At 39.9% G+C, this 144,179-nt stretch overlaps 3 protein-coding genes across 3 annotated transcripts; all 3 read left to right on the top strand.

Moving 5' to 3' along the window:
- The first annotated feature begins 26,874 nt into the window (after positions 1–26,874).
- tncb (tenascin Cb) lies at positions 26,875–58,554 on the top strand. The gene is made up of 22 exons (XM_062417304.1): positions 26,875–27,358; positions 28,071–29,291; positions 31,607–31,870; positions 31,956–32,071; positions 32,583–32,736; positions 37,498–37,767; positions 37,956–38,141; positions 40,592–40,681; positions 42,392–42,655; positions 47,841–48,116; positions 51,752–52,024; positions 53,448–53,570; positions 54,292–54,435; positions 54,568–54,687; positions 54,952–55,095; positions 55,277–55,407; positions 55,550–55,682; positions 56,050–56,201; positions 56,462–56,558; positions 56,947–57,108; positions 57,473–57,636; positions 58,444–58,554. Exons 1-22 carry the CDS (start codon positions 26,875–26,877, stop codon positions 58,552–58,554), a joined length of 5,079 nt encoding a protein of 1,692 aa, XP_062273288.1.
- A 3,293-nt stretch (positions 58,555–61,847) lies between these two features.
- Positions 61,848–62,985, top strand: b3galt8 (beta-1,3-galactosyltransferase 8). The gene has a single exon (XM_062417097.1). It carries the CDS (start codon positions 62,005–62,007, stop codon positions 62,983–62,985), a length of 981 nt encoding a protein of 326 aa, XP_062273081.1. The 5' UTR covers positions 61,848–62,004.
- A 7,196-nt stretch (positions 62,986–70,181) lies between these two features.
- zgc:162952 (PKc_LIMK_like_unk domain-containing protein) lies at positions 70,182–98,545 on the top strand. The gene is made up of 9 exons (XM_062417218.1): positions 70,182–70,203; positions 84,449–84,639; positions 85,103–85,224; positions 88,043–88,091; positions 88,481–88,630; positions 94,473–94,646; positions 94,913–94,996; positions 95,844–95,930; positions 97,101–98,545. Exons 2-9 carry the CDS (start codon positions 84,460–84,462, stop codon positions 97,203–97,205), a joined length of 951 nt encoding a protein of 316 aa, XP_062273202.1. The 5' UTR covers positions 70,182–70,203; positions 84,449–84,459; the 3' UTR covers positions 97,206–98,545.
- Positions 98,546–144,179: the final 45,634 nt, after the last annotated feature.

Genomic DNA, 144,179 nt, shown 5'->3' with positions numbered 1-144,179 from the left:
GGGTAAGAGATGTTGATGTAGAGGTAAGAAAGGAAACTGGAGAAAAAGAGGAAGAGTCAAGCCCTCCTTGCAGTGTGCTCCAGCTCTACTGCTGGGTAATATAAACATTGGAGATAAGCTATAAAAGTTAACATCCCCATGCCTCAGTTTCCATTAGAAACACCTCTTTCATTGTATTTCTAAGAGAATGGAGCTCATTAAAATTCATTGCACCACAGTTTCTCTATCAGATATCCTCACAGAGCTTTCAAACAGCTTTGCAAAACATGGCATTTTTTTAATGCCCTCACCGCTATAGTAAATGAAGATATTGTGGACGGCTGTGGCATTGTGACATGACTGAAACAAGAGGTACATTTTTGTTCCCATTCAGGGACCACCAACAGCCTATCAGAGCTCAATGTCGAGGTGGGCATCAATCATGGGAGCCCATCCGCGCTGCCTCTTGCGCTAACTCTTCTAAAGCAGAGGAAAGGGCTTTGACAAGGGCCCATTATTCAGCAGCTCATCTCCTGTCGCTTCACACATCACCTGTCAGCCCGTCGGCTGGCCTCGCACCCAGAGGTCGCCGTCCATCATCAGTCATGTCACCGACATCAGAAATCACATTATTACAGCCGGCTATGTGTGTTTTCATCTGTTTAACAAGGTGCTATTAGATGTCAGTCTAGGAGTGCGGGACAGTAAGAGAGCATCATTGAACTCGGCGGATTTTACAGGAGCTTTAGATATAAAACATTTGGCTTTGGACATTGGGGTTTTCTTTCTAAGCACTTGAAATATGGCCATTACATAAAGTGAGTGTTTTCTGATCTGGTTGAGTTCAGGCACTAAAACGGCTTAGTTTAACTTACATTACTTGACATTTTCACCATTAATAAAATCAAGTTGTTGTGAACAGTTGTCTATTTAAACATTCAGCAGACACACAGCAACTTTAACATTCATTTGGAGTCCTGCTTGTGTCCATTTGACAAATGTAAGTCCGATATTTACTCGCTGTTTAAATCAGCTTGGCGTGTCAGCTGTTTAGTGCTGGGCAGGTAGGTTTATCACAGCTTTTTCATTGAATAGCCAAGTGAGCCAAGTATCCAAAACTATGAGCTTAAAGACACTAAAATGCCTCTTAAAGCTGAGAGGAACTGCAGAGTCCAGTGTCGGTCTTGTCATTACGTGCTAACCCTTTCACTTTACAAATTCATAGTCATTTCATCATCGTAAATAGAAAAATATTGATTAGTGCAACATTTAAGATAAATGGGTGATAACGGTCACTGTACAACACTCATATAAATGCAGAAATGAGCTCCGAGATGAATTTGAGATTGCGAGACTGAAAGATTTTGATGCTTTTTATTGATTTTGACACTTTTACGCCTGACCGGTTGTCACTACCCCCTCCCTAAAAATGCTTTGTGGCAATACAAGAACATCACCCCACTTCCCCCTTTTTGCACCTGAAAGAGGCCATTCATCATGTGGACAACCTACAAGATGCTGCTTGTCAGGAAAAACATAACTAAATTGAGAGTGGAAGTTCTTTTAAATATTATTTTTAAGGGCTTTTTTGTTATTGTTTATTAGACAGTTGGTGGCAGAGAGTCCATCAGGAAACAAGGGGAGAGATAAAAGGGGTATGTCATGCAACAAAGGTCACTTGCCGGACTTGGACCAGGGAGTTTGCGGCTATGTGGCATGTGCTGTAACCACACAGCTACGAGGGCACTCTGAAAGATCATTGATGTCTAGCTTTTGATCACATTTCATAAGATAGTGGTTACACTCTCCCACCGTATAAGACCAGCTGCTATCGTTTACCGAAGTGTTAATAGATAGAATGATGGCCAATATTAAACCAAGTACTGATGAAATGAGGTTAAAATATCTGGAAAAAAAGCCAGAAAGTGAAACTCGAGTTAAGAACTGTTGTTGTTTTGAACAAATGCGTTATGTATGTCATTTTCCGATGACATTTTCAACACCGAATTAGACTTTTACTTAAATGCTATATATTAAATGGTACTTCTGTGCCCCGGCTCTGAACGCTTCATTAAAATCTGTTAAGGTTGAGCATGGGGATGGTGATGAGTGGGTGTTGGGGAGAGGAGAGGGGGGGGTGTATCGGTGTCTGCACAAAGAATGTTTTCTACGAGAAAAAAAGAAGAAAGAAAGTTTTAAAAAAAAATAAATGAAAGCAGGAAAGGCGGGTGGAAGGGTGGAATTTAAATGGCATTTGTGATAAGGTGACATTTAGAGTAATCTCGACTCCATCTCCTTTGAACGTAAAGGTCTTATCTTTATCCCAGAATAAAAGGTCTGGCTGTTGCTCACAAGTTGTAATAGTGATGGAATATACAGCGAGTCTTTTTTTAAGTTGGGATTATTTAACCGGTAAAAGATCAAATAGTAAGCGTAGTTTATTAAGATTAAGTTAGTGATATATAAAGTGAAGTAGTGATTAGTCAGCGTAATAATATACAGATAAGATAAGGATGTTTTAAGTGTAAATAAGTAGTGTGTATTAAAGTATGTTGTGATGATCACAGCCAGAGGTCATAGTTCACCCTCCTTTTTTTATTGGAACTACATCACTGATCAGAGCTAACTGTTGCCATGGAGAAACACGCAATCAGCTGGTGTTCCTCTCCCTTTCACCACCCATACCCTCCAACTCCATCCCTTCCTCTGCCTGTACACAGTATGGGCCCTGTTGTTGTCAGATAGTGACAGAGCATGTGCAGTGTGGGAAGGAGGATCTCAGCTGTTCATCCTGGAGAACTCATCTCACCCTCCCATTCCGGTTCTAGGTGAGCCTCAATACTTCCCCAGACCTCCCTTTCCTTTTGGCTGCCATTACCCAAACTAAGCTCATTTGTCCCCCCCAATAGACCCATGATCTGCCTTTTGTTCGGGCCCCAACCTCCCATTCATGTCCCCCAGGAGAGCAGACAAAAGAGGAAAAGACACAGGCCTGAACCCTTTGCCCAGACAGACTGTGGTAAAGCGACCATAAAGAGATGCTGGGCTTGAATGGAGCTGTGCGGTGACGGGGCGCTCCCAAGCTTTAACTATAGCCTCTGTCTGTGAAGATGTGCTCCCCTGTCCACAACAAGCATGTGCGTTGAAGGAAATGTAAGAAACATTCTATAGAAGCAAATACAGGAATGCGCTGCAAATGTAATTAGCCAAATTCAGAAAATGTGCTACAAATAACAGACAAAACAAATGAATTTAGACAAAACTAACAAAGTCAAAAACATATTCCAAATATGATATGGGAAACATAACTGACTGCTATAATGTTATTATAGCAACCAAATTCAGAAATGCACCACAAATATAGACAACGCAAACAAATCTTGAAACACATTTTGTACAGACAAAAAAAAAAGAAAGACTTTCAGGGACTGACCTGTATGAATTTATATCACATATAACACATTTTTTGTATTCGGTTGTGTTGTCTGGATTTGCAGTGTGTATCCTTTATACCGCACACAAGCTGATAAATATCATCATTTAAGTGTTGCCGTGTGTATTTTTCACCTAAAAGCCGTGCTGTTAAATTCGTGAACTCTTCATTTGCATGTGTTTTCTTAAGCTGCAGTGTGTTGAGCTCTCAGGGCCACTGTAGAAAAACACAGACTAATGTGTGAACCCTGTGTTAGTAACCTGAAAAAGCAAGATACAAGAATTTAAATGATTTTTTTAAAATTTTTTTATTTTTTACAGCGCTGCAACTTGCTTCTGATGGTAAAATATCAACTCTGAATCCATGTTGTCAGATTGAATCCTGCAGCTTACCCTTCTGTTATGGTTTGCGGCACAAATCACATCATATTTAAACCGTAAGCTATATTACTGTAGCTTAGGCTTTATAGGCTCGTATGAATACTCTGAACTCCCCGACGTGTTAATCTACAAAGCAATAAAGCCTGGCATATACAGTGGCTGTGTATCCGTCTCCACCTGTGTGATGTTAAATATGAGCTCGGGTTCAGCTAGGAGACAACGGGTGGGATCTGCCATACTGTTCTATAGGGGCTGCACTGCACGGCTTAAAATAGAAGAGATAAGGACCGTGTCTCCGGAAGGCATCCGTGCTGTTACATACTATTACGAAAAAAGAAGGAAAAAAAAGTATGGGCTGATATGTGTTCGATGTAGAAATGAGGTATGCAGGATTGAAAGATGGAAAATGAGAAGTTTGGACATAAGATACCTATTATCTCTTAAAGATGATGCTGGCACCAGAGTAAACACCAACAAGTGAATAACATCCTGCTTTACCATTAAAGTTCTACGGTAGAATTCCCATGCCTTTACTGAAAGTAATGTGAGAGGAAATTTGCCTATCAGCAGCGTATGCAATGAATTCCCAGTGCAGTCAGGCATGACAAGTGGCTGAAAGTCTGCCCACAGGAAATAACAAACTCACAAGTGAGATAATAAGCTGTTTTTTTTTTCGTAAACTAGTGAAGTCAAATTCTCCTCCCACACATGACAAATTCCCCATCACCGCTTTTTACTTATACATTTCCTTGCCTTTTCCCCTACAGGGACCTGGTTATAGTGGTGTGATAGACATGATGGTGCATCCCTGCAGTTTTGCTGCTCACTGTACTGTATGTTGACACTCAACACTGATGATGATCAAGTGGGAGATATTGCAGCCAGGAAAAAACCCATACCTTTTTCCCACACTTAATACCAGTGGGAGACAGATTTTTTCCCAGCTGACAGTTTGGAGAGTAAATGCTACATGAGATGAATATAACATTCAGTGGAGGCATGTATGTGTGTTTATAGGAAGCAGGAATTTTTGGATATTTCCATCCCTTCAGTTAAAGCTCTTGATACCAAGATGATAACATACAAGGCGAAGAGACACGGACGTTGTACGCTGCCGAATCAGACGGCAAACTTCAAATCAAAACACCGCAAAGCTCTTTTAAGTCGTTCCTCTAATGCTCGATTGCACTTCTCGCTTGCAAGTCGCTGCGGATAAAAAGCGTCTGCCAGATGACAAAATGTAAAAATCACACATCATGAAGTTCCTCAAATGGGGCTTTATAATCTAAACATATGACACCCTCCATCCTTACACCTTCAATGTGCATAAACATGGGGGAAAAAAAGGAGGCTGGAAAACATGACACATTTAAAATTCAAATGAAAGTCACTCCTGCTTTACAGCTCAGCATGTATATGCTTAATTGTACATTTAATCTTGTTATTGAATGCCAAATATTTTTTTACCGCCAGAGCTTAATGAATTTCAAGTGAAACAACTTTTCTAAAATACAGGGTTTAAAAATGGAAATCCATCCAGTTAATTGAAACAAAAAATGCATGAATGCCTCAAAAATCCTGACAAATTAATCCCAGTTTGACTAACTGAATTGAAGTTGTTGCGTGAGCATATTGTGACAAAGACCTTATTTTCACCTCCTGTTAACATGCACTTCCACAGAGAAAGTTGTCTGGATTATGACGTGGTAATGAACTTGTTATCTCAGCTCAGCCTGTATGTTATCAGATTAAAATATGCATATTAGGTAGGCAGAGAGAGTGTGTGTGGACTATCTGACATAGAATATAGTTCAGCTTGGCCAGTAGAAACTTTTTCAACATTTTCAATTAAAAACAAAAAGAACTTCAGGAGTCAAAAAGGCATTGAGTCAGATAGAGTTCAATGTGATATTAGATTTACTGTGCATCAAAAAGTGTGATACAAGCAAATCGAGGCTGTTCATGGAACAGATACTGAATTGCATCAATTGCATCCTCTCCTTATATTCCTATCAAAGGAAAACTGGATGAAAACTTGGGGATTTTACACAGTTATTTCCTGACTCTTGTCTGTGTGTCGATGTACTTCAAGTGAGACTCCTGATTTAGATTCAATTATATCCAAACCCCTTGTCAAATTACCATTACATTGTATTGACTAAGCTTGATCAATTTAATTTACCATTATTTCTGATCCTGAGTTAGATTAAAAAAAACATTTTTTTGGCATAAGGCCTTTATTAACTTAAATTCACAATATACTGTTTGAATGCTGTGCTGTTAACATATATTTCTAAGAGGTATCCTTCTATCCATTACAGATTGGTCCATTCTTGTATGTCCGTCTGTCATCATTATTACACTCATATAATGATGTATTTTAATATTTGATAATGTTGTCTTATCACCATACCTTTTACCTCTGCAGTCTTGCCTCTGTGATACAGAAGTACTCTACATGTGCTGTTGCATACAGCTTGAAAAAAGTAAGTTTGGTTGTGAATAGACTATTGCCATATTTGACTATTAGTTATCAATTTACATTGAATGTATTCATCTGTATTTGATATATACATCTTGATACACCAATCACCAGTTAATTTAGTGTATTTTATTCCAGTTATTAATCTTAAATACACATTCATGAATAAGATATTGTTCCTTGTCCTTCATTTCCATTAGAAATAGTGACAAACAAAAAGGAAAAATAATAAAAGTAAAAATAAATAGATAAATGAATAAAGCAGTTTCTGACTGAAAAGGTGTAGGCTGAAGCATTTGCTTAAAAAAACAACCTTTTTTTTTTTTTACACAAATTGACTCCTTTAACTGATTGCACCACTTAAACTAAATACTTAACTTTATTGAACTTTACTAAGTGACATACTGTCTAAAAGATTGAGTTTGAGCCTGTCACTGTATGATGCAGCGTAGTTCATCTTCTCCACCTCTCAGGTCTCTGGGCTCTGTGTGACCCTGCAGCAGGATGGATGAGTTGAATGATGAGAGTATTGTAACGTGGGCTCACTTGGGTGTCCGTGTGGGGTTTGTGTGGCTTCGCTGTGTCTCTCTGACACCCCTGGGTGAGGTCAGGTCTCAGGAGGTCATTTCACCTAGGAGGTCCTCAGCTCTTACTAGACACATTCCGGTGTGTGCTGTCAGGGATCGGACAGGAAACAGCAGTTTTTTTACTCAGTCAGGTACACTGGCTGTCGACTGCAGACATCCTCCGAATGATTTCCTTCTCCAAGTTCAAGAAGAATATTTGGTAATTTTACTTTATTCCAAGTCTTATTCATTATTACTCTTAAGCACTCTTACATCATGCAGACTTTCACTACACAGGATTTAATCTTCATATTTTGGATGATCCAAACATTTAGCATTGGCCTCATGTTGATTTGTTAGGTCACTGGTAATAACATTCTCTTTCTATTACTGCTATATTTAAACCCTGAGCAGACAGACAGGAGGGGAGGGTTTACTTGTCTTGACATGTTCAGTTAGACCTCTGTTTGTTTATAGAGGGATGGTGGCGTTCAGCGCTTAAAATGGGCCATTTATTGTGAAAAGACAAATATACATAATCGTGTGAGAGGGGAACAATTGAGGGGTTGGTGTTTTTTGGCATAACATGTAGCCTGTAAATCAGTCTGAGGGAGTGAAAGGGTTGCTTATTTTCTATGTCATCTTGTAGCATTAAATGTCTGGTGTATCAAAGCGATCCAAAGAGTAAAAGTATTGCGATGACTGTAGCAGTTGTCGGAGGCAGTCAGAGGTAACAGGGTGCCAACTGTAGCAACACTAAAGTGGCTACTGGGTGGAGAATGGTTATGGGGTCAGAGGTCAGGGACCACACTGCTGATACAAGGTCCTAACATTGTGTCGAAGATATTTACTGGTCATTTGTGCAGCAGTTGTGACTGTGTGTGGTCCAAAACCCATAGCTTCTTTGCCTTAGCAGTGCACTACGCGCTTCAGTAACAGTACAAAGAGCTGAACAGGCTCCATACATTTTATGAGCGCAGTGTGTAAAGCTTCTTATATGCAAACATTTATCGCAGGTATTGTTTTTTCTTCCCACGAGATCGAGACCGATAGCATTCTCACGTTTGTGCATTTAGTACAAAGCTCGATGGAAGGATGCGGTTAACCTAGCATAGCATTAGCGAGAGTGGCTGTGGTAGAATACAGCTAGCTTGATTCTAAAGCTGTCTTACTTACATGATATAACTTGTTTGTTTTCACCATAAAATTCATCCACTATCTTCTGATGTCTGTCTACTGTACAAGTATGTCTGAGCTAGGGGATTCTAGAACTCTTGGTCTGATGGAAAATATAGTTTGTCAATAATAGCGACGAAAAATATATCTTGACAAACTGTAGATTAAGTTCATGTTCCAAGGCTGGATTTTTGTTTTGGTTTCACTTTACCTCTCTATACTCACAATACTAATGACATTCCCGTCATGTTTTGGACGTATTAGCAAATGTAAGCTTGTACAAATGCAAAACTGAGATGATGCCATAGTAAACGCTTTGTTGCTAAGCAGCACATTAGCAGTGTCATTGTGAGCATGTTAGTTAGTGTGCCTCACAGAGTCAGTAGCATGGCTGTAGAGTCTTAATCGTGTTCTTTTGCGAATATAAAATCATTTACTTAATGACCTGACAATGATATTTCTCTCTGAAAGATGGCAAATAGGGTATTTTAAAATATATTGAACCATTCGTTGAATTCTTAGTTGCTTGATTTCCATCTCTTTCAAGTTTCTCCAGTCAGAGGTTTCTACACAGTGACCTTCGGATCTCGTCTGTTTCTCTCATCTCTAAACTACAATCCTCCTTATATTAAGCCATTTCTATAACAAATAGCATGCAGCCAGCTATACAAACAGCTGCAGAGAAGCAAAACAGAAACACTTGATTTCTCTGTGCCTCCGTGCCTCACAAAAGGCCCTGCGTTATGAATTATGGATCACTGCTAATAGGCTGTTTCTCCCTTGTTTAACTTACTGTGGCCACAGGCTTAAGGTTGATGGCTGTGTCTACTTGGATTCCCTACCTCACTGCTTATCACCGACATTATATCCCATCACTGTGTTATCGTCTCATTATTGCATTTGAAAAGCGGGGGCATCGGTAACTTGTGGAGGAAGATACAGACCGGTTCTCTGGTCCAAGTGACCCCTCCCTGAGGACTTAACCCACACCGTCCCACCTCGCTGTTGCATAATGGATGAAGGACAGACATTAGGAGTGGAGGAGGAGGAACGGGAACGGGGCCCTTATTACCTTGTGATTCATTTTTAATGAGGTAAACAGGTCTTTCCAGGTCACCTGCAAGCTCACACACACCCATGGCAGGTGGCGTGTCTTCCCCATTGGCTGCCTTATTGCTGCCCGCTTTGACATCCTCTATTGCTGCAGGGGCTCCATAGTATAATTAGGTCTCACTGTCATTGACAGAATGTGTCTCACTACCCACAGAGTCCCTTTCCTTTCCTTCAAGTTAGATGCCACCAATTATACAGTGGCGAGAAGACCTTATTATAAGTGCTCCAGGCAACCTTTGCCTCAGTTTTCCTCTTTCTGCCACTAGATTAAGTTTTTCAGTGATTTATACACTGTGAATACCACAGCCACAATTAAGTTTGTGTATATTCTCTTAAAATTGATTTCATTGCACTTTGCAGCTCATAAATTGTCCTTTCGCAGTCTCTGGCGATGTTTCCTTACTTATGCAACATCAACAAATAACACTGACTACAGGTAGTTCTCTCTCTTTCTTCCATCTGTGTATATATTAAATGACAGCCGATAAAACTGAACATTGTTGTGCTCTAATGGAACTAAAATGGGCTCCCACAAGCAGACGTCTGGTTCCGCAGCGGCAGAAATTGGTTGACAGGCGAGGATGCACGTACGCTGGGTGTCATCTGGGAAATCAATCCCGCTCAGTTCAGTTGCTCTGAAAGTCGGTGAACAGGTACGCCTTCACAAACAGGGAGGTGGAGAACTCCCACAGCAATTCCCCCGCGAAGCCTGGCGAGGCTGTGAAGGAAGGAGGGGAGAGAGAGAGAGAGAGAGAGAGAGAGAGAGAGAGAGAGAGAGAGAGAGAGAGAGAGAGAGAGAGAGAGAGAGAGAGAGAGAGAGAGGGAGAGAGAGAGAGAGAAGAGTGCGACAGGAAGGTGAGAACAGGAACAGATGGAGAGATGCAGGGAATCTACATTTACAGTCTTTTAAAACAGGTGCTATACATAGCCAAGCTTTCAACCCATCTTCTCATCTAAATGATATCATTACAGCCAGAAGTCATTAAAAAAAAGATCTTTTTTTCCCCCAGACTGTATAGATGTCCTCCCTCTCCCCAGAGAGTGGGGATGAAAATGAATTTAGGGCCCCTCAAGTCATTGAATTTGCTTTTTTATCACCCAATAGCCGTGCTACATATGTGCCATTGTGCTGTATATAGGATTAGAGAGGATCTTTTCTGCCTGACTGGCTACCAGCTCTCAGCAACAAGATGAGGATCATTTCCCCTGCTGATAAAAGCTCCACTCAGCCTGGACGAAAACCCTCAGAAAAAAACACCGATTTTTTTTTTTTATCAACGAGTGGGTAATTTGAGTTTTGAAAAGCATATTTCCCTGAAGGGTGTTTCGCAAAAGTTGGAAAAAGATATATATATATTTAGCCCCAGAGTGACACCCTGCATCATTAGCACCTTTCAAAGTTTGCTCAAGAAATTCCACTTTTACTAAGCATCAAGCATAAAGGTAGCATATATATGTGAAGGTCTCATCTCCCCACCACCACCACCACCATCATCATCATCACCAGTCTGAGGGGTCATATTCTGACTTAATGAGTGTCACGCCATCTTCCATACTGGCTCTTTTGATGCACATTTCTCCGCCTTTTGAAGTCTGCAGAGGTTTTTTTTTCTCCCCCCTTTCAGAACTAGAAGCTGTGTGGCGCAGGATCCTCCTGAGCTCTTTGTTCCTGTGTTTATTTGAGGCGGTTCTGCCTGTTTACATCAAGTTCTCGAGTGCAGAACGACTGGTAATTGCAACCAGCGTACATTCGGTTCCCCCGAGCAAAAAAAAACTCTGATCAAGAGATGGTTACAGACACAACTGTTTGATCCGGCGTGTCAGGTTCCCCGCCTTTGAGTGAATGAGTTAGTGGTAAAGAAGCCATCATACGAGTATTCCTTCAACATAATCATCTCAATCACGTACACATGCTTTGGACTTTGACATTCAAGAGGGGACTAAGGATAATAGCGGCCAAACAAGTGTGCAGTTTCTAGAATATAATTTAGTTTATTGAGTTTTCTTATAGACACAGTAAACTTAATAAGAAAAAGCTCAACACAGCATTGGTCTGGACAGTGTGCATGTAACCACAATGATATGTAAGATATACCTCAGCAGTACAATGCATAGGAATCCCCGCACACACACACCTTTGTACTGTAGATTAAAATAAAATAAAAAACCCAAATCATATAAGGCTCAAGTTTGAAAGGGCTGAAGCCACTGTAAAATTAGAGATATGGAATGTTTAGACTAGGTACAGTGAGTGTAGGTACCAAGGTAATATTATATGGAGCATTTGTATACTCTAACTGCTTTTATTTTAGACATTTCTTTCAGTACTGGCAGAGTCTGTCTTTCCCATGTAAGATTCACTTTGGGTATCCACATACAAAAGATTCACAAGAAATGATTTGTGCATGAACTGGGACGTTTTGCTGAAGGCCACAGCTGGTGCTGGGCATTTGGAAAAAGGAGGTCACAGTGACAGTCTTCTTTTTATGCTAGAATCTGAATACTGCCCAATAATAACTCGACCCCCCCGGGAACCAAACTGAGCGTAAGACACAGTGATTGCTATTTTATTTTTTGATTGTATACCATGTAACGTGTCATCGGCTCTATGCCCATTCTTGTTCATCTGTGTGGGTGTGTCAGAACTTCTACTGTTTAAAGAAAAAGCCTATACTATTTTCTATAAATGTATATGACATGGTGCCAAGAAGCATTTTGTTTTTGATTGTATTTGTAGTTTTGGATACAAGGGACAATCGAAAAGGTGAATCTTAGAAATTATAGCAATGATCTCCTCTGACCATAGACTGGATAAGTAAAGACTAACTTTCCCACCAGTATGTTGCTTTTTCTTTGTCACTTTCTTGGCAAATCACTACAGTTTCCAAATGCTCTCATTTGCATGAAGTTTAAAAAAAAAATCAACTTTTTGCAAATTACATATTATAGTGTGCAGTGGTTAGTCCTGCATAGACCCCAGTGCCTTGCAAAGTGACTCACTCACTTCCCATAGAAAATTAATAGTGGCAAACTGTGTTGTGGGTACAACGTTTAGTGGGTCTTTACCGTAATTGCAACATCTGGGAAGCCTCACACAATCCAAATGAAAAAGACTAGTGTATCAGATTTGTTGTTAAGTTGCTCCCAGTGGGTATCACCTCCCAATTACCACTGAAAAGTATATTTTGCAAGCTCATGAAGGACAGTAAGCTATTGGTAAAGTTCCAATGTATTCTGCATATTCTACCGCTGTGTCTTAACCAAGTTGGCAATAATTTTTGAATTTCTGACCACACAATCTCTCAAAAGGCAAAAATAATAAAGTCCATTGTAAGTTTGGCTGTGCTGTTAACATAAATCTTCTGATAGAGTGGCTTCAATGTGTGTTTGCTGCTCCTAGTGGTCAAAATGTTTGCAAGGGATTTCCAAGGAAATCATCTGCATTATACAACGCCCACTCAGTTCCTAGTAACTGAAACCAATACTCAGAGTAAGGTCACTTATGAATTTAATCTTCAGGATTATAACTTTAAGGTGTCTATTAAGGCCTAGTCCCATGTTTTAAACAGCAACATTTCAAACATCCATCCATCCATCCATCCATCCATCCATCCATCCATCAATCAATGTATTTCAATAAAATAGGACAAACACTGGATGTGCTTGCAGGGTGAATTACATTTTTGCTGAGTTGAACATTGGCGAACACTGACATGCAAATTCCATTTTAGTAGTTCTAACTTTTTAGGGAAATAAGAGCTAAAGAGTCAAAAAAGAAAAAAAGAAAAAGAGGAAGCTAGCAATCAATTCTTATAAACTGCGTGGCACAATATTTAATCATTGTCTGTCAGAGTATAAAAGTCTCAAAGAGAAGTGGTTTGTAGACAGTTCTAGCATGTTGTTACAGTTGTTCACCTGCGAGTTGTCGCTATGGCTGTGTCTATAATAGTGCAGGATTAAGTACATTTGTATGAATGTTTTTGCTGAGTTGAACTTTGGTGAGCACTGATATGCAAATTCCCGCCATTGACCAACAGCAAACCATCATTTAATGCTAACCTTTTAGGGAAATGAGAACCGGACAGTCCAAAAGAAGATGAAGCTAGCTATCATTGCATAAACTGTGTTGTACAATATAAGTCCTCATCTGTCAGAGTATAAAAGTATCTACAGGTGATTTGTAGATAGTTATGAGATGTGTTCATTTGTCTTTTCCATAAACTGTCGAGATATTGTCCAGCTAAATAGCTTGCTAACTGACAACTGCTAGCATTTTTCCAGCTGGCTAGCATATTGTTACAGTTGTTCAACTGTGAGTTGTCACCTTGGCAGTGTCCAAAATCACGCCCTGTTTAGTATATAGTTCTCTACATTTACCCTCCACTATTTCATCTGAGTGTCTGAATGCTGAGTGTGTAAATATACCTACTATATAGAGCGTTCATGGCATGTACACTAGGCCTACTTTGTGCTAATCTTAAAAAAGATGCGAAAACTACCGTCGCACAACTCTACAGCTGATGGTGACGACACAAAATGATGACGATGAATTAGTGTGTGAAATCTTGATTTGTTGCTTAGTATTGAGTGAGCTATTTAATGTCTAAAATATAAGTGTCACTTTCTGGCTTGTGTTTTTTTTATTCATATCAACCAAGAACAGCAGCACAGAGCAACTCAACCATGTGAAAACTTTCATTTTGGTACCATATTTATATAACATTGCTCCAGTACATAACTTTGTATTTAGAGTATGTCTGGATCTGAATTGCTCTTCTCATCAATCTCACAAACTGAGCCGCGGTGGTCCCATTCCACTCCCTGCTTTCAACTTCTTAAATGCTATGTTAATGCAGGGCCCAGCATTCACTCATACCTCGCTTTCCATTGGCTTGCCTGCTGCAATTTGCAGCTAATGGTCTGCCACCCCCCCTCCACCGACCTCCCTACCACCCCCCCCCCCCCCCCCCCTCCAAACCCTCACCATCCCACCCACCCCCCCGTTTTCCTCTCCTATTCTCTTTCTCCCAGTCACTCTCTCTCTCTCTTTCCAGCCTTGAGGCGTCCCGTTTCAGCTCCTTCGCTTTCAGTCACAATGCTGTGGAGAGGGTGAATGGGTGGGGGGCATTTAAGAGAGCAGTAGGTGGGAGTGGAGTCTGACCGCAGAGGGTCTACTGTTTAAGAGAAAAGGAATTCTCTCTTTCACTCACTCTCTCTCCCTCTCCCTCTCTCTCTCTCTCTCTCTGCTGCTACTCTCTACCTCTCTCACCCTCTGTCTCTCGCTCTCTTCTCACTGGCTGCACAACATCAGCCGGCTCTCTAGGTAGGCTCGAGTAAACACTCTAAGAGAACAGAGAGGAGAGGGGAAGATGACAGAGCTGTCAGCGCTCTGAGAGATACACACTGGTGAGAACATTTTGTCAGGGCTGGCTGATAAGACTCTCTTCAACACTGCTTCTGCTTAGATTTTTTCTAATCAGTGGAGAGAGGCTGTGGGCATTGTGTGTGAGGTAAGTCACCTTCTTTACCTGCATGGACCCAGTGTGTTTGAATGGGAGCAGAATGAATGGGCTGATTGCTTTGCCTAATTAAGATGATTGAGAAAAACTGAAACTGGACAACTTTACAGCTTTGACTACATTCTCTCATCTTTTTTCCACTTATATATAAGTTGATATTAAAACTTTCCAGAGGAATTATTTCCTGTTTTAGTCTCTTTCTTTGCAGGATTTGCATTGCGTAATTATTGTGATTATCAGGTAATTCTATCAATTATCTTTTTGCTTATTTTTTTTTTGTCTATAAAAAAAAGTATTTAACGCTAATTAGAAGTTATGAGAGCCCAATGTGACATCTTCAGGTGACTCTTTTTGTCTGACCAACGCTCATCAAACCCAAATTACGCAGTATATAATTATATAAACCGGAAAAAGCTGCAAATCATCACATTTAAGAAGCTGAAACCAACACATTTCTGACATTTCTGCTTGATAAATGGCTCAAATGATAATTAATTATCAAAATTTCTAATGACTAATTAATTTAATAATAGTAATGATTAATTTTCTGTCAATTACCTACTGTAAATCAATAAATTGACCAATTGCTTCAGTACTGGTGCACTCTCGGTGACCGTGCTGGATGCTGTATTCTCACCTCCGATGAAGAATATGGGCGACGTTGGTAATACAAATATTATTTCCATTCATCAAAGCAGCTTCTGTAATTCATCCTACTGTTTTACAAGCGAGGACTTCAGAGACTGGCTTAATGTTGCTCTTTACTGCATGCACCTGGGTGCCAATTATGTTGTACTCCTAAAGTTTTTTCTCTTGCTGGCTCAGTAAATTGGTTCAATGTATTACCAAAGAAGGTAAAAAAAAAAAAGTAAAATCATCATTAAGATGTAATTCTGTGATGATCTACTGATGCTGAGTGGTGGTCTGGTGGGACAGAAGAGGAGAGATGGGTAGGGTTGGTGCGTGTGTGTCTGAATGCGTGTATATGTGTATATGTGTGTATACGCTCCTAGCCAGAGTAGGTCCAGCTGTACACTTTATGGTTGCCAGCAGACAGTAGGCTTGTGTAACCCAGGAGACAGACAGCTGCTCTGTATTAGATGCTGCTGGTTGGTTCCTCTCCCAGATCTCCAGCATAGACACTGCCGGCTGTAAACTGGCAGCCTCACTGACACACATACACACACATACACACACAAACACACACATATGCACATTGACTGTTCATCTCCATGTGCTTCCCAGTCTCCCATCTCTAGGTCAACTTCATTTGTTTGTCAGTTGAGTCCCATGGGGAGATAGCAGAATAATAAAACAGATAATTTAAAGGAGAGGATGTTTGATGGCTTGGTAAATAAACTGGTATTCACTGATATGGGTGTTTGACAGCAGATGTAATAACCTATTTCTGGAATGAATCCAGTCACTCGCTTTTTTTTCTGTCCATCAGTGTTTTTGATTTTGCTTGGAAAAATTGAAAAAAGAAAGCAAGCCTCCGTAACCTTTGCTGAACAGCGGCCACTGTGGCTACAAGTTGCAATGACAATATAAAATATAGCTAAAATACAGTAAAGATTCATAACCAACATGACTACGTTATTGAACTGACTCGGCAGATTGACAGCAATATCTATGTTCTCTAACAGTAGTGAACACTTTAACCGCTTTAAGCTACTAGACCATACCAGACCAAGGGAGGGTGTAACAGCAACCCCCTTGAAGGTACTAGATTGGGAAAAGGTGTGTTTTACTGTCAATGGTTTCAACTTTATATCTATAAGAAAATGAATGTGCTATTTCTGCTTTCTCACTTGAAAGTTTTTAAACTTTAAATATATTCTAATGTATTCAACAAGCATTGGAAACTGTATTTAGACCACCAAAAAAGTCACTTGAAGCTAATAAAATTCTTTTAAGGTGCATTAGTAGTTCTTTGGGCAGGGTAAGCCAGGATTAATTGCAGTACTCCACAGATTTACACTGTATACCCTGAAGCTGTACGAAGAAAATCGCATCCGCATGGTGCCTGATATCAAAACCCCCCTGTGTACATCTTAAAGAGAGAGAGAGTGAGAGGGAGAGTGAGAGGGACAGGGAGGGAGGGAGAGAGTGGTAAACGGGTGAGTCAGTGAGAATAGTAGGGAAGTGGGTGTGTATGGAGATATGAGGTGGGCTGCGATGGAGGAGACCCACAGGATACCAGGGCAGCGTCTTCTGGATGGTAATTGTGTATGATGAGGAGATGCAAACACAATGGTTGAGTTTCATTGGCTGCAACCTCAGCTTTACTGTGGTCTTGTCAAGTTGAATTCATCCATCTGATAAACCTCTTGGAAGCATTCTTTGTAATTATAGTTACATTTTTTACAACTTTCTGATTAACAAACCCTTTTCTTACAAACCGTGTTGGGTTTCCGCCCACATACTGACTCCCTCTGCATTAACAGGCGTGCTATCTGCTCATAGTTGGCTGCCTAGGCTTGGCGCATTAATGTTTTATGGTGCTTTGGCTATGCATACTAGTAGCGACTGACAGTGACACTTGGTATAAACGATTAGTGGGAAACAGGCCTTTGTTTGGACAGCTGTTAGCTCCCAACGCTCCATGCCCTACAAAGCTCTATGAGAGGGTGACTGTCTTTAACCCCACTTAGCTCCTCCACTGGTGATTGAGAGCAAACAATAATTGTGGATATTCATGATGACCCACGCTGAGCAAGACTCAGGAGAGATGTTTTGGTCGGTCTAAATGAACGTCATCTTTAATTCAGGCTGACGCAGACTCCCTTTCTCTCACCATTCCCATTGTCTCTCTTCTTTGCCATCATTGTTGGGTTTCTGTTGAAATGTCTTGCTGTCTAAATGTTGCGGTGTTTGTTGAAATTTAGCAAGAGTCGACATAATTTATGGGTACATGTTTGGATAATTTCACCTGGACTATGCTGCCCTGTGGATATGACCACCTGTGCTCCAGATGGTTCTCAATACCTGAATCTAGTAAACTCCAAGGCACGAACAGCACAGTAAAACTGCAGATATAATGTTCAGAGAGGAGAGTTTGGCATTTGTAGGTTTGGTCAAATCATATTATCATTATTTGAAGCATTTGCTTTGGGGTATCTTGTGTCCTTTACAAAAGAATGTCAATCATATTTGCAATTTTTCTCATTTCATAAAAGAAAAATGTCACTTTTTTGATAATTTCTGATTTAAGCTCATTTGAGTAAAATCAGATTGTAAAATAGGAATCCTATTTTCTCCAAGATTCCTGGCTGGATTTGAAGGATTGCATTAAAGAGTACCCTGTCTTCTTTTCTCCATTGGTTTTGTGTTTAAATAAATGTTTGTAAAGCTTTGGATTTACAGCAATGGGTATATTATCCCCACAAAAGTCACCACAATCTTTTCCTCTGTCAGGCCCAGTCAGATTAGTCATCATCATAGAACAAACCCCCCAGTCAAAGAAATCCAGTGTTTCAAGCATCCCAGATGGTTTTTTTATGTTCCGCTGATGCTAATGTGTGATGGGAAAGAAGTGGAAGTCTTGGAGTTGTGGGATCCAGGATGCCTTTGTATTGCCTAGCCTTCCTTTGGAGGCAGCCAATAGACAAACACATGTGTTAGACACTTCGCTCTGACACTTTTGCCTCTACCAGTGACCTCGCACATTGGAATGCATGAGCCATAATGTTCTTGGAACAAGATGGGGGCCCTTTCGAGAGGGACAGACAATTTAAATTGGGGAAAATGGTAAAAAACGGGGAAGCCAATGAAGAGCCGACCCCGGAGACTGGGGTCATTAGGCTCATACAAGTGTCTGAATGGAAGGCACTCCCAATTTGGACATGCAACACGCTTCGGGCTTTCATCACAGACAAGGACAAACAGATGTCTGGGTATCGCAGCCAACACGCTTGCTTCCATTTCTAGCGGAGTGAAAAAAAAAATCCCTTCTAGCCTGTTTGAATGGAAGTAACCAATAAACCTCCAGTGTAAAGTGCTGAAATATGCAGTCTTTGAAAGGCCTTGAAAACTCCTCTAGCGTGTTTACTCAGCATTCTTTAGACTTTATTGAAAAAAATCTCTCCTTCCAATATCTGAATTTATCATTCTGGTCAGTCTACAACTTGAACGTCCAAGATAAATTCCACATAGAAGGGGGGAATTTCTATCATCTTGATTAAATTGTTTCCTTTGGTCAATGATAATAAGAATCCAGACAATTTTGGCTCACTAAGTATAATGGTTGATGTTATCTGAGTGATGATGTCTGAGAGTTCTACACTCCTCTGTGTTGCGACCGCTGTTGAGGCCACTTAAACCATGAATACGCTGGTAGCAATTACATGTTCAAAAAGAGATGACAATCATGCAAAATAAGCCAGTCAAAAGCTCTTTTGAGATTGCAAGGGAATTGCTCTATCACCTTGCAGCTGATTACCTGAGAGGAAAGGTGTTAGTTACATGGTAAGTTTAGATGAGCCCCAGAGGCTGACACCAATACCTCTTGTGTAACATTACGACACAGGCAGCCAGGTACAAGCCAAATTTTTATAGTAATTGCAGTGCAGCGTGAAAACTGAGGAGAGGAAGTAGGTAGAACGGACTGCTACGCAATTACAAGTGTCTGGAGAAAACAGCAGGTGGATGTGCTGTAAAGGCTGCACACGAGGGGCTGCCAAGCCTCCACACCACACAGGGGTTAGGCTAATAAACAGTAGGGTCACCAGCACCCTGCATGTTAAAAAGCTCATGAACAATGACTACCATCCAACCCCTCCATCTGGACCCGGCGCTAACAGCAGCGCAAGACGGAGGCACTGCAGGGGACGAACCATAAAGAATATTGATGGGCCTCACGGTGAGCCACCAGTCAAATCACAACGCAGTAAAAGCTAAAATTGAAATCCGACTGTCTGCTGCACGATTGACCCAATGAGCCTCAATCACTTAACATCCGTTTTCACCGTATCTTAATGTCAAAGTCTGAAATTGGTTTTGGTTGAAGAAATAGAGTTTTTTGAGGCGGTATTAGTCAAACATGTCAACTCTGGCTCTGAATCACTGTGTCGGTTTCTGTGTGTGCGATAGAGCTCAGCCACTGCAGCGCGCTCTCTCCGAGTATCCAGATAAGTGTTTCTGCTGGTATCTTAGATCCATCCTCCCCGTCCGCCTTATCAGCTATGAACACACTAACTTCCACCACTCCCCCCGCTATCTGTGTCATCTGATCCAATGGGGTCACAGCAGAGAGCCAATGAGCGCAGCTTCAGTTTGATGAAACCAGTCTTCTTTTCATCCATCAAAAAAAACCAAAAAAAAAACCGTATCCCCTATTTCTTTTCTCTTTAGCATGTCAAATCATTATTATTTTATTTCTACCATAAGGGAAATAATGATAGCAGCAAGTGTTGGGAGTGAAAATATTGATATGCTTCATTGATTTCATGTCAGCGCCTTCAGTCAGATTTGTTGGGTGTGAGTAGGGAAAGGACGATTTTATTCTTCAAAGGGAAAGATTGGAGTAAAACCTCTGTCTCTGTCGGGGGTTGAATGTAACTGTTACATTTATTTAATCATGGTTACCACACAGTTTCACACTCTTAAACATCCAAATCTGCCTGGTTATCTTAAGTGCTATGAAAACCGCAGTGAAAATAGTCCTCTGAGTCTATGTGGGTGGTAACTAGTCATTTCAAAATCCTTACTTTACAGCATTTGACATCTTAAAGTAATTTCTGTAAGTAATTAAGTTGTAAAAACCCTTTTTCTTTGAACAAATGACAAACATCTGACAGTACAATGAGAATATTTCAACCTTTCTCCCCTTGTTTTAAAGAAAGTAATACTTAAAAGCTGCAGTGATTGATTTTTCTTGGCAACTTGGGGGCAGTAGAACAAGCTACAGACCTGTGTTACCAAACAATTGGCTATTTACACATCCAGCAGACGCAGACTAACATAAGCATCCAGTTCGAGTTGGTCACCTGATGAACAAAAGTCCAATATTTATTCTCCTTTTAGCTTTCCTTTTTTTTTTTTTTTTTCCTGGAGGAAAATATCTGGCTGCCAACACAAGCTAGTCTGTAACTTTGTTTGCCAATGGATTCTGGGCAGACATCGGATTTATCAGAGCTGTTTTCACTAAAATTAGCTGCGGCTGGAAACAAAGTTGATGAGAGCAGTGAGACTGATCCAAAACAGAAGAAAGTTGCAGGCCTTAAAACCCAAAGCGGATGAATTTAATATGCTGGCTAGTTGAGCATTCTTGTTCACTTTACACTGAGTCATTTGATTCATTGTCTATATTCGAAGCATACCAATTCTTCTGTGAAGCTGGTTCCATTCCTGTAGAAATTAAAGACTACACCATATTTGTTATGTCCATTCGTGTTGCTCTGTCAAGGGTGGGCTGACCTGTTGAACCTAAATTGCCTTTGAAACATGCCAACGTCAGACGAGACAGATGCCGGAGGACTTTCCAGAGGAGCAAACTGAGAGAGGAGGCTTGTCTTTAGCCAATTAGCTGTGTCCTAATGTCATGGCCTGGCAGTTTTACGGCCACATTTGAACCTGCTGTCAATTCCCCAACATGAAACTGATTGCTTTATAGTCTCGTTTCCTAACCCTACATCTCTTCAGCCATTAACTTGGTTTACTTCTTTATTCCGGGGTCTGTTTTTTTGTGTAGTTCAGCACAACTGGGACGGCCACATCGGTCATAAAAGGGAAGATATAGAAAGATGGTGTGTGTCTCCCAGAGCGTGAGGTGATAAAATTTGAAAAACCTCTCCTGAGAAGCAGCAACAACTGTCGCATTGATTGCGTATCGAGCAGTCAACTCAAGCCATGTTTCTTTCTGGAAATTCATTTCTGTGTTTGATGATTATAACTCACGGCCGTACTGCTGTCCTCAGCAACTTGCTATCTCTCTGAGCTATGACCTTGGTGGAAATACAGGATCCGAATCAATATTCACCTGCTCCTGCTGAGGACATATGTGGGAGGTTTCTTTCACCTTGCAGGCAGGTTGATTGTGATAAATATGTTTATCAGCAGATTTCAATATCGGTGGATTCGCGTCTCTTTGGGATATGAGATTGCTCTTCAAAGTGAGATTAGATGAAGTTTACTTGATTATTCTTGGAGTGTCCATGACCTATTCCCCCTCTGTTACAATGTGACAATATCTTAAGGTGAAATGAGCCGCAGACAATAAACCCCTTCATTCACTCTTCATATCAGCGACCCAGATTTGGATTCTGTACCAAGCTGAGTTTTTGTCATGGATGACCTACAAAACTATGCAAGCTTGATAAATTCTTAAGAAATGAAATGAAAGGCATGTGCATCCTATCAGAACTGTTTAATATACAGTCCTGGGACTTGAGTTGTAGTTGTAGTCATTGAATATTTACAGGCTTTTACACACCAAGTGGGGCACGCTGCTTCATTATTCAGTTTGTTTGTTGTCAAGTTATCAGACGGATGCTGTGTTGTCTTTACACGCTGCCTCCATTAAGCACTGATAGTTAGCAAATCTCTTCTCCAGTCCTCTTTTCATAAAAAAAAAGCACTGACAGCACTTCCAAGTTGCTCTGCTTTTTTTGATAACCTCACACACATTGCAGTTGCACAGGCTGATAACATTTTGACTTTCTATTGTGCCAAGACAAATTGCTTTTTTCTCTTCAGAGTGAATATATAGATAACCGTAGCTGAATGCTTGCAGAGCATACTTTTCCTTTCTGATTTATCTTGGACCTGCCATATGGTAGAGTCTCAGCAAAGGTGAACTACAGTGACGGTTAAATTTGTCAGCATGGGGCCCTGGCTGAGTTCGAAAGAAATCCTGACTTCTGCATATGACGTCTGCAATCCTCCCCAGACAGAAAGTCTGCTCATCAATCTTTCACCCAAGTGAAAGTACAACTTTAATAGATGGGAGAAAGTAGGAGGAAAGGATAACACTGGTAAAGTAATCATCCACTGGGGATTTACTTGTTTCCATTGAAACAGCACTATCCAAATGGAAACGAGATCAATGCTAATATTGATAGACCGCTATAATAAGACAGATCTTTGCATGCCATGTTGGGCTCTGGGTATCCAGTAGCTTATGGGGATTTGTGCTGACTGGACTGTCCTGGTTTTACTCTTATCTTGATCCTCTTTTTCTTCCTTTGTGTGAAATAAATGCATTCCCTTGATTCACTGAAGGATTAAGGTTCTAGACTTACACAACATGGCTGCGGGGAAAAAAAGAAGCAACATCTAGGGACATTCTGGAAACGCTGTTTCCTGCAAGGACAGATGGAGTTATTGCAGCTTTAACTGGGCGGAGGTGCAGTGTTTTTTACATTACACTAATGGCAAAAAAAGGGCAGTATGAGAGGCAGGCTTATGTAACAAGAAACTTCTGTGGGTTGTAAATTGTAGACTTCTTTGGATGTCACAGTTTCATCTTGACTATGCACATGTCACGACTGTTAACTCTTGTTGAGACGGGGGTTTTGCACACTGTTAAAATGCATTTGTAGTAATATACGTGGATCTGTCGATGTGAAATGCATGCACTGGTTATTTGGTCACTTGAAGAGATTGCAAGTGATCTCTTGCTTCACCAGGCTTCACTTAAGCCAGCATGTTTGGATGTCTTCACGGGGGGAAATTGTGGATTTAAGTAGTAGTAGTTTTAGTTGACTATAGCCAGGCATACCAGATTTTGAACCTGATTTGGTAGACACCTCTGATTTTTAGACTTTTAGAAACTAATACCTGCCAAATTGGTTGAAGTAAGATGTGAAGTTTCAGCTCATGACACCTCAACAATCAATAATCTGCCTCTGAGATGAGCGGTTCAATACATTTTGGTCAGCCGTCTTGCAGTTTGAGAAGTTCCCCGATATGGTTTCCCGCATGGCTGCTGTCAAAAGGTGCATTTTAAACTGCACTGTGCTTGTTAATTAAAGCTAAAGCTGTAGTCTTGATTGAGATATAAAACTGAACTTCTGTACAGACCAGGAACAACACATTGTCAGCATCTTCCTGCCATCTGTGGCTCCATATTCTTTTTTTCCTAGTTCTGTTCATTGCACAAAGTAATGTTGCCTTTCTCCTTCTTTGTCAATATTATTGAAGGTTGACTCCAGCTTTGGTGGAATTGTCACTGGAAAACAACTGACCTGGGGTTTCATGCTTATGTTTCGAGCAAAAACATTGTGTCCGCTCAATTGGTATGTACAGTGTCAGCATAAAAGTTGCAGGTTGTGGATGTGAAGAAAGGCTGTTTACTCTGCTGTCTGCCCGGCTTAAACTTAGGCAAACCTTACAGGTGGCAGATATGAAAACACCCAATTGTTCATTTCTTTAAAGGTTATATGAATTCTGGAAGACACTGACAAACAAAGTTGTCTTGGCAATAGTGGTAATCCCTTCTAGTGAGCTTCAGGGTTGATAAGAAGGACACAATGCAGTATTTTTAGGTTTTGGGTCCAGCTTAGGGGTTAGGGTTTAGGGTTCGTGGGTGCCCCATAGGTGTCTGATTGACACACCCAATCACTTTAATCCTGAAACAACAACACCATAAAATTAATTTAACGTTCCCCCTAGTGAGAGACCTAATCAGTTTTGAAACTAACACCAATTGGATCTTTAAAGCATTTCCAGCTCTCCTCTGTGTGAGGTATAAAACCTCAAGTGTTTCCCTAGCACTCATTCAGAACGGGGTAATTTAGATCGGTTGCAAAAAAATGTGTGTGTGCCAGAAGGTTTTTCCCCGGTAAAATTCGGCTCACATTTGACCACAAGGCGGGTAAGCTTTGTTGCTGTTTGAGAAGCTAACTATTGAGCAAAACCAAGTGAGGGAATAACAAAGCAGCAGCAGTCAGATTGTATCGAGTCCATGTCTGCAGTGCCAACAACCAGCTGCATTAGCATAGTGCCAGGGCCACAGGGTGCTCATGAAGGAAGTCCAAACAGAGGGATCAGCTCTGTGTTTCTCAGGGTCACACTCAGATTCTCTTTTTGTCATTGTCTTGCTGCGTATTTAAGAGTAATAGATGGCAGCTAAGCGGAGAAAAAGCCAAATCAAAATATTTCTCAGACTCTGTGGAAGTTTCTTCTCTTCATCTATTTCTGAATAAAGCCGGGTTTTGCCAGAGCCACAGATTTTCACACAAAGCCTGCTTTGGTCTCTCAGGGTTGCCTTGTTCAGAGGTCCATGTGGAGAGCAGCCAGCCTTCAAAGTGAGAAAGCCAACCATCCGCCCAGAACTAAAACCTTAGCAGCAACTCAAAGCAATTTTCTGGCTATTTTGTTGATTTAATCCTTAGTTTGTGATGCTTGGGCACAGCGGTGTGACTGTATTGGTGTGTGTGAGTGGACGTGCATGTGTGACATAGTTTGTTAGCAAGTGAGACAGGAGGGGGTGAAGCTCTTTAGGACCCCTGAGGGCCCAGATCCTCAGCGCTCCCATCAGCAAGCTACATTAGCACTTTTACAGTCTACCCATCATGGAGGCGCTCATCCCTGCCTGTCTAATCAGGGGGCTGGGAAGGGTGCAGCGAGGGTGAAGGTGGAGGGGGTGAAGCCGTGGGATCCCTGCAAGCTGAGCTCATCTGTCAGCTTGCCTAATCACACGTCAGGACAGGATGAGGAGACCAAGCACCTTTTCCTGGAATATTACCTGCTGACTGTCAAACTCCCTGTTTCCGCACGTATGAAAATGGACGACAAAGATACCCTGTGTTTTCACAGTATCCTCCATCAGTGAGACTAAGTCAGGTGTAGCAGAGAAAATTAAACCCCTTCATCCATATTCCACCACAGGCTTTGAATACACTCTGTATGCCTGGATTCATGCATTATCCAGACATTTCATGTTGGCTGCTAACAGCCGCCATTAACCTTTAGAGCTGCCAAGGCACACATTGGTTTATTAGAGGTAGGAAATGATCGGTGTCAGCATCTCTGACAAGGTGGGGGTAAAAGTGCAATTATCTAAACTCAGCCTGAGCCAGACACTTTAGAAAGAGGAAGTCTATTGCCGTTCCTGGAATTTATATTCAGAAGTTTCTCTTCCCATTTGGTTCCAGTACTTACAGGCCAATAACTTAATTCATGCCTCTCATCACCTTTCTGCATATAAATAACTGAAAACCTGATTATTAGAGAAACAAAATGCTTCAAAAACCAGCCCTCTTGTTCATAGAAGACACTGAAAGTTGCATGCAGCAAAGACATGCATCTAACCAACTTGTATATTTAATTTAATGCTAAAGTCAAAGAGTATGAAAAAACATCAGGTTTTAAGGTTGGCTTTCACGCAACAAACTCAGCACATTTTTTCCAGCAGACCTTTTTAAAAGAAACTTGTCTCCGACGTGTTTGGCGAAAGCATAAGAATCATGTTACAGAGCTTAAAGAAAACTTATTGGCTGTCAGGAGAGCGGTCTGGGAATGCTGACCTGCCAGTTTGCAGGTAGCAGAGAAGTTGTAGACCTTTGTGCTTTACAGAAAAACCCACAGATGGTCCAACCATACACCGGTATTAATCTGTCAGCTTGGGTTGTGGTCTTGGCTGCGGAGAAAATAGAGGGCTCCCTGCCATGCAGGTGTTGCAGGGCTGTTCGTAGCAACCTGTCTCAGCGTGGTCAGAAAAATAAGGCTTCAGATCTCCAAGGTCACATGCCGCCCCTGCAGTAATTGCTGCTCTTGGTCCTCGCGGGAATTGTGAAAAGAATGCCCAAGTCATCCGCTAAGTGTGTGTCTCCTCCACTGAGAGCAGAGAGGCTAAAATGGGTCACAGGCACCAACAGGATTGGAGGTGGTCTTTTGTTAGGGGCAACAGAGGAAGGTTAATTGCTTTTTAGTAGGATACTATAATATTTCACACTAGCTATGGTCCCTAGTGTGGATGTATGTGTGTTCAGTGGGACTATATTGTTGAATTTATCCCCAATGGCAAGGGTAAACCATAAAAGTGAACATTCAACCGAATTCTGTGAATTGCTCTGTGTTGTATGTGGGTACACATAGAGATGAACTTTGTGACAACGATATGTACCCACAAAGTAAATTCTTGATTTGTGTTTTGTCATATAAATCAGTCATCCTCACTTTTCCATTCTCCCTGTACTTTCTTTAATTCTAGGTCTTGAAACAAGAAAACCAGATTTGATACCTACATAGACTCCATTACCAGTCCAAGTGACAGGGTTTCATCATGGGGAAAGGCTTTCTCTTCAGCTGCGTGACCGTGGCTTTGCTCATTCAGCTGTCCACCGCTGGCCTGGTCAAGAAGGTGATCCGCCACCGCAGAGAGGCTCTGATGCCTAAGAGAACCCAAGAGAACCTCACACTGCCCGACCCTGACCAGCCGGTTGTGTTTAATCATGTCTACAACATCAACGTACCCTCTACGTCTCTCTGCTCCGTGGACCTCGACTCACCTGGAGGCACCGAGCTCAAACACAAGAACAGCCCGATGGACATGCAGAACACCGAGCATATGGAGCACACGGTGGATGGTGACAATCAGATCGTTTTCACCCACCGCATCAATATCCCCAAGCAGGCGTGTGGCTGTAACAACCAGCTGCCAGACATCAAAGATATCCTGAACAGGCTGGAGATGCTGGAGTCAGAGCTGTCTAGTCTGAGAGAGCAGTGCGGCACTGGGGCAGGCTGCTGTGGGACTCAAGTTACAGGTTGGTCTACACCATATGCTGTATGTGCTGTGTAACTATTATACATGCAATCAAATAAAGTCAGACCTAGAGAGTACAAAATACATGATTCACATATTAAAGTAGAGAACCAATGCATCATGATTTTAGTATAGCAATGGCTTTGTATCTTTTAGTCAATTAACCACAGCTGACAGTATTTTATTTTGATGTAAACATCTCCCATTATATTTACTGTTTGATTTCTGGATTTGACTTTGAAATTTTGAGCTTCGACATTTCCAACTACAATACTACATCATAATAATGTAACTGCCAAAAGAAAAAGGAGACAAAGTGCTCACTGTGATGAATCACATCCGTTCTGTCAAGAACATTTCTCTGTAAGTGCATTTTCAGAGTTTGATGAAATGGACTGAAACTAATGGCCGTCTGGAAGTTAAGAAACTTTCAGAAAATGGTGTGAATAAAACAATTTGTAGTTAATGGGCTACGGCATCTTAAATTACTGGTCCGTTCCTGTAACTAAAACTAAACATATTGACATAAATTACAAAGTGAAGCTGGACAACACTGCCACATCTTCACTAATTGAAACTCTATGGATTTACCCAGTTTGCATAAATCTCAGGTTTCTTTGAAGGGACTGTTGCTCTTTGGATTTGTATGTGCACTGTTTTACTGACTGGAATAGTTATAAAATACTTCCCATTGCTTGCTTGCCTTCTTACAGGTGAAGTGACCACAAAGCCCTATTGTAATGGCCGTGGGAACTGGAGTGCTGACACCTGCAGCTGTGTATGCGAGCCTGGATGGAAGGGCCCCAACTGCACCGAACCTGAGTGCCCCAACGACTGCCAGGACCAGGGCCGCTGTGTGGATGGAAAATGTGAATGCTTTGAGGGCTTTGGTGGAGACGACTGCGGTATTGAGCTTTGCCTGCTGAACTGCGGCGACTATGGCCACTGTGTCGAAGGGTCCTGCCTCTGTGAGGAGGGCTTCATCGGTGAGGACTGCTCCATGACCAATTGCCTCAACAACTGCCTAGGCCGTGGACGTTGTGAGGACGATGAGTGTGTTTGCGACGAGCCTTGGACAGGCTTTGACTGCTCCGAACTCATCTGTCCAAATGACTGCTACGACCGTGGACGCTGTATCAATGGTACCTGCTACTGTGAGGAAGGCTTCACTGGAGAAGACTGTGGCGAGCTCACTTGTCCTGGCAACTGTAACAGCCGTGGCATGTGTGTGAATGGCCACTGTGTGTGTCAGACCGGCTACAGTGGAGAGGACTGCTCGAAGATCACTTGTCCCGACAACTGCAACGAGAGAGGCCATTGCTTCAATGGAAAGTGCATCTGTGATCCAGGATTTGAGGGTGAAGATTGCTCCATTCTCTCATGCCCCGACAACTGCAGCAACAGGGGCCAGTGCATCAACGGAGAATGTGTATGTGACATAGGATACCAAGGTGAGGACTGTAGCGAGCTCTCCTGCCCCAACAATTGCCAAGACCGTGGTCAATGCGTTGATGGGCAGTGCGTATGCAAAAAAGGCTTTGCCGGGGAGGACTGCAGCATCAAGACCTGTCCAAAAGACTGCATGGGACGTGGGGAGTGTGTGGACGGCAAATGTGTTTGCTTCGTCGGCTTCATGGGTAAAGACTGCGGCGAGCTCACCTGCCCCAATGACTGTCTGGACCGTGGCCACTGCGTCAACGGGCAATGTGTTTGTCATAAAGGTTTCACTGGTGAGGACTGCAGTGAGAAGACGTGTCCCAAAAACTGTCTCGACAGAGGTTACTGTGTCGATGGCAACTGTGTGTGCTATGAAGGTTTCACCGGGCCAGACTGCTCCATACTGACCTGCCCAGGGGACTGCCAGAACCAGGGACGCTGTGAGAATGGAGCGTGTGTCTGTGATGAGGGCTTCATTGGGGAGGACTGCTCTGAGGGTAAGACTGATCACAGTGATTTGATAGCAATAATTCTCAGATGTGCTTTTTCAGTCTTTAAAGTCTTAAGAATTGTATTCTATGCTGTAGGTCACAGCAAATTTGTCATTATACTGCGGGAGGGGTGCAAAAGTCAGAAATATTCAAATTCTACACATAATGGCTTTCATATTGCATCCATCTGTTTATTTGGGCCTGTTTATTTGGGCGGAACTCCTAGATAAGCCGAACATCATGAGTTAATGTTTATATAAGTAATGGGTTAGCAAACTAATTACCTTATTACCTGTTTCCATAATCAGCGAACACAAAGAAACATAGCAGTTATTTGGAATCATTCTCCTGGGTACCTGAACAATCTAATATAGCTCAGTTTTTGGTCTCCATAAAATACTCCACTGTGTTAACTTTTGTCTGTGTGCTGTTTGCATGGTTTCTGCAGGGTTCATTTAGTTAAATCTAAGACTTTTAAAGACCTTTTTAAAAACCTTTCTTAATACCACAATGCAATTTAATACCTGGTCAAAGTATGTTATATCTAAGACTCAAAATGCCATTTTCCCAATCCCTTCTAAAAAAATGTCCAATGTGACCTGTTGTAGGTTTCTGCATGATGACATTGCTTCATATAAACTGATATAACCCCCCTAGTCCACTTAGCCGGTAGCCACAGAGACATACTGAACACTCACTGGTGCCTCTACTTTGCTTAATGTGTTAACAGACACACACAGGCGGAGCACTGTACTGTTGCTGCTGCTCTGCTCAACATTCTAATAGACACACAAACACACACAGATGGAGCACTCACTGTTGCTGCTGCTCAAAGTTTAAAAAATAAACTCTGAGCAGAATCCAGTGTGACTCACACGTGTTATTCATCCCGGAATCCCAGCTCTGCTCCCGGCTCTCCTCCACAGCTCCCAGCACTTAGCAGCCGTGTGTCCCTGTGCTCTGTCAGCTGCATTGGGTTCATCTCAGCACTTTTGACGTCGCTTGTAGTATACAGTACCTGGACAGTTTTTTTTGTTCTGACTTACAGCATGGGATTACGTTATGAAAACACTGTCAGTGAACTGCGTGTGCTTGTGTGTTGTAAGGAGGTGGTGGGGGCATCAGTGCTCTGGCTCTAACCCATCTCAGTCCTTTTTGCTAACAGCTGAGTGGGTGTTTCCATTTGGAAAAACCTGGAAAGAAATGCAGGGGGAGTCATCTTCTAAAGAGTCTTTTCTATGTCCTTTCTGAGTCTATGGAATAGTCGAACCGAAACGGTCTTCAATTGACAAAACAAAACCAAAAAAGTGCCTTATTTAGTGGGAATACAAAGGGGTCCCTTAATTGTCTTTAACTAGTAAATGAACTACTGAAAGTTGTCCAGGAAGTTGTGTAGCCATGAGTTCCTATCCAATAGCCACAGTGAACAAAGTAGTCCCTCTTCACCCGAAGTCCTCCACAAAGCTAACAGGAGAATATGACATAAGCAGGTGATTTGAGGCTGGTGAGTGCAGAGAGTGAGCAGCTAGCTGTCACAGGTTAACTGCCACAGCTACAACTGTGCCAGTCCTTTTACACTCAATAATAAACAGTAATGTTAATGTGTTATAGGTTTAATACACAATACACAAACTAAAGCTCACTCTAACTTATATGGAATGCAAAACTATGCTATCTAAGGCAACATATTCCAATTAGCTTCACTCACAATTAGAAAAAAGGGGTGGTGGTGGAATTATGTTTCTATGAAGCTAGGTATGCGACTGTATGAGTGACACCTTTACATTACACATAGTCATTTGACCCATTGTTCATATAAAAATATTGATTAGTGTAGCGTACATACAGATATATCCATACTGTTTTACTTCACATAGACAGAACCACTGTGAGAACAGATAGTCTACATTGCAGAAACAGTCAGAAAGTTTAGAAGGGAACAATTGTCATGCAGTATAACAGTGGTTAGGATCAAGTGATGCATGAACATATTAATGAAAACATGTGTCACATGTGCTGCATAACATATAACTTAACGTATCACTGAACATAAATCATAGGTTTAAGTTTTGCATGACCGCTGCTCCAAATAATGCCAACATGGTTTTGAATCTTCGTTTTGAATGTACTCACTCTTGAGATTATATCTATATTTTATGAAAAATGTGAGATGGGAATTCAATTTATCTACCCATTGTTGTATTGTTTTTTAACATATGGTACTTAAAGAAAACTCTTTATGCAAGACGGAAATGTTTGCATTGTTATCAGCTTTTAAAAACCCTCAGAACAGATTATTGACTTTCAGTGTGCCTCCACAGTATCACCACCCAAAGACCTAACGGTGGTAGTGGTCACCCCAGAGACGGTGGATGTCTCCTGGGAGAATGAGATGCGTGTAACAGAGTATCTGGTCACCTACATGCCCACGGCCACTGGAGGTCTGGAGCTGGACATGCGGGTGCCTGGGGACCAGAAGATGGCCACTATTCGGGAGCTTGAACCTGGTGTGGAGTACCTGATAAGCGTCTATGCTGTTCTCAACAACAAGAAGAGCGTTCCTGTCAGTGCTAGAGTGTCAACACGTATGTGAATCTTACTTACTGTTTTCAAAAAGCAGCATATAACTCTAGAGTAAATGTAGTTAGAAATTTGTTCTAATCCTGTCAGATCTTCCTGAGCCTGAGGGACTCAAGTTCAAGTCAGTTCGGGAGACATCAGTGGAGGTGCAGTGGGACCCATTGGACATTCCCTTTGATGGCTGGAACCTCATCTTCAGAAACACTGTGAGTCTGGATACACAATATTTCAGTGGAGCTTCTTTATTCCAGGAGGTGGTTGAACTTTTGGGTCTACCACAGCCTCTATCATTATCGACATTTTCCTGTGGTAGAAACCATATACGAACCATATACTGTAGACCCCCTACTTTATATTCAGCAATTGCCTAATGTGCATACATGAACATCAGGATGACTATCCTGTGGAAAATAGCCCAGCCAAGCCAGAATGCCAAAACACAGCAGTTAAAACTGATAGCATGTCCTGACAGCTCCAACGACCATATCAAGTGAATGTTACTTTGTTTTAAACACTTTATTTTCCTTTTTGAGAGTTCACAGAACTCTTAACAAGTGGTGCCACTAGGATCTCCTCAAATCTGTCAACTCTTAAATCCAAACTCCACCCGGAGCACCATTATGTATGATTTGGCTGTTTTTTCCCCCTTTGCTCCACACATGATGCCAGGACTAGTCTTTGCAGTGGTTGATGACTGGTGTTTTTCATTGCTGGCAGAAAGAGGAGGATGGTGAGATTCTTAACTCCCTCGGCCGTCCCGAGACCACCTTTGAGCAGTCAGGCCTGGGGCCCGGCCAGGAGTACGAGGTCAAACTGGAGGTGGTGAAGAACAACAAGCGTGGACCGCCTGCCTCCAAGAACGTCATCACAAGTAAGTGTTTATATTCATGCTGCTAACTGGCTTATTCTTCTTTTCTTTTATACTTACCGGTTTGGTTCGTTTCCAGGGGATTATACATATACTCTTTGCATGGTTCATCTATCCTTACTGCATGATTTATGTAAAAAAAAAAAAAAAAAGAAGACATTTTTGGAAGATAATTTTAGGCGTCGTCCTAACAAGTAGCTTAATTGAGGTAACAAATGGGGAATCACATGTAATTTTTGGCATTGTGTACTGAAAGAGTGTCAACCCACCACAAAACACAAAACATTACCCACTTCAGCTCTTCATTTAACTCATCAGGAACATGCCATCAGATATTACAATGTGTATTACAATGAGAACCTATATGGGTCAAAAGGACTATTTAAATTCTGCCTGATGAAATGGGCATTTCATGGAAATGTTTTCTTTAGAAGATAAAGAGATGGGAAATGAAATAAAAACGCATTTGAACCCACAACATTGTGAATAAATGGTATGCCCTCCACTGCTGGTCTGCTGTACATATATCAACCCTAGCTTATCAGTGTTTATACATACTTTGCACTTTGCAACCCTTATAAACACAGGATGTTCAGGACAGTATTGATACAGTGGAGAGCTATACCCCTTTGACTGATGGATTCGAGAAATAAATTAAAGATATATATCAAAAAATTGTGTTCTCAACCTCTTGGTATAAAGTGTAACCATGTATTCAAATGCATTTGCAGGAGAGTAAGACTCAACACTTCCTTTTCAACATACGTAGTTCTGCAAATGGAGGGGGTGTGATTTTCCGAGAAATAGAGGTTATTTTGGAATAAATTGTCACTTAGACCTGTCAAAGTTAAATGCAAAAATCGGCTGTTACCTTCATACCATGCGTTGGATCATTGGTTACTTTATCTGTCTTATCCATTCTGTAGCCTCCCAACAGAGTATTGAAAACGCCCCAATGTGTCAACCCTGAGTGATTAGCTCATTAGATTTCATTGCATTGTTGAGATTTAGCGACGGTAATAAAAAGAGCTATGGATTTCCAGCCCTATTGGCATGTTATGAGATATCTCCATAGCTACACCAGGCTGTCGCTATAAAGCCCAATGGCTTGTAACACTCAGAGGAACTCTGGGAGCTGGGGATCAATATAGAGAGACAAAAACGGGTTGAATTTGTGACTTCACCTGCCAGACCAACCACCAACCACCAACCACCAACCACCAGGCTATTTTTAGGTTTGACTTGGGGGCACGTTAAAACACACACTGCTCCAACTCTTGTCGAAGTTGTTAAATGTGTATTTTCTTTAAATGTGAGTCTTCGTGGCTGGCTGCCCAGCCTGAAACTTTAACCTGGACTCAAACGGTGCTGGCTTATACCCCTGGGAGACTTCTGTTTCAACAAAGCAGATTCAACAGGCGCAGCAATGTTCGTCACATTCAGCACTAAATTTAATAAATGGCAGCTCGATCTAGCAGTGGGTCAGGCCACTTCTTCGCTTATTTATGGTGTGAAAATAGTCTGCACAATGCCAGAATAAACAGGGGTGTGCATGGGAATGCCATTAGAGGCCTATCATAACTTTTTCTTATTCACCCTTTCTCCTATTGACAGTAAGAGAAGGCCTGGTAAATTACAGCAGTAACTGGTTGTAGTGCACAATTCTTGACATTTATAGTTTAACCAAAGAAAAGCTAACATGTTCACAATAACAATTTTAACATGCTAATTTTAAGCAGGAATAATGTTTATCATATAATATGCTGAGGCTAAGGAGAATGTCATTAGTCATGGTAGCTTTCAGGTTCATAATCAAACTGGAAAGATTACAATTTTTGATCTGATGTGGATCGTTGAGGGATCACTAAATTTGTTGCAATTAATCCTCAGGGGACCATGAATGACTGTCCTAAATTTCATAAAAAAGCTTTCCAATAATTCCAATAGTAGATGTTTTACTCTGAACCAAACATAAGGTAGCACAAGCAAGGTCTGGACCAATTGTGTCCAAACCTGCTCCTGGAGAGCCACTGCCCTGCGTGTTATAGGTATCTCCCCACTCTAACACACCTGATGTAATAATGAACTCATTATCAAGGAGCTGAAGTTGTTAAGGGGCTTGATAACAAGTTCATTATTATAAATTAGGTGTGTTAGAGTGTGGGAGATACCTCAAACATGCAGGGCAGTAGCTCTCTAGGAGCAGGGTTGGTGACCACTGGTCTGGACAAAGGGTTAGGTGAAGGGTTTGGTAGACTGACCGACTTACATCCTGGACACAGAATGTATGCTATCATTGAGTTTGAAAACTTGTTTCGCCCAAAAAAATTGCTAATGCTTGGTATTTAGAACAAACCTTGAAATATAGTCTAAAGTTTAAAAAGTCAAATAGGATGAATATCTTTTAGCCACTGTTTTTGCATGCTAGCACTTACACACACACACATACTCCCACATGTCAGCACTACTTGGATTATGAGGTTCAGAGTTCTTTGTGTCACTCAGGCTCTCTTAATGTCTTCCATTACACTGGCTTGCGGTGCGTATTGTGGGATTTGCATGCCGAGGGGGCTAATTGTGTGAAGTGAGTCCCCCCCGTTCACCCCTCTCTCCACCCCCTTCAACCCAACCCACCATGTGTGGGAGGAACCAGTCAATCAAGCAGTCAGGCTCAGGGGGACGCCGGCCTCCCAGGAGAATGATATCGTGACACCAGAACGACACACTTGCAGCCTCCTCAGAAGACAAATCTGTGTTCAGCTCAAATGCAGATCATTTTATCAGCCCTGCACAGAGGGTTGACTTTCCTAAAGTTGCTTACGTGTGACAAATCAATTTCAGTGCTGGTGAACAGGCGCCCTTCATGGCGCCGGGGTTTGAACTGTGAATAGTTTGAATAACCTCTTAAATGCAAGAGCGCTGTCACATTTTTCAGCACCTGTGTTGGTAAAATGACTGTATTTATGCATATACACCTTGGAAACAACCTTCCTGACTCTATTATCTGCTTCCTACCTTCATAGTCTGTGGTTAGAGTTCTGTTCCATTCATGGGAGAAGTAGCCACCAATCCTACCAGTGATTTAGATGAAAAATGTTTACCTCTGTTCGAACTGAAAGTCTAGCTGAACTCAAATAGAAGACAAATGAAAAGTTGGTGTATCTACAAATCTGTATCCAGTCAACAGTGGACATGCTGCAACCAAACTATTGAAATCACAGAAACAGAAAGAATTTAGAACATTTTGTATGTTCGTAAGTCAGAGTTATGTAGAAGTCATTTCTTACATGATGAGCGCATACAGAAAGTTTGTGCATATCATTATGGTTCACAGTTGAGGTATTCAGGGATTTTTCCATAAATTATAGCTTAGTTTGTGACCTCGCACCCACACACTGTTCTTCGGTTGACTTCACATGGTACAACAGGAAAGCAACTTTAATTTTGTGAAACTTAGTGGATTTTAAGTTCTGTGGACAGAAGGAGCCAGGGAACGAACCTCCAGCCATTCAATTAATGATTGACTAACTCTCCCTCTTGAGCCAAAGCTATGTCCTTAATGAGTTGTGTTGGACAGCTAAACCCAGTCCTTCATTGGTCTTTATTGACACATACATGTTCTATGTATCCATTCAAGCAGGATAGAACACTTAGGGTCTGATTTACTAAAGGTTTGCGTGTGTAGAAACGTGTGCAAACTTGACATCACCCGCAAAAAATGTGCAAGCTGATCTACTAACGCAGTTTGTTCGTCCAAACTCTCCATAAAAACACAAAACCCTCATTTAAATACTGCTGTCTCCACCCTGTTGCACGCAGTTATCCTTAGTAGATAACCCGCAAAACTCACGCAAATGAGACGCGCAATCTATTGCACCGTGCACGCAATTTAGTACCCACTATTTGGGATCTTAGTAAATCAGGCCCTTAATTGGGAGTGCTTGTTTTTAATGATTTCACTGTTCATTCCCTAAAGGCGTCAGTATGCTCATGTGTACAGGCGGGTGTAACACCACAAATGCCTTTGAGAATAAACTGTCCGAACGCTGTTGCGCTGTTAACCCCTATTTGCAGTTTATTGCATAGAGACTCAAAAGACACAGTAATATTGGAGAGAGATCAGGGAGGCAGCAGGATATAGCCAGGACAAGGCTGTAATGGCAGGTTTTTAGGCCAACCTTTGAGTGTGATCATTGGGAATCCCACCTTTTGGACGTCCTTGGACAATGTGTCAAAAGACACGTTCTGAGACCTTTACAATTCTTCTCTGGCCAGTCTGTAAAGCTTTGAGAAACATTTCTTTACAGGATTCTCTACGAAAATGGGTTGGATAAATTAAATAAATAAGACTTGCATTGACAGGAACTGTTTATAACCTCACATTAAGGGTTTTTTTTAACATCAAAGTTTGTGTCCAGTCATTGGGGAGTATTGCTATCTGTACTTCTATCTTATACAGTGTACTTATATATCTGTATTACTGAAGCCTTTTGTGGCTCCTGAGGGAGCTCTGTGAAATCTGATGAATTGCAGTGGTGTAGGCTGAAGAAATGAAAACAAATCTGGGAGTGTGGAGTAAGAAAATAGAAGTGAGGTTATCAGACCTCCGTAGCTCATTCCTCATCTCTGCTGGAGGCTAAGTGGCTCCAGGCTACAATAGCTGCTACTAGCACAACACACTCGAATCTCAGAAAGAACTTTCTCAGAATTTTCCCAATAGAGGGTCATTTAATACCCTTCACCATGTACCTTTTACCCTTTCAGGGATTGATGCCCCCAGCCAGATGGATGTACGTGATGTGACCGACACCACTGCACTGGTGACCTGGTTCCAGCCTGTGGCCGAGGTGGACGGGGTCACCGTCTCGTACGGGCCCAGTTCCAGCCCTGCTGATCGCAAGGTGGTTGAGCTGTCCTCTACTGACACCCAATACCACCTGGGAGGCCTTGCCCCTGACACCCAGTACGAGATATCTCTGACGGCTCGGAAGGGAGGACTGACCAGCATTCCTGTTTACGAGTCATTCCTCACAGGTAAGGCTGTTGTCAAGTTTTTTCAAATATAATCTTACCTTCATTTTAGAGATAAAAACAGCCACAACCAATTAACTGTTTATTAAAGGCAGGTTTACCTAGGTACAGAATAATAAGGAAAATAGATAAGTTATATTAAAGATTCATGTTACATCTATCTAAAGTCAATTTTTGCACGTGTTTGGTAGACCTGGATGCTCCAAGAGACCTGCAGACAGTTGAGCTGACAGACGAGAGTATCACTCTTGAGTGGAAAAACAGCCTGGCTCGGGTGGACAACTACCGCATCAAGTACGGACCTCTGTCTGGAGGCGAGCATGGAGAGCTGCTTTTCCCCCCGGGACCCAAAGACACTACACAGGCCAAGATCACTGGTACTGGATCTCAGACACACACACAAACACACACATACACACACACACACACACTAACTACATCCAGATTAACAACACCACAATCAGCATTGAAGGTGCTCACTCAGATACCATACTGTCACAGTGCAGATTGTGTGCATATTACTATGTTGGTACCACTGTCTAATGAAACACCTTTTATGTCATGGGTTCATTAGTGGTTAATACCTTCTATTAATGGTTAGTGAATCACTGCTTAATGCTTCATTGATCAATTATAAAAGCCATTAACAAGTTTCGGGGTGGCCAGGTTGTGAAAAATCTATTTGGCTGGTGTAATTAACCCGCAGCTTTGCCTGCTGCATTAGGTGATTCTTAATGAATGAACGTTAATCCAGATTTTCTGTCGCCTTTTTCCAGTTGGTAAGTCTAAGTGTTATAGCCATGGGAACATGTTTTCAGGGTGTTCACTTGTACAATTACAAATTATTATTAGAAACGATTACATGTCAATGAAAAAAGCACTAACACCTAACTATGATGAAGTCATACAATACAAGTATGAAAATGACCAGTTTAACAAGTTTACTTTAGCAATCAAGATAACTACACTGGCAGCAGTGTGATGGAGTTGTCATGAATGACAATACCATGCATTTTAAACACATATGAAGTTTTAAATATTTAAATTTAATTTGCATATTATTTGAGTTTGTTTTTTAAATGTAAGTTTATTTTGTTGCCCTCTTTATGTATTTCCTATGGCAGTACTAACAGTCCATTTAAAATGAGTACTTTTTTTTTTTTTTAATTATCATACACCCAAAGGTGCCCAGCCTACATGGGCTTAAAAAACATTTCTTGCAACAGACAATGGTAGCACTTTATTCTAAGTCTCTTAATGTAGCTTTTATAAGCAGCATAGAAACTTTTAGTAAATGGTTTATAACACACTATAAATAAGTTATTAGCAGATATTAGGACATTTTTGAATGTGTAGTATGTGTCAAAAATGATCATTTAAACTAACTTAACTTAAACTATAAAGACATGTTGAGAATCATTACATCTGATATTTTGATATCCCGCTGTTGCCATGGGGACAACCCCAGATGCTGCGATAGGAGGATCTGGGTCAACTTTTTTTTTTTGTACATATGTAGAGGAAAATCTCCCACCAGAATTTGTACAATTTTGAGCATGTTCCCAACAGTTTAATTCATTTATGATCCCGCACCCACTTATCATGTCAGAGCAATGAGGCCAAGACTGGTATTGATCCCAGCTACATTAAATAAACACCAACTAAGTTGTGCTCAGCAAAAGGAATGGGCCGCTTCACATACTCAGTGTTTTCATCCTTTTGTCTGCTCTGAGTTCACATTAGCTCATTGCCACTTTGCATCCAAATCACACAGCGGAAAAGCTTGTGTGGAAAAAAAAAAAAATTATACAGTGTGAAGTGTTTATTCTCCTAATTCTTCAGGCAAGTGTTTTGTGGTGCTCCCTGTTAAATGGCCGATGTTATATTCAGCCTGCTCATTTCCAAAATGGGTTGTCTTTGTTTTGTGTAGTGAAATGTTTGCCAGTCTACAAAAGGCCCACTTTATTAGAAAACCACCCAGGGGGGTTTGGCATTCAGACTTTAAATGGAATAACACTGCCATTTGTGCTGCTCCGAGATCTTGCTCAAACAAGAGAATCGGGCGTGTTTTCATCTATCTGTGCCGCTGACATTATAAAGCCATGCTTTGAGGCGGATGTGTTTTTTTTCTGTTTGTTTCTAGATTAGACAGCATGAGAAACAACAAAAAAAAGCTTCTAAAAATGGGCAAATAGTGTCTTTGTCTGGCCCAATTCTTTGTCCTTGAGAGGCCCATCCCATGGAAATAAAGCACTGTGTCCATTCAGCGGACGTCCCCCTCTACTCCACACACACCTCAGCAGTTCTTTCACACAGTTATTATCTGTAATTGCCTTCACGCTCGTGATTTTATTGATAATGAGTTTCCTGGGCATTAGGTGTAATTTCATGCTGCAAGACTCTGTGTGTGATGACCTCTGTGGGAGTTAATAAAGGAATTAAAGGCGATCAGGCCGAGAGGGGCTTAATTGTAGAGACCAAAGGGCCTCCGAAGCCCGCTGTATCATAGCAAGTAGTGTTTTTGCTCCACGACAAGGGCCCTATAGATCCATCAATGCAAATACAACACTGATGTTTTACGGTGAGCATAGGCTGACCATGAAATGCAATTAGGCTGAAATCTATTGTGCAATCAAGCCACATGAGAGCGTTTTTGTGTTTGCCATTGGCACTGGAGCCATTAGCTGAAACAGCTGGCCACTTGACTACAGAGCCTCCCTGTCGTTCATTTGGTGACACCTCAGTGGATTCGTGCAAACAAAACATGACATTGCTTTTTATTTCTGTATCACATTGGGGCTTTTTTTTTCCCGGTCCTGTTACGTAGGCCTGAGACCTGGCACAGAGTACGGGATGGGAGTGACAGCAGTGAAGGATGAACGGGAGAGTCTGCCGACGACCACCAACGCAGTGACTGGTAAGATGCTTTCACTAATACAGTGGCTTCATACCTACTTCATTTAAATAGTATTTTGCTTTTTTTTATTCCTTTCAATTTGTAGATTCTCATAATACTTTGGTTCATTTGTGCATTTTTCATATTTTACAAATGTTGTTGCTTTAACCATTTTGGTGCTGCAACAACCACATTTCTCTTGAGGATCAAGTGTTTAAAAGATATTCAAACATTTTGGAAAATCTACTCATTCATTTTTTTCAGTAGATTTCAAGTTGAACATTCTAATATATGCGTGCTTAATATGGAGCTACAGTAGAGACAGGATAACATTAGTCTAGCTTAGCGTAAAGACTGAAGGCAAGGGGAAGCAGCTAGTCTAGCTCTGTCTAAAGTTAAACAAGACCTATGTATGAAACACTAGAGGTCTTTTATTTTGTATGTCGCCTGGTTACGATCAGATATGGACATCGCAGCATTTTAAAGATGTCTGTATGTAAGTTTAAGCTTATTTATTTGTACAACACTTTCATCCAGTAGTTGTAACTGAAGATGCTGTACACGTAAGCAAAACCTTTAAAATACTAAACATACACTGCACCAGATTTTGGGTGTAGGCTATCTGGTGCTGGTTTAAGAAGGGTTGAGTTGAGATTGAGATTATTTTTGTTGTATATATTATTTAATTTACCCACAACCTGAAAAATAGTTTTAATGTAACAATCAAATCAATCATCAATGATTACTGACCCCCAGACAATGTGTTTCATTGTGTGTAAAGTTTGCATTTGCAAATGTATTTGTTATATTGTTTTTTTTTATTTAACCATGAACACAATGCTTTATTTAAAAGACACTGAAGGCATTTAACATGTGGAAATTGTCCAAAAGATGGCGTACAGATCCTCCTCTCACATACATGTTATTGTGATAACTGACCATGTTACTTTCTCATCTGAAAGAAATATTAAGACTGAAATGTCAAACTCAGTGTCAGAGCCTCTGTGTGAGAAGCTTCAGTCAGTAAATATGTGTTTTCAACTTAATTTCGTGGCTGTGCTCACGCTCAGTCTCAGAGCAGTCCCGCTGAGAGGTCAATCTTTTTGAAAGAGCAAGACCCATCCCACTCAGTCAGTGTCTCAGTGACTCAGTGAGTCATGGACAATTACATTTCTAGGTCTGGTCCCACCAGTGCAGATCGTGCAGGGACAGTCCAACCAAAAATAAAGAGTTTTAGAGATGATGTGAGGCAATTTTTTTTTTTTTTTAACTTTGGACAGAACCAGGCTAGTGTTCCCTGTTTTTTCCAGTCTTGATGCTAATCTGAGTTAATCATCCACTGACTCCAGCTCTTTATTTTACTTGAAAACAAATTACGGAATTTCACAAAATGTCAAAATTCTCTGTGGTTTTAGAAGCTTATTGTTCTGGTGTTGTTTTCATTGGACTTTATCCCTCCAGAATATCTGCTCAGTGAAATGTTGTTTCCATTTTATTTCATGATGTCTTGTATTGTATGAAGACTAGTATACTAATCTCCTATTTGACTGGTGGCTTCTGCTACTCGCGCTGCCTTCACAGACATATCTCTCTTTATTCAAAACAAACCCTCAACTTGAAACTCATCACTTCCTGTGTACAAAAAGATTTCACTTTTAGAAGGGGCAATTGAGAATTGAATTTGAGAACGTTACAAGTTTCTTCAACCTCCCTTTCACTCTAATTCATCAGCCCTGGATGCTCCCAAGGACTTGACCGTTACAGAGGTGACAGAGACCACCATGATCCTGGAGTGGACGCGCCCCCTGGCCAAACTGGACTCCTACAGACTGGTCTATGTTTCAGCTGACGGCCACAGGGCTGAGGACGTTGTCCCAGGCAGCTCCGAGGCTCACACCCTGAGGGGCCTGACACCCGGCATGCTGTACACCATCAGCATCATCGCAGAGAGAGGCCGCAGGACCAGTGCGCCAGCCACCATCTCAGCACCCACAGGTCAGTGCTGCAACTTACGATCCAGATTCAGATGTTCATGACTCGACTTAGTGCCTTGTTCGAAATTACAGAGTGTTTTTAATTTCTGAGAGGAAACAACGGAGGAGGGAGGAAACCTGAGGTTTAAAGGTTGGGTTGTTGGGTACAAACAAACAAACCTTACCCAGATAAGACTTCAGGTAGAGCCTATTTTTCCCATAGTCTCATCCCCTGCAAACCAGTGTGCGTACTTTACTTCGTCCTTCATTTTAAAGGGTCAGTTCACCCAAAATACTTATTTCCTTGCTTATGTCGAGCCATGCAGATATTTTGGGATTTCCAGAAAAACTGTCCTTCTTACTTTGGACAAAACCTTGCTGTTGGCGGTTTTCAGTGGAACTGTTCCCTGATGAAGAAATGGTCCCAAAGAAAACTGTTAACAGTGTGTCCTGTGGATGATAAAGTAATAAGGACAATCTGGAAAGACATAAGACACAGTATTTATTTGGCAAACGATTATGTCCAAAGTGAGGTGCAATCCAAGCTATAGCATACCAAAGAGCCTTTGACAATAAGTGCCTGAATAAGAGTGGTTTCAGTTTTTGTTTTTTTCAAAAGTTGCACTAATCATTTATTTTATAGAAACAATGATCACTTGAAGTGATGAGTTGTATCCTCTTTTAACTCATTGCAGTGTTTTTTTTGGTTGACAACTTTCCTGTTTAGCTCCTCGTCACCTGTTTTCAGTTAAAAAACCTCTGAGACTGCAGAAGCGAGCAGTGCCGCTTATATGGAGTTAAAGGTTAATAACTCTGTACCGGCCCATAATGGCAGTCTGTGTTTTTATGGAAGCATAGCATCCACTCTACATGCCCATTCCCCGCCCCTTTTGCATTATTATGCTATTATATTATCATTATATCAGTGCTATAAAATTATCTTCAAATGACAATAATATCATTTATCGCGATTATTTCTGAGACAATATATCGTCCATAAAGTAGTTATCATGACAGACCTAATTAACCCAACTGTACAATACCTGACCAGCACCAAACAGCAGACAAAGTTACAAACTAGCTGATGAACATAGTGGAGCATTTATCAGCTGAACAACAAGATACCTTTCTCAGGAGCTGGTGGAGACCAACACGGAGCTAAAGGGAGCATCGATGTTGGATTCCGTCAGGTGGTCTGGGTCACACAGGGCAACATTTGTCCTGTGTCATTATTTCAGTCCTGTTTTATATTATTTTAGCTTTTTGCTGACTTCTGCCCCCTAGTGGACATTAAAAAACGTTCAGCATTTTTCAATGCTGTGAGCTCCATAAATTAAATTGATCCACCTCCATTGCATTGTGGTGGCTTCTAAAAAAATCTCAGAGACAGTGTTACCGTAATTGCCATCTCGCCTGAGTACTGCAGTTGCTTTTCAAATTAAGGCTCTCCCGCAACTTACTCCAATTCCTTTTGATTCTATTGTCATATAAAAATAGCTCAAATTTGGGCGGATAAAACAAAAAAAAAAACTTACTGCATGACTAGACACCACTAGAAGTAAGATTTTTCATCATTTGATCATTTGGGTTGACTGACTTCTAAACACAAAGCAAAGTTTTCCTTTTGATTATATTAGTAACTACGACTAAGACGTGGCATACAGGATATTCAGTATCGGTATAATGTGTCTGAGACAGAGGCTACTCTGAATGTAGCCGACTTTTTCCATCAGGGTTCTAACTGGTGGTGCCGGGCTAAAGAATAAGTGAAGTTTTCATTAACCATAGGATCATTTTTTTGTCCCTCAGTACTGCAGCCAAACCGAGGCAATGAATCGAATTCATTGTTAGCTTCTCAATGTAAGTCACTCTGTCTCTGCCCTCCTCCTCCCCCCAAGGCTCATTTATAGCATGTGGGATTCTTTTACTTTTTTTTTTTTTTCCCCTGTTTTTTTTATTAACTAAAACAAGAAAAGACAAATGAGGTGATTGTGGCATATTTTTCGTGCTGCGGTCAGGGAGCCTCCAAACCAAACATTAGACAAGTAAATCTTCCAGTTATGCAATGAATGCCCATTAAATGCATGGCTACGGGCAAAAATCAATATGGCATGAGGGAAAAGTTGGTGAGCTTCGGAATAACTTTTGTTGCACTTTTTCGGACTGCACGCTGCCAAAAAGAACAGAATACAGTCTTCTATGTATGTGTGTGTGTGTGTGTGTGTGGGTGAGTGTGAGTGCGCACGGGCATGTGTCTACTCTTTATGTCCACTTGTCTGCGTTCTTATGTGTGGCACATATGATTGAGAGGCTAAAACGACCAAGATAGAGTGAACATGTGTGTGTGTGTGTGTGAATTGTGTGTGCGTGTATGTGTGTGTGTGTGTGTGTGCGTGTGTGTGTGTGTGTATGTGTGGTGTGTGTGGGAGGTGTGCGCCTTGCACAATGTTCATTCATGTGATAATTGTTGGCGTGAGCCCGCTCCCCTCTGGTTTTGTGCGATTTGACCACGATGAACTGTGGGTCTGTCAGATAAAAGGCCACATGCTGGGACTCCTGTTAAAACATTGTCTCCAAAATCAGCAGCCCTCTAATCCACAGCTCGGCCCGATCCGAAGCCTTTATCATCCCCAGACACGTAGCGCAAACACAGATCACACTCGTTTTACAGGAGGGATTGAAGGAAAGAGGAGGGGCGGAGGTGAGACAAGGGTTGGAGAGAGGTTTGAGGAGAGTGGAGGGGGGGGGGGGTTCTACTTACGCCTGACAATGATAGAAAGGATTACAAGAATTTGATTTGGAGTGTTTCAGAGGACCCGCTGGAGTGACCTGCTGAGAAGCAGCACTGAGCCAAAATATGCTTTCTAGAAGTTACTTTTTGGAAGCAGAATGGAAGACGTAGAAATAATTAAAACAGGGGACATCAGGAGACAAAAGCCAGGATTATCATAATTTACACTAATCAGCTGACTGGAAAAGAATCACAGACTGGTGGAGTCACGCTGAGGGAACAATGACAACAGACGTGGAAATGATAATGACTTCGGCAGCAGTCCTGACATTCAATGCCCATATTGGTACAAGTGAAATAATTGCTAGAACATGTTGGACTGCCATTGTATTATATACTATATTGTTGAAACATAAAGGGGGAAACCAAAGCCAGAAGAGTGTCAACTGAAACACAGTACACACAATATGTTGTATGTTGGAGTACTGGCACAAAACACCAGAGCTGTTTTAAAGGACTATGACCATTAGAAAAGCAATGGTCAGTTAATGCATCTATTTCAATCCACTGGGATGATTTACCTAACATGATGTTAGGACAGGGATGTCCAAAATATTCCATAAAGGGCTCATGTGGCTGCAGATTTTCATTCCAACCAAGCAGGAGTACACCAGGCATGACTCATTAAATCAACTCATTTCAGTCTTCAGACAGCCGATAGGTCGGATCGTGTGACCTTTATGAAATAGTTTGGACATGCCCGTGTTAGTGCATGCGCCGCGAGAAAATCGAGGAATAGGAAGCATGGGAAAAAAAGCAAGATCATTGTTCCTGCATGCACTGACATGATCTGTGCTGCAGTGTACAGAGGGATGTACACTGCCTTGGATTAGTGGCTTTGAATGCTGGATAATGATATGAATGAGTGTGTCTCAAATGGCAGATATCAGACTGATGGTTTGATATCTCGGGAGACCATTTGATTGAGTCACGGCACACCTCTTTAACTGCATGTAACGACTAGAACTGAAGCTGCCCAAGCAGATCTTAAAAGGTTGATTCACTCAAATTACAAAAAATACATACTCCCAGTTATTCCTAGTTGTATCCAGCCATGTAGACAGTTTAGGTTTAATTTGGTCAGTCTCTGAGAGTTAAGCCTTAAATATTATATATACAGCAAATTGAATTCCATTTACCTCCATTTTATCAGCACAGAGGCTGGAATCTCAGAGATGGACATTGTTAAACCTGGGCTAATTAAACAAAAACGATCTACAAGGCAAGATACTGCTAGATAAGAGAGAATTATTTTGGGTGGGCTAACCCTTTAAAATGAGGAAAAGAGTGGTGGTGAGAATAACTGAGTCACCAACAATGTTTCTACAGTTGCCTTTCCCCAAATTGTGGCTCAGAACATCCTAAAAATGTCAGCCGTCACTTCGAAAGAATTCAGGAGAAACGTTGATGAACACGATGACGACTCATATCCTTCTTCAGGGCCAGAAACTCACCAGACACATCATACAGTTAATACTTTTTCCTTGCTCATTTGAGCTCTCATAATAAGCAATGATCAGCTGATTCCAGCAACCCCCCCTCCCCTCCACCCCACCCAATCCCATCACATACCTATTTCCTCCCATCCCATTTGCTCTTCACTCTGCCACACAGTGAAAAGAGGATAATGGGAGCCTTGATGTTTACCTGCTCCATCTATCTCTGTCTCTTTTTAATCTACTTTCTGAATGCTTGCACACACAATGGACTCCAATTGCGGGCTGCCGCATGTGGCTCTGCATGGCCTCCCCATAGGTTTGAAGTGGACGGCGTACTTCTGCCATACTGGCGGGGCTACGCTGCACCTTCAAATGTTAATGGCTCATTCACAGCCATTAATGCGCACTAGCTGCATCAGCATGTCTGCCTGCTGCTTTCTATCTCAGTGTTCCCACTTATGTGGTAATATAGAGGAGATGGCTATAGGCAGCCATTGATAATGAGGCTGTTTGTTCCCTCTGGCCTTTTGTAGTGGAAATCAGGGAATATTTCCACACCAGACAAAGTGAAGGCCTTTCACTCTTTTTTTTCTCCTGAAAGCAAAATGAAATGATTGAAATACAAATGAGAGATAATCAGTGTCGACCCCCTTTTTTTTGCAGCAGGCGTTGTCAAGAAAGAGTCATCCACTGTGGAGCAAAAAGCTAAATGTTGTTTGGTTTATATGTTTCACGTTGTACATTATTTGTTCATTGTGTTCTGAAGGTTAGACTATAATATATTGAGCCAGTACTGGATTTTATTTTTTAAAAACGGTATCTGTCATCTGTCCATCTCAAATCTTGTGGCCCAGTCCTTCTGAGGCTGAAAAGTCCAGTATTGGCTCTGAAAAACCATATTGGTCTAACCTTTGCATTCATTCTGTATGTCTGTCCCAGTCCTGTAACTCCATGTTGATATGTTTGTCATCACCCAGAGGAGGAGAAACCCATGGTGACCAACGTCACCATCAGCGAAGTTACGTGGGACAGCCTCATCCTGTCCTGGTCTGCTGACGATGGGGTGTTCGAGGCCTTTTTGATCGAGGTTTCCGATGCAGAGTCGGGCACTGAGTGGCAAAACCACACGGTGGCCGCCGATGCACGCAGCCTCACCATCTTTGGCCTCATGCCCTCCACCTGGTACAGAGCCAATCTGTACGGGATGTACAAGGGCGCCCTCTTAGACCCTGTCTTTGCAGACACTATCACAGGTATCAACGCCGTCAACACCGGGGCCTCGCTCTTTCCTTTCCTTCCTTCTTCTTCTGCTGCACACTGTGAAATAAGCAGTGTTCATCTGTGTGGACTTTCCGAACGACAGCCACTTGCAGCTGTGTGTGTTTCTCTGGTGTGTTCAGCACTACCTTTAAGTGTTAAATTGACTCTGATGAGAGTTCCAGAAGCAGTAGTTCATGTTTGTTTTTATACTGTCAGACTTAAATTAGCCCTGCCAGTCTTCCCGTGCACCTCAAAAGATGTCAGTCTTCATAATTTATTTGGAAACATTCTGCCACTTTCATTGGGTTCAACAGAGGTTCAATTAATCTAATAGTAGTCTAGAAAGAAAAATGATCCTGCCAAAGTGGAAGCATAATAATTGGAGGCTGAATGATTAACCAAGCCTGGCGTTTTTTGAATGTGATCACAAAGACATTAATATGGTAAATCTTTGAGACTAAAACCCTCTTAATTCTGTACCTATACGGATGAAGATACATTGTTTCATTCATCCCCACGAACCTATTTTAAGGCAACAACTCAGCTTCCATTTCAGCGTTGTAAGTACATTTGAAAAAGGGGGTATATAAAGACAATCTACCTATCAGCCACTGTGGTGGAGGTTAGTCTTCCCAGGGTAAACAAAAGTCTCCTTGCCATTCAGATGGCGTGCACAATCCAAATCCCCAAACAACACCCCCTCATCAGCCATCCATCATTCACGTATCCCTGCCTTTGATGCAGGGGATTGTGAAATGGGCTAACACTCACGCCGCAGCACCCACACAAAACCCTTTCAATTGATATCAGCCCCGCCGCAGAAGTGCGTTTGATCCACCTTTAAGCTGTCAGTCTGCCTGTTGGTACAAGGCCAGCCTGAAACAGCACCTGGTTTGTTATGTGAACAGGCAGGAACACATAAAAAAAAAAAAGGCCAATGTGCTGTTTAACTGGGGCACAACAGGTGCGCCGGTTTACCCACCCACTCCACCAATCACAGTCATTATCAGTGATTAACATGCTGTGAATAACACTATGCGCCTAATAAGTGGGTTGTAAACAGTGAAACCAAAATCTGCTAATGATGTATTGTAATAGCTGTAGGGCAAAAACCACAACCAAATACCTTCGAAGGACTTGCATCCAAACTATATAAAACAATTATGTCTAGACTTCAGGGTCAAAAATAACAAGTTATGTGTTGGTTGACAATTTTTTTTTAATGTCAGCATTATCATTCAGCATTTCACTGATGAGGATCAGTCAAGTGGAAGAAAGATGGGTGGACTGACAGAGGGAAGAAAAAAAAAAAACCCTGAGGCGCTTTTGTCACTTTGTGTGAGGCCTCTCTTCTGTATGCATCCCCAGTTCCCCCAAGCCTGGACCGGTCTTCATTCTCATGCTGCCATTGCCCCTGGGCTCTGGTGCTAGGGTGCCAGGGGCTTCTGGGGCCACGCAGAATATGGCATGCGCTCAACAAGGCCTATTGTCTTCATGCTAATGACTGGTGAAGCCATCTTAACATTTTTCATTAGCATCACTTAATCCATAAAACATTCCAAGTCGTGAATGCAGGCGCTGACTAATTTGATTATGTTATGCGCGGTGGTCATCGTCGGCCGGGCCGGGTGGAGGAAGACGTTGCGGGGGAAATAAAGTCCTCCACTGAAAAAGGGTGGGAGTGAGGAAACTTTGATTAACCGAGAGGGAGTTTTATATAACAAAATGATTGATGGAACCACAAAGAGATGTGGACAGCACCCAGAACAAGCTCGGCTCAGTTGTGTGATTCATATCGCCACTAGCTGCCCCCGTAAAAGTTATCAGATGAGGCTGGAACCGGCACCGGGCTTCTGCTCGCAGACCCCCTTTTCAGCAGGTTAGCTGGCGCCGCTGCGTACCTCCTGCAATAACAGGCTCCCCTTTGTGAGTGAGGATTGTGTTCCCTCAGGTCTTGGAGGGGGGTGTGTGTGTGTGTGTGTGGAGGGGATATGGGGTAGAAGTGGTGGTGGTTAGAGGGTGAAATCCGTAGTGAGTTAGCACATGTTAGCTGATGGATGTGGCCCTCCCTCTCTTCCACTGACCAGTTAAAGCTGCCCGGCGGCTAATGAAGAGTGACAGCTCCCTGGGATTTGTCTGCTCTGCTTCTCATTTCCACTGTTTCTTCTCACAACAAATGCCTCATGCGTTTTCCCTCACAATAAAAAAAAAAAAAGGGTTTCAGGCTAGTTCAAGGACCCCTGAGACCCTCACATTTGGTGTAGTGTTTTAATGAGCAGTGGCGCTAGGCTTTATTGTAGGCTTTTCTGAGCCCACTTATATCTGCTTCTATCCAGGCTGCTTTAAAACACTCTGTAACGCTTCATGTATCCATCTGTGCTGCTACCGGAAGTTTCTCTGGCTAATTAGCTGCAGTGGACTCATCCTCTGGAGAAACAGAGCTTTTTTTCCCCCAGCAGCTGTAGCCTCCTGCTGTCTCTCAGCCTCTCTTCCCATCACTGCCATTATTAGCTACTGCTAATGACTGCTTAACTACCAGCTTTTACAGCCCCACATGCACACGCTCCCATCTGTATGCACATACACTGGTTAGATATCTGCACTGTACTGTATTTGAGCACTATTTTGAGAGAAGCAGATGTTATTTGACAAGCTTTCCCCCCCCCCCCCTTTTACATCCATAGGAATCGCACCAGAATGAATTAGGATGAGATTTACCCATCACTTCAAAAACATAGAAGGTCAAGTCCTGACAAATTTAAACTAATGTGTAATCAGTCTAAATGAATTAACGTATATGTAGCCGTTTGTAAAATGTGTTGGAAAATAACACTACAACTGTTTTGTTCTTATGCTAACACTGCCTCACTTGTATGACAAGCTAGCATTACTCAGCTAGTTTTTAGTTTGCATAGTTTTTACAAAGACAGCCTTGTTTATTTTTCCACTTATGTTGTATCCAAAAAGCTTTTTCTTAAATTCTTAAATACTTAAATACTTAAACGATGCCTTGGTATCTTTTTAATTATCCCTTTAGCAAAAAATAAGACTTGTGTTTTCAATACCTTAAAATACATAGGGAGCGAGTCCTCTTCCACAGAGGCCGCAAAGCTGGACCACCATGTTTCTACAGTAGCCCAGAAAGGACAAAACAAACCCTGGTTCTAGAGAGGGCCTTTCATGTTTTTCACAGGTTTCGCGGCCACCGTAGATTCCGCTACATATTTATGACAGAGGAAAGTTCTTGTTGAAGTACAAAATAAGTTTGAATTTCAAATAAAAGTGACAGCTGTTGCTCAGATTAATGCATTCTTTTACTAAAATCATTGACTACAATCACTTTTTAAATCTTACTAACCACAGTGGCTGTGATAGGTCTGTTAAGTATGCCGAAAAAATGCAAATGGATCATTTTTACCCCTGTTGCCTGAAGTTAATTTCTTCCATCTCTTCTCTTTCTGCTCTGCAAACTAAGGCTCTTTATTTGTTGACTGCTGGGTTTCCATATAACCAATCCTGGCATTTGCACATAGACTGATAAACTCTCTTTCACTGCCATGTTCTTCAAATGTCAAAACACTCTTAAGTCTTCATAGAAGAAGAAAATGTACTTTCCCCTGTCACTCAGAGACCGAACCAGAGGTGCAGGCTCTCCTTGTCTCCGACATCACCCCTGAGAGCTTTAAGCTGGCCTGGGTGGCTGAAGAGGACACTTTCGACACATTCGTTATAATGGTCAGCGAGTCCGAGGGCACAGGCCAGCCACGAGAGCTGGTGCTGGGCGAAGAGGAGCGAAACGCAGAGATGACAGAGCTCACTGAGGACACGGAGTACAATATTGAAATCTTTGGGATCGTTTTGGGAAGACGCTCCAAGTCTGTAAAGGAGCGGGTGATAACAGGTATACAGTGAAAGGATGGAAACAGGAATTCAAATCTGGATTGTGAATTCTGGACTTGTCTCGTCATCTTAGTCAGTGTTGTCAGTTTTTGTCCTTTGTGGTAACAGCATGGAAACACGGTTCTAACATTCGTCTTGTGTGTCACACATGTTTTTGTCTACTAACCTGGTGTCATGGTATTCACTAGGCACTCAACGCTACAATTTGTCAAACTGAAAAAGGTTTTTTCTGCAGCACATCATTTATAACAATAATGATGTTTTTGATTAGGACCAGGTTTGGTTGCGTTGTGTGCCTTGTGTCAGCGACTTTGTGTTGAGGTGTTCGGTGTTTTGACTATCTGTCAGTGCTCCTGAGTGGTTCCAGCAGACAGCAGCAATGTACAAAACCTTCTGGGTTCAGAAGGACCACATGGTGGCTTACGGGCTGCTTTTTCTCAACACTTCAAACTGCTGCTGGATTGGAATGATATGGTTTCACTGATATCAGCCTTCTACTATAAATTCGGTTTTCGGCCAATCTGATATCATGGCTATGAAGCAGCTATATTTATGATGCATCATTGTTTTAATGAAGGATGACAGTCTAAAAGCTTTTGGATGGTTATCCATGTTTTAATGAATATTCTTGTGGGTGAAATCTTTTTTTTTTTTAAATTAGCATATTAACATAGCTGCTTCAACCTGAAAGTATCAGAAAGGGCCTTTAAAAATCAGTCAACCTCCACTCAGGACATTTACTCAACCTCTTTACTCTGCTCCTTTCGTAGTAGTGTCGTCTCCGTCCGGTCGTCCCACCAAATGTTGTCTTTGATCGCCTGGCCCCATGTGTCAGTGTCTCTCTTTGTAAAGGGAACAGGGGGGCAGTTGTCTGTGTCACACAGAATGGGTGTGTATGGCTGTGTCCCCTGTCCTCCCTGGGGGTAAGGCTTTACTCTTGGGTTGCGTGGCGCATGTTTCACTTTTGTATCTCCATGAAATGGGGGCAAGTTAATCTCCTCAGGTCTGTCACGCAAGATACTGTGGCTGGCTGTTGCTGGAAAGGGTCTCTCCGTGAGCCCGGGCCTCCCAGGTCCCCTTTGTCTGTCTTGCCTTGCTCTCTCTGTCTTTTACACACACTCTCTCTCTTTCGCTCCGTTCTAAAAAAACGATTGCCTTTCAGTGGTGGATCTGACCTGGATACAATAACAGAATACTTGTGTGTCTTTTCTTGTCTGCTGCTTAATGATGTGGGGAAGAGAAGTTTGCTAATGCAGAGAAAATGTTGATTCAATCCATTTACTGATGTTCAGTGACACACATACTGTTCTGTAATGTTCTGTTTTCTAGTCCTCACCAGTCTAAAAAAGCAGAGCACATTTTTACTAAATCTTCTGTTTGTTTTTTTTTGTCCCCACGTGCTGTTTCTGTCTTCTTTGTGCCAGACCTGGGTTCACCCAAGGGCATCCGCTTCTCTGATGTCACTGACACGTCCGCCACTGTTCACTGGGTGGTTTCAAGAGCTCGGGTGGACAGCTACCGGGTCACTTATGTGCCTGCTCATGGAGGTCAGTTGCATGATGTGGGAATCATACTCTGACCTGGCCGCAAACTGTGTGTCATGATATCACTTGATTCAAGAAAAAGTTGAAATTAAATTGGGGGGGAAACCCAAAACAAGCATTTATCATTATTAACCCTTTGGCTCAAACAAGTCGAGAGCTCTAGGTTAACCCTCAACCATCCATACTTATTATTAATTTCAGTCTATTTAATTTAAGTTCAGACTCAGTACTAAACAGATTTTGCTGTATAACTTATTTGAAACCAGCCTTACTATACATATTCCATATTATTAATGACATTATAGGCAACATGAGAATTCTTACTGCTCTATCATTACTTACTATCATTCCTATTCAATAAGTTAAATCCTCTAGAATGCTGTTTGATCCAATGATAGACTGCCCCCTAGTGACTGTTATAGTTACCTCTGTTTACTGCATGACTGAGAGGTCCAGAACATACTGAATATAGCTGTCAGGCCTGAATTATATGTTTTATTGTATAAAAGTCCTAAAAAGTAAAAAATGTAAAGTTTCCTACAGTGAAATGAAAATTAAGCTTATTCCTATAATTAAATATGATTGTTGTACATATCAATACAGTGTGTGATTTATATCATCAGGACAACCATGCTCAGAAAATAATGAAAAAGTGCATATTTACTGTGGTGAAACAAATACCACATTTCTTCATCCAAATGTTATGTGTTGTTTGGACTCATAGGAAATGCTAAGACTCTGACCGTGGATGGCTCTGAGTCTCAGATTATGTTGCCCAACCTGACGCCCGGGGTCACCTACGAGGTCACTGTCGTTGCTCTCAAGGGTCAAAGGGAGAGCGAGCCCGGGTCTGACAGCGTCACCACAGGTACGACTACCAGTAAAATGGCAACACATACAATCATTATCGTAAAGCTACGTATAAAGATGTATATTATGCCTGGATTCTTCAGTTTTGTGGTACTGCAGTAATTTGTGTGTGTGTGTGTGTGTGTTACAGCTCTGGATAAACCCCGCGGTCTGACTGCAATCAACATCACTGACACTGAAGCTCTGTTGCTCTGGCAGCCCGCCATCGCTACTGTTGATGGCTACGTCATCACCTACAGTGCAGACTCAGGTATGTAGTGTATACACCAGGTATACATATAATATATAATAAAACCCATAACATACAATTCAAATGTAAAAAACAATTATTTTAATGTTTTTATTGCCTTTAAATGACAAACTAATGGGGATTACTTTTTTGTGCAAAGAATTGGTTGAAATGTGAGAAGAACTGTGTTTTATGTACTGTAGCTATGGTAACAACACAGCTAGAAAACATAAGCAAGTATTTGGTGTTTAATAAAAAAAAGAGCTGCCTGTCTGTGTCTCACAGTGGCTCCAGTGATGGAGCGTGTGTCAGGAAACGTGGTGGAGTTTGAGATGGGCTCTCTGACGCCAGCCACGCATTACACCGTGAAGGTCTACGCAGTGAGGGACTTGGCCAAGAGCGCAGCCACTACCACTGAGTTTACCACCGGTGAGCTTTTAACTCCTGGCACTGACCAAAGTCTTTTGCTTTTAACCGCTGCTTACAAAGTTGATATATTCGTTTCTAGAAACCTGAATTGAATTTTTAAATCCCTTAAACTTGTACTACACTGGATGAAGTGGATGAAGACTTTCAGATATCTAGCTGCTGACGGCTGTTGTGTGTGCAGATGTGGACGCCCCTCAGGACCTGGCAGCCAGTAACATCCAGACGGAGACCGGCATGCTGACCTGGAGGCCGCCTCGCGCTGACATCACCGGGTACATCCTCAGCTTTGAGTCGGCAGACGGCACCGTCCGGGTGAGTGGACACCAAGACTCTAAAAGCCAGATGATGAAGTAGACGCATTGACTGAGAAATATCAGATTTTTTTTAATTTTACCTGTACAACAATGCAATAAATTGCTCTAACTGGTGGTTTGAATGTGTTTCCTTCCCTTAGGAGGTGGTCTTGAGTCCCACTGCTGTCTCTTATAACATGGTTCAGCTCAGCGCCTCCACAGAGTACTCAGTCAAGCTGCAAGCCATTGCTGGTCCCAAGAGAAGCAGAGTCATCACCACTGTCTTCACCACCAGTGAGTAGATTAATACAAATAGCAGGTTTCACCCTTGGTGGGCAAGACAAAAAAGTATCAAATAAAATTCAGGCAGTGTATTTTTAAAACTATTAATGATGTAGTGGGAGAGAAAATGCCACTAATTTCTATTCTTAACTCCTGAACTATTTCCATTTCCACTAGCTCTGTCATTGTGCAGCAGAGAAGAGTTTGGTATTTCCACAAGACCCTAAGACTCAGCTTAGACTAATGATCCGTATAAGCAGTATATATATATATATATTTGCACTGGTACAAAACCTATTTTAATTCTGTATTGTCCACTTTATTGATTATTCCATTGTATTGTGTGTGTGTGTGTGTGTGTGTGTTTGTGTGTGTGTAGCTGGTGTGTTGTACAGACACCCTAGGGACTGCTCCCAGGCCCTGTTGAATGGCGATACCTCATCAGGTCTGTACACCATCTATCTGACTGGAGATGAGAGCCAGCCCATCCAGGTCTACTGCGACATGAGCACCGATGGAGGCGGATGGATCGTAAGTCACTGCTTTATCTGGATATATATTATATGTTCAATATGGTTGATATTTCATATTAGTTAAATATGAGTGTATGGGGAGTATTGATATTGTGATTCATTCTGTCAACATTTTTCCAGAATCTCTTCTAGTTTTTTTGAGACTGATTAATCTGCAGAGGGAGTCTTTGGTACTAATCTGCGGTGGGAACGTCTGGGGCTCAGCAGGATCTCACATTATTTATCTGTTACTGTTTTTCTTTTTTTTTTCTTTGCTAGATTTTCCTCAGACGCCAGAGTGGAAAACTGGAGTTCTTCCGCAACTGGAAGAATTACACCGGGGGCTTCGGGGACATGAATGATGAATTCTGGCTGGGTAATTTCTAAATACACATGAAAGAGCTTTAAGAGGATGTCCCTTCCCAGTATTTGTAATGCTAAACCACACACATAGAGCTTAAGGATCAAATTAACTAATCTCAATTTCAGCAGTTTATTCTTGTTGACATGGCCAGAACATATTAGTGATATTGAGATTAAATAGCATTTAATGTTTCCAGTGCAAAACATTGTTGAATACTGTGTGATTATTCATCAAACATTTACTATTACATATCTATATTCAGTAAATAATTAACCCTAGTAAATAGTTTAAAATCATATAAGAATCTCATCTTGTCAAAGTCATGACCATCAGTATTTTTGTCCTCTAAAGTCTTCTTGGTTAGTGCCCTGCGAGTTGAATAATCTCATCTCTCACTCAGGTCTGTCCAACCTGCATAAGATCACAGCCGGAGGTCAGTATGAGCTGCGAGTCGACCTGAGAGATAAGGGAGAAACAGCCTACGCTCAGTACGACAAGTTCTCCATCTCTGAACCTCGGACACGTTACAAGGTTCATGTAGGAGGATACAGTGGAACAGCAGGTAAAGCTGACTTCTGTAGCCCACAGCTACACATCTACACTGAAGTCAAATAGACCTGAAAGGATAAAGCTAGAGTTATTCTTTGGTTCTTATTGTCAACAAACCCCACTAAAATACCAAATCCAGTCATTCGGGCTGGGTATGGGTACTCAATGGGTACTCTAAATCAAATCATTTAGATGTGGAGGAGTGATGGCTTCTATTCACATGATGGGTATTGAATGAAGTAATCTATTGGTATCAGTATCACTTTAAGGGTACTTGGATTGGTACTGGTGTCGTAATTTCTTACCCTACCATTCCATCAATATTTTCTGAAACTATGACAGGTAACTTACTTGACTCTCCCCTTGTGTTTTTTCAGGTGACTCAATGACCTACCACCACGGTCGTCCATTCTCCACTTATGACCACGACAATGACATCGCTGTCACCAACTGTGCCCTGTCCTATAAGGGCGCATTCTGGTATAAAAACTGCCACCGTGTCAACCTCATGGGACGATATGGAGATAACAGTCACAGCAAGGTACTGTACCTCATTTTTATAAGAATGACGAGTGATTCTTAAATTATGGGTACTTGAGGGGCCTCTGTGAATCCCTAGAAAGGGTTCATTGAGTCCTTCGGGGGATTTTCAGTTCTTTTGGGTTCTTGAGAGGGTGTTTGAGAGGATGCCAGGGTTGCTAAAGAGGGTTCAACTGAGTTTGAAAGGGTCTTAGGGGCACCTAACAGGCTTACACTGGTCTTTGATGAGGTTCTTGAGTCCTTGAGAGGATTCTAAGGGGAACTTCATGTGTCTCTAGGGGCCATTAAGGGTACTTCCTATCCTGGTTCAAGACCTCTCAGTGTTCAGTGATTCAACGGTCTGGTTTTGCACCCACTGGCAGCCATAAAGCCCCGTTAGAGAAACACTGGACCAAACAGGTTTCAATAGGAGGAATTACAGGCTTGGATACTCTTGAAAACAAACTAGTTCGCACAACGTGTAGTTTCGACCATGTCTATAGGTAGCAGTAATTAGCTGTTTGGGCAGGATGGGGGTTCAGATGCTTTTTGACAATCCAACAAGCACTTTGAAGCATAGTGGCCTTTTAGGAATGCTAGTTTTGTCATTTTCCTACATACCTAGCTACTTAACTAGCAGTCATGAGCACATACACCGTCAGGAAAAGATCGGATATTTTAATCAGGTTTATTTTAGCAGGGATTGGCCCTGATATCAATTCTTAAGTTTGGCTCGGGACATCTCTACATTCAATTTGACTTGACTAATCTATTTACAGTATGTTTCTTTTGACTGATTAACATCATCTGTCTACATCTTCTACTCCAGGGTGTCAACTGGTTCCACTGGAAAGGCCACGAGCACTCGATTGAGTTTGCCGAGATGAAGATTAGACCATCTAACTTCAGAAACCTGGAGGGAAGGAGGAAACGATCATAAACGCTCCGCTGCCACCGCCAACAACAACAACAACAACAACAACAACTCTGCTACTATTCTGTCTGGACTCCCCATAAACCACCTGGACTCCCACCTACCCACCAACCCACCTTTCCCACCCTGCAGCGACCAAAGCCACTGCCAAGAGCCCTGCTGCCTCCACGCAGACCAACACACCTTCTTTCCTCCCATTTGCTCACAGACCACCCCAACCCTCCTTCTCTGTGATACGGTTGTGGAAACGCTGCTAGTGCGGAAATTGAAGTGCATGTTACAAACTGGACTTAAACCAAGCCCACACAGATTCTACTCACGCACCAAAGAGAGCAAAAAACAACTCCATCACACCTGATTATGATCCTGATCTCTTGTGTTGCAGCATTTGTGGAGAGGCGTGTGTGTGCAGCTTGGGTATTATGTTGTGTACAGTAATTAATACAGTTCCCTATTTCACATCCAAGCAACGTTTAGTTTTGGGGTTTCACGGAAAGGACAGGCTATTTATGGTACAATGTGGTCTTGTTTATGGCCTAAAACCGATAATACAGTGATAATCCCACTTGATTATCACAGTAATGCTATTCCCTGTACAGTACTGTACATGTATACATCTGAAACATTCAAAAAGGGACATTTCTCAGATGGCACTGCTCAGATATCAGATATCTCCATCTAACTTGCCATTTGTTTGTCTTTGTGCGATTTAACTCGTCTCAGTGTCACTTTATCCTCCCCAGATTCCCTCATCTCGCTCCACAAAAGCCAACATCTGAGGTGATAGAGACAGAAATGAAAAAAAAAGAAAAAAAAATCCTATGGAAAAGTATTTTTACCCTCCACATCCCACGTCCATGTTGGATGGCAATGTTTTCCATTCATTATGTGAGCCCCTGAAGGCATCATGCTTACAGCCACAGTATTGTGTTTTTAAAAAAAAAAAGCTAAAATAAGAGAGAAAAGAAAAAGCTGATGTGTTTTCATTTGTTTTGTTTGTTCGATGAATCCGAGGCAGGACCTATTATTCAGTATATAATGAAATGCGGTGATTACATTTTTCTTTTTCTTTTTTTGCAAAATGTGAATACAGTACATACAGTATATGTGGAACAAGAGAATGTTATGTGTTGTTGACACAAAAGATGTTGATGCTCAGACCATAAAAAAAAGGCCAACTCCATATGAATTCCAGTTGACATAGTAAGGTCTCTATGATTATGTTGATGAAAATAGTGTTTGGACAGGCCAAAATTAGAGAACTAGTAAATGTTTTCAACCCCACCCAAACCCCCCAACCTTCCCCGTCCCCTGCTACGGCAGGATACTAAACCACTGACCCTCTAGAGATTGCCTGTGTAAATTAAGTTTGTTTTTATTGTTTTGATTGTTTATAACTGGGTGAACAACAGGTGTTTCTCTGTAAACTGTATTACAATAAAACAGTTTGTTTAAAAGGAAGATGTTCAGGTGTCTTAATTTGTTCCGTCAATGATACAGAAAAGTGGTCCAAAAAACCCCCCAAAAACTTACAAGCTTTTTCTGGAGCTTTAAACTACATCTCATGGTCCTCCTCAATGAGTTTACTCAGTTGTCATGGAGACTCTTCAGGTCACAAGGAGTCAGCACCTACCAAGACATTAAGGTCCTGTCAGGGAGTCTCACTGAGATGTGTCAGTGGGGTCCCTGCTGATTTGGATGGAACTTGATCGCACAAAATAAACCAAAATATTTATACTTAAAAACCTCCTCCACTCGAAAATATGTATGTATATATGTATGTATGTGTTTTTCTTCTTGTTCCTAAATAATTTATAACATTCATGCAAAACTTCCCCCACAAAAATAATTGGCATGGAGTGTGTATGGAGCTTTGGGGGCCCCTGGTTATCTGGAACAGTTTCCTGCTTGGCTTAGTGGTTACTCCTGCCTTACTTGAACTCATCATAAACACGTACTGTTAGGTGGAGACACAAACACAGGGAAAGTTTTTGCTCGAGTATAACTTTCTGTTTGAGTGGGACACTTGTATTGGTAACACATTGGCTTACTTTAGCATTAAAAACGTACAAACATCAGAAACATATTTATTCAGATGTATCTGCTTTATCCAAATTGTATCCATATGCACATTTAGTTGATTCACAGTATTCAGTAAACTGGAGTCAACATGGATGGCGGAAACACTGTAGACAATAAACAATAAAAAGTAATTTAAAAGAATAAATTATTAAAAGCTGAATAAAAGCACATTAAAAAAAAGTCTTAGAATGACTTATTTAATTGCCTTAATAGCTTTGGACATTGCACAGAGCTCATTCTCCATTAGTTGTTCCTACTCTTACAGCTCCTGTTATTGTATCTATTCACCAATGGATATATTATTTAAGCAGCACCCTTCAAGCAGCTATAATCAATATTATTTATATAATGACACTGTATGAACTGTCAGTGTGTAATGTGTAAGGCCTTGCTTAGTGATGAACCTACAGAGAAATATTGAAAAGCTGTTGAACATAGTGGAGCATTTAGCAGCCGAGAGAGAATATTGGACTAACATTCAGCAGGTGAACAGAAACATGACTCTAAATTATTGATAATGTTGCTCGATATCTTCTGGATGTGGAAACAAGCAACTGTTCACTTACTAAATACGACACATCATCTTAAAAGGAGATGGTGCAGTATGTCATGTTCTGTTCACTTGTTTCTGCTGCCCCCAAGTGGCTCATAAATCATACTGCAGGTTTAATATCATATTTTAAATAGGTTTTATGCTTTAGTTTAAGTTTTGTCTTTAATTCCTTTAAATATGATTTTCTTAAAACTCTGTTGTTCAACTCAACTTGAACTCAACATATTATGATGATTTTTTAAAAATAAAGAAAATTATATACATATACACACGCATTTGCCTATATATGCATGTTATAAATATATACTTGTATGTACTTGTACACATACAAACACACACACGTGTACACACACGTGTAGTGTGTATAATTTGAAGTCTTCTATTATAAACATGTACAGTACTATCCCTGCTGTCTTCAGCAGACTAGTCTCGCGATACCAGACAAACCCAGGTAGTATCTTGAACGGTGGCGAGAACAGCTGCCATAAACAAACCCACACCCTTACATGTTTATAAAGGACACGCCTTTACGGAAATAATTCCCCCCCCCCGCCCCGTTTTCCCCTAGGGAACAGCATGTGTCTGTGGCCCAATATGAAGTCCCGCCGTAAAGACTTTGGATTGGTTATATATAATGCAGGATTATAACAACTGTTATTGTTTTCATTCTGTTTGAACGCTAAACATACCAGACCTATCTCCTGCTCCTGCCCTGCTAGAATTACCTGCCCTCCCCGCTGTAGTCTCATGACTTCCTGGATTGATCGGCCTCATGTCGGACTTTAATCAGGACTACACAGTGACCAGGAGACTGTGGAGCAATGAGGATGACTTTCTCTTGGAGGTTGGTGAAGTTTCTCACTGTTTCAGCTGTGCTCCTCCTGTCTGCTCAGGTCTATGTAAGCAGAGTAATATTTAGTAAACACCGCCCAAAGCCGAGACCTATCCCTGAGCAGGAGTACAGGGTCTTGTCCCCTCAAACATACAAGTACATTCTCAATCAGCCTGCAGTATGCAAGGACAGAAGCCCCTTCCTGGTTTTTATGGTCCCGGTTGCCCCTTTTGATGCTGAGGCGAGGGAGGCTGTCAGGAAAACATGGGGTGCTCCAGGTCAGGATACTCTAACTCTGTTCTATGTGGGTGTCCCTGAGGGGGGGCAGAGGTCAGGCATCCAGGACAAGCTTGAGAAGGAGAGTAGGGAACATGCAGACATCATCCAGATCAACTTTCAGGACAGTTATAAGAATCTGACAATCAAGACCATGATGATGATGAACTGGCTGGCAACCCACTGCCCCAATGCCTCCTACGCCATGAAGGTGGACGCTGACATCTTTGTGAATGTCTTCTACCTCATCAGGCGGCTGACTAGCTCTCCACGCCAGGATTACATCACAGGGTCTTTGATCAACGATGGGAAACCCAGGAGGGAAAGCAACAGTAAATGGCAGGTAACAGAGGAGCTGTACCCTGAGGACAGCTTCCCGCCTTATGTATCAGGAGCTGGGTATGTCTTCTCCACAGACCTGGCTGCCAGAATCTCCTGGGCGTCCAGGTTTGTCAGGATGATCCCTCTTGAGGATGTCTATGTAGGGTTGTGTCTACACGTACTGGTGGTTCGGCCTGTGTACTCCAGAAGCCTGCTGACCCTGAGGAACCTGTTTGAAATCCAAAACCTGGAGTATGACAGGTGCACTTTTGCCAAACTGGTACTTGTTAATGGATTTAAGCCATTGAAACTGCTGAGCGCGTGGGAGGACTTCTCACAAGGCCATACTAGCTGCTACATACTACTGCACTAAGTGCTTCATACGCATGAGTGCCTGAAACAAGGTTGTAAAAACTCAAAAACACTTTTGTACAGGAACAAAGCCATTAGACCCCATCAGAGTGGGGGTGTAGCTGTTCAGGTTAAAGAGTGATAGGAGAGATGGATTCAAGTGGAATTTAACAAATGGGTCCCTATCAGTCTGTTAATTATGAGGTTAATCAACAAAAAAGTTTGATAACCAATTAATCCGTTACTCAGAAGCTCCTAAAGTGGCTCAAATCTCTTCTATAACTATAAGAAACGGTGACATCAGTCATTAATTAAACTGCTTACAAATCATAGACAACCTGTTGCCAAAAGAGGTTTGGACCTACTGGTTTAAAGTATTCCCCAAGCAGGAATACAGTAAATGTGTCAGTTACACCTTCTCAAATGTGACAATATGCTGCCGTTGTCTCTTTCATATCATAAATTGGATATTTTTTAGATTTGAAGACATCACCATAGGCTCTTGGAAATAGACAAAACAATTAAAACAACAAAAAAAACAACTCCCTTTTCAAAACTATCAGTCAACTACTGATTTCAGCTCTTTAAGTGTCAGGAAATGTAACTATTGGGTCACTTTTCAGCGATGTCAAATGAATGTAGTAAAACAATTAGTCGATTCATCGATTAGTCGAAGTGAAGGTGCTTCAACTTCTTTATCCAAAGTGCTGGACAAGTGCATTAAAAAAGGGAAACTGTTGTAGGTTTGTATCAAAGGCAGGTGATTAACATAATATATGATCAAGATTTGCACTTTACACCAAAGACTATTTTAAAAAATAGATCCGTTTTACTGCCATTTCACTTAATTTTCAGTCAGTGCCTGCAGTGTTAGGGCTCAGTATGGTACCTGGGTCCACATTACCCTGTTTAAAAATAAAGATGAAAAAAAATAGATGTAATAAATCAATTGTGTTGGTGGGTCATGATGTAAAAAGCTTCACATAATGACCTTATGTAGACTTTATAAAGAACCTGCAAGCTTATTTGTGAGGTTGCTGTGCCTATATTTATGGATGTGACTCATGACGGTGCGTCTGTTTATGTCTGTGTTGTAGTTACATTTAACAACCAGCTGGTGGCAGTATGCACCAGCAGATGACAGTTACAGTTTATATTTGATATTGCAAACCATAGACTGTTATTGCTGATGCTGGTGGCATTTTGTTTTGAGTTATTACACACTGTAGTTTTTTTTCTTTTACTTTGTATTCATGTAAGTTAGAACAGTTTCACCAAAAAGCCTGTTTTTTCTGTACCTCAGCCTTAGATTCTTACCTCATCTCTGAATATTAAAGCTTTATTTTTACTGTATGTGGGTGAGAAAATATAAAGTACTGAATTGCTCTAAAAGTGTTTGTCAGTGAGTTTCTTTGTTACAATTTTTCAGTGTAGTACTATAATACTATTTAATTATTGCTGTTATTGTTCTGCTGTTACTGCTTCTGCTGACTTGGTATATAAATAATAATAAATAATACAACTCTTAAGCAAACATTAAAACACATGGATCTATTTTTCCATGATTCACTTTTTTTTAAAGGTTCAAATAATTAAAATAATGAAATAGAGAAAAACACAAAAATATATTCTTTTTAAAATAGGAACAGTGTAAAGAGCAAATGGTAAATACATAGTTAAAATTACATAAGAAAGATAGAAGATTAGGTAGAAAAAGAAGTAAAGGCAGAGTATGGACTATGCAGTGTGTAGTAGAATGTAAGTATATAAAACATGACAAATCAAACTATGGGATATAAGAGAGCAATCAAAATGAGAACATGGACATTTTAAAATATAAAAATGTACATATAATTATAAATTGTTGAGCAACACAATATTTTAACTGGTGTTCATCTTTCAGAACAGTTTGACATGATATTGGAAGCCTGCTGCACTATACGATCAACAGATTGGATGATGGTGAGCTGCAGAGAGCAGAAGGTAATAGCATTAGTTGCTGTGTAATGACTGGCCTGCTGGCTGATGACTGCGGCAGAGTCGGTGAGTGGGCACAGAAATAGACATGCTTCATGATTCAGCGGCGTGGCAGAGCATTGGCAGCTAGCAACCCGCGACACCTACAGCAGCCTGGCATCTCCGCTACACCTCGCTGTAGCTGAGGTTGCCACGTGTTTTTCTTCTCCTGGGTTGGCGTTACCTAAACCGATCACTGGATTTTAAAGCACAGATTGAAGAGAAGACTAATAATAAAGTATGTTGTGTGACGGTTTCATCATAAATCAGACAAAACCCCTTCAGGAAACACAGCACACCCGTCATGCTTATATTCCTCATTTCGTAGCCAACGAGACTGCTAACAAGTGGAGTTTCTAAACTGTGAAACATTTTAAGTGCTAAATATTTCATAAAAACATTTTTAGCCACTGTGTCAGATTGTCGACCAAAGCTGTAAACAACAACACTGACATATTATAAATCCCCATGAGCCCCATGAGGCAGTAACGCGTTAGCAAACAGTTGGTTAAAGCACATCAGGCAGACACAGACATTAGCGACATTAGCATTTATTTTTAGTTGTGTTTCTATCCACCTGACTAATATAGGCTAAATATCACCCTCTGATAGCTCTGTTTTGGTCTCCACTTACTCCTGAGAAAAATATCAGACACTTTAGATGCTAAATGCTCCACAATGTTCACCAGCTAGCTGCTACAGTAGTTTTGTCTGTCAGCTATTAGGTGCTACCAAATAGTTTTTAATTGTCTCTTACATTGAAACAAAGTTGTTCAGAGTGGTAAACTCAACCAAAACTGTGATTTTTGCAGGTTGTAAAACCAAAACAATGAGCTGAAAGATGCTAAAATGCTCTGTAGAGCTTAGGGGAAGTGCACAATACTCTTTGGGTTTGTTACTATAAATGACGACTTTCTTATTACACAGTCATTTAATAAGTCGTTTGTATAAAAAAAAAAACTATAGAAACAATATTTCTAGCCACACAAGAAATCTACCGCAAATATTCATTTTTCTTTTAGCTCTGTTTTGGTCTCCACCAACTCCTGAGAAAAAGTATCAGACTCTTTAGATGCTAAATGCTTCACTGTGTTCACTTCCTAGCTGCTAGTTTTGTCAGTGAGCTGCTCGGTGCTCCCAAAGTAGTGTAAGATAAAAACCAAAACAAATGAGAAGAAAGATGTTCAAATGTTCTGTAGAGCTGAGGAGAAGTGCAAAATACTGGGTTTGTCAGTATAAGTGGCAGCTTTCTAATTTCACAGTCACTTGATCCATTGTTTATATATAAAAATATACATATAGATTAGTACAGCTTTAATGGCTGCAGGCAAATAGTAAAATACTATTTACTGTCACCATGTGGCAAAAAGAGGAGCATGATGAAAACTGCCTTGTCACAAACATAACCGATGAGTTACTAAAGAGGTTAAAGCTTGGTTTGGTTTAGAGATTGCATCAGTATACTGTCATGATATAACACTAAACCAGAGCAGGGATTTTGGTGATTCTATTATTGTGATATGGTGGTTTGTGGTGTTCTAGTCTGATCAAAGTGTATAAACTGGGTTACTTTGATAAATGAGGAACGTTCTCAGCTAATTTGTAGTTTAAGAATGAAGTCATATCATCTGATCTCATAGAGGTCCTAAGACTAAAGGCATCTGGAAGACATTTTAATCAAAAAACAGAATAATGACATCTTTTTTTGTTTGTTGTTTTTATCAATTTGTCACTGTCACACAAAACCATACTCTAACACATTCATAACTGAGCTGACTCATGAGTTTCAGAGTCTCTAGAGAGGCTATGGCAGTGAAGACCAACATCTGGGGACAACTCTTGACTAAGTTTGACTTCTCTTATGCTACTGAACTGAGTTACACCAATGCCATGACACCACTATTGTTTTCTTTATGTAGTTTGCAGCATTGTTTCCTTTGTTACAGAACATGGTATAACACCTATGAAGCCTTAATGCAACTTTCTGATCACATTACACATCACGTATTACATATCCATAAAGCTGGGGGTCTCACAAGAGACAGATTTTAAAAAATTAAGGCCAAAATCGAAGCAGCAGAGGCTGAGATATCCTTACTGTCTCCTTTCCCGTAATGCAACTCAACTTTATATAATTTTAACTCCATACCCCAGTTTATAACAAAGGCTTTTTTTTATTAAATTGTCATCTTCAAACGTAAGCCAGCATTAGTCGATTTATATTCGTTTTGACAAAGTTCCAGTGACATTATACAATTCACAGGCTGAGTAGTGCTCATTACGATGGAGTTCCTACTTTAGAATAATTGGTTTTGGTGGATACCTGCACACTTATTGGCTGTAATGGTTTAAATACTATCTCAGAAACTTATAAAATAAATTCGGGACTAAACACTAAATACCGTAACGTTTGTGTGATGAAAATGAACAAATGTACAACTAACAACTTCATTTTGACACAACAGACACACTATTTATACTGATGCAACCTTTATGGTACATTGTTGTAGATGCACTGCACAGCTCAGGATGGTGTGCTCTGCAGGAACAGACAAAAGCCACGTCAGGTTCATTGGGTTTAAATTGAACTGTTATGTGACCAGGGCTGTACTTAAAGAATGATATGCATGCAATCTACTGTATGTTAGAGCAATGCAGAAAATATGTTCAAATCTAAACTTTTGAAACTGACAGGCACAGGAGTTCTCATGAGGCCTGAATTTAGTGATTTTATACAGTAGTGCCACATCAACCTCCAGCTTTATCAGCTTAAATTTGCCTGTGTTGTCGTGTTCCTCTTCTCATTTCACCATGTAAAGCTCTTCTCCATTCTCCATAGAGTGTCCATTCTGTCTGTTATTTGTGTGCCTTCTGTTCCAGTCTATTCATTTCCCACACTGACTGAGTGGGAGTTTATGCTCTGGGCCTGAGCTCCCCATTGTTCAAAACACTCCCACCTCTGCGCTGTGTTTTATCGAGATACTTCTGATCAACAGCTTTCAGAACACATTTCATGTTGCCATTAGAAGTCATTATATACAAATGTTTTGACTCAGTGCTCTTATTGTGAATCAGTGGTCCCCAAAGTGGGGTTTGAGGGCCAAAGAGGGTCATAGTCAAGTGGTTCAAAACTGGTTTATATAATTAAACCTCTGCTATAAACAATATGTACAAAAACACACAAAATAGCCCTGTGTGAAAATCTCTACCAGGCTTCCTGCTGCTCAGCTGCGGCTAGCCTCCTCTCATCGTGGGTGGAGTCACATCCACCGACGTGCTGGTGAAGCTGGTTCCTAAGACAACCCATAAAAAAACATGCATTCGCTTTTGCGGGGCTTGTTTGAGCACATCCAGTGTGAGGTGAGCTGCAGGAGGCTGAGTGAGCGAGTGCAAGAGGTGCGTTAAACCCACCACCACTTCCTGCACTGTTAACTAACTAGAGCGGATATATGATGCAGAAGACTTCGTTGGCACTGTAAACCTGACCGGCATTTCTCCCCCCCTTTTATTCCCCCCTGCAAACGGCGGACAGAATTCATGTGAGTATATGACAGTACAATCCATTGTTGTCCACTATGTTTGTATAAAGTTGAAAACAGGCTGCCACAAACTTAAAAAGAATATTGACAGATGTTATACAAGAGAGCAACATCTGGATTCTGTTTAGAGATCAGTGCACGAAAGATAAATATAGAAATGCTTAACTCATCAATATCAGCTGGAAACAAAGACCTACAGAGTCATTACAAACTTACTGTTGACGACAGTAGACAGTATACAAATATTTGCAGTGATACTGTGAAGTTTTATAGTGGTTCCCAACCTAGGGATCGGGACATTCAAAGCGGTCGAAAGATAAATCTGAGGGGTCCCCAGGGATAAAAAGAGGAGAGAAAAGTAATCAGAAAAGGCAGTGCAGACCAGTAGGGGTTCAGAACTGTCTGTGTGGCATTTACTTTGTGGTGGTTCAAGTCATTATTAGAGCCTCAGTGATTAGTTGATCGATTGACTACTCTGAGTCATTTTTAGGAAAAAAACTTAAAGCTCCTAAAATGAGAATATTTTATATACATATGTGTGTGTATATATATATATATATATTAGACAGTAAATTATAATCTTTGTTTGTGGACTACACAAGATATTTTAGGTGGCATCCTGAGCTTTGGAAAACATAAAAAAAATGTAAACATTTTTAGATATTTTATAGGCTGACTGACAGATTAACAGATTAATTGATTATGAAAATTACAATTTTTTTTAATTTTTTAAAAAAATTATTTTTAGCAGAGCACTTAATCTTCCCTATTTTAGTTCATTCTTGCTGCTCTCGTCTCCCTGATTTCCAGCCACAGCAATAACATGTACTCAGTGAGAATGCTCTTATAAACCCTGTACACTACCTGCCCAACACCAAACAACACATATACACAGTTAGTTGTAGACTGGCTGGGAAACATAGTGGAGCATTTAGCACCTAAAGAGCAAGAAAGCTAAGTTTATGTGAGAAGGAACATTCATTCATGTTAAAATGTAGAATAATGTTGCCACATCAACTTTTATAAGTTGGTCAGTTTCTGAAAACAATGGGCAAAATGAAAGGACTGTGTCACAATTAGTTTTAAATTTTTCTCTACTTTTTCTTATAAAATGCTAACTTCTAAAATCCCTCTATAGAAACTATATGAGAGGTGAAATATACTGTTTTAGTTGTACTCATCACAAATTTGTCATGAGAAACCCAAGGTTGGGAACCACTGTCAGAGAGATAAAACATCTGTAAGATAATTTTATTATGCTGTTTATATTTATAACAGGGGAAGATCAGATTATAGATCATTGTCTTTCCTTGAAGACATCACCTTAATATGATTTGAAACCTTTGGGAGAATGATTTTGGGAATTATACATACAACAGTCAATAGCTGTCTCACATTAATACTGTCATCTGTCACCTGGAAATTAACTAACCTGTGACTTATTCCAATTAAACACTGTCTGTTGTCAGTGACTTCATGTCTGCCAGTCAGTCGTCATGCTAGTTTTCAGTGTTGCTTGCTTGACGGCACATGTTTTGTTGTTGCTCTTTGTAAGTCCTGTGTTTGTGCTTTTGCTGATTTGCTGTTGCATGTATGTGGTTCCTCCTCAGTTTCTGCACAGAGAACTCTGGGTTTGTTCCAGCTTCCACACAAGATGCATATGAATAGCTTATTAAATCAATGGAGTAAGTATTGAGAGATTCTGATACTTTCCAGCTCTTCTTCATAGTGTTTACATTGTATTTCCTGTCACTAAATGCATGAAATTACCCAGGAAAGTGATATTGATGTCTTATACCTGTTTAAGATATGTACACTCACTCAGAGGTAGGTGACAAACTGAAGTTATGTGACACTGAAGTGAGAAACCACAACTCCATCACTTGTCCTGAGCTGTGTGTGTGCATTGCTTGATGTCTGTGTCTCACATCCATCACAACAGTCATGTGTTAAATCATTGTGTCTGACATGAACTGGGGCTTTAAGCAGGTGAATCTGCTGTACAGTAAATTGTGCGTAGCTCTGCATTGTTCTGAAATAGAAAAACCATCGCTCAGCATCCTGCCTTTCTAAGATGGTGTGTCAGAGAAGTGTCCTGTTACCTGCCCTCCATGGGAAACACATGGTGTACAGGCTTAGGTTATTGTCTTCTCTCTTTTCTTTTCTTTTCTTTTTTTTTTACCTCTTACAATTCCTGTTCAGAGAATCTGTTCTATGCCTAAGCTCAAGTTAAACAGTATTTCTTTGTAGTATATAAATGCATACAGTTGTTTTTTTTCTTTTGTCCTGGGCTTCAGGGATTGTTCTCTTGTGCTGTTTGATTAAACAGAAACAAGCCACAGCAGTAGTACAAAAGGTATCAGATTGCGTCAATCCAAGTCCAAAACAAACACCTGCATGCGATGAATTTCCATTTTACGCCAAGAAGTAGACCTGTCACAATGACTACTTTTATTGGACGATATATTGTCTCAGAAATAATCGCGATACACAATATTATTGTCATTTGAAGATAATTTTATACCACTGATATAATGATAATATAACAACATAGTAATGTAAGGGGGGCGGGGGGTGGGATTGTAGAGTGTGTGCTACACTTGTGTAAAAACACAGACTGTCATTATGGTTGGGGACAGAGTTATTTACCTTTAATTCTTCTACAGTCTCCACTCAGGACGTACACAGTGAGGAATGGAGGACACTACTTTCTTAGCCAATGTGACATGAATAGCTTCTTAGCTGCTAATGTGAAGTGTGGCAATAATGAAGTCTAAAAAATGACCATGCATACAGGTCATGTCCATGTATCTTACGATAAGTCGATATATAGACATGATGATGTTGATAATTAAGTTATTGTAAGATTAATCGATAATGTCATTATAGTGACGGGCCTAGCAAGAAGCACACTCTTTTTTTAGTGCTTGCTTGTGCACACAAAGGACACTAGAGTTTGTCAGGCTTGTGTGTTTTTATGTGTTTAGGTGAAATGGTCCAAATCGGTAGTTCAGAATATTATGCAGCATTTTACTCTGGGAGAAATTAAGTAAGTTCAGTATGTATAAAAGATCCCTTTCAGACACGTTTTAAGATACATAAAAATACTGAAAATAAGCTAAATTGCCTCAATTAAACCCTTAAAATGACCCCTACTCCTTCAAAAGTTAAACTTCTGTACATGAGATGTCTACTACTTCACTAAGAAGTATATTCTCAGTGTTTGTGCCCTGGAAGTTTCCACATTACACTTTTACATTGCATACTAGACCACAATTGCAAAAACCAAAGTGAATGAATGTGCTAACAGCTTTCAAGTGTCAAACTCTGCACATGAACATACATCACTTTGCAACATCCAAGTGAAACAACACATTTTTTTAGTGGAGATGGGCTTGAAGTAATACAAGGCTATGAAAAAAATTAATGTTTTCCTGAAAACATGGTTATTATTTATGTTTGAGCATCGGCTTTGAGTCATAATTCACCATCTTTTTTATTTACCTTCACGCTGGTGCTGTTCCATGTCTGTAAAGCTTAGTGACAAGATGCATGTTTGACTGGCTGTGTAGGTTGCACCAGGCCTTTGAAAACAGCTCTCAGCACACCATCTGTGTTGTCTGCCTCCGCTCTGAGACAGGCAGGTTTGGATTTATATGCAGACTTGTTGTGGGAGTCTGTGCTGTAGATGGAGGGAGGGATAGAGAGGGAATCCTAATGAATCCTCTATACACTTCTCCTGCTTTTGATGCTGATGTGTGTGTGTGTGTGTGTGTGTGGGGGGGGGGATTTGTCAGGGATTCCCTCCAGCTGGGGATCACACTTATCATAAGCAGTGTCCTGTCCTTACAGCCCTAAGCCCTCACTTCACAGATGGTAAACTGAGAATAATCTCGGCGTGAAAACACAGATGAATCCTGTCAATTTCACATCTTTTGCATCTTTGTGATTTCTCGCTGTGCGCCGTCTGCGTTCTGTGTTTTCCATGAGAGGTTTTGGGCGTAACTCACCACAGGCAGCATGCTACTGTAGGGCAGTTCCTTCCTATTTACAAAACCACACTCATCAAAGACTAACACACTGTAGCTTAATGGTGTAGTTCAACATTTTGGAGATACACACTCTGTCCAAGCGTGAAGATGAGAGGATATCAAAGCTCACTTCAGCCTTAAAGGATGATTCCAATGTTTTTTAACCTGGGTCTTTTTCTCATTTTTCCATCGTGACTATGAGTCATATTAATTTTCTTCTCCCAACACCATTGTAGAGAGTATTTTGATATCTATATTCTATTATGTGTTTATTCCTATTAAGTGTGTGGGTGTGTGTCTGCGTGGGTATGTTACAGTATGTTTTACTGTGTGTTTTATTGTTTCCTTAACCTGGCCAGGGGCTGGCTGCAGATGGAAATTAGCTACTAGCTAAATCTGGTATTGTATTTTGTACATTGTCCCTTACATTAAAAAAAAAATTAAAATAAATTAAATTAAAAATAAATTTAAAAAAGATTCAAGAAAGGTATTTCTGGGAAAACATATATCAGTGCAAGCCAAACGAAATACCATTTAAACTACACTCCCACCTAAAAAACATATAAAAACATATTGAAACATATAATAAACAATATTACACATTACATTACATTTTTTAAAAAGCCCTGAGGACATATTAAAAGTGCATACAAGACCTGTGCAATACATTTAAGTACCTTACAGCAGTAGCAGCAGATTGTATTTTGTGCAATAATCCAGATAATGTTCAATAATGTACATAAATCATCTCTGAGATGGCATGACGTAAACAGAAAACAGAAAGTAGCCATTAGCTTTTTTAGCTAGCTTCATAGGAATCTACTCTAGTGCTGCAGCTAATAGTTATTTCCATTATTGATTAATCTGAACATTATTTTCTCAATTAATCATTGTTTCAAGGTGATGTTGTCAAATTTCTTGTGTTGTCCAAAGATATTCAACTTGCCAGCTAACTAAGCTAAAGTAGCTGCTGACTCACTTTCAGTCTTTACAAACTTTGGTTCCTCTTTTTTTCAGTATGAGTGCAGTTAGCTACAACAGCTAATCCAGCGGAAAATGTCTGAATTTACATTTGGTCGGCCTCAGAGACAGGTGTTGAAATTATTTATGTACAATTAAACTTTACTCGTAAAGCTGTAGAAGGTTCGTGCTGCTATGTTTTGCTGGAATCTGTATCTCCTGGAGCTCTACAACGGAGATAGCAAGTGCTAACATGGATGGATAGCCTAGCTTAGAATAAGTCTAAGCCTATTTCTATATGTAAATGTGTGAATTTAATACTTTCTTTGTTTAAACGCTACATAAAAGGGAAGGTTAAACACAAATTGTGGTTTTAGGGGGAAAATATGTGTTGAAACTTTCTTTCTTGTCTTTCTTACACTTTTGACAAAGCTTCCAGTAGCTGATTTTAACGACTGGCTAAAGCTAACAGCAGCTAACAGCTACTACTGATCTAGCTGTCATTGGATGTTTACTTGCTTCAAATGCTGCATTGAGGAATGTTGGCTCTCTGGGTTCACAGGTTCACATTTTTCTCACATGGCATGAACTTGACAAACATCGTTGACTTGGCTCAAATGTTGGATGAGTTCAGTGTTGTGGTGGTGGGAGGCGGCTGAAAGGGACAGAGATACATTGTGCTGTTTCCACATTTTGTATGACCTCCGACACTGTTTCCAGCCCACTCGCCCATCCCTACAAGTGGTATGTTGTTCTCAGATAGGATTTTTCTCCTCTGAAAAAATATAGAGTTCCTAATGTTTCCTCAAGTGGTCAGAGTGTCACTCTGTTGTGTGCTAAAATCAGCAGTGTTTGTTTGGATGCCACATATAACCACTGTGGGACATACTGGCCGATATGGGGGAGAATTCCCAGATGCCTTGAATGCATCTGAAATAGAATGATTTCAGTTTTTTACACGAGTTTTCAATGTATGTAGTGTTTAATCCCTACAGTATACAAAGCACATCCCTGCATGTTAACCATACAGTCAGTGCTTGGTCTCTTGTGTCACATGTGCCAGCGAAGGGGCCCAGTAGATATATGGTTACAGTCAAGCATCGAGGGTTTTCAAAAGCTTGAACGAGCTTGAACACCCACAATGCCAAGCTGGTTTTAGCTGAGCAGTCCTATTTTAAGATGTCATATTAAAATAATACATGTTGGCCTTGTTGTGCTGGACGTTGATATTTCCAGTGCTGTTCTGGTAGCTCAGCAAGAAGTTAAATGCGTGCCAGTGTAACTAATAAAAGGCTGGCAACCACCTCCTGAGCAGTAATGTATCTAGCTCTCCCTCTATAATACTGTAATGTCCAACAGTGCTGTGTTTATTAGGGGCTGTCAAAAACTTAGTGGTGTGGGGAGGATGGCTGAACCTGTTTCAGTTTATAGAATGGCAAGGCTCTCCCTCACATTATTCATATTTTCTTTGGGGGCTCTTCTTGACTATGAGAAAAATTGCAACAAAAATTATGATACCAGTACAAATCCAAGTACCGTTAAAGTGATACAGATACCAATTGAGTACTACATTCAATACCCATCATGTGAATAGAAGCATTAAATTGCATAAAATGCCATCAAGTCTTCAAATTATTAAGACTTTCAGACAATCAGAATACTTGTGTTGATTGGCTGTGACCAAGTCCATACAAATAGTCATATTTTCTATCTCTGGGTGTAAAAAGGATTGATTGCAGGGATCGTTTGATGGGAGAAGTTTCGATACTACTTGGTATCGATTTATTTCAGTTGATACCTTAAAGGTATCAAGTACCGATACCCAGCCCTACCCAATACCCAATGTATTAGTACAATTTGTTTGTCCAATCAGGAATTTAAGGTGGTATTATCCTTTTTTAAAGCTTACATATATAATATAATATAGTTACTGTATATCCACCAAATCCTATGTTTTCAAAGGGGAATTAGCAATTGGCAAAATTATGATAAATACAACAAAATGGTGTCCCTTGTTTAACCAACATTACAGCTAGCCACTATCTATTGTTTTTTTATCAAGAGCAACCAGATGAACAGAACTGAAAGAGTGAAACAGGCAGAGGCACCATCTCCAAAGCTTCAATGCAATTTTTTTTTCACCTCAGCCTCACCTTCCAAATCATAAAACTGGCTAATCAAAGTATTCTGACTCCCACTCCCCCTCCCCCATCTAATAATTTAGCACATCAGTTACAAGAGATGACCCTTTAAAAGTGTGTCCCAAAACTATGACGTCTTGTTCCTCGGAGCTAGAGTTGCAACAACAACCACATTACTACCTCACCAAGGAGGTGTACCACAGGGCAGATCAAATTACAGCCAGAACACTTATTTTATTGTATCTGAGAGTGTTTCCACCATCATGACAGTTATAGCTTAGGCGTTGTGCGATAAAAACAGGAAACATTGTTTGCCATTTGTATCCGTCTTGTTTAGTTTGACACTTGGATGTTCTGGGAAACAGAGAAATGAAGATCATACAGTGTGAGGTAGCTGATGTTGGCCCCTGAGTTGACCACAGACTGTTTCCAGATAAGAACAAACAGTGTAACCTGAGTTTAAGTACCGTAAATGAAGATAGTGAGTGAGGTCAGCGGAGCGGAAAAACACAGAAGAAGAAATGTATAATGTACCACTTCCTGAGGCAAGGGGTTTTTCCAAGTAAAGACCTACAAGAGAACTGAGTTCAGAATAATTCAAAAGCTCCGATGAACTGGTTGACATTTATATATATATATAATCTAAACTGCTACTTTAAAAAACCTTTGCAAGAAATTAATATAGGTATTTAGGACTGGATTTAGATGCTTTTACATAAAACTGAACTGGGACAAATGAATACCTTCAGATTTAATTAAGATTTCATTTCAGATTGACCAACATTGAGTGTTTAAATACCAGATTTTCAACCTGCCACATAAAGATTTTTGCTTTAAAAAATAAATAAACGTAAGTATAAATCATGTACAACGTAATCCTAAATTTGTACTTCCTTGGTTTGATTAATGTCACTAGCCCTCTGTTCTTTATGCATAGCAAACGTGGCTTCACTTAACATAAAAATGTTGATTTATAAACATTTCTTTATAAAAAAACAACTTATTTTGACCGCTTATGTTTGTTCATCCGAACTCACACTGCATTCTTCTGTATCAAGTACATTGACTAAGTTACTCATATCTTCAAGCAAAACCTTCGCACATATTGCTTTCTAAAGCCAATTATTTTAATGCATATTTGGACACCTCCAATAAATATCTAAAAGCACTTTTGCACTGATTCAGATATAGAAAGATTTTAAAGATCTCAAGCTGAGAAATCAAATACAGGACAAACTCAAGCTTGAAAAACTATCGTGTATGTTTTTAAGCCATTTTCAGACTGCAGTTGTTTGATTTATCCATTAAGGTTAAGTATGTTCAAGTGGTTTGCTTATTAGAGCAGCAGCTTCTATGACACAGTATACCTTTAACGGACAGTATTTCTGTCATGGAGAGCAGTGATTGCATTACCTGTGACCCTGCATCATGCCCTATTCATTAACTGAAATGAAGCTCTACATTACAGAACACTGAACTCACTGGAGTTCTGTGAAAGTACTCCTGCACATACAGTAGTAGACCACTCTTCATAACGTTTACGCGACCAAGTCAATATTGCATTAGTCAGGAAGGGATTTAAAATGATCGAACTGCATGGATCCTTATCTATACAGTTGAAGTCAGCCTCAGGCTTATAGCACAGAGCAGAGCACAGAGGATTGCTATTTTTTAAAGCTGTCATCCAAATTAGTAATGCAGTATGATTTTTGGATCATAGCAGCATAAAGGTCTAGCATGCCAAATGGTATCTCCTACATAATGTTGTGATATAGCCTTTTGAAGCTGATGCACCTCCAAGCTCATTAGGATGCGGTGCACTGTTCAGGTTTGTAACTCAAAAGTAGCATTATATTATTTAACCCTTACATATATTCTGGGTCAATTTTGACCCAGAATCCCCTCATAAAAAGTGTCCATAACAAATGTTGGACCACAGATCTATTTGAAATGTATCAATAGCCAATCTGACTGATCAATAAATTGGTGATTAAACCTTGATTAAAAACCTTGAAAACAGCTCCTATCACACAATATCATGTCCTATTTGACCTAAAACATGAAAATATAACAAAGCAATAATGATGGAAATATATTTTTTTTGTAAAGTGAAAATAACAAGAACTTAATGGAACTGTGGGGTTTATTGTATAACCATTAGAGCCATCAGCCTTCACTGCTACATCATAAAAAGAAATCCTCATAACTACTATCTTATTAAAACTATGAACTATTCATTTCACTAAAACACATGTCAATAGATACGGAGATAATTTGACCCAGAACAGCCTCAATGGACCAATGGATGGAACATTTGTAGCACCTAAACAAAAGTATAACAGTCTAAAATATGTTCATTATTGTGCATTTTTGGTCACTTTAGGAAAAGTCGTAAAATTTCAGAGTAAAAGACATTTGGGGTGTTTTTAACGCTGTCAAATGTCATAACGGGTCAAATTTGACCTGAACAGTGTGTAAGGGTTAACGTGTAAACATGTGGTTAATGTTCTCCAATAGTGATGTAACTCTGCATTGCTGCTCTGTCGACCACCAAGTTGCAGTTGACGCCAGAGGGGGAGCCACAGATATGTGTGGTCCAGCTCCGGCTGTCCCCTTATTGATCTGGTGTCAACCCATCTGACATATCACAGACCCCTGACCCCCCTCCCGCCATGGCTGCCCCTCAGAATCCTGGAGATGAAAGCAGAACTTCGGGGGGGGGACGCTGTGGCTCTGAAACGAGTATCACCTCGCTTTGGAAAATCCATGAAGCAATTAACAGCTACTGTGGCTTGGCCCGGGCCGGTTTAAGTGCTCGGCTTTAAAGCATTAGCCCGCCGCCAAAAATGTCATGACTCGAGGGCTGTTAAAGGCAGATTAATGTTCTGCTGTGGTGGAGTTGCCCTCATCGCCCGCATACTTTATCCCTGAAGTCACCGGGGCTCTGAGGATGCTGTTATCCACACCCAAGCTTAGACTAGAATGTCAGTAAGAGACTCTGCTGGCATTCATTTCCAGTTCTGTTGTGGCTTGCACCTGGAAATGACCAGTTTTAGCCAGTTAGTGTGTTGTTGTCTGGGAAGGGTAGCGTCTCATCAAGTTCATTAAAACTTGCTGCATTTGGTGTAAAAAAAGGGGAAAGCAGACTGAGTCATCGATGGTGTGACTTTTATCATTTCAGTGTGAACTCCTGAGTGAGTCACCACCTTGACGTCACCTAATGACGTGAGTCTCTGTTTGGGAGGTGACACGGCTCTTCGGGGGCTGCTCAGAAGTCATTGGTCTAAGTGCATAGACACACACACACACACACACACACACACACACACACACACACACACACACACACACACACACACACACACACACACACACACACACACACACACACACACACACACACACACACACACACACACACACACAGGCACACACCCTCTGCTTTGAGCTAACATCACATCCTAGTCTGATGTTTTGAACATTCCCCAGAGAGAGGGCTTGTGTTGGAAAATGGTTCTCTGGAGGAGAAAAAAAAAATCTTTCGCTTTGGTGTGAACTGATTTTGACATTCCTTATCAGCTAGGACGTCACCGTGGCGATGGCCGGCTCTGATATTTCTAGTGGTCAGCCGCAGGTCAAACTCACAGAGGGTTGTGATAACTTCTCTTCACCACAGATAGACATGTTTCCTGGATGTTGCTGATATGACCTTCCTATCCCATGTGTGAAAAAACACAAACGTCAAATGAATGTCTGCTGCTATATACCTCATTAAATCCATGCAGTTGTGTAAAGCTCTTGATATGTCTGGCTAGATTCTTATTATGTTGCCTAAATGTGCAGTTTCTGTCTCCAGAAAGATCATAACTAGTGGTAAACCCAAACTGCAGGCTACAAAATGTTCAAAAACCTACGCATGATGTCACAGATGGGGTATCCATGCTTTTCTACGGTGTGTGGTCATGATGTGCTGGTGTGGATGGAGCTAACGGTGGATGGGAAAAAGCGAGAGATGGAGTAAGAGACAGATCCTGGAATAACAAAATATTGGATGAGAAAAAGGAAAGGAAGCACAAATTGCAAACTTCACTTGTCAAATGGAAAAGAAAAAAAAATGCTGTGGGAAATTATGTAATCAGGCTGACATTAATGCTTGAATTCAGCATAGCTTCATTTGTTTGTGTTGACATATCATTATTAGTATATGAGGCTGTAGTATATGAGCACAACACTGATGTTTTATCACCTTTAATAGTGAATGTAGTCAGTCTGATGCAATCAGTGGCCTATTTCCAACTAAAGTGGGGAAAAAAGTCAAATAAATTTGGTGCCAGGTCCTGCTTACCATGGTGACTGGAATGCTGGAATACCATCATTGTCTCCTGTACTCACCAACTAGCTGCTAACTGTGTCTGTGTGCTATTGGGTGCTGAGCAGGAAGTGTACAGTGGGTTTATCAGAGCATCTGCTGCCAAAGAACAAAGTGAGAGTGACAGTAAGTTACATGTAAGTTGTGGGCCACACAGCTGGGTGGATAAGTAAATGGCACTCGAACAGGATTAAACAGCATTTGCTGAAGACTTTTTGCAGTGACTGATTAAAGCAGGGGTGTCAAACTCATTTTAGTTCAAGGGCCACATACCACTCAATTTGATCTCAAGTAAAACCATTGCATAATGACCTACAAAACAGATGAACAGCCTGAGATGTCCTAAGAAAAATGAGTGCAATTTCAACAATATTATGTTTCAGTTTTTTCAGAGAGTTGTATTCTGGTCAGAGTGGGGAAAAAACCTCTGAAGCAGCAGAAAAATTGGAATTACTTTTCTGCAATTTTCATACTTTGCAACGTTATCAAGTGGGCCAGACTAGGACCGTGGGCTGTATGTTTGAGACCCCTGGATTAAAGGTACCCTGTGGATTTTTTTTCACCACTAGTAGCACTATGGAGCAACGTTTTATAGTGTTTTTAATGCATGTATGCGAGCGTGCATGCAACAAAGATTTTATGGCATTCTACTGAATTGCAGCAAGGTGATACTATAAAACTATAAAATATTATAAAACTAAAAAGACAAGGAGACAAGACAAAGCAATGTAAACAATGTAGGTTTTTTTTTTTAAATCAGCTTTGCAAATGTTGCATGAGGTATCAGTGGCTTTCAACTTACTGTTATTTCTAGCACCTATGTGTTTCAAGACAAAAATGTGTTCATTTGGAACAAGTGATGCTGGGAAAGCCAACAACACTGATTCAGGCAACAAAAAGGAGCATGTTAATGCGACAGATTTAAGGCCATGTGATGCTCATCAAGCAAACACATCAGTCAAGACCAAAATATGAAGAAGAAGCCCATCTTCCTTTGACAATATATGAGAAACTTCTGTTTTTTGTGCATCAAATTTTGAGCAATTTGTGCAAAGTTTAACTTGAATTTTTCATTTGCAGGGCAGAAACAGATATAAAACATGCATCGAAAGAAAGCTTTTGTTCTTAATCATGTTATTTCTATTCAATTTAACAGGATGCTACAGTACTTCCAAAAGGGAAGTACAACTGAAAGAGTTTAGGAACAGCTGCTTTGAAATATAGGTCTGTTTTCTATAATGCAGAGGGAGAGGAAGGAGAAATGAAGGATTGAGACAGTAGAAAAAGAGAGACAGAGACAGCTAGATGATAGGGCTGCACTGTAAGCGTTTCTCTCTGACAGTGCCGGAGTTGAGACTGTGATGATTGTTTGGTCCGGGAGCCGAATGAACAAAAGCAGCATGAATAGCCCGGGTTGATTCCCCCGCGGCTTGATTGACAAAACCCTGCCAATTGTGTTAGCGTGTCAGCGTGTGCTTTCCACCGGCGTCAGTGTAAAGGCGAAAGAGACTGTTGTTGTAGAAAAAAACAAACTCTGACTCTTCAGTGTTGTCACACCAGTCCTCTGTGGCTGAAATTAGGTCAGGACTACCCCTGATGAGAGAAAAAAATGGGGGTTTGTAGCAGCTGTAAGAAAGGATGCTTAGGTAGATTCATTTGTTAATTTAGTCAGTAATCACATTGTAAGAGGAAGTGCCAGTTTGAATTGATAATATCTGGCCAGATTACATTTGTTACATTGAAACTATTTGAACCATTTATACATTGATTTTGGATAGTTCAACTACTTATCTGTTACTTTCAGTTAACTATTTAGACATCTGCTCACTGGCTAATTGGTTTTCACACCCTCTGAATCTCAAACCTTGGTGTTCAGGTGTTACAACTAACTGTCAGGAGTCTATTATTAGTATTATTTTTTTCTTATGATGTTTATATTATGTAGAATGTTGTCATTCTCAGAACTGTGTAGCATTAGACCTGTCACGATAACTACTTTTATTGGACGATATATTGTCTCAGAAATAATCGCGATAAACAATATTATTGTCATTTGAAGATCATTTTATACCACTGATATAATGATAATATAATAGCATAATAATGTAGCATTGACCTTTTAATGTTTTTAAGGGGTGTATTTTGTGATATAGGTGATAGATTATTGGTGTTGTGTCCCTTGTGGTATATTCACTTTGATTGTGATGGTTGGTCATGTGACACAAATGTATTTTATCGCACCTGTGTGTGCTTGTATAATTTTGCTGAGCGAACCTGGGGAAGCTGAAGGCTCAAAATAAAGTCACAGTAAAGTCAGTTTAATGTGCGGTGGTTCATTTTTACACTAATTTTAATCAAATTCTGATTTCTGTTTTTTCACATTCGCTCAGCTAGTTCACAATCTTTCCATGTAACTGTCTGGCCAATGCAGAAGTACCCTCTCTGGTTAGGATTCACTGCCGTGGAGTACATTGAAAAAAATGAAAATTAACATCGAGCTCACTCACATCCATACAACCTGTACGCCGATCAATGCAGCACATTTACTTTAATATCATCCTCTTTCATGCCATAATACACAACATGTGTTACATATGAGCCCTTGTCATAAAAGAAATTATACCTACATTGAAGACAAACAGCTCACTTGACCCCCTCTGGACAGTGTCTGCGTTCAGTAACCGGCCCTGTTCTCCGTCGTTCCGACCTCTATTTTCAGCTTCACATTATTCACCTTCTTTGTTTCACTGTGTAAAGTGGAAGCACTTTGCCTCATCCATGCAGCTAATAAGTAGGTGAGTGAGATTAGACCTTTTGTGAGTCCCTCTCTTTCATCCAGGGTTGCTTTCATAAGTTTAAATGCATAAATCACCCTTTCGGTTGTCACACTGTGTTTTTGTGTTGGCGTGATGAGTTTATTATTTTAAATGTAGTTGGGCTGATCGACTGTGTGCCAGTGTATAGCAGATATAGAATATGAATCAGAGTCAGAGAGTACATGCCTGTTATGTTTTAGCAAGATGATGAGGTACAGGAGCTTAAACTGTGTGTGAATAAAAAGTCAATCACTTGAATACATGATGTTTTGTTCCAGTTCATCCTTCATCTGATTAAATTTGGAGCATTTTTCACTCAGTATAACACCTCATTATCCCTTTGATATAAAAGGATGGTCGATCAAATTCCAAAAGCTCGTCACTATTGTTAGCTTGTCAATTGTGTGACAAGTGAACAATAATGTTATTTTATAAAGTCAGCACACAGCCTTACCTTTATCTACAATTTTTCCATATATGGTGTAGAATTCAAAATGCTTCCTATCCAAATTACTTGTCAGATGGTTTGGTGTCATGATTATCTATTCAGCAAGACATCAGCTAACAGAAGAACAATAGTTACTGATAGGACAACAGGACATACAACGGGAAAGGTGGACAGTGATTTTAATAATATAGGTTAAACATAGTGTCATTATTTTCCTGTGTTGAATGGTAGTCCTTATTTCAAACAATGAGAGATAGTCCTACTACCTTGGTATGCAGATTAAAGGCGAAATGTGTGTCAAAATACCATTTTAAGTTAGGTATTCTGGTGCTATAGAGATGTCCAGGCCTATACATCATATTCTAGAGAGTTAAGAGAACATCTTTGTTTGGTACAGGTCCCTACACAAATCCCACCATAATCCTATTAAAAGGTTTTTCAATCAAAATGAGAATAATGATGTGAACATTATCAATTCATCTAATAGTGTAAGTCATATTGCAATTGCAATATCAGTCAAAATAATTGCAATTAGAAATCTTCATTACTAATAAACATATCCAATAAAACTACTTTCAGCTAAAGTAGTGGTCCATATGACCTGTTCAAAGCACATTCTGTCGTTCAAAGGTTGGGTCCAAAAATTCATTTTGGACCAGGTCTACTGAGGACAAGTAGACCTGATCCAAAAATGTGGTCGAACCATAAAGACTCAAATACAGAGAGAAAAACCAAAAATAGCAGCAATACATTTCTTTTTTAACGACTATGACTCACCATGTTATCAGAGCTGACACAGACCCATGGTAAAACATGGGGACCCCACGAGTCCTGGGTTGGGTTTTGGTTACAAGGAGTGGACCCTTGAAAAGAAGTTTAGCAGCACAAACTAAATTCCTTTCGCCTCCTTTGTATTGGGGAGAAGAAATCTCAGATATCTCGAAATGTGGGTAACTAAAACTAAAACTTATAATTTTGTGGAACTAGCCCTTTGACATTGTGTCTTTCTGTTGTATTTGTTTTTCTATAGTTCTAAATTTTCTTGCCTGAAAATGAGTAAATTGAATAAAACCAGCACACAAACTGTCAGCATGTCAAAGGTTCTTTAAAAAAAGTCATGGTATCAACTTTTAAAGGGTAACATGTCTCTCTGCTTTCCCAGCAGACATCTCCAGGATGTGTGATGTGGACGTGTCCTCAGAGCCCACCAGTCCCACCCTGTGCGGTGAGTCTTCAGACAAGTACTACCATGTGGACCGCTGGCAGAAACTCCGCACTGCCGTCCGCAAACTGGAGTTCTGGGAAAACTTCACCTCTGAGCTCATTGGGAGCGGCTTCTTCTCCAAAGTCTATAAGGTATTCCTTCTAGCGTCCTCCCCTCACTTTCTGCCTTGTTGCTGGCCTACGTGTGAACTACCATCAAAGCTTGCTTTGTTCCAGCCACTAATTGGGACATTCTTGCCATTCTTTGATTGGCCCACCAGCTTGAAGACCATGGGGGCGCAATACTCATCCCCAGCTGAGACCTTACATAACTCCTTGTAAAACCCCAGCTGGAGCTAGTGCAACAAGGAAATCTGATTACTGTACATTCAGGCTTTGTCCCTGATGAAATGAGCTAGAAAGAGGCCACAGGGTGATGAGTAATTGGGGAAGTCAGAGCTCTCATGAGTGAAATCGTGAGGATCTTCTTGGAAACTGCTGTCACACTGTCACCACAGTATCTCTACATCACTTCTGCTAAATCTACTGCTCCTATTACCTCTACTACTTCCACAGTCAGTGCTGTTAACAGACACCAACTCTGTCTGCCACTCAGGTGATGCACAGTACCAGTCGGAAGGTGATGGTGGTGAAGATCTACAAAAATGACGTGGATCAGGACAGCATTGTGCGTGAGATCAGCCTGCTGCAGAAGCTCTCCCACCCCAACATTGTCAGGTACAACTGTTCATGTCCCACTTAGTTTCCACTATGTCCTGAAGACTTCATGGTTAGTCTAAACCAAGGCAGCTCCTCAATATGACTTATATAGACTTCTCAACCCGCCTACACATCACACTCTCAATGTCTCTCTTTTTCCCTCATCTCAACCTCCAAATCTGAAATATGATAGCAGTATTTATAGGTAGGCTACAGTAGTTGTAGAACAGGATAGTGGTAAAGATTTAAAATTTTAAATGAAATTATACTCCGTTATATGATGACCATAATCAATTTAAAGGACTATATTATTTGTAGGGTTTAGTCTGTACTTTACATCATAGCTAAACCCCTTTGGCGTAATTGAAACTTCACTGTGGACTTTTCTTATCTTTCCAGGCATACACTGGCTTCTATTCATTCCCAGTATGATATGAAAATCTATTAGCAGACACTTGAAACTTGACTGAGTTGCGTAATCTATCACAGTGACCATTATGTGAGCCTTAATGCTATAAAACTTACATCATTCTTTTTGGCATGTTAGTTGCACTTTGAAGTGATGTCTGCACTGCTTTACTCCAAACCAATAATACAACTTCAAAAAATTGAAGGTACCCTGTTGAATTTTTGACCACTGGTGGCACTATTAAAGTGAAACCCTGCTTATTTTACAGGGTGTTTTCAAGTGTTGGGGGGTGTTATTGAAATGTGTAAAAAGTAATACAAAGCCTTTCATGGCTCTAGAGGGAGCTGTGTGAAATCTGATAAAATGCTTCACATGATGAAGACTACTGCTGTGTCTCAATCTCATACTTCTGTACTTATACTTTATAGTGCATAAGTGCACTCAATGGTGCACTCAAAATGGTCAAAAACTAAGGACACTTTTCATCCTAAATGATCGCCATCTTGGCTCCGTAGCAGAAGGGGAGGGACCACTTTTCAAACAGGAAGTGGCGGCCGAGGACGTTGTAACAACAGTGAACATTGCCGTGTTATACAAATGCATTATACGTGTGTTTTTACACTAAGCTCCACTATACTGTTGTCAGATATAAGCCATCAGTAGGCTTCTTGGGTTAATTTAGCAGCGTGTAATGATTTGGTACTGCGAACGATAACGCGAATACTAATGCTAGCTTGCTAACACTAGCTAATCATCATTTCGGTGTTTAATTTGAGACAACACTAACCTGTCGAAATTTGTGCACTACAAAAGTATAAACATAATGTACACAGTGTACTATCAGAAGTATGTGATTTGAGACACAGCAGAGAAGTTCGAAAGTAGTGAGGTCACCAGAGCTCTGTAGTCGGCTCCTCGTCTCTGAGACCAGTGGCTCCAGGCTACACCAGCCATAAAGCACAGTCTTGCTGCAGCTGCAGTCAACACAAATGAAATTAGACCTTGGCGCTATTTCACACTGTCCCTGTCATCTACAGCAGTTACATAAAGTGTGAAGCCAGGCAGGCATAATGTTTGCCTAAGCAATCTTATTTTAGCCATTTAGTAAGGTCGCAGCGTTAAGGTTATCAGAGAGCAGCTTATCTGCTGAGGTCACGGCTTACAGTACAGCAGGCTGTGATGAAAGCGATGTGGGAGTCCAATACTGTCAGTACCTGGTACACACTAACCTGCGCACTCTGTGTGGGCTGAAAACAAACACAAAGTGCGTGTAAATGATGTTTGACAAGGCCATTGTTCCCAGGACCAAACGCAATACTGTTGCTTAGGTGGTCTTTCTTTGTAAAATATTACCTTTGATAATAAAATGTGAAAAGTGTAAAAATCCTGTCAGAAGGATGAAAATTAATAAAAAGTCAGTATAAATTGTTATTTCAGCTCAGTGGGTTTAGATTTCTTACTAATTACTTACTTACACAATGAAATACATGTTATCAGTTGTATCATTGCACTATTACACACACCTGGCAGGCAGGACATCTGTCGACATGTTTGTGGACACATGGTCATACAATATAAACTGGAAGCTTAAACAGCAGATTTTTATCTTTTTTCAATGGAACCAGTGAGCTTTTGTTAAATCTTATTCCTCAGAGCTTTTTGTCATCCACAAACTATTAAAAACATATAAATCAGCCACACCATCACACTCAGCGACATGTTCCTTCATGAGTGCACACACACTGCAGTTTGTTTTTACTCATGAGTCACACATACACACGCTGTAATGCTGTAAGAAATACTCCCTAGCACCGAATGTGTATGAATCCACCATTAAAAAATAAACGAATACTGTCAAACCATAAGACAATATGATATATTCATTTTGTGGTTCAAAATTTGGCATAGGCAGGAATTATAAAAAAGAATACTTAAATGGGGTCAGAATATTAACAGTATGCAAGGGTTAAATATTTAAGTCTTCAGTTGCACAGGCTTGGAGCTACAGAAAGAGTAGGGATACAGTTCTGTATTGATGGTATTATTTATTTTGGTCTTTTCATGGGATTTTATGGGTAGAATATATCTTGGCTTTTTATTAACTTGTTTAAAGGTTAAAAATATGGTATGGTTAGTTTCTCTGTGAATCAAGTGGCCTCTGATTGTTAAAAGGTCTACATTTTGTATCTTTCTTAAGTGTGTTTCATCGTTGACTGTAGCTCTTCTTTAAGGCATCACTATCATGATCAACTTGATTTCATACACAAAATGAAAAAACACTATATATCAATAATCTAAGGAACAAAAAATGACATGTCTGAATTTTAAATAAATACTACATTAATAGATTTTTTTGGAACATGCGACTTTAATAATAATAATGATAATGATAAAAAGAAGTAATCAATGTATTTCCTCATATTCTAGATATCTGGGAATCTGTGTGAAAGAAGACAAACTCTATCCGATATTAGAGGTGAGTCGAGCTGCTTTTTTTTTGCCACTTGTGAGTCATCATTACTGTGTATGTTCACAATCAGGCTTTGTTCTGAGTGAAAAACAACAGATTACACTGATATGATTTAATAGCGATAATGAAATGCTCAAGAAGCTGAGTCAGGCGTTTATTGTATAACCAGACGTGGACCTGGCAGTAATCTGCAGTGATCTTAAATCAATGGTTTTGTCAGGTGGGGCGAGTCATTGCGTCAGAGTAATAAGGATGACTCGTATATTATAAATGACAGTCTAATATTTGTATATTGTCCAGCTGTGTCCGCCTCTTATTTATATAAGCAATTTAATAAATGTGTTACTTTTTTAAAGATGAAATAATCCAACAATTTTTTATCATCCTAACTCCAGTATGTGAATGGTGGCTGTCTGGAAGAGCTTCTGGTCAGGAAAGACGTTCCCCTGTGCTGGAGAGAGAAAGTAGACCTGGCCTGTGATATAAGCAGAGGGATGATCTACCTGCACTATAAGAACATTTACCACAGAGACCTCAACTCTAAGGTAAGACCCTCAGTCGCTCGATCGCTTTGTCCTTTTGTTCTGTTGCTGCAGCAGTCCAGAACGTGGACCCGCACAAGGGTCATTAAAGTTTCATCTCGTCTCTCATCAGCTGTTATCACTACTGCTATCAGTCTGCCACCACAGAGACCTCACAGGGGACGCACTACAGCCCAACAACTAAAATATAATACCACAGGCAGTGTGTGAAATACTTTGTGACAATCAGGTTACCTGAAACAAAAACAGGTGTACATCAGCCTCTAGATCCAAGTGTCCCAGTAACTGTACAAGAACAAGCTCCTGTTGTTTTGTTTATTTAATTATGTAATTCATTTTTTACTCTGTGATCTAAGGACCATTTAAGTTTTTTCTCTTGAAATAAATAAAGGACTTATATTTGTATACAGAATTACTTCATGTTCACATTTTACATTTTTATTGGACGAATAAAAAAAATGGAGAGGCAGAGCAATATATATTATTACTGTGTTATTATAAAAACAATCACATTGTCGATAGTCATATAAAAAGCAGCCTTACTGTGAGGAGTATAAAATAATTACGCCGATTGTTGAGACCCCACTAAAATGTCTATCATATAATCTATAACATAACAAAACCAAGAGTTTAAAGCTATGCTAACAACTCTTTGAGGCTGTACCTGAGCTAAATGCTAACATCAAAACGCTAACTCAATGTAACATTAGGCTCACAATGATAATGCTAGCATTCTGATATTTAGCAGTTTTAATGTTTTCTATGTTCAACATATTGGTTTAGCGTGTTAGCATGCAAACATTTAGCACTTAACACAAAGTAAAGCTGATGCTCGTGGGAACGTCATTAGATAGATAAAGAGTCATTACAATTCATCCTTTAGGGAACATGAATGTGTGAACCAAATGTCACAACAACCCAAGTAGTAGGAAAAATGGGTCACCAAAGTCATTAAGATTCATCCTAAATGTCAGAAGTGTCCATTTGCTAGTTGTCGACATATTTTAATCTGGACCAAAGTGGTGGACATAATAAAGCCAAGAATCTAAAGCCATGTCATTAATTTGGGGTTGTGTTTTGTTGTCATTTGGCAAAGACTCCTTAGTTTCCATTGCTTCTTTATGTCTAATGAGATTTTTCTCACCATATGGGAGGTTCAGGATCTCCCATCATCGATCACTTTGCCTGAATTAAGTGTCGTCTTTTGTTCAATAAATTCCTAGCAAGAGTTTGATTTGCGCTGCGTTTGCTGTGTTGTCAGATAAATTCTACGGCATCATATCCTATTTACTCTGTGGTTGTTCATTTACACCTTAAAGCAGCAGTGAAATGTCAGAACACTTAAAAAAAACAAATTAGCAACAGATCAACATCAGTTCTAGCTTAATGTCTAGTAGCCAGCTAGTAGCCAGCTAGTAGCTAGCAGTAGTAGTAGTAGTACCTAATGCTTGTAGCGTAACAAGTCACTTTTTTACACGTGCATCACCTTTAACTCCCCACCTGTCTTTTTGGTTTTCTTTTCTTTAAAAAAAAAAGATCATTTGTGGTGTAAATGAAGCAACAAACTTCTCATTGTGGACTTGAAAAGCTTGACAGACAGGGTTTACGAGGACCCAGGATTCCAGGCCCTGCTTTTTTTTTTTACCACAAATGTAATTTGTGGTTTGTTTGTTCTCTCTTTAACTACCAAATGTTTCTGTGTTGTTGAATAGAAAAACCAAATGAGTACCAGAGTGCACACAATCACAGTAAAATAAGGAAAATGCAAGTACTCTGCTTCTCTACAGGGGTTGATTTACACGATTGATCTAAAGTGTGTGGTAAACCTAGACTAGTTTTTAAAATCAAACACAGCGAATGATTTTCAGGCCTTTCTGTATTACATTAAAAACACATTTTACTGACTGAAAATCATGCACTTACGCGTGGGTATGTGTTTGTGTGTGTGCATGTGTGTATGTGTGGAATTGGTCTGTGAACACACTGTGTAGGTGCATGTCTGTCTCTCATTGTTGCTAGGCTTCACAGAAGAAATAGTCAGTAATGCAAAGGGACAAGGCAACATGACAGTCACTATTGTCATGTTAATAGACTGTTGCTAACTACGTGCTGTTGCTACACACGTAACTTGTCCGCACTCACATGCGCAAAGGATTTGTATGAGAAGAGGGGCCACCAGACCTTCTCACCATGCACGTCACCCTGAGGGAACTCGTTCGGCTTTGTCCCGGTTCTCTTTATTCACATGGTTGAACGTAGTTGATTTACGTCACGCTCTGGCTACAGAAATGGGATTGATCCATCCATAATGTGGATCCATGAATGGTTGATAATTGAATGATTGTTGCACTAATCAATCTTTTTCATCAAACAATAGATCAAATAACTGTAATGTGAAAAGTGTTTTCATGTAGTGATGATTATCACCAAGCGCTGCAGAGCTTAATAGCCTCTGTTTTAAGCTTATTGTTCTGGTTTCCTGTCCCCTAAACTCCAGATTAATTACCATCCATTTTTTTTTAAAGCCACTATGTTTATAATTGTTATGCGATTTAGAGCCTGACTGATATGTTATTTTTTTTACACAATATCCTGGTAATTACAGTGTTAGAAAATCTACACTTAAAGTTGCACTAACCAATATTTTTGTGTCAAACATGTGACACTTTTCTACATATTTAGGTTATGGTTTTGGTGTTACAGTCTCACCAACCTTGTTTCCATTATCAGCAGACAGCTGTTTTAAGTTAAAAAAAAAAAAAAAGAAAGAAAAAAAATCGCTTTTACCTGCCCAATATCAAACTGCAGATGAGGGAGTTTAACATGCAGTAGGTGAAAGCCACTTGTTTCTCTCAGAAGTTGGTGTGATGTCTTTAGCTAGCACTGTGACGTATTTCCCAGTGAAACAGAATACATAAAAAGGTGCACGTCACAAGAATCAAACATTTGATTGGATCCCTAAAATGTGGGCGGGGTTTAGCAAATACAGGTGATAAAACTGTGGAGAGAAACAAAGCTGTAAAGGACTTCTCTCATCAGGAAGATGAGAAAATAATTAGACCTCAACCACATTCTATGTAACACATGCTTCTTTCTATGATCCTGCTCTGTAGCCACTACGACCCACTAGTGGTTGATTGTGGTCTGAGCAGTCGTAACATCACTGAGTCCAAGATGAGTCATTAAACATTTAAAAATGTTTTACAGGAAGGGAAGGCTTATGATGTAAAACTACATAATCACATATTGTAATGATAACTGAACAATTTACCCAGGGACACAGGATTAAAACTGGGAAAATGTATTATTTATTAACATCTTCATAAGGTGATATGTCAAATGCAGTGAATGCTGCCTTATGTTTGTTGTCTGCTAGACCTTTATTTCTTGTCCCCCGGGTAACATTTTGTGCTCTGTATTTGAACATAAATCTACTGTGGCTGCTGTGTGAGTAAAATGAATTATAGTAGCTTACAATGTAATTGGCTCACTAATCTCATTTGTTCTGGCACAGCAAGCCATTCATCCATCCTTACACTACGAGTATTTGCTTCAAGCAGTGTATGGCCAGAGTGTTACGCTAATATCTTTACCAACAGCAACGTAAAAAATGAAGGTCTGTAGAACAATGGAAGTTATTAGATTATAGGGGAAAGATAAACACAACATCCAAGTTGCACCTAATATATTTCAATTCAATTAAAGCTGACAAATATAACTTCCTGTGTCCACTATGTGGTGCAAGAAAACATGCACTAAATGTACATTATGCTTCTGCTTATTAGATGTAGGCCACACACTTAAAAAGTGCAGTGTGTAGAAGTTATACAATTCATAAGTTTTAATTAGTGTAATATCACCTGAAATTAAGATTTGTTGTGTTTTCGTTACCTTAGAATGAGCCCTTTATATCTATACAGGAAGTGGGTCCTCTGCAAGGTAATGTTTGGAGCAGATTGGATTGGAATTCCAGTGGTTACAATAACTTTCGGTCTCATGGAGAAACATGCAAATTGACCGTCATGCAAGGGTGTTCCACAAAAACTCCAAATTTAACATCGCCTATAGATGTCACCAACCAAGTTTGAAGTTGTTTGGTCAATTCACTAGGACGAGTTTGCTAAAGTACAACACCTGTAAATGGCAAAAACTGAGCATAAATTGCACAATAACTTCAAAATGGCTGACTTCCTGTTGGGCTTACGGTATGACTCCATGAGGCTTTTTGTCCAGATTTGGTATATCATTCATCTACATCAAACTTTAGTTAGGGCCTTGACTTTTAAAGTTGTTAGGGGGGCAGGGGGTGCTATTGAGCCAACTTGGCACACTAAAGCCAAAGACTCATATCACATTTCTAGTTTCACCATTTCAGATGCATGTGCAAAGTTTCATCAGTTTTTGAGCACCTCAAAAACATGTTTGGACTCGGCAAAGAAAAATCATAATAATCCCCTGAAATACAAAAGGGCCTGCACAGCCCTAACTAGTCATTTTATGTAATATCTGGGTTTGTGTGTGGTGCAGTAAGGCATGTTCTGATGAAGTATGACAAAATGGTTTCAATGATCGTCACTCTGTAATCATTGCAATGCAAACACACGCCTATGTTAGCAAACATCTGATCAAAAAAGTAGGAACATGTACTGTTTCTCTTTTGAATACTGTGTCAAAGATGTATCCTGGCCATAAACATTTTGGGGAGTGTTTTACTCTTTAAATTTGGGTGAGGAAAGTTTGGCTGGGATTAAGTCATCCGTAGCAAATCCAGTTAAGTGGCTGAACATGAGAAACTTCTGAGGCCAAAGTTAAAGGACGTCCAAAAGCTAAATTACATTCCAAAGCCCCCTGAACCAATGCAGCCATTGTGAATACGCCTCAGTAACCCCGCAAGTTAACTTGAATGACAGTGTATGCTCTCAGAGAAGTTGAGGCCCCATTTAATTAGTGCTTACAAACTGCTTTTTTTTCTCTTCTCTCTCCGTATCCACTAACGCTTTCCATTTTTGTTCCCCACACTGTTGCTTTCCTTGGCAGAGAGATTAGGGGGCCAGGCTAAATTTAGAGGTGATGTCTGAGATTGAAGTTTTTTCCCAGGAGAGCCTCGTAATGACAGGCTACTGGAAGGAAAAGGCTCCTCGTGCAATGGATGCCAGATGCTGAAGATGTCACATCCACACACACCCAGTCACTCATACACCCTTAAAGACACCAAAACTGAAACCTGTGCACACGAAAGACAGAAAAAAAGTGATTTATACACATGTATGAACATCACACACACCTCAGGCCAGGCGATGTAGTTATGCAACCACAGCTCTGAGCTCTCTGCACTCCCCCGCTGTCTGCTTCTGCCTCACACCTCCAACTGTACAACCTCGGTTCGCCTTTTTCCACATAAAGTATGAACTTTTTATTAAAAATCTGATATCAAGTGCGGCCTGCCTCTGATGTGATGCAGCCTCCTCTGTAGCACACATGCTGCCAAACCGAGTCTCTGTTGTGCGCTGAGTCTCTTCACATGTGGGGGTGAATTATTTAGTGTGCTGGAAAGGTGCTGACAGCAGATCCTATTGAGCCCATTGATAAGCGGAGAGACCGGAGAGAGACTGTTTGTCTGGAAGCTGGTGTTCCAGAGTACACATGCTTACTCAGTGGAAGCACATTCAAAGATCAAGACTTTTTAAAAGTCAAGATAAAGCTGACACTAACAAACTGTTGATGATTGCAGCCAATTCAAATACCGGTCCTACACTGCACTCTGCTGGCAGAATGTTGCATTACAGTTGTATTAACCTGTGAAATGAATATTCATCTCTTGTCTCCCCTGTTTGTGTTTCTCCAGAACTGTCTGATAAGAGTGACGTCTCGAGGGCGGGAGGCCCTGGTGACAGATTTCGGCCTGGCCAGGGAAGTGGTGGAGCTGCCAGTTAAAGACCCTGGCAGGAAGCTGTCACTGGTGGGCTCTGCCTTTTGGATGGCCCCTGAAATGCTCCGTGGAGAGCCATACGACCGCAAGGTAATTGATCTACTCCTTTTTGTTGTATTGAAGGTACTACCATGTAAAAGCTACCATGTAAAAGAATGGCTGTAAAACTTACAATGTTTAAAATTCTATATAAAAGTGTATGGTCAGTATGTTTTTACACATTCAATGTCCAATACATGATGTCTGGATACAACATGGCTCCAGGTGGAATGTCTTCACTAGCAAAAAGTAAGAATCTGTCAGAGATATAACACAGATTATTGTATCTTATATTGTTACTGGTTTACTTGTTCCAGGTGGATGTTTTCTCCTTTGGCATTGTGCTGTGTGAAATCTTGGCCAGGATCCCTGCTGACCCAGAGATACTACCCAGAACACAGGTAGAGCTCAATTAGCAACCCGCAATGTGACATGTAGTATAAAAGTGCTTTGAGTGGTCGGAAGAATAGAAAAGGGCTATATAAGTACAGTCCATTTACCATTACCATATGAGAGAGAGAGATTTTTAGGGCCACTAATAATTATTTTTGGATGGAAACTCAAGCTCTAACTCAAGTATTACATTTACAATGATGAATGACATAGAACCAGCAAATATTTGGATTTTTTTCTTTCTTAAAAACTGCTTTTGATCAATTTTCTTTCAGTTGACTAATCGATTAATCATTTCAGCACTGGCTGATATTGCCTCAATTTGTTTGATTATATTTATTTATTGTAATAATCGATGTGGTAGTTTTCTAGGGGACTTAAAGGAATAATTTTTCATTCAGGGAAATGAACTCTTATTTGCTTTCCTGCTCTGAGTAAAATGAGCCGAATACCAATCTCATCTCTCTCTGTGGTAACAATTTTCTCATTTCAGTCTCAGCAAGAAAGTAAAAAAGCATATTTCCCCAAATGTCAAACTGTTGCTTTAATCCTTGATTTAAGTACATGGAAATTATAACATGTATGAATATTAAATGCCAGTATAAATCAGCCCTTAGCAGGTTTTAATTTTAAGTATTGGCATACAAACACTTATGTATCATGTATGAGCAATACACGTGTCATGTGAATAGCAGCATATGTCGTCCATTCCAAGGTGTGAAACAGAAACAAATCTTCATTGTTGAAGTTTCAGCATGTGTATGTGTTGAATGTGACGCATCCTCTGTAAAACGTGTAATGTTACTCTACATAGTGTGCTGTCCTGTAGTGATTGTTGACATTAATGTATTTCAGGACTATGGACTGGATGTGAAAGCATTCAAGGAGCTAGTGAATGACTGTCCTGACCGTCTCCTGGAGTTAGCAACCAACTGCTGTATGGTAGGTCAATAAAAGACTTAAATGCACAATATATAATATTGTCTTTTGGGGTCTCTCAATCAAAATAACAACAAAAAAATGGAGTTTAATATGTTGTAAAGTAGCATGGGATCATGGGAGTTGTTGTCTTCATTATTAAACAACCACCATTACCGTCAGTTTCTCCTGGTTAGGATTACTTCAGTGTTCATCGTTCAGGAGGTTTTACTGGCAGCAAAATTATCCACAGAGGTCTCCTTCCCTCCAAAACAAACAGACCCTGTGATTAATACCAGTCCAAACACTGATTATTAATGTGAAACTGTTTTATTCAGTGTCTCTCACATGCTGTTCTGTGGACGCGGGACATCTGGAGGGGCTGTAAGCCGAGCTGCCACTAACATTTGCTCGGCTCGTTTCTCTTATAAGTTAAAAATGACCAAGATTTAAAAAGTGAATTGTAAAAATGTGGTTAAAACTGGATAAAAAGTCAATTTATGACATTTTCTGGCACACAATCATAACACTGATACATGATATGAACAAATCAATAACTAATATATAAACTATATGTAATACATTACGTGATGTTTCAAACTAAAACAATTAAGGGTCTGTCCACCTATTTCCATATTAACACTAATGCTTTAGATACTGTGGACATACTGTACACTGACAAGTCTGTACGTATTCAAAAGATTACTAGTGCTGGGAAGTAATTAAGAACATTTACTGAGCTACTGTGTTTAAAGGTGCAGTATGTAAAATGTAGTGACATCTAGTGGTATAGTTGTAGATTGCAACTAATTCAATATACCCATCCACTCATCCACTCACCCCCTCATCTCCCTTCCAAGTGTGTAAAAGAACCAATGATGACTGTGAAACTTGCTGAAAATGCAAAAGACCCTCTCTAGAGTCAGTGTGGCAGTACAATATGGTAGACTCCATGGAAGAGGACCCTGCTCTCTATTTAGATAAAAAGGGCTCATTCTAAGCTTATGAAAACACAGCAATTTTTATTTTCATGGCATTATACATTAAGTAAAAGATGCTTAAGAATATCATAATTCATTTCTGCCTAGTCCATCCTGTTAGATTCCACTAAATTGTACACGCTGCACCTTTAAATGCAATTTTGCTTTCATACTCCACTATATTCAAGACTTTTTCTCTTTCTGCTTTCCCAAGTTGGAGTCCTTCAGACGGCCAGCGTTCACAGAGTTGCTGGATGAGTTAGGAGAGGTTGCTGAGAGTCTGGAGCTGCCGGCAAAATCTGATCTGACTACGAGCTGAGTGGTCCAGGGGTCTGGGATTTGTCACTATGTGGACAGGATGCTGAACCTGAACAGAAAGAAAAACCCTGAATATTTCAGCCCTCTGTGGCATCACTCTCCTCTACTGCACATTGCACAATGATGGTTGACCTAGTCTTAACTGAGGTGGTGCAGATGTACTAGATGTGTTTTTCGGAGAGCAGCAGACACTCTGCTGACTTCTCATGGACACTTTTGCTTTGACACATTTGTGTACATATAAATAGAGGTTTTGACTGATAGGAGTGATATACAGTATGTTCTGTTTTATTGCCGCACGTCTTACTGGGACTGAAAGGTCTTATCCTTTCTTCCTTCCTCGGTTCCTTCTCTTCTTTGTGAGTGGTTTGTTTCGTAACCAACGATACAGATGATCCAGTCTGTTGATGTATATTTTGCCTCTTCTGCAGTATCTGCTTACTCATCTCCTTTGTGATTCAGGTCGGCCTCCGCGGGCCTGGACTCAACTCAGTGCCTCTCCGACAGGAAATTGTGTTTGTTCACTGAGCGAGAATAGTCTGCCCTCTACTGGGACTTAAACAAGTTTATAAGACATCACTTCAAACAAGATGGGACTCAAAGCTAAACCACTTCAGGATGCAGCCTGTGGATACAAGCAACAAATGCAGGGCTGACAAATCAGGAGCTGAAGAGATTTTTAGTTTTGAAGAGCTGAACTTCATGATTGAGACAGAAACCACAAACAAGCCATTGTTAACCCCCCCTAATTTGCTCTGTGCAGGTTCATTCCTATTCAAAGTCGTAATTCATGTTGGTGACAGTTTAAGCTATTTATTATTTCCATAAAGGCCTTTATTTTTTATTCAATGTAATGACTTTGCATTTATTTGAGTCCTCTGGTTGGTTTTGCTCAAAGGTACCACACATTTCTCAACAATTACGTCACAAAATAATGGTTGTTTTGCATAATTTCATGTTCACATCTCATTTTGCTTTGTAGTTGTCATATTTCGTTGTTATTTGTTTGAGTTACTTTGACCTGAAAATGTGCGTGTACAAATTTCAAGCTTTTCTCTCTTTTCTTTTCACCTTTTAAAAAAAATTACTGACACCTTTTTGAGACTGAAGGAGTACATATTGTGTTGAGTTTACCAGTATTTACCACTTTCTGGTCTCACAATGATTTTTCAGGCAGCTACAATACAAAAGGAACTGTCACAAAGCCAAATTTGGCTTCTAAATAAATGAAAGTAAATCAAATTTGAATTGAAAAACAGATTCACTGAGGAGAAGAAGGTCTGAAAAGGCAAAAGATAATCTGTAACTTTAGTCTTCTCCATTCAAGGATGGTCATCTGCTCTGAGTGACTGTACAAATACTGCAATCAGAGTACTTCTCAGAGTTCGCTGTGTCAGTTTTCACATTCCGTCACAGAAAACTAATTGAACCATTTTCATTGCAATTTTCTTTAATCTACTTAAATAAAAAATTTGAAAAATTAAGTTTCTGTCCCATTTTATATAAAACCTGTGTGTATTTTATTGTGAGTTCAATCTGACCAGACAGGATCTGCACTGGAAGACCACCAATGTTGAGTAATGCATTTTGAATGGAAACAGAGGGGTCGCTAACGAGGATAACTCAGGGGACCCAGAACTGGACAGGGGCCCTAAACAATTATAGAAAAGGAATTGTAGAAAAAACATATGCATTTAAGCATCTTTCTCAGTAAATTCTGTTAATATCAGTAAGAGTTAGTGTTGGTATAGGGGTTGCACGGGTCTACTTGAACGCCTGGGTTTAGCTGTTGTCAGGAGACCCAACGTTTCAAGCTGTGTCAAAAGCATGTCCAGTCACAAAATCTCAAAAATGTCATTCTTTTTATATAATTAATCTGCTTATTCCTTGCTGTGTCCATATCAGAGATAAACTGAATTTAGCATTCCATTAAAACATTACATGCTGTTTGTATAATCTCTAATGTCACCTTTTTATGGGAGCACTCCTCATTGCCACTGGGTGGAAACTCGCTATTGCTGCTATGAATGGAAAGAGCTGCAGTGCTGGTAGTAAAACAAACTAATGCCTTATCATTTAAAATCAACATACCACACCCTCGCAAGTGGTCTGTGGATGTTGAGATATGGCCACAAATTCTTGACACATACAGATGATGAATTAAAGGAAAAAACAACAGCAGCAGTGCTCCTTGATATAGATTTGAAGAAGTGTGTGGAACTTTACTGAAAGTATGAAGAAAAAACTTGTGTTGTACTATTCTTCTAAAAGGTGTTTATGAGCATCACTTTCATACTCATCGAACTATTCAATAATACCTCATGCCCTGTATGGAAGCATCCACATTCATTATGTTTCTCCACCCATTTTATCTTCAATTTGTCATCCACCTTAATTTCTTTCTTTCTATATCTATACAAATGGGTGACAAATATACTATATGTACTATAGATAGTACCAATATAAGGCTTGACACCAAGTAAATTATGTTATTCCAAGCCAAACATCACTTAACATGCAAGGATAATGCACCAATTTCATATTGCATTCTTATAAGTTTCTCAGACTTATGATGGATCGTTCAAAAAAGCTTATATGTTGTTTATGTTACGCTAGTAGCAGCTAATGTAGCCTGGACTTGTTAGCCTCCAGCAGAGATGAAGAGTGGGCTGCAGATGATGGTAGCCTCACTTCTTTCTAACTCCACATGACACATTTTTTCACCTGAGGAAATGTATCAGATTTATCACAGATGAAAACACTTTTTCCATGTAGTAGTCCTCCCCAACACCTGTAAACATACTTTAACGTGTAAAGTTCAGAGTTCCTGCCAAAGTATGACAAATGATGCAGTAATTAGCACAGTATATACAGTATGTGCAGTAGATTCGGCTTATTTCTGCTCGACAAATCATGTCATGTATTCATGGGAACACCTGCTGAACACTGGAGCACTATTTTCTTTCAGAAGCCAGACTCCATCCATCATGTCTAAAGGTACCACTGCGCCTTCTGGCTCTGGCCTCAGCTGTACCGTTGAGAAGTAGCAACAACACTTTCAAAATCTTTTTTTTTTTTTTTTTTAAAGAAAAATAAGAACTATAGAGAACTTGTCCAGTTTTGACCATGTTCAAAGAAAGCAGGCATCTCTTTGGATGACATGATTATGTCAGTTTTATATAAGACTGAATTACAAGTGTAGCTAGCTGTACCTTTAGCTAAACTAGCTGTTTAGTCAAGCAATCAAATTTCAAAAGGATTATGATCACAGCACTTTTTAATGTCTTTGAGAAATCAGTGGTTAAATCAAAGCTACTAAACTTGTCATAATTTACTAAGCAAAATACGCAAAGAAGATACAGACCAAAAGGTGGTTTTTACATAATCAGACCCAACTGAGACAGGTTTGTTTCAGTTCAACACAAAAAGAGGAGGAGGATGATTTCTGTGTTAAAGATGTTAAATACTGTATGTGAAGATCCCTCAGGGTGAAAAAATATATTTCATTTTCTCATATTCCATTATAAAATGGAAGTCATCCAACGACCCAACTGTGACTGTAAAGATTTATGAGAATAATTTGCATCCGTCAAATTGAACAAAATCTTCCCTCTGTTACTCTTGTAATGTTATATCATCCATCTGTGATCTCTAGTTCATTTCAGGACTGATTTTGTGGTGAAGCTGGAATTCTGTTTTCTCACATCACAGTGTGAAAGAAACCTGGCTCTACAACAGACGGCTGTATATTTGCCAAACAGAGCAGCCATTAGGGATAAACACTATTAACTCTTTGTTATGGGCTATCACAAACAGCAGTGATCTCTGGAGAGTTTTCTCATCCCCAATAAACCATTCCCTGAAGGAAACTGCTTGCTGTAGCTTCAAACTGATCTTGATGAGTCACCTATATCAGGAACAACTGGGGCCTTTAACTAAGATGTGATGTAAAATAGCACCTGTCTTGCCAAAATCCTCCTGATGGTTAAAGAGAACTCATAAATACAGCCTCCAAGTCTCTTCTCCCAGCACCTGCACAGCATGTGCAGTTTAAAACACCAGAAAACACTTTTTAAAAGGGTGACTTTGAAGACTTTTTACAACCTTGGTTAATGATGCTAGCAGTCAGCAGCATTTTTTGGTCAGTAATTCCGTCATTTTGGTCCATACACTGATATATCTCCTCTGACTTTTCCTTTAGCGCTACCATGACATTGACATCTGTTGGTTTAATTGAAATGTCTCAACAACTGTTGGACTGACCGTTGCGAAATTTGGGGGACACATTCATGGTTTCCAGAGGATAACTTGTCATCTGCTCTACCAAAAAAGTCATTTTCTCTATTCTTCCAGTACTTTGATTTAATGATCTGTAAAACTGACATTATCAGACATCCCAACCTGCAAAAAATAATTTGAGGGAGGTTGGGGGGTTGGGGCTGGGGCTGGGGGTTGGGGTTTACACTTGTGGCACTTTTCCACTACACAGTTCCAGCACGACTCGACTCGACTCAGTTTTTTTTGCGTTTCCACTAGGGATAGTACCTGGTACCTGGTCCTTTTTTAGTACCTGCTCTGGTGAGGTTCCAAGCGAGCCGAGCCGATACTAAATGTGACGTCAACAGACTGCCGGCCACTGATTGGTCAGAAGAGTTGTCGCTGGAAGAGTCATGAGCCGTCCCACACAAGAATCAAACCCGGCATTTTTAAATACCGGCAGCAGCGTTACAACCATAGTTACAGCCATACGGCTCAATTTTCTTGCTTTGTGTGAGACAGAAAGCCTCATACAGCAGCAAGTACACCACTGCCTCAGTGTCCTCCATCATTTATGTGTTTTGTGTCGCGTATAAAACGAAGTCACAGCAGCCGTGCTATGACGACCCCGCCCACGTTGAGTAGGTACTTTTTTGTAATGGAAAAGGTCTGTTCTGGAACCGTACCGAGACGAGTCGAGCAGTGCTAGAACCTGATTATTTGAGAATGTAATCTCACCATAGGGGCCATTTCATAGCAGTTCTTTTTGTCCATTAGAGAAAACAACACATGGTTTCAGGCTATCACAGATTATCACACAGGTTTTAAATAAAAGTTAGGATCTAACAAACATCTGTTGCTGTGGCTGCAGGCAAACAGCTTTCATGAGTGGTTACTGGGCCTTTTAGTACCTTCCTGGGAGCTGTTGACCATGTTAATTACACGTCTTTGAAGCAAACCTTGTTAGCATAATCATGGTGGATACACAATGGAAACATTTCCAATTAATGGACCAAAGCGAGGCATCACCTTTGAGCTATTATCAAACACCTAGTCGTTCTGATTTTCTCCAGCCCCTCAAGACTGTCCAGCCTCCCACACACACACACACACACACACACACACACACACCATACTTGTTTTTAGCACTTACCTGACATAAAGGCACAGCACGGATACATCAAAAGTTCATGAAAGATTCAGAGGTTCCTTTCAGTATTTTCACAACATGCTCCTTCTGTACTCCACTTCTCCAACAAACATCAGAATATAAAGAATAGGCTTGATGAGGATGAATTATGCAGACGTTGATCTGTTTTTCTGTGTGGCGTGTTTTGTCTGATGAGGAGGATGATAGGCTGAGTGGCTCTCTGGCTGTGTAAGGTCAGGCAGGGTAAGAAGAGAAGAAGAGTTGCACGTGTTATATATATATATAATCTCTGGATCATCGGTGTTGTTATGTTACCTGATCAGTTTGCTTCCCAAAATAATATGATATTTTCAAAAACGTGGCATGATCATCACTGCAATTGCATTTTGGGTCACTTTAGGAAAAGTCATCAAGGGGGGTTTTTACAGCTGTCAAATGTCAAAACAGGTAACATTTGATCTGAATAGTATTTAAGAGTTAAGAATGGAAATGTTCCATTGAATCCAATGACTTAATTAAATGACTGATTATATATGAAGAGGATGAAGATGAGGTTTAGTTGTGTATCATGGACAGTGGGGCGGATAATGGATTATATGAATCTTACTACTATTTTTCGGACATGAAATGTTTATTTATATTCCATATTGAGAATCTGTTGTATTTGTCCATTGTTCATTTTATTGGCTTATTTTAGTTTTATTTCTACTTATATATATTTTTGTGTTTGAAAATGTTTTATTCCATTCAATTCAATTAAAAGGGCACAGAGGTACAATAAGAAACTATTAAAAAGCCTTTAAAATCAGGGTCCAAAAGTAATAAAACATTAATGGAAGAGCAAGGTGCGGGTGCTGCTGTGCATCATTTTATGTGTCTCCTGGTAGTACTGAGCTGAGCTTTTTGCAGTGGGTTTAAAAATGTTCTTAAACCAGTTCCTTTTAGCATGTGAGGCATTGAATCTATGACCTGTGAAAAAGCTTCCAGGAACAGTGGAGGAGGTGAGATGAGCCCTTCAGGATCTTATTTTCCACTTTACTGACTCTCCTTCAGACAGCAGTGAGCCAGCGGAGGTTGTTGCTGTCCAAAAAATGTGCAGACTTACTCAGAATCTGGAAATAAAGCTTTTCGAGTGTGTTTAAGTCAATAAATGTGGTCATCTGGATAAACAGGTCTGTTATAGGGAGTGTATTTGTAAAAGTAGACATTAAGAAATCTTATTTTTTGAGATGATAGTGAGCTCAGGTTGACCTGGGGAAAAGTATAAAATGCCACAAGCTCATTGGTGTCTCTCTGAATTATATTTGTATTATATTTGATTATGTGGGAAGTGTGAGATACAAACAAAGTGCAATCTGTAGTACTGTTCTCCCAGCATCCTTTACATGTTGCCTTTTTTTGGGTCGTAATTTGTGCTCCTCATTTTTCACTGCAATGTGTACACCAAATAGCTCTTTGTGATATTAAACTTTTAAATAAAAGTGTGTAAGAACTCGTGCTATGCAGCAAACAAAAGGTTAAGTTTAAGTGCTGCTCCCAAAGCTTCCAAAGATATCAAATGCTGCACGTCTGACTTTCTGTAAAATATGTATACTGACATATAAGATATTATTTGATGGCGTGGTCATAAAAGAACATGGAGTCTTGGGTTTGAATATGTCACTCCGTATACATTATATAGCTTTAAGAAATATGACACAGACAGGCTAACATTCTGCCTTTATGTCTCATTGAACTAATAAAATAATACATTAACCTGTCACGTGATCATTTACATGATATATATTAACTGTAAATCCAATAAGAAATTCAACCAAGCTGCTCATTAAAGCTAATTAAGTGGAGAAATGGGAATCATGAGGGGTTTAAGATACACCACTACCCTAAACCAAGGTTACAACACTGCATACTCTGTGCTGCTGTCAGACATTACACTGACTGTCCACTGGGTGGAAGTGTTTCCTCAACCAAAGACTCTTTCTACTACTTATTCCAAATGTCAGTCATCAGTACACTAGCTTTATACAAACACTGAATGGCAGGGAATAGAGGAACTTCCTCCACCGCTCTATCATTCTATAACCAATATGGTTATAGCATAATGCTTTAACATATGTCTTTAGCAGTGCTTTGTGTTTGTATTTTCATTGTCAATCTGTGGTACCAAAAAAAAAAAATCACTGTGGTCAAGATATCAGAAAGGGTTCAGAAAGGAAAGAGAAGCCACATTGTGTTGTGGTACTCTATCAAAGACACAAATCCATGTGTCTTGTTGCTGATCTTTAGATTTTTGGTACACTTTTGTCTTTTGGTTTTAATGAGGAGAATCCCATCTTGTAAGAGCACTTTGAATTTCAATGAGCTCTGAGCATCAAACTTTATGTAATGCTCTAAAACAGGAAGTCTTACTGACTTGTAGTAAAACAGCAGATTTCCTATTAGTGGCAATTAATGTTTATGGTTATCAAACAAATACCTCCAAATGAGTGCAGTTATATTTTACTAGTAACATGCTAGAGTACATCTTGACAGAGTGGCAATAAATCAAAGCTGTGCCAATTCATATTTTTTATATTAAAAATGGGTCTAAAGCCCATCAGCTCTGTGGTGAATTTTAGCCTCTTTCAGTCGTTTTGGTTTTAGAGTTAGCAACCATCAGTCTCAGCGCTATCATCACTACCTGCCCCATCAGCAAACAGCACATAGACACAGTTAGTGATGAGGTGATGAACACAGTGGGGCATTTAACTGCAAAGGATCCAGATATTTTCCTGAGAAGTTTTTGGAGACCAACAAAGCTCAAAAATGAGAGGGAAAATATATTTGTCATATGACCTTTAATCTTAAAATAGCTATTTTTATGTCAATGCACTGGGAAGCAGTTTCCATCTGAGCTCAGCCTCCCATAGACTGTAACATACATGATAAACAATATGCTATAAATACAATTTTTGTTACATGTTAAATATATAAAAGAATTAGTGGATCTCAGTGCTGCATTCAACACAATTGACTACAACATATTACTAGACCAACTAGAAAAGTGTGGGATTTTCTGGCACAGTCCTTTGAATCCTATTTTAAGGTCAGGGACTACTTTGTGTCTATAGATAATAACCTGAAGAGTTCTCCAAGGCTCCATTCTGAGGCCTTTTCTTTTCAACATCTACATATTTCCACTGGCTCAGATTATGGAAAACAACAAGATATGTTACCATAATTATGCAGATGGAACACACATTTACATAACCATATCACCAGGGAACAATGATCCACTAAAAGCACTGAATAAGTGCATTAGACAAATCAGTTATTGGATGTGCCAGAATGTCCTTCAATTAAACAAAGACAAAAATGAAGTCAATGTTTTTGGAGCCAAGGAAGAACAATTAAAGTCAGCCCTCAGCTTCAGTCAGTAATATTAAAAGCCACAAATCAAGCCAGAGATCTTGGTGTAGTCATGAACTCAGACCTGAATTTTAACAGCCACATTAAGACAATTACAAAGTCACCCTGTCATCACCTGAAAAATATATAAAAGGATTAAAGGACTGGGAAGCCGGATTTGGAAAAACTTGTCCATGCATCTATCTTTAGTAGACTTGACTTCTATAACGATGTCTTTACAGGTCTCCCTAAGAAATAGATCAGACAGCTGCATTTGATCCAGAACGCTGCTTCTCGAGTCCTCAATAAGACCAAGAAAGTGTCTCATATCACTCCAGTTCTCAGATCTTTACACTGGCTTCCTCTCTGTCAACTAATTCCTAGAGTACATTTCTGGTTTTCTATTTCATTATGAACCATCCAGACCTCTCTCGTCATCTGGGACAGGTCTGCTTTCTGTCCCAGAGTCCCAACTAAATATGGAGCGATAAGGTTCATTTTTTATGCTTCACATATCTGAACAAACTCACAAAAAACAGCAGATGTTCTCTAACTGTCAGTTCTTTTATATCAAGGCTGAAGACTTTTCTGTTTGCTCCCTTCTTTAAATCAAATTTGAGACTTTTATTAATATCTTACACAGCACTGTATGGACTGCACTTATGTAGTGCTTTTCTACTCTTCCAACCAACTACTGCTTTACACCACATGTCAGCATTCATCCATTTACACACACATTCATATGCTGATGGCAGATGCTGCTATGCAAGGTGCCAACTTGCTCATCGGAATCTAATCTAATGCACATTTAGACACACACACACACACACGCACACACAGCCCTTTAGGGTTCGTAACAGTATCTTGCCTAAGCACACTTCACCATGCGGACTGGAGGAGCCAGGTATCTAAAAACCAATGTGATTCGTGGATGATCTGCTGAGCCACAGCTGCAGCTATTGTAGCTGTCTTATTCTATTTCATCTTAATTTGTATTTCCAATTTAATGCTTTTAAATTGCATTTCAATATCAGTGTTATTGCCTTGTGTTGCTTTTACAATGTTGTTTGAATGTTTTATGTAAAGCACCTTGAATTGCCTTGTTGTTAAAAACATGCTATACAAATGAACTTCCATTGCCGTGTGTGTGTGTGTGTGTGTGTGTGTGTGTGTGTGTGTGTGTGTGTGTGTGTGTGTGTGTGTGAAGACCGGTATGCACTGCCTCCTTGACATATGGATTTAAATGTGATGAGCCCACACCTGGCAAAGTAATGAGTTTCTGGACTTCTGGATGAGACTATAAAGATTAATTACTCTTCTGTCTCACTGAGCTCATGCAAAAAGCCATAGAAACCCTAAGCAATTCAACAATGTGCACACACACAATATAAGGGTTTTATTTTTATGTGTGTGTGTGTTAGTGTGTGTGTGTGTGTGTGTGTGTGTGTGTGTTTGTGTGTGTGTGTGTGTTTGTTTGTGGGCATAGATTTGTGAGGATATGTGTGTTTGTGTAACCTGAGTGAATCTGAACCTGTGTGTGTTCTATTTGTGCATGCATGACTATATCAAATATGTACATTCATATGCATAAGTGCGTGCTTTTCTGCATCTGCTAGATTGACTTTCTGTGTGTGTGCATGAGTGTGTTAATATGTGTAGTAACAGCCTGGAATTGAAGTTAGATTGCCATATAAAAAGGCACTGTTCAGGTTTTTTTATGAGTCTTCCTGCTCTGGGACATTATCAATGCAGTAATCATCGCAGGCTAGACAGAATGTCTCCCAGTTTAATGTTGTGTGTAGAATGGAAGTGATAATGGGAGTCTGGAGGGGGAGAGCAGCAGATGATTTCATTCTTGGAGGACCCTTATAGAAAAGTCCATCAGTCCTTTTGGAATGATGCAGGTATTGTTGGGGGACAATTGACCTATTAGAAAGACTTCTCTGCTGATGAGGTTCTGATGAGGAGCCAAATAATGCAAGAGAAAAAACTGGTTAGCTGGAGAAATTAGGTTAAAGCAGGAAATCAGAGAGTGAGTCAGCATGTACTGCGATAACATGGTTTACACACTGTTGGCCAGTAATCAGATTCCACCCGTACCAGGTTAATGAGAGCAGTGAAACTAGACTGTCGCAGGAACTACTTTTATTGGACGATATATTCTCCATGAATAAACGAGATTGTCATTTTAAGAGCATTTTGTACCACAATTGCAGCTAACATGGTACATTGGTTCAAATACCATATTTACCTATTTAGGAGGTGACAGGACCCCTAGTTTCAGCTTAATCATTTACACCATACCTTCAGCCTACTTACATGGCCCACACACCTAGCATATAAATACGTTTAGTAGTGGGAGTGGCTCAGGTCTTCAATGCTGCATTCACAGCTGCTGACATCAGAATGGTTACACTCTGCACCGGTCGCTACGCTAGCACCAACACGATCACTGTCTTTCTCTTTCTCGACCAAACACTCCCTACGCACCTCTCTTCAGTAAACAAACATGCATGTAAACAAAATGGGCAGAATCGAGGTCAGCAAAAACGATTGAGGTCACGTCCATGTAATGTACGATGAGTGGATAACGTAATTATTGTGACAGGCGTAAGTGAAACTGAATCAAACCAATAAAGTTTTGTGACAAAAAAAAACAACAACAAGCTGAAAGACTGTAAACGCTTTGTAGAGCTGAGAGGAACTGATTGATTAAAGCAACTTTAACTGTTGTTACTAAAATGTCATGATAAATATACAGCATGAGACATTTTGCATTAATAAACTTATCAGCGCTCTCTGGTGGACAATCTGTGTAATGGCTTACATAGGTTGTCCGCCACTTCATATACGAAAATACTGATGTATCTGAGACAAGCTAATATCGGCCAATTTAATAATATAAGCCCAATACTTCATATTATCTAAATATATACCCACATACAATATAAAGTCCTACCCATCCTGAGCTTCAAACCTACTGTACAAAGGTGACATAGACCCTAACCCCCTGTGGCACAAAGTGCAGAGAGCCGGAAGCCCTCAACAATCCAACAGCAGAAAACAAACAATCAGAGCTGACATGTTTCCAGCTGTGTTTGTGAGTTACATCACAACCTGGAGCACAAGGGGACAAGTCCTCTTTTTTTCCAACACACTTTACTTTCACTGGTTGTATTAAAGCACTTATCTTTTCATATCAAGCTATCAAGCCATGTCTGAATGATTCTCTCATTTGGTTTTGCAGCCATGGTATGCTACCTGCCAAGCCTCAAATAATAGACAAATAAAGTTAGCTTCATGCTAGTGAAACACAAAGGAACATTTAGAGGCTAAACAGTCAGATATTTTTCTCAGAGAGATTGATGGTAAGTAAATTATGGACTTACGTTTATCAGGTGGAAAGAAGAGTCTTTGTAAATAGGCATTTGTTTGCTGAGCTGTTCACCTCAACAACTTCATAAGGTAATATATGTCATGTTTAGTTCACAAGCAAGGTGCATTTATTTAAAAAAGGACTACAGCATATAAAAGCAACACATGGCAAAATAAAAAGACATTTAAATATGATTAAAAGTTCAAATTAATCTGACATAGAATAAGACGGATAAGTCGGGAAGATAAAAAGTTACAGTGAAGATATTAACCCAAACATTTGAATGTAATAAAAAGCAGCTGCAAATAGAAAAGTCTTCAGCCTTGATTTAAAAGAACTGAGAATTGCAGCAGACTTGCAGCCTTCTGGGAGTTTGTTCAGATATGTGGAGCATAAAAACGGAACACTGCTTCTCCGTGTTCAGTTCTGACTGGGGACTGAAAGCCGACCTCAGGTCTGGATGGCTCATTACGTAGCAGCAGATCACAAATGTGTTTTGGCCCTAAAATACTCTTTAGAGCTTTATAACCCAACACTTATATTTTAAAAATGTGTTGACAGACAGGAAGCCAGTTGAAAAGATTGGAAAACTGGAGTGATATGTTCCACTTTCTTGGTTCACAGCTTGTTCTGCTGCCCCTAAGTGGCCATTAAATCAGTTTATACTACTTTAACCTTCATATATCTTCTTAAGACAATTAAAAGTTAACGAAACCTTATTCCACAGTCAATGACATTTCGGGGGGTTTTGTTTTAAAAAATTATTTTTGCAGCTTTGGTACCATTACCTAACAACTGTGATACATCATCTTGTTGGCAAGGTAGAGAATAATGTCACAAACCTGGATTTTGACTTTCAGGAAGCATTTCTAAAATCTCAAGTTTTGGAACTTTGACCATGTTTAGGATAGATATCTAATATCATATACATCGGAGGAAACCACAAAAACTGTAAAGTGCCCCCTTTAACAATGGATTTGTAAACCTTTGTGTCTGTTATCATAGATCATACAGTAGCCTCTATTGGTTATTGTGGGCACAAAATCTGTTGAAATCCATGGAAACTTTCAGCCAAAAAACTAAAAATAAATCTATGTACATAAGTATGTACATTGACCAACATATCCCTATGCCTGTCACAATAACTACTTATGTTGGATGATATATTGTCTCAGAAATAATTGGGATAAAAGATATTATGTTATTTGAAGACAGTGAGGAATGGAGGACACTACTTGCTTAGCCAATGTGACATGAATAGCGTGCTGATGTGAAGTGTGGCAACATCGAGGTAAAAAAAAAAGATCAAGATCATGTCCATGTATGATATGATGAGTCCATATATAAACATGATGATGTTGATAATTAGGTTATATCATTATTGTGACAAGCCTACATATCCCTCAATTGCTTTCACACAATTTGCAAATGCTAATCTCAAAATGACGATTTCTACAACCTGAATACTTCCTATACACATATTTCAGCAGTCTGTCCACCTCTGCCAATATGGGCTTGGTTCTTCCAACATATCAACCAACACATGGAGCCTTTGATCGATGAACAGCCTGGAAATGTCAGACCCCAGCTACTGAAAAAGCAGGCCAGAGGGATGCAGCGGGATTCGGCAAGGCATCATATCAGTTCCCTGCAGATTCACAATGAATGGCCCGCATCACTCAGTCAGACGGGCTGTCAGCGAAATAGTGCATGAAGGTGTGTGGTGGGAGATGGCTTTTTAGATCAATAGTTGGAGGTGAAGCAGAGGGTTACATCATTGCAGTGTGAGCAATAAGCGAATGTCGTGATGTTGGTTTGGATGTTTGTTTCATAAGCATTTTCACTATTTTCTGTTTAAAGCCCACATGGCAGAGTTTCTTCTTCTCATGATGAAAGGTTTTCGAGTAGTTTTCATTTTCAGGTCAAAGTCAAGAGTCACCAATTGCTATTGTGTGTGTGTGTGTGTGTGTGTGTGTGTGTGTGTGTGTGTGTGTGTGTGTGTGTGTGTGTGTGTGTGTGTGTGTGTGTGTGTGTGTGTGTGTGTGTGTGTGAGTGTGACTAAAGTAGGCCAGCAGGAGACTCTCTGGTCTGCAGAGAGGGGACTAGCAAAGGTGACCTAATACCAAAGAAAGAAGCGTAAATTGATTCTGAAGGACAGTTTTTTGGAAGGACATTCGTGTCAGATTGAGGCAACTCACAGGCCAGTGTGCACGTTTTTTTCTAACCTTAAACCCCCACTGGACAGGAAGCCAGTCCACCATTGGGGCCGACTCCCTATCCATCTAAAATGTACATGTGCCAAGCGTTGTGAGGCATGCGGTCCCAAACCTCACAAGCAATTTTGCACAGGAATATGAAAACTGATTGGAATCTCTCCAAACTCCCAAGTATAAATTCCCTATCAGTAATGTCACAGGCGTTACGTGAACAGGTGATGTGTTCTATATTAGACAGGAAAAAGCATGTTGCTACAACTTGTTTTCCAGCTTTAGTGCTGTGAAATGTCTTAGACCTAAATTAACTAAACACTAACCACAAAATTCACTAACACATGCTCTCCCTCAGTGCATTCAACACCAATCTAACGTATTGGAGCCTATGGAAATACAGACATTCAGTCAACCTTTTATATAAATTCTTACACCAACTGTTATACCTGACGCCTTACAGTTTTTAACATAAAACTTCATCAAAATGACATCAGATAAGCTTGACATGTCCTTAAGGGGAAGTTGTGACAGGATAAGACACACTATATTGTGCGTCTTATCATCAAGCTGTTCTGACTGAAGAGCGGAAGCCTCATGCAATGCAATCACAGCGATGGATGTGCATTATTTAAAAAACGACATACTCTGTTCAAATTGGCACCTCATTTTGCATTGACACCTATGAGAGTTGCTCACTGAGTGTATATGCTGAAAACGTCTCTATAGGCTTCCACATTTTTGGGCCTATAGAAGAGAATGCACACTAGACTCCACTGGCCAAGACACCATGTGTGTTGCAGACATCTTCTGACCATGCCTCCACTTGGCCTTTTTCCAGTCATACCACATTTTCATTTCAAGGTGTTCCTTTGTAAATAATTGTGTATTGGAAAAAGTATTTTTGGGCCAGAATAAGCTCACAGTCCAGAGCTGTTCCTGTGAGCCTGATTATAACAAGCACTCCCTTTGCCAGATGGAAGCGAAATTATAGTCTGCATAAACACAAAGAACACCATTTTCATTTCTTCAGCAATAGCCATGCCATGTATTTTATATTCATTAATTACCTCTGCATGCCATTCCAGCAATGGGTCCAAATTACCTAGAAACCCGAGGGATTCCTAGAAAATGATGCATGCATGTAATCCAGTGCTACTGTTGTGATCTCAGATAATTGATAGTCTCATCAGTGTTTACATTTCTCCTAATACCTCATCAGAGCTGTATTAAGTTTTCTGCTAATGCTAATCCAACTGCTGATAGTTCTTTGATGATCAGCTGCAGATAACAGGCTCCAGGTAATGAGGATTATAATTTGACAACCACAGTCAGGTATATTATAATCTGCTCTTTTCACATGAAAACACATTAAATAGCAATTCCAATAAACCAAATGTGACCACACAGTGTATTGATTTTAACCATTTCTCAGCACACGTCCATTAAATCAGACTTAATTGTGGATGAACTTCTTAAAGTGACGTTTGCTTAGGAACTATAGGAAACATGCTGGGGTGTTGAGGCCCTCAGCGGACCAGCCATTCAATTAACATCTAAGGGGCCCCGTGAGGGCCAGGGCTATTCATTTGTCACCCAGCAAATGACTGCCGCTTAAAGTGCTGAGAGAGCTGGAAGACAGAGTGAATGTGCTTGACTGTGGAGGTAGGTGTGCTGTTAATGGATAGTTGGAAGGACATATCTATAAAGCACACAATAGAGGAAAAAAGGGAGGGAAGGGAAGGGAAGGAAAAGAGGGAGTCCGGCCAATCCCTGAGGTCGTACAGTATAGGTGACCACCCCGCTCCCTGACCCCCCCTCCCAAAAGAGCTTCATCTGTATTCTGGGAAAGCTCTCCATCTGTTTTCAGTAGGTGTAAACAGGGTTGTACATTACTGGTGTTTTCTGTAATTGGAGTGCGGTCACTGGCGGAGGATTTACTGGCGTGCCAATAGCAGATGATTGAAGATAGATCAGGGCTGGCAGAACGGCAGCAGATTGTTGTTGGGTCTTGGTGACAGAACTGTTTGTTATCCACTGACCACTGGTCAAAGCTGGCTCGATGCTGGCAGATCAGGGCAGATCCGATCAAGATAGATCAGGGCTGGCAGAGAGGCAGCAGTTTGTTGTGGGCCTCGGTGACAGAGCTGTTTGTTATCTGCTGACCGTCAGCCAAAGTTGGCTTGATGCTGGCACGAGAGCTCCGAAAAGAAATGTGAGCGAGCAGTGATGAACTGCGGGCACGAGGGATTTTAAAGTGGCTGCAGCTGGAAGGAGGTGGAGGGGGAGGAAGAATGAGAAAAGGCGGTTTGCTGGTCGTTCATCAGTTGTGGTGGATGCTAGTGGATGCCCTTACATTCCACACACACACATAATAATCCACAATGTCACTGTTTTAAGCTTAGTAAAGGGGAAATTGACTCTGATGATGAATTAATGTACATGCATGCTCCAGACACTAATAACTAATTCAGGGCAATAAACTAACTTGAAAAAGTGCTGCATACTGATGACATAAATTCAGGTCTTTTAAGCTTTGATTTATCATACTGTCATTGTCACTGGAATAGCACTATGTAAATGTAGTTTTAGGGTGGAGTTTCCCTTTAAAAGGACAACATAATGGTTAGAGGACTTTTCAACAGAACATTACTAATGGACAACTCTGCACAACTCTCACTTACTCTCAACTTTATTTCAGAAATGATTGCGATAAACGATACTACACAAGCACACACAGGTGTGATAAAATACATTTGGGTCACACGACCAACCATCACAATCAAAGTGAAACTACCACAAAGGACACAACACCAATAATCTATAATCTATATCACAAAATACACCCCTTAAAAACATTACAAGGTCAATGCTACACATAGGTCTATCACGATAACTACTTTTGGACGATATATTGTCTCAGAAATAATCGCGATAAACAATATTATTGTCATTTGAAGATCATTTTGTACCACTGATATAATGATAATATAATAGCATAATAATGCAAAGGGGGAGGGGGGTGGGATTGTAAAGTAGGTGCTACACTTGTGTAAAAACACAGACTGTCATTATGGTTGGGGACAGAGTTATTTACCTTTAATTGTTCTACAGTCTCCACTCAGGACGTACACAGTGAGGAATGGAGGACACTACTTGCTTAATCAATATGACATAAATAGCCTCTTAGCTGCTAATGTGAAGTGTGGCAATACTGAGGTAAAAAAGAGATGACATGATGAAGTTCATAGTTACGTTATTGTACAATAAGTCGATAACGCAATTATTGTTACAGGCCTACATTTACATTCAATTATTATATTCTTTATGTCCAATGCAAACGTATTTAAAAATGATTACTGCGCATAACAACTATGGTATGGTTACATTTAGGGAAAATTGTAGTTGTGATAAGAAAAAGTATTTAAAAACAATAACTTCAGGTCATAGGTAGGACACAAACTCTGGTCTCCTGTATAAAGGTCACATAAAGGGCAGACTTCCTGCACTGGCACTGGCTGTAAATTGTGAAGTGTGGAAAGTTTTTGTGTATGGTGGGTGAGTTTTATTGATTTGATTCCCAGCAGCAGCACTTGCGTGCTCCAACACTTCTGGCTGTGTTCACAGGTGGGAAGCCAGTGAAGGCTCATGACTGCACGGCAATCATGACTCCTGCTGGTTGTTGAGGGCACACAAAACATTTGGTGATGAAATGGCAGGAAAGCGTAAACTCCACTCCACTATCACTGAAGCTCAGCAATGGCAGGTCTGGGGAAGCTGCTGGTGAAACTGTGTGTCAAGGAGGATAGCATGGGCACTAAAACCCAAGACCTGAACCAGCCTGGTGGTGGTACTGCAGAATATGAGGCCCGAACACATAAAGTTATATTCGCAATTTCTTAAGACTGTTTTTTTTGGACAGTCTCTCTCACACTTAATCAATAATTAAACAATAGCAATAACCCAATGTTCAATTATATCTTCTACTAGCAAAATAGCCATAGGTTTACCACACTGTAGCATCTCAAAATAACAAACTATCTTTCTTACAGGTTAGTACACACGTTTGAATCTTCTCAATATCCCAGATGAACGTGGTGGTTAAACTCTGAATTCGTCAACAGTCCAAACAGTTTGAATCCAGAATAGAACTTTGTACAGGCATGACTGCGACGCCCTTTAAGAGTAAGGGTTGTAGAGGAAGGTTGGAGCTTTGTATCTGCTATCACATCAAGGTCAGAGTGTTTCCACAATTCAATGGCCTTCACCAAATCAGTGGGGATTTTAAGAAGCTCCCCCTTTGCAAATGATTGCTTGATGTACTTTATTACTGACCACTAGCTATGGTTACGCTCTGTCTTTCGTATTTCGTACCTACCTACCTATCACACAGGTTGTTGGGACCTGTTGGGTTTGCGCCAAGTTGCTGAACTCTAGGTTACAACCCTTCTCAGTTCAACAAAATAGTAGAGAATAGAAATAGGTGTACCAATTGGTAGACATGCAGGAAAGGCTATAGGTGATGCATCAAGGTGGAGAAAAGTGCAGATAAAATGTTATACTAATTTTACCATTAAAATACAGTTGTGGTTCAGCCTGTTCTGACCACCTCTTATCACCAACGCAACTTAATATGAATTTAGAAGAATTTGGTTGGCATTTGAGGCATACATTCTCAGAGCTATATAACATTTTACAGTATTATGATGTCATAACATATTAAGCCAAACTCCAAACACCATAATTCTTTAAGATCAAAAGATCAGAATTCAACATCAGAAACCTTGCAAACCAGTGGCGGCTGGTGACAAAAATGTTTGGGGGGGGGCGCAGTTTGATGCCGTTTCAAACAAGCCGTAGCACCACTTCATACCGCAGCAAAAAAATAAAAATAAGAAAGGAAAACCAATCTAAAACTAACACAACACACTATAATGTTCCCTGGTTTGTCCCAGTATGATATCTCTGACCCACAGAGAGAGGAATAAAAAATTATAATTAGACATGATAAAATGTACTCACATTTATTGTGTCTTCAGTCCTGATTTCACTGTAATCTTTTAGTTGTTGCAATACCTAAACATGACAATAGATGGCGCATTAAGCACTATACACTACTGTGATTAAGCATAACTTATTTAACTTATTTTAATAATGAAATGTACCCCAAATCAACTGTAATAGTCAAAATTACTTCCATCATTTTATTTTTTACACTTCATAGTTATGTCTTTTATAAAGTATTTTTTAACACTTTACAATATTAATAGCAGGAATGCAGCTACTACCTGATCTTTTATATGTCCTGTTGGAGCTGCTGGATGCATCCACTGACTGAATCTTTTTCCCTCTTCTGGAGCTTGGCATAGTGGAGGTCCACATGTGGCTAGATGTGGTGAAACAGCTGCAGAAAGAGCTCAGCAATGCTAAGTCTGCTAAAAACAACTTAGCTACATGCTATTGTCTCGATGTCTGCAGCTTTCTGTTTGCATTTTTTCAGAGAGATGTTTTAGGTCTCGTTCCCCTGTCGTTGTCCACAACGTTTCGGTGCTGACACTTTGAAACAGCAAACAGATAAAGCAATAAAAGGAATAATTCACACTGCATCCAGCTAGCCAGCTGCGTTTATCATAACAGCAGCAGGAGAAACTGTCAGCTCCTCCATTTCCTGCTGCTGCTGAAGCTGGTCCGGTCCAAACTGCTTTATCCTCTTTCTCTCTTCTAGTGAAAGTCTTGTGAAATTATGTTTTTGTAGAGAAATTACAAAACAATCTTTAATTTCCGCGGCTCCACTTTAACGTAATTTCCTGAACCTACCGTCAGCAGGAGTTTGGGTGACAGCAGCTGACGGGAAGCCGTCCAATCACAGTAGATTAAAAAACATGAAACAACAACAATTCGCTGCCAATAAAAGTGGGCGTGTCCGGGGCGCACTGAGCTCCGCCCCGTGGGAAACGTGACGCAGGCCAATGAGAGAGCAGCCCCAGGTCATGTGCTTGTCAAACGTTTGAGGGCTTGCATTGACTCCCATTAGGTCGGCGCCCCGCATACAGGAAGTACATATAGAAATTAATAAAATACAATTTGGAATCGATTTATAATGAATGCTGACAGGTGCTCAGAGACTAACAGGCGCATTTTACAAGCAAATACTTTGTATTTCATAATGATTTAGCATTATCTAATTAATTTATATTTAATATGTTTAAGTAGACTTTCTCTATATTATTGGATGGGGAGGCGCCCCAACACCCCGCATTGACCAGCCGCCACTATTGCAAACGATATAAATAATCATTTCCACTCCATACTTGAACACGTACAACATCTTGTGAAACTAACATAAACTCATTTCTACAGATGACTTGTGACCTTCAGTGCATGATGGCGAGTGAGGGTGCCAGATGGCTTGGGTCAGTGCATGAGTCTGTGGAGGGTATGTTGACGACACCACAGCAAGCACATTTTAGCTATAAAATATTACTAATGACTAGGACAGACAGGACTGTAAAATCCTTTTACAGCGGCCCTGAGTAAAACCAGGGTCAAGCTTCTGTAGAAATTACTTTTGGACTTTTCAAGACTCACTTCAACAGCCCCTTTGGCATGAATCTATTTCCAGAGTGGGCGTTAAGGACTGGGGGCAGCACATGTGTTTCTGTTCCATATTGTGACCTTCAAGATGGAGAGAAATCCTCCCATAACCTTGATCTTCACACAACCGTTGACCCCTCTGGCAGGGCTGTTTCTGAAAATGTTACAGAAGAATTTTTCTTATGAAGAAAATAAGAAACTAAAACAGTTAATAAAATATGTAATTCACTCTATGTTGTTGCAGCAAGAGCATTTGATGACACACAATTCAGCTTTTAAGCCACTAGCGGCATGGCTGGGTGGACGGCAATGACGATTGGTCAGTTGGTCAGTGTATCAATATATCTGAATGACATTTGACTTGACATTTACATTTGTTTTTTTCCCCCTCATCTCTGTGTTGGCCATTGAAGTGGTGGCTGTGAATCTCCTTCAACTACAGATTACAATTAAAAACCTTTGACACTGGCGGTCTGTCTCTTAAATGCAGGTGTCAAACATGACTGGTGCTGTTTACAACGCTATTGTTACCATGGTGTTAAATTGTTATTTCCAAAGGACAAAGCTAATCTTGGTATCAGCAGTGAGAAGAGGAGAAAAATGGGATTAATTACTGCTACAGCTTAGAGAAAATGTGTCAGGTCGCCTCAGAGGAATGTCAGTGAGAGGACATGGAAGTAGATCAATCCTTTTGGGGGTTTTAACACACATATCCACACACGCGCAGACATGTAGGAAATACATGAATATACAGAGGCATGAAAACCTACATACAGGAAAGCATGAGAAACCTTATCTCCTAAAAAAATAAATACATAGGTCCAGGTATAAGATTTAGTAGCATCAAGCAGAATGGACTTGGTAGAAATGAAATATAATATTAATATAAAACTGTACTGTAGGTCATTCTTCAGGTCCCATCTGTCCTGTAGAGGGTGCTGAAAACATCCATATTTGTTGTTTTGGGTTTTTTAAAATAAACTTTATGTTTTTTTAACAGGGAGAATTCATATAAGTAAAACAAATAATTTCGATAAATAAATAATTAAACAGTAACAATAATATCAAAAATCATTAACATAATAATACATCTTCAACAATAAAACATTATGAACAAATTTGATAACAAAAATACAGCGTCATTGGAAATAGGCCTATTCTGTCATTTTGAGGGTGTGTTGGGAAGTTAGGCTAGATAAATTAGTTACATCACTTACATAGACAGGCCTTTATATCTATAGTCTTTTTGTGTTTTCTCTGTAAAGTTTCAACTGTTTTGAATTGTTTGTTTATGGACCTGCTTATCTCTTTCATGATTTCTTGGGTTCTCTTGTATGTAAAGCACTTTGAAAACATTGTTTTAAGAAAAGTGCTCAACAAATAAAGTTCATTATTAGTTATTGTTATAATTACAGTTTGCTGCCTTGCCTGGTTAGTGATAATGAAAGTACGATTTGTAAAGCTCTAATCAGTACCTGCCTTCTAACTATGCACAATAAAAGAAATGTCATTATAATGATTTCATAGACTGGATGCTCAGCACGAGTCAGTCCACATTCACCTGAGCAGGCACGTGTTCACTAAGGACCGATTTATAATCACCTCTGCACCTCACACAGTGCAGCAGTCTCCATGGAGGATTGATCGCTGGTGTGGTTAAAAGGTCAAATGCTCTACACTTGAAATGATGTTATGTAATCTTCTTCTGAAATATTAATTGGCTCTTTGACCAAGCTTGTTATCTTCCATTTTTTTTGGTGCTGATGAGTAGGATGCAGATAAATATCTTCCAACAGAGAGACCTTACAAGTGCTCACTTTCCGAAGTAGATCTGAGTGTATTTGGGCAGCTTCTTTGTATGTTCTGCATCCTTTTCTGACCTTCATCTTTACAAAGCATTAGGCTTTATGGAGTTCTGAAAGAGCTGGTAATCTAAATGCTATCAAATCTGAAGTTTTGGAAGCTGAATAAGCAGACCTGACTGAATAAAGTAAAGTTTGTATGAGTGGTGTTAGACTGATAAACCTGCAGTCAGACGAGGAGACACAAGCGGTTTGTCCCAGTATTAAACTGACCCATCTTAAATACCCTTCTCAGACCCAGCGTCCTATAGTGATAGATTTTTATTGGTCTCAGCCAGTAAAAATGAACTGTTTTAAAATTTGACTTTGGCCTTGTACACAAGACCAGTATGGCAGATACTAAAGTGGAGTGGAGTAAGAAACTTTTTCCTTTAAATGTCCACAATGGACATGAGGTCTGAAAATTAGTAAAATGACTGTGTGAATGATTGTTTCAAAAACATTGTTGCACCTACTCATGGCAATAGTTATGACAATCGTTGATAGGAAAATCCATTAAAAAGTTTCAGACTTGTAGTAGACTTACAAAAAGTATAATAAAGACATGAGTTTCTATTAAAAGATAAGGGAGAATGACATGAAAATGGAAAAAAACAGCTTTTAGTGGTGTTTTCTTTCCATCCATCCATTACTGTAACTATACCACTTATCCTCTACAGGGTAGGAGGGCTGGAGCTGATCCCAGCTGACATGGTGTTGAAGGCAGGGTACACCACTGCCATGTTACCTGTCAATCATAGAGCTGACACATTGTGACAGGCAACCATTCACACGTATGGGCAATTTAAAGTCTCCAAGCTGGAGCACCTGGACGAAACCCACACAGAGACGGTGATAATAAGCAAATCCCACACAGAAAGGAACCAGCCAGCTGGAGTTAAAACCAGAACTTTCTTGCTGTGAGGCAACAGTGCTGACAACTTGGGTTAATCCTTAAACCTGTTTAAACAGCTTCTTTGGATGTATTAACACATCTGCTGGATGTAATCGATTGCATTAATCTGAATTAATTTGGCGATGTGTTCCGACAACTCCTGAGAAACATATCTGCTTGTTTAGCTGCTGATCTGCCGATCAAATCAGATGGTCGCCCACCTAGAGCCTGGTTCTGTTTGAGGTTTCATCCTGTTAAAGGAGAGTTTTTCCTTGCCGTTGTCGCCAAGTGCTTGCTCATGTGGGAATGTTGGGTCTCTTTAAATTAAATTAAAGAGTACGGTCTAGACCTGCTCTATGTGTGAAGTGCCTTGAGATAACTCTTGTTGTCATTTGGCGCTATCTAAATAAAGATAGATAGATTCATTCACTGAGTTTCACTGTGGTGGTTACCAGCCAATTTCTGACTTTGTCTGGACAGGTAATGTACGGTGGCTTTTTTGCTGAAGCATGCCTGCTGCATTTATAAACTATGCTGATAACCGATAAGAACAGTGAGACCGAACCAAAACAGTGACGTTGTGGACCGTAAAACAAAAATAACGAGCTGAAAGATGCTAAAACACTCCGTAGACCTGATGGGAAAAGCTGAGTCAGGTGACCTTTCATATACAATTTCTCCTTATAATAAATTGTTCATATAAAATATTGATTACACCAGCTTTAAGACAGAAGAAACATTGCCTATAACTTCCAAAGAACAAAGAGGTCTGATATGCTTCTTTTTATTTCCCAGAGTCCTTATGACACATCACAAACACACTCTACCTTTACAGTGTTTCAACACATTAAATTGAAATATGGATGAATGCAGGAAAACACTTTGGATTACTTGCTTGAGTACATTGTAATTCTTATCTCGCCCCTGCTTTTAATCTGTGTATGATGAGTCCCTGGTGACCCACAGTAAAGAAATGAGAAGCTGTTACAAACTGATTCTCTGCCTTCAACCGGTGTCTGATTATTCTTAAGAGGAACCCTTTTCATTGATACATTATTTAAAAGTGAGTTTACTAGAACCGCGTAGCTTTATCTTGGATGCACAGCAGCACCTCAGTGAAGTACCTGCGAGTCAGACAGAGATAATAAAGAGGCTGGTGAGTAATGTGAGTGTCTGCCCCGTTCATTGCTACCATCCTCACAGTCACAGCTGTCTCATAGTCAAAACCCACTCTGTTAAAGATACAAAGCCAAAAGATGGAAGAGGATTGACAAGGAGAAGAGCAGGAAAACATGAGAAAAGAGAGGAAAAGAATGCGAGGTATAGTAAAATATTAACCTTTAGCACTATTTGCACTTATAAATTCAGATTTGGCCTTATAATCATCATATTTCAGTATTAAAATAATCCAGTAACAGCTGTCTGTACACAGTAAAAACTGAAATTGTTAGGAGCTAAATTCAGCAGGACTTTAAAAGGTTAAATTCACCAAATTCAAACAAATACGGAATTAAAGAATTGGGCGAAAGGTGTAACCCAAAGTGTAACGACTAATTATTATATAATATCGTTCAGAGAATAACTTAAATTGGAGGAGAGTGTCAAAATGCAATCTGAGGTAAGAATAGGATAAGGTAAGACCTGCAGTATTATGCCACATTTCACACTCAAATCTCATCAGGTAGCTAAATATAGAGCGATGTAAAATATGATGTAAAATAGAGGAAATGGTTAGCAGCATGACATAATTAGTATCATTTCCTATCATAAACATTTATTGGGCCTGAATGGATAATCAAACTTTGAAGCTGCTCCAAGACCGTCCTGTATCATTTCCCTCAGTGTGGTTTCTATGGTTACCGTGACCATGTGGTGAGCTGTGATGGCAAGTTGAAAAAGTTGAAGGTGCTCCCGTGCCTTAAAGGGTTAAGACACCAACATTCCAGCCATGAGTCCAGCTGTAGTCTCTCTCTCTCTCTCTCTCTCTCTCTCTCTCTCTCTCTCTCTCTCTCTCTCTCTCTCTCTCTCTCTCTCTCTCTCTCTCTCTCTCTCTCTCTCTCTCTCTCTCTCTCTCTCTCCTCTATTAGCCCCGTCCAATTAAGGCATAAAATGGCCAAATATTGAAGCATCATCAGCTCTGATGGCGACAGCAAATAGGCGTACATGTACACCAAAGTGGCAGCCGCTCTGCCTGTCCTTGCTGCCAGCGTCGTTATGTTCACAGCACCCACTCACTGTCTGAAAGCACCTCATAGGAGTGACATTACTAAGGCTAATGGTGTCTAATCAACATCATTTTATACAGAATATCACTATATTACAGTGTATCCATTCATAAATATGCAGGCCTACAGATATTCGCCCTTAAAAACAATAACATACATACTGTGTAATTTGGATTGGCAAAAAACTTTATATTTTTAAATAAATCCATCTTATAAAACTCTCACATGCAAATTGACTCCATGTCTGAATAGTCCAACTTATTCTGAAACTAACAATATGTGACACGTCTGCCTAATACATGTATTTACTCTGCTAAGAATACTGAAAAGCCTTTAAAAATTGAGCTGAAGCATTCTTATAAACCACATGTGGTACTAGCTTTAGAAGCTGAGGTCTCCCAGGTCAACTCACAGCAAGAAATAACACCCGCCTGTCAAAATCACCCCAATAGCCTGTTATGTAACGGAACACACCGTAACCTTTCTGTTAAACTGCTCGGTTCCAAGTGGCTAAATTCTTTGACAATTATGCTCACACTTGATGATGTGACACCGGTTCAGGGCTCAGTTGGTGTATGGTTCACTGTGTCAAATGATATACAGTAGGGATGAATGTGAGGGTGTTCATCCGGAAAACAACGCCTCATACATTAACATGTGTAACGCATATTAGTGGATGATACTAGTGATATTTTACACAATTTGTGGATCAGAAAGTTGAGGGTTGATACATTTTCATGAGTTTCACAATTGTCTACAAATGTGAATGTTAATTATGCTAATACACCATTAATTATGTCAATAATAATCTGTGACAGAGGGGCACAGATCTCTCCCATTCTAATCAACCTTAAATTAACCGCAAAAAAATTATAAATGTTAATAAGTCACTGATAATGCTTTTGTATTATAATACATTAAGTCTGCAGATGCAGTGTTAATAGTCAAGAAGTGAATTAAGTGTCATGTCTGATGGGGATTAAAAGCAACCTGTAATTTAAATGTTGTGTCCAAAGCTTCATACCTGTTCTATACTGCACCAGTAAATCATTTATCAACCATTGATAAACCAGTTACCACTTCTAAACTTGTTATAGAGGATGAAAGTGGTACCAAGAACATAAATGTCCATGTTGTCATGGTTACATTACAAAGACACAATACATTTTAAACACTTCCAAAAACATCAATGTCACAAATGAAGCTTTAGAACATCTATGGACCACACTCAATAAATCACTTGACTTAGCCTTTTCTTTCCAGCATTGTCCAGAGAAATTCACGAGAATCAACTCTTACTAAATCAATTTTATTCTAAAAACATGCTTGTTTTTTCTGGGGGGTTTTTTTTTTACTATTGTAGCATAAATATCTTTCATTCATGCCACACACAATTAAATTAGTACGAAACTGATGGTTTTTTTTTACCATACAAGGACAGTATTTCACACTAAATTGCATACACTCAAGTGAAAAATGGCTGGTATGCATCTTTGTTTGGTATGATTTTCCGACACTGATACAGTGCCAGCTTGGGCCCAGACTCCTGCTGTGTGTAAGGGCATGAAATGCTTTCAGTCCTCTCTGTTGGCACTGTGAGCATTTTTGGATGCGAAAAAAACCTCCCAGCCTCATCCCTCTGCTGCAGGGTTGAACAGGGTCCGCCCCAGGAGGCCTTCCTGTTCCCCACACTGTGCCCTGCCGGTCCTGCCCCCTAACCATCTCCCTCTCGCCTGCCCGTTGCAATTAAAAATGAGTAAATGAGCAGTGCAATCAAGAGTGCGAATTAGGGACCGGACTCAGCTGGAAGAGACGCTGGAGAGGTTGCTTCAATTACACCCCTGAGATGGAATTTTATGCAGTCTCTCTACACAGCTTGAAAATCTAAGTATATACTTTGGAATGATTGATGACTTATTTATATTATAGAAGTTTTAGTTTGTGAAATGCACTCTGATTTTGACTGGGTTTGATTAAAGCTGGGCTGATACATCTTAATCATGCTTACTGCATGGCCAAAACACATGACTTCATCCATTCATCTTTTAAAAGTTTTGTTCAAACAAGAAGCAATGGCTGTGTCCGAAATCACTCCCTCAATCACTACTCCCTATAAGACACTAATGGTTTATTTAATAGTGAGCAGCAAATCAAGATGTCAGACACTCAGCTGTGGACTCAGCTGGAATAAAAAGGTGTAGGATAGATATAGTGCAATGTAAAGTAAATATAGTTCTCTCTGTAAGTTCTACCATTTGGACATATCATCGGTCACCAAAACATCTCACTTCATTGGTATGCAGACGATACACAGTTATATCTCTCATTATATCTCTCTTATATTTCTTACTTTTTGATCAATGCTGCTAGTGATGCTAAGAATATGGAGCAGTAGATGTGAAGATAATAATTTGTCTGATTTTACTGTAAAGTTACTTCTTATTTATTTCACAGAACAGTTTCAGTCAAGACTACAGTTAAGACACAAATCGAAAAACACAAATAAGTACTAAACAAGTACTTTATAATGGATCTTTTGATGGCAGCCATTTGCACAAACAACAGGACAGTTAACCCAAATGTCTGACATCCCAAAAGTCCACCAGGTCACCAACAGCAATGTCAGTTGATCTAGTGAAAAGTCTTTCACTTTTAATGTGGGGTGACTGATTCAGGGTTTCAAAATGAGGCTTAATCAATACATTGTCTACCCTGTTTGGGACTGTCTCCAGTTTAAAAGACTCAACATGCTTCACCTACTTAGACATTGCCCTTGCTATTCAACTGTTTAGTCTTGGCACTGTAAAACCATTCCCATACCCTATGTCTCTAACAATGCCAACAATGCCAGTCTCAGGTTAAAGATTGTCTCAGTGTTCCTGTGTAAACATCAGTAATACTGTACATACTATTCATTTCTTTCTTTCAGTCTAATTTGAAGGATACAACCTTGTACTTCTTGCACCCTGCAGGTGGTGCACAATAATGTTTTAGTGTAATATCATTACCCAGCCACATTTCTGTACAGAAGTTTGGACATCACTACTACTATACTATCTGGTAATACATAATTAAGAGATGGATAACACTGTTAAAGTCCTGACGTTACTGAGCTGAAACCAACTTCCAGTGTCAGCTGCACAAGTACAGTCTGAAAAGCATCAGAGATTTGCTGAGGGAAGATGAGTCAGGGTTCTACACCATTTCATCTGAGACAAGAAAACCAAACACTGAAAAAAGAACAACACACTCAGCAGAGGTGTAACAGACCAGCCTGTGTATGAGTTCAGCTGATTTTCACTTTTCACCATCTCTGTATTTTCCTTCTGTGCTCCTCAGGGTTGAATGAGGTAATGTGCAACTGATGCAGCTTTCACAGCAAAGACAGTTGGAGAGAGAGAGAGAGCTGAAAGTGCTGGTGTCATTAAAATCTTATCTTATCTTTTTATAGACAAAGAAGAACAGCTTTCCTTCTACTCTCCATGAAAATTACTTTTTATTAGCCTTGGAAAAAGGGTTGTGTCATTTATTAAGAATTCCTTAAGAAGTTTACCGCAAAGAATTATAAAAATGTTATAACTAAGTTCTGGAAAGACCCCACTCTCGGCATCCCTCCTCAATGCCCCTATTCTAGCTGGAAGTGTTTCAGTACACCAATACTGTCTTCGGTTTCCATAAAATTAGTTCCAAATTACACAGTCCTGTAGGAGTCCTCCTTACAAATTATAGTTACAGTAATTGCTTTCTTTAGGAAACTATGGAATCCATAAAAATGGATTATTATTATTCAGTCCAGCGTAACAACAAAAAGAATGTGTGTCCAAAAATGAAAACAATACAAACACTCAAAATGAACTGGCTTAAGTCAAGATACACAACTAAGGCATGAACAAGTGCACACAGCTACACAATCATCCTCTGACCTCTCTAAACCTACATCTCTCCTCCTAGATAGGCCCTCCACTCAAATAGGCAGAACCATTACTACAGGGGTGTTCTCTCCCTCTTACCAATTGGCACTCAACAATGCTACTTGTATCAGATAACACTGTTTACTCATCAATCCTAACATTTCCATAAGCCAAAACAATAAATCAAAGACATGAAAAGCCCTTTCACTGAGTAAAATTAATCCCCCATGCTAAGTCCAACCCACTGACATCACCTGTGTATAAATACAGGAAGTAGTTGGGTAGTTCTTCCTTTTGTTTGGTAAGCACATGGTGGGTTTGGTAAGTAACAAAGAAAGACAATGCATAACTTATGAAACTCAGAACTAAACCCAATAAAGATGAACCTTAATACATGTCTGTTTTACTTTGACCAAAAGTTTGCTGAATGTAAATTGTAACCAAATATAATGCAAAACAAACAAACAAACCCGGGATAGTATGTATCTGCATATGATTACTGGTAAACTAATGGTTTAAACAAACAAGCATAGTCAAATGAATAAGTTAGCTGGTGTTGATGGTGAAAAAAGGAGGTGACAAATGATGGGTTTCACCCACTTTGTCACAAGATGCAATATTTTCTTTGGACAGAGATGCAGGTAAGGCACACTTTACATTTCCTGAATGGAAAGTTGAAGTACCAGTACCAGTAAGAAGCAGGCCCACAGAAGTTACATAAGAATCATAATGTAAACTCGCATTTATAGAACTTTTATGGCATCCTTGCAGACCACTCATAAAATACTGTTAAGATAAACAACACAGGAGAAGCAGTACCACAGTGGAAAAGCTTAAAGAGATGCAATATTCATCCCATTTCCTACAATCAAATAAACACAGAGCTCTGTTTGTGTTGCTCACTAACATTAATCAGCATCCAGCTTGTCGCAGCACCCACTGAGGACACTTGCACTGGGTGAACCTTATTTCTAACACCTACACCAGGTGTTCCTCATGGGCCTTCAACTCCATTTAACAGACCTCGTGTGGCATGATGGTTTTAATAACATTCTAATAGTGGAGGAATGAGCCGTATGCCCCCTTTCACCACCCTGTCCTGTCTAATCATGATAGATGCCCAATAAATGTTGTGCTTGCCAATGAAAACACACTGTGAGATAAGCCCTACAGAATAGAAAGAGCTGAGTTTTATGCACCTTATACCAAACAACTGAGATGATGGGAGCCAGCCACAACTCATGATTTTATTCCGTCACAGGAAATGTCTAATTACTTGAAAACTAGTTTGGCGTAAGGTTAGCATTAGTTTTGTTAAAGACTGAGTTTATACGAAAGAGAGATATTTTTCCAGGGCTTTGACCATGAAGAGTGGAATTGCAATGAGATTGTTAATGGTCCTGTAGAGGTGATGTGGAGTTCAATGATGAAGCAGCTGATGAGGTTTGCGCTGATGCTGTAATGATGTCATGAAGCCAGTGATGAGTTGGGATGATGAAGGTTGCGATGAAGCCAGTAATGAGGTTGATGATGATGATGATGATGCTGCAGACAAGCATCACTACGAGCAGAAAGCAGCTGTGAGGAGAGCGAGAATGATGATGCTGCCGACAGTCAGTACCAATCTGTCATAAATCCACTCTTTACCACTCTGAAACCTTGTCCAATTTTTTTCTGTCTCTGTCACACACACACACACACACACACACACACACACAGACACACATACAGTTCTGATGATGTAAAAGCCCCCTGATTGATCTTAACTCTATGATCTATACCTGGAGTTCAACCCAATTAACCTTCAAACCAAAGGTGGAGTGTCAGGAGCTCTCTCTCTCTCTCTCACTCTCTCTCTCTCTCTCTCTCTCTCCTCTCTCTCTCTCTCTCTCTCTCATCTCTCTCTCTCTCTCTCTCTCTCTCTCTCTCTCTCCCTCTCTCTCTCTCTCTGAGGTAGAGAGAGAGAGGAACAAAGAGAGTCAGGAAAGATAAAGGGGAGCCACAGAGAAATAGATGGACGACATGACTGGGATTGGACAGCAGGTGCATGGTGAGGATAACAAACAAGGCAAAGGTTAATCACACTGACAGCCTTCATAATTCTTCTTTTTAACAGAGGAAAAGGAAGCTAGTTTGAGACGGGAAGAGGATCAGTTAGAGTTCATGTATTACTGTATCTATCTGGCTCTGGTTTTCTCGTAAGGTTAATATGAACTTTGTATCAATGACAAGTTCCAAATCAAAAACAAGTATTTACAAGCCTTACTTAACAAAATGAATTGTATACCCAATTCATTTTAGGACCAGGAACTAAGTAAAGAAGTAAAGAAAAGCATTCATCAGGACACAAGTTTTAACAGATAATGTCACAATGCTGAGATAAATCTGACCAAACTATATACATGCAACTACAACCTATTATAGGATATCTGAATGTTTCTGGATGTTCTGAATAAACTGAACCTCCTAGTTTGAGAGATTGATTATGGTGGAGACTGTCCTCCCCAAGAAAAGCAGCAGGATCAATTGGTTTAGTAAGTGCCCCAGAATGACATATTAATGTTCAAGTGACAGAGCGCTGTAGTAGCTATACTTATTATGACAGGAGCAAAGGAGGAAATCAGGTGAAGGTCAGGATGGATGGATGGTCACTCATCAAAACAGCAGACTTTAACAGGAGATTACAGTTTTTTTTCCTGTTACCAATTGCAAATTTTTGCAATGTTTTTTGCTTAAATTATGATGACTAACTTCCCTAAACCTTAACCACAATGTTATTATTGTAACCATGAGAACGAAGGTCTCCTAACCTTAAAGGTCAAACTACTACAGAAAAAGCCCTGTGTCCTCCTTTTAGGGAAAATCTGAAACCAAAAAGGGAGAAATTTATTATTTCTTATTCTTTGGTTTCATGATGGCTCCCCCTTATTGCATTATTTTGACATAATATTGTCAGTAATCTGTTCTATTTCGATACAGTCAATAAAATCTTGGAGGGGGGGGGGGGGGGGGGGGGGGGGGGGGGGGTGGGGGGGGGGGGGGGGGGGGGGGGGGGGGGGGGGGGGGGGGGGGGGGGGGGGGGGGGGGGGGGGGGGGGGGGGGGGGGGGGGGGGGGGGGGGTGGGGTTGGAGAAGCAATAGCAGTGATTCAGATTCAGCAATTACACTGAATCTGATAGCATTCTGCTTCACAACACAAGAGCCACAGACCCTGAACAACAACCCACATTAGCTTTCCTGTTAATGTCTCCTTGTAATCGTTAGATAAGGGCTTGTAAGTTATTACAAGCGTGAACACGAATCTTGTCCTACACCTTGTTGAACAGGCCGCCAAACAAACATCAGAGAAAAGTGTAGCGCTAATGTCAGTTAGCAGACTCAATGGCTAATTAGTTGCAACACATTAAACAGCATGTAAACATTCCTTCAAATGTCAGTTTGGTCTTGGTTAGATGCTTGTTTGGTTCTTACTCCTCAGTACCACTGCACAACACAGTCTGTCCATGACTTGTAGCTACAATGCTAGTTGCTGCCAATCAAACAGACAGTTCGACTTTAACCCTTTCATGCATGGAGGTCACTACAGTGTACAGCTGTTTAAAAGTGGGTTTTCTCTATGCTTGCAATTTTGGGCACTGCTGCATATAGTCCACTCTAGTGGAAGCTATTGCATCATCCCATACAAAAAATCCCATTGGCAAGTCATTGAAATGGGAAATAGAAGTCAGTGAAACCAAGATGTCCGACAGACAGGGAGAAAGACCAACCACCTCAGCTATTCCGGTTTCTACCTTCTATAAAAAGATACCATTGCAGGTAAAAAAAAATATATAATTACATCAAGGAACATCTAAGGTTACATATTAAGTAAAGATTTCCCAAGTTTTGATTTTATATTTGGAGGAAATACCAATTAATCATGTGTCCACTCAATTGTACATCATGCATCACTCGCTATATTTCAACTTCAATTCATGTCAAATACTACCAATGTTTTTCTTGAAAATAATTCATATCCTGTGATATTTTGGCTGTAAAAATAAAATGTTTTTAGAATGTAATTTTAGTTTTTTAATATATCCTCATATTTTATAAAGCTCAAAAAGACAGGCATACAGGGTAATTGAGGAGTTTCCAGCCTCAAGTGAGGAAGAGTGTGCTTCTGGTAGCAGTGATGAGGAATGGCTGCCAGTACAGACAGGTGCAAGCAGACAAGTAGGATCAAGCAGTGACAGTGAAGGTGAAGAGTCTGGAAATGTTGCTGAGGGAGTTGAAGCTGAGGAGGGAGTTGAGGCTGTTGAACCTGAGGAACCACCACCTCCCAGAGCTCAGGGGAAAAAAGCCAAAGAAAAGGGTGTCAGAAATGTCTGGAAAGCTAAGGATAACCAAAGACCTGCATCCTTTCTTGGGAGAGAGCAAGATGAATGTCGAGGGAACAGATCCAATAGATTTCTTCATGCATCTCTTCACCCAGGATGTGATCGATGACATTGTATAAAATACAAACCTGTACGTGTTCCAGAAAGGAAAAGACAAGCTGGCATTGACCTCAGAGGAGTTCAAAACTTTTCTTGGAATAAATATGGTAATGTCATATGTCAGATACCCAAGATCCAGAATGTACTGGTCATCAGAGACAGGACTTCGTCTTGATTTGATATCCAATGCAATGCCAGTGAACAGATTCGAGCACATTTTTAGTTACATGCATTTTGTTGACAACTACTCACTGGACCCTGATAATGCTGACAGGTTTGCCAAAGTCAGACCAGTCTTGGATGCACTCAAGAAAACTTTCTATTCAGCACTTGATCCAGAAGAATTTCAGTCGGTCGATGAGATGATGATTCCCTACAAGGGACGCCTGACTTTCAAACAATATGACCCCAAAAAACCCAAGCCCTGGGGAGTGAAAGTGTGGGTGCCAGCAGGATCCTCTGGGTACATGTACAACTTTGAACCCTATCAAGGTCCAGCTGGGGGACGAGGTGAGATCAGTCAGCTGGGAATGGATGGAGATTTAGTCATGCGCCTTTGTGAGGACATTCAGGACAAGAATCACAAGGTGTTTTTCGACAATTTCTTTTGCACCATTCCCCTCCTTCAGACACTGGAACACCAAGGGGTCTATGGCACTGGCACGTGCAGAAGCAACAGGCTCCATGGAGCACAAGAAAAGCTGAAAAGTGAAAAGAAACTCAAGCAAGAAGAAGAGGATCTGTCACTGTCACCCGCTGACTCAGTTTATCAATAGAGCTCGAATAGAGAGGCCTACAGGGTAGTGGAGGAGCCACCATTCCAACATAACACCATATTACAACTGTATAACTAAATTACAACTATGCCTAAACTACCATGTTATTACATTAATGTTTTTTACAGTACAAAACGCATGAAGTCCACTCAAAAAAATAAAAAAATATCTCTTTATAGAATAAACATAGACATTTTTTTTTTTCAAACTTTGTTTTACATCCCTAAGGATGATAATAATTAATTCATAATTCATGCATGAAAGGGTTAATGCTTAATCTCAACCAAAACCATGATATTTACCTAAACCTGATGAAATGGTACTTTGTCCCTGAACATTTCTGTTCTCAAATTTTTCTGCGAGCAATTATGAAGGGTTTTACCTCTTAAAGCTACAAGAAAATGAACCATCCACTGGGAATGCACAACCCAGTGCATTCTTAGTGCCAGTCCAAAGACTGGATAAATGGGGAGGGTTGCGTCAGAAAGTGCATCTGATGTAAAACCGAACAGAAGTAAGGCTAGTACCATAAGAGGTGGGTTAAAGCTCTTCTACCATAGTGTGGATGGGAGGAGAGATGGGGTATGGGTGACCCTGAATGAAGATTATGTCAATAGTGTGTTGGGCAGTGATGAGTATCAAGCTGGAAATTGAAAGTATGATGATGAATGTATTGATGAATGATGAATATGCTCTGCAAGTTGGGTGTGAGATGGAAGAGAAAGAAGAATTCTGGAGTGAATTGCATGATCTGCTCTAGCGACAAAGAAAAGAAAGGGTGATGGTAATAAGTAAGTCATAATTTGCATTTATAGGTAGTATATGAGCTATTAATACATTTTTTAGAACATACTATAATGTAGCTGTTAGCAGATATGTGCTTGTGACTCCTGTGGGCACTCATAACTGGATGTTGGTATACCTCTATCAATGAATACAGTAAAACACAGTTATAATTATTTAAAATATGTATTCACTGAAGGAGTTATCAGTTTTGACCTATACTTAACATTAGTAAACACTTAATGTCCTTATATCTGTTTACAACTACATTACAGACCCTCTGAGTCTGGACACTAGGGATGGTGAAAGAGTGATTTGAAAAGCTGGGTGGATGTAGTTTATAACAGGGTTTCTAAAGAATTCATGGGTGGAGGTGGGTCACATTGATCGGACATTGACCTGACGACAGCAGAGAGAGGAACAGTTTTTAAAGCTCGACAGCAAAGAAGTGATGGACTCAAAGAAATCCCTCTCAGTCAGCGGATGCAGTAAGAAAGAAAATAAAAACAAAAACCAGTGAGGATATTTAACGACCAATCGGTGCCTCACACTCGATTAGAAGTCTCCACATCTGCTGATTTATTCCTCGTTCCTCCTGATTGGTGCAGTTGATGCCCCGCTGTGGACTGGTGTCAGGGACAGCAGTAAAGTAGGACATACTTCACTGAAGGCCTGACCATCAACCTCCCCCTCGCTCACAGCCCCCTCCTCTTCACTGACAACTCTCATTCCTAGAAGCTGGTCACACAGGAGTATTTCATGGATTCCAGTAAAGGCCATCACAACAGCAATAGCACACACTTTAAAAGTCCTTTTGCTCAGCATCCTGCATTCAAACGTGTTACCTGTGCTAAGACGGCTTTTCTAACTTTGCGAAAGGCATTTATTTGCGGTGGCGTTATGGTTCATCAATCAGGAGGTTAAAAGATGAGGCTCAGATGGACATTGTTGCAGCTTTACAGCTCCAAGTATTCTCTTGGTGATGGTAAATCTGGAGCAATAGGACTCTTTTCATCATACAAAAACTAAGAAAAAATACTTCTATTTCCTTTCTTTAAAAAAAATTAATTTGAGGAATGAATTTTATCTTCTAATAAGGTTTTGAAACAGTTGAAATGTTATCGGTTTACTGTCCAACAATCTCATTGACAGGACATGGCCAAATAAAACAATCATAGAAACCAAATAGCAACAATGAAATACATCCACACCAACACACACATGCATCCACAACAAACACAAAATAAGCATACTCAAGCTCATAATAAAAGGACATAAAAGATATTATTTATTTGTAGATATTGGTCTCTGTAATCAAGTGTTATTTATCCAGGTGTGGCTCAAGAATGTCAATCACTATCGAAACCCCTGATATCGGACCACAGAAGTACTCATACACACTCCTTCTCATGCACAGGTGCTTCATTCTCTGCCTGTCAGCAGCCTCAATGTCAAAACAGCGCCACCAACTCATTAACTCTGTGTTGTGGTGGAGAATGGAATTGCAGCTGTTGGTGCAGCGATAAGGAAAGTCGGATTCCACGTCGTAAAAGTGATGCTGAAAATTGATATGCACTTAAAACAATCTGATTGCTTCTGTTTGTGTCTGTCAAAAAAATTGTATAATACACTTTCATGCTAATAACAATTCCTCATTTTTGTTCTCTAATGAGCAATACATTATGAATCTGTATCATCAGCTCATATATACTGTCTGCAAAATCTATATTTGTGTGGAGAAAAAAAAAATCAATACAATGACAGAATTCCATCATGAATACTTTGTTTAGGAGCTCAGAATTGATTTGAGAGAAGGACAAGAAATAGATGGCCATCCATCTTTATTACAGTTGACTGACGTGGCGTAGAAATTGGAATCATAACAGTCAATAGATCCAATGTGTTTCAGGCTTCTGGGGCAGTATGCTGCTACTGCTTTAGGCTTTAGTTTTCAATTTATTTTTTTTTCTTCATCTCACATCTACTTCATATCCAGAGATTCCGCATCAGCACACATCTAAAATTACACAAAAGATGGTTTCAGATCAACTGGTGTAATCTTTCAGATTGTTTAACTTCTTAATAGGAGAGTCCACTGATTTCAGCAAACTGTGCAGCAGGGAACTCATTAAAATGTCTAACTCTTTAACTCTATATACCGTATCTATGACCAGTGGTGGAAGAAGTACTCAGATCATTTATTTAAGTAAAAGTAACAATACAGGAATGTAAAAATAGTCCATTATAAGTAAAAGTCCTGCATTAAAAATCCTACTTAACATACATAAGTATTATGAGTGATGTAGTTAAAGTATTAGAGTAAAAGTAGTGGTTTGGTCCCTCTGACTGATATATTATTATATATGACATCATTAGATTATTAATAGTGAAGCATCAGTGTTAGAGCAGCATGTTACTGTTGGAGCTGCTGGAGGTGGAGCTAGTTTACACTACTTTATATACAGTTAGCTAGTTTAGTCCAGTGGTTCCCAACCTAGGGGTGGGGCCCCGGGTGGTGAGATGATTAATGGAAGAGGAAAGAAGAAAAAACAATCAAATTATATTCTAGATTTTACAGGAAGCCAACGCAGCGAAGCCAAAATGGGAGTAATATGATCTCTCTTTCTAGTTTTTGTCAGAACGCATGCAGCTGCATTCTGGACCAGCTGGAGAGTCTTTAGAGACTTGTTAGGGCAGACTTATAACAATGAATTACAATAATCTAGTCTAGTCTAGACTAGTTTATTGTAATTGGGACAGAATGTGCCTGATTTTTGTTATATTACGCAGATGAAAAAAGGCAGTCCTTGAAATTTGTTTTATGTGGTAATCGAAGGACAAATCCTCGTTAAACATACCTCCTAGGTTCCTTACAGTGGTGCTGGAGGCCAGAGTAATGCCATCCAGAGTAGTTATGTCATTAGTTAATGTGTTTCTAAGGTGTTTGGGGCCAAGCACAATAACAACTAAGTTCTGATACACAAATGTGTTTTCAGTTTTTGGACTTTTTCTCTAATCTTTGATTTTCGCTGAAATATTGGATCATTTGAACATTTATTGAAATGAAAGCATGTGAGAAGTTAAGAGGGAAAAATCACTATTTGGTGGAGCTGTTAACAACTCATAGACATCTGAAATGTGAGCCGACTACACACTGCTTTTTGGTTCCATCTTTAACAATGTGTGGTATTTGAAAAGCTTGTTATATTATCCATTGTGTCAAATCTTCAACTGAAAAGTAACTAAAGCTGTCAAATAAATGTAGTGGAGTAGAAAGTACAATATTTCCCTCTGAGATGTAGAAAGTAGCATCACATGGAAATACTACAGTAAAGAACAAGTACCCTTAAAATTGTACTTAAGTATAGTAATTGAATAAGTGAACCTGGTCAGAATTTTGTCAAAAACATTCCTCTATCTTTGCCGCTTCTCTCATTCTCTTTTCCCACAGTTTCCTCTCCAAATGTTCCTCTCTCGCTCTTTTACACAGAAGATGGCCCTCAGTCAACCCTCTGTCTATCTCTGGCTGCAGCTCCTCCCTGGAGTGTTGAGCACCGACTTTGTTCTTCTGCTGGTGTGGTCTGATTTGCTCCAATCCTCTGTTCAATTATTCATCACACGCTGGTTACTGTAAGACTGCCGACCTCTGTGGACCACCGTGTCCCTGTATGCCTGTTTGTGTGTCAAGTGTGTGTTCTGTCATACCGTATAACACCATGCAGTGAATTCATTATCAGCTCAGTCAAGTGTTTTTGTTTGGTCTGTGTTAAATGTGTTGAACCGAGTCATTAACACAGTTATGAATTTCAGCTTGATATTAATGAACCTCCATCTGGAAATGCTGAAAGCTGACAATGCACATCTGCATTATCTGCACGTCACCCACATATGTCTGTCTCACTAATAATTACATTTGTTACTCATTCTGTCCATATTATATTATATTATATTCAAATGTCAAAGTTGTTGTTGGTTTTTTTTTTAATCAATGCTGTCAAACACCAAAGAATGAATGTTATTTTAAGAAATGTATTTATTTATGTATTATTTCCCTGTAACATATACTGTATATATGAGAGAAGAGTCTTAGTCGACCAAGTTTTCATCGGTCGGTTAGTTGCAAGAATAAAAACCCCTCAAACTCCATTTGGAGCTGCGCTTTGTCAAATTTAGGTCAAAACCTTGTATGGCTGGACTGTGTATAAAATGCTAGAGGGCCTTTTTACATTTTAAACAACAGATAAAAGAAGTGTTATAAAATTGATGGCGTAAATTGATCACTCAGTCAGTGACCCAGTCTACCAATCTAAACCATCTAAAATGAGAGTTAGGAAGATATATAAAAGGCTAACTCAGTCTCGTTGCTGGTTGTTGGGACACATTCAGATTCATTACCAATCTTGCCGTTAGCATTGTTGCAAACATTTATATTTTAAAGGCTAATTTTGTGACTTGAACTTAATATCAGAAACATGTGAGCTTAAATTCCCAACTGCTGGTCAACTAGGAAAATCTTTGGTTGGGGCAGCCCTGATAACGTAGATACTTTATATGAGATTTTCATCCCAAGAACATTGCAGCATTGTAAGCTAATACATTTTTTAGCATGAGTGGAGTTCGTGTTACTGCCTGCTACCCACCGAGCTACACCAGGAGCTAACACTTCCCACTGTATCAGTGACATCATTCAATCAATAAGAAGACAATGAAACAAGCTGTGCGGAACTAAAGTTTACTGGAAAAAAATGCTTTAAAAACAATCATTTTTTTCTCACATTATTACCAACATTGTGCAAAGCAACATTTCTTTGCTATTAGTTCAGATACAATGGATTAAAGGTCCATCTATGATGTCTACTCTAAGGAAGAGCCCAAAAGCTGAGGAAAGCTACCCAGATATATATTCTTAACTTTTACTAGTATCAAAATCACCAGATGTACAATAATGTTAATTGCTATTATACCTTTCATAATAAACATTTTCTTTATCAAGACATAGTATGTGTATTAAACCTGTTTCAAGCTTTGTAACATTTATCACTCCTACAGTCTACTGTGTGTTAATCTAAGAAAGCTATTCCAAAATGTAATGCTTAGTTAGATGACTTAGAAGTTGATGCAAAAGTAAAACAGACATTACATGAACACATTATTCTCCTCATTCCCTAAAACACAATCAACAGCCTGACTGGAGGTGTCAGAGCAATCAAAGCAGCATCAATCCATCAATCTCATCAAACTCAATCACGCTTCCCGACTGAGGCCTGGCAAATCTTCAGAGGCACAGTGCAAGAGCAGCAGGGAGGGCAACAACAATGCTTATTAATAATTTGTACTTGAGGGGAAATGTCATCTTCATTTGGAAATAACAGGAGAGGGGAAGCGTTCAGAGATAAATCTCTTGATTCGTTGTTATTATTATGTTCTCGGGGAAATGGAAATGGCTGCTTCAGTGAGGCGGCGTGACAAGTCAGACTGCGTGCGTCACTCGCTCGGTGAACTCCAGTGTAATGGATTTGCGCTAATATGAAAACAAGTCCTCATTAAAGAGTGTCTTGACATGTTAGATTTAAGATATCATACACAAAGTTTGTCTGCTGTGTAAAAGTTGCCGGCACTCACACAAAGAAATATAACCAAGGCTGTCCTTTGCATGCTCTCTGATGTTTCCCCCTCAAACTCATTAATGTTATTGGAAGAATCATGTTAGCCTTTAATAGCTGAAGTCTTCTGCTTCCTCCAATGCTCACATGTACAGCAGTTATCACTCTTGAGCTTAAAGTTGCAATAATTAATCTTTTTATTTCAATAAATGGCTGTGTTTTATGTGAAGGGAGTTTCTTGTGGTCACCTAACCCTGTAGTTTACTTTAGCTTTATTAGCTAAATAAATTAGCTTATTGTTTTGGTTTTATGGCCTGCAAATTTTACTCTGGTTAATCTCATTTTTATCCCCCTAAAAATGATAAACTGACTGTCAAGTATCTACCTAGCATGAAACAGCCATACAGACTAAAGTTAGTAATTAGCTAGCTAGTACAAGCTAGCTCATATAGCGTTTAGCAGCTACAGATCTTTTCATACAGACCAAAACACGAGTGAATATTAAACATACATTTGTTGGGTGACTATTAAACTCCTGTTGCTCTGTGTCTGCTGAATGTAAAGATATGCAACAGTGCTTATACACGTGCTAACAACTTTATTAGCTAATATGTGTGTTTTATTTTTGTTCAGCTGCCCTAAAGGGGAAAAAAACGAATTAATGCACCTTTAAACAAAATTGTCCCTTCCTTTTTTCTTTTTTTTTTTTACCAAGAGTTAGCCTGCAGCTCAGTTTTTGCATCTGATAAGGGAGAAATATCACCAAAATTACTGCTGGAAGTGGTCATCACTTTGCAATACTCACTTCAATGGGGCATGAATATGGCAATCTGCAGTACTTCATTTCACATTTAATAATTACATGATAAGGTAATATATCGAACAAATCATACTTTGGAGAAACAGACTCAAAGGGTGGATAATTGGGTTATTTTCATGCTGCACTTAACATCAATGTGGAAATAGACCACAAATTCATTTTGATTAAGGCAGTAAAAAGGCACCAGAAAGCAACATCCAGTGCATTAGAGTGAGTTTCTGAAAAGCAAACACAATTTTCGGACTTTGTTGTCTTCATATTTTTTGGTTATCTGCTTGAATACTGCTAAAAATTGCAAATGTTTCCCTGCAAGGTGTTCTGTAATATTACCAGTGATGCTTTGTATTTCAGCATGGCATGTAAGTGTCTTATCTGATCACAGCCTCAAGGAGAATTTGCTTAGCTCGGCAGTAGATAATTGATCTCCAGTATTGTAAGCAAGGTCTCAGTTTTCTTTGTGATCGGAAAACTCATTAGAAATCCATCGAGCACATGTCCACTTTGAGTGTAACTCAACTTGCAGTTAAACTCAATACGGCAGCAGGATTAAATATTGACTTGAGATGTACAACAATTGGGCGGGCGTGTAATTAGGTTCCTGGGTTTAGCCTTTTATTTTAAATAGTGGCAGAGGAGAAAGCAGAGGAGTCTTCTATGAGCAGGATTACCTCTACTCTGCAGTCCGAATATAGAATATAAAGGAGATGAGCAGTGAGCAGACTGCACTATCCTGTTGGTCTCTAACATATTTCTCACTTTGGTTCTGTCCATCATCTACTCCAAGTCAACAGTCATTAAAATCCTTAAAAATATAACAGATTAGTACAATACCTTGAACAATGTTACATAGTATCTTGTACATTATACAAATTGATATAACCGTACAGAAATATTCTAACATAGTATATTGCTACAGAAGAAAAATGTGCAGAATACGTGATATTTAAACAAACACACATCAAAATGAAGCAAAATCATGAATATACAACAATAATAAAGTTCGGATTCAACCTTTAAGATGAGAGGTGAGTTAGTTCTATATTGCACACACAAGACCTACCAAATGCCATGAGGTTCACTCACATGATAAATCTAAAACAGTTATGATATAATGTTTGAAAAATGCCCCTCCATGGGCTACAATAAAATGAACCATAAAGTGTTCTGTGATTTTAATGGACATTTAATTAATTTTGAGTTTGGTATAAATACAGCTAACTAAGCTAGCTAAGAAAGCTCATTGACAAGACTGGCAGCACCTACTGGCCATACAAAATTGTATGTAAAATTGATTTTTAACAAAAGCCAGCATTGAAATAATGGTTGAGTCTCAAATAATGACCAACTGGCACAAACAAATGAAAATGGACATTTCAGTACAAAATAAAATTCTACTTTGACATTTATTTGAGTGCTGTTAAATTACTATCAGTTAAGCTGTACACCTTCTGCAGATATTACACATTACATGCCTGCCAAGAACAGAAGAGATGACTCCCTTTGAGCTACTAGAAGGCTTTTAACAGGAAACATCAGTGCAGGATTTGTTCATTGATTGTTTCATTAATAGGAGCTTAACCAAGATTTTTTTTGAACTGCAAAATGAAAGCCACCGGCAAAAAATGATTGAATGAAAAAAAAAAAGTGTCTGTTAAAACAACAGAGCAGCAACTCAGAGAGTGGTGAGAGTAACATGACTGTTTTAGTCATAAAAATATATGCAATGTAAATGTAAATGATTTGGAATATATTAATAGAATAAGTACATATTAGAAATGTGGAGTTTGCATTAACAGCAAACAGCATCATAAGTAATTTAAAGCTGATTTAGGGATGTTTTTAATATATTAAAAAAATGTAAATAAAGGTCTGGTTCTTTCAACAGTTTAATTAAATTATGGCCCATGCCACAATTTGAGAATTTATGGTGTTGGATGGCTTCATCACACAAACCAAATAAGTCCTCTTTTTAGCTCTTTTTAAATAAAGGTCTAAAGGTCAAAAATGATTTGGGCTCCAGTAGTACATTGTTATTGTATGCCAGTGGCATCAACAGAACATGTGTTGACATATTGTACACCACCATGGTCATTTACATTATAACAAAGTATAGCAATTCATTTGAAACAGATCCAGTGATGCTACTTAGTGGCATAATGATAAATTGACATCAGTATGACTTATTAAGCATTTTTATGCAGCACTAGCACAGACATAAAACAGAATTTACAGTTGTAGAGAAATGATTTAAATACAGAAGAGAGCATCAGTCCACTCTCATAATAGGAACCAGGTAATGCAAAGTAAAAATCAAATCAAATCTCTTCCTTCATCCACTTAAAAGCCATCTTGGATTGAACAGTTTAACCTCTCGTTTAACTCACAGCTCCAAAACAGTGATTCTTTCTCTTTGTAAAAAGCAATTCGACTATAAAACAGTGCTCTTAAGACACTTAATAATGTCAACTAAAGTTAAATACCATGTTTTAGATTTCAAATGGCTGAAAGTCCCATTTTGAACCAAAACCTCCACGTGTAGAGCCAACATGTCTTTATGGATGCATTAAAGATGAATCATGTTGTTGTCCAACACCCTGATCCCACGAGCTAACAGCTACTAAAACACGCACTCACACAATGAATGCTGTCTTCTTCAGGTTCAGTTGACTTGCATGGATCAGGGAGCAACAACACAAGCCACGAATGTACAGATAAGCAGTGAAAAGGCTCATTCACCCATGATCACAACACACACACACACACACACACACTTACACATGCAGGGAAGCTTAGATATAAATTTAGGAAGCATACAGTATGTAGATGTGTGATCACTGATATAACACACACATTATAAACTAAAGATCCTTCATCATGACACATTCCCTTAACCTTTATCTGAATCCAGCAAAGGACAGAAGTTAACACCCATGCACAATGAGTGTGATTAAATGATGACGCTGCATATTTGTGGGGAATGTTTAATTGAAGATGAGGACCACAGGATCGTGTTCTTTCAGACCACCTTTGCTGTTAGTTTGAAGTTGTTTTATGAAGTAGTTATTTTTCATTAGTATGAGTATTTTAGATATACAATGGGGTAAAGCCCTTAATTAAAAAATAGATTCACTTGATTTTTTTTTAGGGATAAATACAAGTTAGGCCACTATGGGTCTATAAGTCTGAATGGCCCTGATGTAATATGATAAAGGGCAGTGTAAAAATAAAAAGGAATGACTCTTTCCTCCTGTATTTTAAATGTATTTTAAAGAGTACATGTATATTTAAATGTATATTAAAGAGTGCAGTCAAGACCTGCTTTATATGAAAGGTGCTAAATTGCTTTGGTCATGGAGTTTGTAAGATATTTATCAGGCAGGGGTTTTGCAAGATGCTCTTCAGTTGAAATATGGAGAATGTAGGATTCAGTGTTTTTGGAGTTTGAACCATACCAACGACTAAACGTCAGGATAGTTCCCCAACTTAAAGAAAGTCCAAAACGTAATAACTGGAGCGTTACTTTAAATTCTCTTGTACATGTCAACACAAAATACAAGTCATTTCAGCAATAGCGCAAATATCTTCATGTTTTAAAATGGCTATTAATGCTAGAAATGGGTCTGGCATCAACTGTACTTTGAGACATAGACCAGACATATTGCGATATTTGCTAAAATGTTTGAGCACTGGTGTTGAGAGTATATTAACACAGACAAGAAAAAGCTGTGGTGAGGATAACCCCCCCCCCCCCCCCCCCCCCAAAAAAAAAGAGAAAATCACCACCTTTACCACTCTGCTGCTACTTTGAGTGAATCAAGTTGAAAATCCTAAATAAGAAAATCTAATTTACTCCAGAAACAGGAGTAAATAAAGTGAATAAATAAATCAAATATAGAGTATTTATTTTTGTTAAGAGTATTAGTCAGGTGTCTCCACCAGCAATCTCTTTACAGAGCTATGGAAACTATGGAAACACACATGCAATACTGTACAAACACACACATGTTAAACACACTAAGAAGGATCAGCACCCGCAAGCCAACAAGCTCAAGAAAGATTGGCTCGTGTCTGCTGGGCGGGGTAAAAAGTGTAATGATGTAATGAAACATGCATGGATACATCTGTCTGTTCGGCTACAGTCGACTTCAGAGACCGTGGACATGTAGAAAACCTCCTCCATTCACACACGTGAAGATAAGTGAACCATGACCGTCATAATGGTCCACTGAAGATGACTCTGGTGTGGAGTATGAAGGCTTTTGATTCTGATCTACAGTATGTTGCGTTACGAACAGTGAGTACAATTCTTAGTATCAAACTATAGATTTAACCTGAGGTAAAACAACAGTCAGTACGAAATACTAATACATTGATCTGAAGTTTAAAAAAAGCTGTGTTAAATAGACACCTCTAATTTTTAATAAGACTAATCAAATTTCTAGGTTTTCACATGATAGCATGGAGAGAGATGCTTGAAATCTATTCTCTGATGCTCCAGTAAGCACTTGTTTATTTACATATAAGCTCTAATTTCCACACCTGACAAAGAAAAGACTTCCATCCTTATAAGCCTCCGTCTTGAAAGAGAAGAGGTTGGCTAAAGGTGAAAAATAAAATCAGTCAAACTTCCAAAGTCAGAAAGGAGTTCTTTCTGTTCTCTGCTGCGTCCTTTT

Source organism: Scomber scombrus, chromosome 4 (assembly GCF_963691925.1).
Source record: "Scomber scombrus chromosome 4, fScoSco1.1, whole genome shotgun sequence".
Classification (NCBI taxonomy): domain Eukaryota; kingdom Metazoa; phylum Chordata; class Actinopteri; order Scombriformes; family Scombridae; genus Scomber; species Scomber scombrus.
Note: the sequence above shows the minus strand (reverse complement) of the source record. Positions and strands in the feature narration are given on the sequence as shown.

Bases quoted from the DNA above. Each gene is read 5' to 3' on its own strand.
- b3galt8 (XM_062417097.1), top strand. From the start codon at position 62,005: ATGAGGATGACTTTCTCTTGGAGGTTGGTGAAGTTTCTCACTGTTTCA.
- zgc:162952 (XM_062417218.1), top strand. From the start codon at position 84,460: ATGTGTGATGTGGACGTGTCCTCAGAGCCCACCAGTCCCACCCTGTGC. The intron at 94,647-94,912 runs GTAATTGATCTA...TACTTGTTCCAG, and splicing joins GAGAGCCATACGACCGCAAG to GTGGATGTTTTCTCCTTTGG. The intron at 94,997-95,843 runs GTAGAGCTCAAT...AATGTATTTCAG, and splicing joins AGATACTACCCAGAACACAG to GACTATGGACTGGATGTGAA.
- tncb (XM_062417304.1), top strand. From the start codon at position 26,875: ATGGGGAAAGGCTTTCTCTTCAGCTGCGTGACCGTGGCTTTGCTCATT. The intron at 55,096-55,276 runs GTGAGCTTTTAA...TTGTGTGTGCAG, and splicing joins TACCACTGAGTTTACCACCG to ATGTGGACGCCCCTCAGGAC. The intron at 55,683-56,049 runs GTGAGTAGATTA...GTGTGTGTGTAG, and splicing joins CACCACTGTCTTCACCACCA to CTGGTGTGTTGTACAGACAC.